This window comes from Malania oleifera, chromosome 2 (genome assembly GCF_029873635.1).
Source record: "Malania oleifera isolate guangnan ecotype guangnan chromosome 2, ASM2987363v1, whole genome shotgun sequence".
Lineage (NCBI taxonomy): Eukaryota > Viridiplantae > Streptophyta > Magnoliopsida > Santalales > Ximeniaceae > Malania > Malania oleifera.
Window position 1 is genome coordinate 6,450,806 of NC_080418.1, and position 114,856 is coordinate 6,565,661.

The 114,856-nt window shown below is 37.3% G+C and overlaps 2 protein-coding genes, 1 non-coding gene and 1 pseudogene across 5 annotated transcripts; 3 read left to right on the forward strand and 1 right to left on the reverse strand.

Annotated features, from left to right (window-relative positions):
- Positions 1-22,097: 22,097 nt before the first annotated feature.
- On the forward strand, positions 22,098-23,507 carry LOC131149609 ((S)-8-oxocitronellyl enol synthase CYC2). Its single transcript, XM_058100213.1, has one exon. It carries the CDS (start codon positions 22,102-22,104, stop codon positions 23,269-23,271), a length of 1,170 nt encoding a protein of 389 aa, XP_057956196.1. The 5' UTR covers positions 22,098-22,101; the 3' UTR covers positions 23,272-23,507.
- A 213-nt stretch (positions 23,508-23,720) lies between these two features.
- On the reverse strand, positions 23,721-106,729 carry LOC131149607 (ABC transporter G family member 31). 3 transcript variants are annotated; one of them, XM_058100211.1, is made up of 24 exons: positions 106,346-106,729; positions 105,815-105,935; positions 105,574-105,662; positions 102,993-103,077; positions 80,049-80,211; positions 78,804-78,880; positions 78,579-78,723; positions 76,328-76,629; positions 75,980-76,261; positions 74,543-74,859; positions 74,294-74,454; positions 74,067-74,170; positions 73,747-73,903; positions 73,579-73,644; positions 73,318-73,445; positions 72,903-73,235; positions 72,516-72,806; positions 72,178-72,266; positions 45,106-45,231; positions 44,792-45,019; positions 27,610-27,781; positions 27,436-27,523; positions 25,609-25,775; positions 23,721-24,440 (listed from the first exon to the last, which is right to left on the reverse strand). In XM_058100211.1, the coding sequence occupies exons 1-24, from the start codon at positions 106,675-106,677 to the stop codon at positions 24,174-24,176; spliced, it is 4,290 nt and encodes a 1,429-aa protein (XP_057956194.1). In that variant the 5' UTR covers positions 106,678-106,729; the 3' UTR covers positions 23,721-24,173. The 3 variants fall into 3 exon arrangements, with proteins under 3 accessions (XP_057956194.1, XP_057956193.1, XP_057956195.1); XM_058100210.1 differs by having other exon boundaries at positions 45,106-45,239; positions 72,183-72,266; positions 106,346-106,704; XM_058100212.1 differs by lacking the exons at positions 102,993-103,077; positions 105,574-105,662; positions 105,815-105,935; positions 106,346-106,729 and adding an exon at positions 101,563-102,144 and having other exon boundaries at positions 45,106-45,239; positions 72,183-72,266.
- LOC131148815 (F-box protein At5g46170-like) lies at positions 60,098-60,926 on the forward strand (annotated as a pseudogene).
- LOC131150049 (small nucleolar RNA snoR109) lies at positions 64,251-64,348 on the forward strand. Its single transcript, XR_009135435.1, has one exon. It is a non-coding gene; the product is annotated as a small nucleolar RNA snoR109 (small nucleolar RNA).
- Positions 106,730-114,856: the final 8,127 nt, after the last annotated feature.

Sequence of the window (114,856 nt, forward strand, 5' to 3'; positions counted from 1 at the left end):
TTTTGTTAAAAAGGACAATAAAATTTGCCATGTCATCAGGCAAATGAGCATTCAAAACTTCTCGAGAGGGAGGGCATGGGCCACCTGACTTCGCGTTATGTGCTTTGTTATCTTGAAGGGGAAGCGAAGTATGCCAAGTATCCTTTTTTGCCTGCCCATTAGTATGGACGCTCACTGAGTCCAAAATCCCCTTAAGAGTCATTTGCTTCATGTCTTGGATAATATGCATAGTACCCATTGGGCTTAGTAGTTGACTAAATAAATGATAACACCATTTACATGTTTGTAACGCATGCTTCAATTCAATATACCATAACAACTAATTTTTATTGGGGCATAAAATCAAAAGGAGCACTAGAGTATTCAAGAAAGGCATATAATGCGTCACATGTCAACATCTTATGTCACGACCTGCTCATTTTCACTTTTTTTTTTTTTTTTTAACATCAAATCATAAAATCAATACTACATATCCCACAATCCAGCTCAGCAGGTCATCATCCACCTGGACCCGTGGGTACTAGGGATATAACAGAACATACAGCAGAAGCCTACGCAGTAGAAAGTATAAAATTATATACATCTCATCATAATGTGCATAACACATACCAGACTACTACAAACACTATCTCTCAACATATACATCCCAAAAATAAATCAATTGACAATTCCCACCAAAAATCTAACTGTCCCATCCAAAACTTACCCTTCGAACAAGGGCAGATAACTGCTCTATATCAGCGGGGCTTTTTCCGCTTTCCTATCTAGGGCTCCTGAAAAGTTAATGAAATTTAGGGGTAAGACACCTCTCAGTAAGGAAAATAAACTAATACTAGTGTGTGGCAACATGAGTAATCCGTGTTTTATATATATAACATTCATAACATATTCAATACTGTTTATCAAATCTGGAAAAACTACGCCGGCAAATCACATAGCTCGGCTTGTATGCCGGCAAATCACATAGCTCGGCTGTATGCTGGCAAATCTAATCCACATAACACGGCTCGTACGCCAACAAATCATAAATATATAAAAATATCTCAGCTCGTACGCCGATTTTCCATCATAAAATTCATATCACCCACATTCTCAGAAAACAGTATTTCACAACATTTTATACTCATGCCACACAATCGGATTTTCACATATTCAATATATCATCATTTAAATAGTATTTTCCAAATATAAATCATATATATATATACATTTTCTGAAAATGAGATTCCATATAAATATATATATATATATACATACATTTTCTCAAAACAACTAGCTTAGTTTATCCCCTTACCTGGTTCCTGAACAGCCCCTAAGAAACTCTTCCCTGCACTCGCAGGGTTTCCAACTCAATACCCTGAAAATGAAATTCACCAGAACTAAAGTTCAGTATTTTCGTACGTACATTATTTTCTATAACTATCATTAAGTCAAATTCGGTTTAAAAGCTTTACCTCAACTTAGGGAGGATTCCCACTGTTCCCAATCAACACCCCTAGAAACGAAAACTCTCAGTATTAAACTTTAATATTTTCATGCATACAACAATTCTTATAACTAGCGCAAGACCAAATATGGCTTAAAAAGTCTTACCTCAACTCGGGGATGATTTCCAACTAGCTTTCTCCCACGATCCGCTCCAACAGATTTGGAGAGAACTCCGCCAGGAGCGTCGTGGTGACTTCGGATCGTCGATCCGACGTATATCTGGCCCAAAAATTATGAGAGAGAGAGCCGAAGGGAAGAGAGAGAGGGAGTTATCTTCTTAAAGAAGCTTTAAAAATACGGTTTTCCATATATATAAAACAAGGGATTTCGTCAACGAGCCCGTTCTTCGTCGACGAGTCCTTCACAAATTTTGTCAACGAGACCCTGTATTCGTCGATGAAATTCAGGCTGCCACAGAACCTTCTCGGTATTTTCTCATCGACAAAGCCCTATGTTCGTCGACGAATTCTCTTAAGCCTTCGTCGACGAATCCCCTGTATTCGTCGACGAAGCCTTGCTGACCCCCTTTTCTTTAGTCCTTCCAAAGTTTAATGTTGTCGACGACCTCCTTCTCTTTTCGATTTCCATTTCCCTTTCTTTATTATTTAAATTTCATTTTAAATTCGGGTCGTTACATCCTCCCCTCCTTATAAAAATTTCGTCCTCGAAATTTACTGTTCACATAGTACATCATCCCTTATAAGGCAAAATGGTCTACTTATTTCATTACCTGCCCTCACTTGTGGCGGAGGAATACCGTGGTTACATTCCAAGTCTTGGGAGATTACACATACACAAGAAAACCATTCTCCCAAAACTAAAATAATACACTATTCAAACCATTACATATACCTGCCATGAAAACTACTTAACTATTTACATTTATCCACTCAGACCTCTTGAAATAAATGTGGATACCTCTGTTTCATCTACTCCCCGGACTCCTAAGAAGCTTCTTCTACTGCATGATTCCTCCACAAAAATTTTACCTGAGGAATTGTCCTGTTACGTAGCTCTTACACTTTCCTATCCAGAATCTGTATTGGTACCTCTCATAACCCAGTGGATCACTAAGCTCCAACTCATCGTAACTGATGATATAAGAAGGATCTGGGACGTACTTCCTCAACATAGCAACATGGAATACGTCGTGGATCTTGGACAACACAGGTGACAAAGCTAGCCTGTAGGCTACCGGTCCCACTTTATCCAGAATCTCAAATGGACCGATAAACCTAGGACTAAGTTTACCCTTCTTTTCAAAATGCATAACCCCTTTCATTGGAGCTATCTTCAAAAACACATGATTGCCCATATCAAACTCTAAATTCCTACAGCGATGGTCGGCACAATTCTTTTGTCGGCTCTGAGCTGCACTGATCATGTCCCTGATAAGTCAAACCTTATCACGCGCTTGTTGCACAAGCTCAGGTCCCACTACTCGCCGCTCACCCACTTCATCCTAAAATAAAGGAGAACGACATCTCCTACCGTATAGAGCCTCAAATGGTGCTATGCCAATGCTAGACTAATAACTGTTATTATACGCAAACTCTACCAATGGCATGAACTGAGTCCAACTACCCCCAAAGTCTAGTACGCAGGCACGGAGCATGTCCTCTAGTATCTGTATCGTCCTCTCAGTCTGCCCATCTGACTGCGGATGAAATGCCGTGCTAAACGATAACTAAGACCCTAAAGCCTCCTGCAAGCTCCTCCAAAATCGTGACATGAATCGCGGGTCTCGATCTGACACAATCGATACAGGCACTCCATGAGAACGAACTATCTCCTAAATATAAATCTCCGTTAAACGGCTGAGGGAATAACTGATCTTGATAGGAATAAAGTGGGCAATCTTCGTCAATCGATCAACAATCACCCAGATGGCATTCTGGCTATGCAACGCCATCGACAGTCCTGACACAAAGTCCATAGATATATGATCTCACTTCCACTCCGGGATAAATAACGACTGCAACTGCCCTGCCGGTCTCTAGTGCTCAGCCTTTACCTGCTAGCACGTCAAACATTGGGCTACATACTCAGAAATCTCCCTCTTCATACCACTCCACCAGTATGACTCTCGCAGATCTCTGTACATCTTCGCACTACTGGGATAAACTGTATACAAAGATCTGTGAGCCTCCACTAAAATAGTCTTCCTGATCTCAGTTTCAGAAGGAACACATAATCTGGAATGGAACCGTAAACCTCCGTCATCTGCAATACTGAACTCCTCCCCCTGACCACTCTGTACTCTATCCATCACCTCTACTAATTCTGGATCCTCCTTCTAGGCAACTTTAATTCTTTCCTGCAGAGTAGGTTGTACTACCAAGTTGGCAATACACACTGGAAGATCACTCTCCACCAACTCTATGCCGAGTCTCTCCAGATCCATCATAATCGGATGCTGGATCTCCATAGCTGCTAACACCGGTTCCCTGGATTTCCTGCTCAACGGATCAGCTACCACGTTTGCTTTCCCTGGGTGATAGCTGATGGTACAGTCAAAATCTTTAATCAGCTCCAACCACCTTCTCTGCCTCATATTCAATTCCTTATGTGTAAAGAAATACTTCAAACTCTTGTGGTCGGAGAAGATCTCACACTGCTCACCGTACAGGTAAGGCCTCCAAATTTTCAATGCGTGTACCACTACAACCAATTCAAGATCATGTGTAGGGTAGTTCTTCTCATATTCTTTCAACTGTCTGTACGCATACGCCACTACCCTGCCATGCTGCATCAATACACAACCAAGTCCCTTCAAGGATGCATCACTGTAAATGACATACCCCTCGCCCCCTGATGGGATAACCAATACTGGTGTTGTGACTAATCTCTACTTCAACTCCTGGAAACTCTACTCACAACAGTTATCCCATTCAAACCTGACATTTTTCCTTGTCAGTCGTGTTAAAGGTCCTGACAAAGCTAAGAATCCCTCAACGAAACGACGGTAATAGCCAGCTTGCCCCAAGAAACTCCTGATCTCTTGGACATTCCTCGGTCTAACCCAATTCACTACAGCCTCAATCTTATTAGGATCCACAGAAATACCAGCTCCAGATATAACATGCCCCAAGAACACAACCTTCTCAAGCCAAAAGTCACATTTACTGAATTTGGCGTATAACTTCTTTTCCCGAAGTGTTTGTAAAACCTGCCTCAGGTGCGTTTCATGCTCCTTATAACTCCTCGAATAAACCAGTACATCATCAATAAACACAACAACAAACTGGTCTAGGTATCGGTGGAAGACTCTATTCATCAAGTCTATAAATACTGCGGGAGTATTCGTCAAACCAAACGGCATAACAAGAAACTCGTAATGCCCATACCTGGTCCTGAAGGTCGTCTTCGAGACGTCTTCTGCTTTCACCTTCACCTGATGGTAGCCGGATCTGAGGTCAATCTTCGAATACACCCGTGTACCCTAGAGCTGATCAAACAAATCATCAATACAGGGTAGAGGATATTTGTTCTTGATGGTTACTTTATTAATCTCCTTGTAGTCTATACACATCCTCATAGTCCCGTCCTTCTTCTTCACAAATAAAACAGGAGCTCCCCACGGAGATACACTAGGCTGTATGAAGCCCTTATCAAGTAGATCCTGCAACTGATTTTTCAGTTCTACCAATTCTACTAGCGCCATTCGGTAAGGTACTTTAGAAATAGGCGCTGTACCTGGAAGTAAATCTATGGAAAAATCTACCTCTCGATCAGGTGGCAAACCTGGTAACTTGTCTGGAAAGACATCTGTATACTCCTTTACTACAGGCGTGTTAGCAAGTTTCGACTCATTCCTTGACATCTCTTTCACAATAGCCACAAACCCCTGACAACCACTCAACAGTAGTTTCCTGGCCTGAATAGCTAAAAATAGCTGAGGCGGGGAATGTACTCGCGACCCTACGAACTTAAATTCTGCTTCCCCCAAAGATCTGAATATCACTTCTCGTGCTCGACAATCTATGCTGGCAAAATTAGCCGCTAGCCAATCTATGCCAAATATAACGTCAAACCCGTGCATGTCTAACACTATCAAATCAACAGACAATATTTTCCCCTGAATCTCTACTGGGCAGCTGCGGAGTACCCTACTACACCTCACTACTGATCCAGTCGGCGTAGATACCAACAGTTCAATATCTAATGACTGTGTTTTAGCCCCACATAATTTAACACACCCCAAAGATACAAACGAGTGTGTTGCTCCTGAATTAAAGGAAAGCATAATCACCATACCTATCACCACGTCACCTGTCGTCTCAGCGTCGCTCGGTGTCAAAGTGAACACCCTGGTTGGAGTCATATTCCTCTGCTGGTCCCCACGTGGTGCCTGATAACCTCCCCGATATGCTCTAGGAGCTAGAACTATATCCGATGGGGTAGGGCAGTCTCGTACCATATGCCCCGGTTTACCACAGTGATAACACACTGGAACTGCATCTGATGGGGTAAGACAGTCTCGCACCATGTGCCTCAGTACACTGTAATACAGCCAAGATTTTTTCAATCTCCTGCATCTAGTTCTCAGTGGTTACAGGATCAACTCCACCTGAGAACGCTGAAGGATTCATCTTCGTGAACTTCTCTATGGTGCACCCCTGGCCTGTAGATGAACCACTCTGTTCCCTCGAACTCCTAGCGATCTCAGCCATAACCTGCTGAGCCACGCTTCGTAATACTATGTCAGAGTTGGTCCCAGCTGCACTTGATGGTCCTGCTCCATCACTGCCACTAGCATAGGCACTATTTCCTTCTGGATCCATCCTGCAAACAATGGACACAACTCAGAAATCATATCCTTCTATTTTACCCACCTATTCTCACCACCTATCTCAACACCTCATTTCTAAATTCCAGTCTTACATTTTAGGAACACAACCCAACAATAACTTACTATGGTTTTCCTGAAATCGTCACCCCAGGAAAAGCATAGAAACTACCATGGAAGTCCTGCTTCTAGATTGTAGAACAAAACCTCAAATCCTTTCCTAAACTCTGGTATTATTTCTACTGCACTCTAAGGTCTACAGAACCTAACAACCTAGGCTCTGATACCAAGCTGTCACGACCTGCACATTTTCACATATTTTTTTTTTAAACATCAAATCATAAAATCAATACTACATATCCCACAATCCAGCTCAGCAGGTCATCATCCACCTGGACCCGTGGGTACCAGGGATATAATAGAACATACAGCAGAAGCCTACGTAGCAGAAAGTATAAAATTATATACATCTCATCATAATGTGCATAACACATACCAGAGTACTACAAACACTATCTCTCAGCATATACATCCCAAAAATAAATCAAGGGACAATTCCCACCAAAAATCTAACTGTCCCATCCAAAACTTACCTTTCCAACAAAGGTAGATAACTGCTTCATATCAGCGATGCTTTTCCCACTTTCCTATCTGGGGCTCCTGAAAAGTTAATGAAATTTAAGGGTGAGACACGTCTCAGTAAGGAAAATAAACTAATACTAGTGTGTGGCAACATGAGTAATCCGCGTTCTATATATATAACATTCATAACATATTCAATATTGTTTATCAAATCTGGGAAAACATAAGTATATCAAAACATGGCTAAACATACTGCATTTTCATCACATAATATCTCATCTCATATCATAGTAATAACATAAAACATCCGTGGTAGGTTAGCTGGCTATTGTCATGTATTACCCCCACATAACTGGGTTGTGTGGCCCAAAGGCAGGACCTGACAATGGTTGGCTGATCACTACCAAGTCAATAGTCTAGTTTGTAGGTCCGATGGGTCTACCCAGACTGGTCCGTACACCAGGGATAATAACAGCACACTTCTTGAAAATAACCATATCGACCATCCAATTTCACACCACTCCGTACAGCGACGTTAACACAGAGATCATGATCACGAAAACCATGGACACATAGCAACGGTACCGTGCAAGTGCTAGCCTAAACCAAGCCAATTAGGTTCTGATATCATATACATATACTAAACCGTGATACATAAATATCCCATATCATTTATTTTCACGTTAATCATATCATTTCACATATATACGTGTATCATGAAAATCATCAGCCCGTACACCAGTATTACACATTTTATCATAGCTCGGCCCGTACGCCAGCAAATCACATAGCACAGCCCGTACGCTGGCAGATCACATAGATCGGCCCGTACGCTGGAAAATCACATAGCACAGCCCGTACGCTGGCAAATCACATAGCTCGGCCCGTACGCCTGCAAATCATATAGCCCAGCCCGTACACTAGCAAATCACATAGCTTGGCCCGTACGCTGGCAAATCTCATCCACATAGCATGGTCCGTACGCCGGCAAATCATAAATATATAAAAATATCTCAGCCCGTACGCCGATTTTCCATCATAAAATTCATGACTCACATTCTCAGAAAACAGTATTTCACAATATTTTATACTCATGTCACACAATCGGATTTTCACATATTCAATATATCATCATTTAAACAGTATTTTCCAAATATAAATCATATATATATATATATATATATATATACATTTTCTGAAGATGAGATTCCATATAAATATATATATACATACATTTTCTCAAAACAATTAGCTTAATTTATCCCCTTACCTGGTTCCTGAACAGCCCCTAAGAAACTCTTCCCTGCACCCGCAGGGTTTTCAACTCAATACCCTGAAAATGAAATTCACCAGAACTAAAGTTCAGTATTTTCGTACGTACAACATTTTCTATAACTATCATTAAGTCAAATTCGGCTTAAAAGCTTTACCTCAACTTAGGGAGGATTCACAACGTTCCCAATCAATACCCCTGGAAACGAAAACTCTCAGTATTAAACTTTAATATTTTCATACGCACAACATTTCTTATAACTAGCGCAAGACCAAATATGGCTTAAAAAGCCTTACCTCAACTCGGGGATGATTTCCAACTAGCTTTCTCCCACGATCCGCTTCAGCAGATTTGGAGAGAACTCCGCCAGGAGCGTCGTGGTGACTTCGGATCGTCGATCCGGCGTATATCTGGCCCAAAAATGATGAGAAAGAGAGCCGAAGGGAAGAGAGAGAGAGAGGGAGTTAGCTTCTTAAAGAAGCTTTAAAAATCCGGTTTTCCATATATATAAAATAGGGGATTTTGTCGACGAGCCCATTCTTCATCGACGAGTTCTTCACAAATTTCGTCAACGAGACCTTGTATTCGTCGATGAAATTCAGGCTGCCACAGAACCCTCTTGGTATTTTCTTATCAACGAAGCCCTGTGTTCGTCGACGTATTCTCTTAAGCCTTGATCGACAAATCCCTTGTATTCGTCGATGAAGTCCTGTTGACCCCCTTTTCTTTAGTCCTTCCAAAGTTCAATGTTGTCGACGAAGTCGACGGCCTCCTTCTGTTTTCGATTTCCATTTCCTTTTCTTTATTACTTAAATTTTATTTTAAATTCGGGTCATTACATCTTATACCTTGCTCAAAACCCTCATTAAATAAAAAAGAATACCTTATTATATAAGACAATATAATGTGTCACATGTAAGATCCCTCGGGCGCTGGCTCAAGTGGCAGGGGGATCTACGGTGGGCTGCTTGACAGTATAAGCCCGAATTCAATTCCTGCCTCGTTGAGCAAAAACCTAAATTTACCTTCTGTGTTGGGTTTGGGGCCAAACAGCGTGGGTGAGAGATTAATCTGAGTACCTCGTGATGCTACTAGTGATCATATATCATGTAACTGGATGAGCCTAGGATACCATGATACCCGGTGTAACCCAAAAAAAAAAAATATAATGTGTCACATGCCAATGTCCTCACACCTTGCACGAATACAATCGATAAATTAGAAGGGATACTTTATCTATAAGGCACATAATGTGTTAGGTATCAACATCTTCGTACCTTATACAAAACACTCATGATATAATTGTCTAATCCTTCATATTTTTATTCTTTTGGAGTGCTAGAAGATTATGACAAGAACGCTATGTAAGATTTACAATATACCCAGTACTTTTAAGCCCCTCAAAATATATTCAGTACATGTTGTTGAGCAATGCTGCACTGTTGAGGAATGCCGCACTTCACGGCATAAATCGAGCGTTGAAAAATGTCGCAAAATGAATTAGGAAATCAAATCACAACTGAAATCACATAAGGAGAAGTCAATCTTGGTGTACAGATTGTTTGAATATTTTTGTATAAATAAGGCTTACAAATTGAAATAATACACAGAAAATTTAATCCTTCCTTCTTTGATTTTTCTCCCATTTCTACTTCAGTTTTATCATGGTATCAAAGCAAGTTGCAAAACCTCTGTTCCAATTATTTGATTATATATATATTTCTGTTCATTACCTTTGCCAAAGGTGTTCTGGAATTAGTTTACGATCATAGCGGCTCCCGATCACTACAACGGCAGCAACGCAGAGACGATCACTAGTGACCAGATCGCCATCGTTGCTGTCACAATCACGCTTCGCCGCCGATCTCTTTGGCATTTGTTGTTCCGAATCCTTCACCGCATTCTTCTCCGGCGTCTCTTCTATTCTCCGTCGTCTCTGCTACAGCAGATCTACTACTCACATTTGGTGAGGAAGAATGCTTTTGATATAGGAATTATTATTTTAAGGCTATGATATAGGTTTTGATTATTATATGGGTGAGAGTGATGTACAGCAAATAAGCATTTGCTAGATAAGATGAACAATATTTAGATATTTGAAGTGATTATTTTATTATAAGGTTAGTATTTGTAAAAAAGAAAAAGAAAAAAAGAGGTTTACCTTTATGGCTCAAGAGGCAACCAAGATGGAAAAATATGATGGTCCGAATCATCACTTGTATCTCCAACAATCAGATCATCCTGGATAGATTTTAGTTTCTTCACCACTTACGGAGGATAATTATTCTACATGGAGCCGTGCAATGATTCTTGCACTTCAAGCGAAGAATAAAAACTACTTCATTAATGGCACACTATCTTCACCACCTTCTGATTCCTCTAAATACTAGCTATGGAGACGATGCAACATTATGGTCATCTCTTGGCTTCTCAATTCTATTTCAAAGGAAATCTCCAGCAATGTGATCTATCATGAAACTGCACATGCCATATGGGACGATGTAAAAGATCGCTACTCCCAAGTTAATGGCCCCAACCTATACAAGCTTAAGCAAGATATTGCTAATCTTGTTCAAGGATCCTTATCAATTGGTGCATATTTTTCCAAATTGAAGAGTTTGTGGGATGAATTATGCGCAATTCAAGGAACACCTATCTGCACTTGTAGCGCAAGCAAGGAGACCCTCAAACAGCAAGAACTAGACCATGTCTTAAGTTTTTGATGGGACTCAACGATTCCTACACTACAATTCGTGGGCAGATACTTCTAATTGTTCCACTTCCCACTCTCACCGTACCTACGCCCTTGTACTTCAAGAAGAACGACATCGCAGCATCTTGTCTCCACCATCCATTGATGGCACTGCTTTGGCTACCACCAACCATCAGCCACGAAAGGAAGGATGGCCTGGTCCACCCAGGAAGTCTTTCAAATGTACGCACTGTGGCAAAGAAGGTCATACTGTAGATCGATGCTATCGCATCCATGGCTTCCCTCCAGGGCATCGCAGTTCAAAACCTAATCAAGGTCCCAGGCATTGTGCTCATCAAGCTTCTTTGCATCCATCTACTAGCAGCCTTTCTTTTTCCCCTAAACAGTGTCAACAGCTTCTCGCCATTCTTAACAACTCTGCTCCCTCTCAACCCATGACACACCAAGTGGGTAGTGTTGAATCACCATTGTCAAGTAAATCTCATAATGATTTACTATGAATTCTTGACAGTGGGGCAACTGATCATATGATCTACTCACCTGCTGCTTTCACACAGTTTATCCCCGTACATGGCCATATTGTTCAATTACCAGATGGACCTCATGTCACCGTTACTCATATTGGATCAGTTCACTTATCTTCTAATCTTGTTTTAGACAATGTCCTTTATGTCCCAACTTTTCATTTCAACTTAATTTTTGTCCATAAATTGTGCAAAATTCATCATTGTCTCATTATTTTTTCTTCTGATTTTTGTTTCATTCAGGACCTACGCTTGATGAAGATGATTGGGATGGGAACTGAGCAGGATGGCTTATACCGATTCACTAGGAATGATAGTTGTCAAGTGGCTACATCCACATCCACTTCCCAACTTTAGCATCATCGTTTGGGTCATCTGTCAAATAAAAATTTGTCTTTTCTTTCCAATAAATTTCCAGAAATTTGTAGTTCTAATTCAGATCCATGTTTAATTTGTCCATTGGCAAAACAAACTCATGCACCTTTTCCATCTAGTTCCATTTCTTCTCTTAAACCTTTTGACTTGTTGCATGTTGACATTTGGGGGAGTCATCGTGTTGCTTCCATTAGTGGTGCACACTATTTTCTCACCATTGTTAATGACTATACCCATTGTACCTAGGTTTACTTAATGCGCCACAAATCTGACACACGCCCTATTTTGCAATCCTTCGTCCACCTTATCGAAAATCAATTTTCCAGCACCATAAAAATCATTTGAAGTGATAATGGGCCTAAGTTTGACATGCCGTCATTCTATGCACCCAAAGGCATCATACATCAAACTAGTTGTGTCAACACTTCCCAACAAAATGGAGTAGTTGAACGCAAACATCATCACCTCCTTAATGTTGTTGGTGCATTAATTTTTCAAGCATATATGCCTAAACACTTTTGGGGGGATGTCATTCTTACCACAACTTATCTCATTAACCAAACTCCTTCTCCTATTCTAAATGGTTTGTCTCCTTATGAAAGATTGTATGATATCCACTACAAAAAATAAGGTTATTAGTGACGGTTCAAAACTGTCACTAATAATTAGAAAATCATCACTAATAGTATTAGTGACGGTTTTGTGAGTATTAGTGACGGTTTTGTGAGTATTAGTGACGGACCTAGTCGCTATATCTGCCGTTACTAATACTTATTAGTGACGAATTTTTGAAACCGTCACTAATAATAGAGTATTAGTGACGATTTAAAATCGTCACTAAAAAACCTAAGTCCGTCACTATAAATTATACACCGGCTCCATAAAAAATCGTCACTAAAGCCATAGTATTAGTGAAGGTTTTAAATTCGTCACTAATGTTCTATTATTAGTGACGGTTTGAAAATCATCACTAATGCTCTTTTATTAGTGACGGTTTGAAAATCGTCACTAATGCTCTATTATTAGTGATGGTTTGAAAATTGTCACTAATGCTCTATTATTAGTGACAATTTGAAAATCGTCACTATTGCTCACAGGCATCTATTAGTGACGGTTTTCAAACCGTCACTAATATTATAAAACCGTTACTAATACTATATTATTAGTGACGGTTTGAAAACCTTCACTAAAACTCTTTAAAAAAAAAAAGCAATTATTATTGATGGTTTTGAAACCTTCGCTAATACCTAAATTGGACAATTAGTAGTGACGGTTTGAAAATTGTCACTAATAATTTTAAATTAATTTTTTTCTCATTATTAATTTCTATAAAAGTCTGTAATTACATTTTCGTATATGTAACATTAAACCATAATTGCTAAAAAATTCATAAATTATTCAAAATTCAAATTCAAATTTAAATAAAAATACAAATATATTATACAAATTCAAATTCAAATTCAAATACAAATATATTATACAAAGTCAAATTTAAATACAAATACATTATACAAATTTGACAATGAGAGACCATGGCAGCATGGGCAGCTATGGCTTGCTGCAGCATCATCCTCGAGGGCGAAGTTCTCGAACAATAAGGCTCAATCTGTAATCTAGGGCCCAACTTCAAAATCCTAGACCTTGATGGTGATGGAGCAGACGACGAGGTCATGGAGGGTGATGAAGGACAATGAGGTCTCGGATGACAGAGAAGGACAACGAGGCTGTGGATGGTGGTGGCTGCATCAACGATTCTTTATCTAGTTTACCCGGAGTTTCCTTTCAAAATTGATTTGAAATGCGATAAGTTTGCCCATGTAGACAAAATGACTTTTAGCCTTTCATCTAATAGGTTGTCGCTTATAGTTAAGGTATGATTTAAATATTAATTTTATTTCTCTTGAATCTTGATACTCTTCTTGTGGGTGCAATATTATTGACTACAAGAAAGGCATCAAGATTCAAGCGAAATAAAACTAATATTTAAATCGAACCTTAACTATAAGCGACAACCTATCAGATGAAAGACTAAAATTCATTTTGTCTACATGGGCAGGCTTATCGCATTTCAAATCAATTTTGAAAAGAAACTCCGGGTAAACTAGAAAAAGAATCGTTGATGTAGCCACCACCATCCACCCCACTATAAAAGTACCGGAACCTCCCGATTCTTACATCCATATCCATCATAAACTCCAAAGAATAAAGTGGAAGCATCCGGAACAGGATATGCAGCATGCTAGCAAATCAAACATTCATAGTCAATAACAAAACATTCATACTATTAGTTAAGACCTTTAACATGAAAGTTCGAAGTCTTAAGTCATAATCAGGATATCCCTTTTAGGATAACAAGAAAAAAAATTTAATATAATTAATGCAGGAACTATGTTGTAGGTAACCTATTTATGCATTGTTTGCATATTTGTAAACCCTAGCATGGATTAGTTCATCTATGTACAAGGAATCAACCCTTTAGTTAGACAATTTCTCACACTTATTCATAAGTAGGGCTAATTTTTTGGGCAAATATTTTAGAAACCGGTTTAAAAAAGCTTTACCTAAACCTCGTTCATCTCAAAAAAATAAAATAAAAATAATAAATAATATTATTTTAGGGTGCCCGAAGTTTGACCTCTATAAAGGAAATGTCCCAAAGCTTAGTTACGAGCTACAAAATTTAACTACCAACTCCTTTTTTGACCATTATTTTTCTTTATCTTAAATGTCGTTAATAAATATGCTTATTAAAGTATTGTAACACTTAAAGCTATATATTCACTTGATAGTCATTTACTTTTTGTCTCATTAAATCACGATAATAGTTGAAATTGTCAGACTCCTTAAGTTACTTTACGGATTATTCATTGTTCATGATAACTTCATTAAAAGAAGATTGTCATAATTCAATAACAATTATTTATATTACAAATGATATTGATACGCTCAGAATAAATATATTAACAATTATCTGGAGTATATTAAAACTTGAAAATGTAAAGACCTACGGACTTGTGACATCACAAGCTCTGACTTTTAACATTACTCATTCAAACCAGTTTTACAAACTAGACGCACTAGAGAAACAATCGCCCTAAGTGCATTATATTTTGAAACCTAATTGACATTTTCAAGGATGTTGCTTCAATTATAAGGACTTTCTTTTTGACTCGTACCTCTCAAGGTCAAATTTTTCAAGACATTTATACCATATTAGGTGTTCTAGTCAAATTATTTGAAAGCCTTATTTTCAAATTATCTCAATTTGTTCTTATTGATCAACTTGTGGGCCCAGATGTCGACCATCATTAGAAGAAAATTTTAAAAAAATAAAAATAGATTTGAGTCTCGGAACCAATAAACCAGCCAAAATGGAAATTAAAATCTGGAAAAGCTGAAACTTTTAGAAGGACAAGATCCATACCTGGAAGAAATCATGTGCGTGGAGATCTGGAATTGAGTGTCACACCATTCTCTCTCTCTCTCTCTCTCTCTCTCTCTCTCTCTCTCTCTCTCTCTCTCTCTCTCTCTCTCTCTCACGAACTCTCGTGACTGATGATCGAAGAAGGTGGATTTTCAAATCTTCCATGTTGTTGAAATAAAAAAAAATCCAAACATCTAACGATATGCAGACACATAACATAGAATAATCTAAAATCTAAAATCTAAAAGCGATACACAATAGAGGCAGGGACACACAGACATAGACAAACCTTTGCTGAAACCGTTGACATTAACCGCAAACGCACAACTTTACTGCATCCAAACAAATCATTTGGAAAAGACCCTTCTACCTGCGCAGATCATGCAACATTCTCACCCCAAAAATTATATTATTGAATCTTTTTTAAATTCGTAAATTTAAATTCAAGTCATGAAATTTATGTTTCTAAATATTATCTATTAGTATGAGTGTATTGTATTGATGGAAGCCTTTAATCCAGGACTTGGATTTCCACAACTAGTGCAAAAAATTGAGACCAAATTAAAGGGGGGGGGGGGGGGCGGGGGGGAATGAGGCAATTCATTAATTCTACAATGGTGCAAATTGAAAAGCACACCACAAGGTGAACACAATTCTCAGTCATATAAAATATAATCATTAATTCAGGTGAATATTCAGGCATAATTATAGAAGAAAAAAAAAATGATTACAATAGGGCTTGCAGGGTTGCGTCCACCGTGGAAGGTAAGAACATATGAACATTCATAATAAAAAGATATACACCTAGATATAAATTATGTAACAATAATAATCCCATTAATATGTTAACGAGGGTGACAACTCCACTCCTAATTCATGCTAAAGATGTTAACCAACAAAACACTAACTCGAGTCTTGAATAATTGAACCAATAACGAGAATAATCATAAACCAATCACATACCGAATTAAATATAACCACACTATAAACATTAAATATGACTACTATATACATAATAATAATTAAAATTTTACATAAGGAGTATTATATAAATATAAATAACAATATCAGACATTAATGCATACTAAAAATAAAAAGAGAACTCTTATAATGTACTCTAATAAAACTTCCTATGATAACCACAAAATATACCTCATCATAAAACCCTATGTAAAAATATGAACATAAATACTAATAAAAATACCCCAAACAGTATTACATGTCTAAAAACAAAAGCAAAATTTTAACTTCAAATATTGAGACAAATTTATACAATAAAATCCCTGCAATAAGAACAAAGTACCCACATTAGCATGAACATTAACTGTATTACCAAAAGTATGGAAAATCTAATTGATAAATGCATGTGTGCAAGTGTGTGTTATGCAGAGAGGCTTACAGAGGGGAGGTACTGCCGGAGCCAGTAGGCTAGCAATAGAGAGGAACAAGTGGCCGGAGTTGATGGGCGGCGAAGCGATGACGGCGGAAACGCGGATGGTCTTCGCTGGAAGAAACAAGGAATGGTGGCTGCTACTATGTCTTGGTCGGAGCAGAGAGAGATTCTGCAGCAAAGGTTGCAGAGGGTGGATGGTGCGTAGTCGCCGGAGCTTTGCTGGTTACAGACGGCCGTGGAGGACTCTCGGGTTCCAGCCGTGGGGTGTTGCAGGGATGACGCTGGAAGCAGCTGCTCGTGGTTGCTGGCCGTGGACTCGGGTTGGAGAGAGTTGCTGAAGTCTGGTATGCTGCTGGCGCTCGTGGTAGCTGGAGTTCCGAGGAGGCGGCCGAAGAATAGGGGAGGTCCTGTAGGTGCGTGGCTGGAACAGAGGAAGTCCCACCGGCTTACCGGTGCGTGGCTGGAACAGAGGAAGTCCTGCGGGAGAAAGACGGGTGTTGCAGGAGTCTCGTGCACTGTTTCGCCAAGGGGAGGCTCGGCTGCAAAGGAGATGAGCGAGGAGGGAGGGGCAGGAGGGAGGAGCAGAATGAAAGTTGGGGAAAGAAGAGACCGCAGGAGGGAGAAGGAGGCGGGAGGAGAAAGAAGAAATTTGGGGAAAGCGAGAATTTAAGATTTCGAGCATCAGTGACGGTTTGAAACCGTCACTAATACCACCTTATTAGTGACGGTTCTCTCAAACCGTCACTAATACCCTTAACTATTTATTTTTTAATATTTTTTAAATCAAAACACTATTAGTGATGGTTTTCAAAACCGTCACTAATACCCCTTTATTAGTGACGGTTCTCCCAAACCGTCACTAATACCTTTAACTATTTCTTTTTTTAATTTTTAAATCAAAACACTATTAGTGACGGTTTCAAAACCGTCACTAATACCGCATTATTAGTGGCAGTTCTCTTAAACCGTCACTAATACCTTTAACTATTTCTTTTTTAATATTTTTTAAATCAAAACACTATTAGTGACGGTTTCTAAACCGTCACTACTACCCTATTATTAGTGACGGTTCTCCTAAACCGTCACTAATACCCTTAACTATTTTTTTTTAATATTTTTTAAATCAAAACACTATCAGTGATGGTTTCAAAACCGTCACTAATGCCCCATTATTAGTGACGGTTCTCCTAAACCGTCACCAATACCCTTAATTATTTATTTTTAAATATTTTTTAAATCAAAACACTATTAGTGACGGATTCTAAACCGTCACTACTACCCCATTATTAGTGACGGTTCTCCTAAACCGTCACTAATACCCTTAACTATTTCTTTTTTAATATTTTTTAAATCAAAACACTATTACTGACGGTTTCTAAACCGTCACTACTACCCCATTATTAGTGACGGTTCTCCTAAACCGTTACTAATACCCTTAACTATTTCCTTTTTAATATTTTTAAAATCAAAACACTATTAGTGACGGTTTCTAAACCGTCACTAATACCCTAGAATCGTCACTAATATTTTCCCAGAAAAATATTCGCGCGGAAATTGTTTACCGTGCTGCTTTTAGTGACGAAATTATTAGTGACGGTTACTAAAACCGTCACTAATACTTTCGTCACTAAAAACCAGTTTTTTTGTAGTGATCAAACCTGCATATAGCCATCTGCGAGTCTTTGGATGCCTATGCTTTGCCTCCACTCACTCGCAAAATCCATCAAAATTTGACTCCAGACCGACTCGATGTGCTTTTCTTGGTTATCCATATGGCCAAAAGGGCTACCGACTCTATAACCTTGCAACACACAACGTCTTTGTATCTCGAGATGTTCTCTTTCATGAAGATTCCTTCCCTTTTGCTTCATCTACACCTGAACCCATGGAACCCGTCTTACCTTGTCCTATTTCTTCTCTTGACATCACTGAAGTTCCACCCTTATCACCATCTTCACCACCAAACTCTCCTCCATCCCCATCTAATATTTTACCCTCTTCTCCACCTCCCTGACGATCTAGTAGTCCCACTCAGCCACCGACATACTTACAAGATTTTCATGTGGAACATGTTTTACCATCTCGATCCGCTCAATCATCTGACTCTACAATGGTTCGTTCGTCAGGTAACCCTTATTGTCTGACTGATTTTTTATCTTATTCCCATTTGTCTCCTTCTCACCGTGTTTTAACCACAGCTCTCTCTCTTGTCAAAGAACCACAGTCATTTTTACAGGCCATGAAAGATCCCAATTGGCGTACTACCATGCATGCTAAAATTGATGCTCTCAAGCTCAACAACACCTGACAACTTACTCCTCTTCCTCCTGTTAAGAAACTCATTGGCTGTAAATGGGTATACAAGATCAAATACAACTCTCATGGATCCATCGACCGATACAAAGCTCGCCTAGTTGCCAAGGGCTATAGTCAACAAGAAGGAATTGACTATACTGAGACATTTGCTCCAGTTGCTAAAATGACCACCTTCCGTACCATTTTGGCTCTTGCTTCCACTCGCTATTGGCACATCCATCAACTCGATGTCAATAATGCCTTTCTCTATGGCGACCTTCATGAAGAAGTCTATATGCAGCTTCCTCTGAAATTCGGGCGAAAGGGGGAGACTAGAGTTTGCAAGCTTGTTAAGTCTTTGTATGGTCTCAAACAAGCTTTAAGGCAAAGGTTTGCCAAATTTTCTTCTACTCTCATTGATGCAGGATACAAACAATTCAAGGCAGATTATTCACTATTCGTTTGATCCCATAAGGGTAATTTCACTGTCATTCTAGTCTATGTGGATGACATTATTGTTGCAGGAAATAGCTTGAAACAGGTCAATGAGATCAAGAAATATCTAAGCGATCATTTCAAACTCAAAGATCTTGGAATTCTTAAATACTTTCTGGGAATCGAAGTCGCCCATTCAGCTAAAGGAATATTTTTATTCGAAAGAAAGTATGCACTCGAGATATTAGAAGACACAGGCTTCCTTGGAGCTAAACCTGAAACTTTCCCATGGATCAAAATCTTGCACTTAACAAAAGTGATGGCGAACTTATCTCAGATCCTTCATCATATAGGCGACTTGTTGGAAGATTAATTTATCTAACCATCACAAGACCCGAATTAGCCTATTCAGTGCATGTGCTAAGTCAGTTTATGGACAAGTCATGAATACCACACTTAGATGCAACTCACAGAGTCTTACGGTACCTTAAGAAAACCCCAGGTCAAGGAATTTTCTTATCTGCTTCTAGCGAAATTAAGCTCTATGTATATTGTGATGCAAATTGTGCACGATGTAGGGATACTAGACGATCGATCACCAGATATTGCATCCTATTCGGAAAATCACCCATTTCCTAGAAGACCAAGAAACAAACAACAGTTTCACGCTCCTCAGTCGAAGCATAATATAGGTCTATGGCCTCCACATGTTGTGAGGTCACTTGGCTAAAGTCTCTACCCTTAGATTTTGATGTAATGCATTCTTAACCAGTCAGTTTGTACTATGATAACAAGGCCGCTATACACATAACTTCAAATTCAGTGTTCCATGAACAAACCAAGCATATCAATATAGACTGTCACGTGGTTCGAGAGAAACTCCAGAGTGGCATCATCCAAACGGCTTACATGCATACAAGTCAGCAACCTGCTGACCTTTTTACCAAAACTCTTGGATTCGCACAGTTTAATTATTTACTTAGCAAGTTGGGCGTCATAAATATTCACGCCAACTTGAGGGGGAGTGTTGAGGAATGCCGCACTTCACGGCATAAATCGAGCGTTGAAATATGCCGTAATCTGTGGCATGAATTAAGAGATCAAATCACAGCTGAAATCACGTAAGGAGAAAAGTCAATCTTGGTGTACATATTGTTTGAATATTTTTGTATAAATAGGACTTGTACAAATTGAAATAATACACAGAAAATTCAATCCTTCCTTCTTTGATTTTTCTCTCATTTCTACTTCAGTTTTATCACATGCCTATGTAATAACTTCCACAGAAACAACACTACACCTAAACTGTCCAAAACCTTTCCCCACTTCCTGTGACAATAGGAGAGTTAAACCGCTACCACTCCCTCATGGAGGACAGGGTGTTACACCATTGAGCCCACATACCAAGTCATGTAATATATCCATCTCATTGTTTTGCGCCAAAGTATTTCTCTTAGAAGCATGACCAACATGGATTCATATTATAATAAAAAGATTGGGCCCGTCTTACCTAAAGTCGAAATGCTAAGCTCATCTTTTTCTTTTATTTTTTTTGGGCCTAGATTACGTTAAACTCATCTTTCATTCCACACCACTTCCCCCCGCTTCCACTCCTTCCCAAGGTTCAAAATCCTCCAAATGCTTCAAGCTTCTATCTCTTAAGATATATCTGAAAAATAAGTCAAAAGAATACTATAACAAAAGGAGTGTTCCATCAATATAAGGAAGACAATAATATGACTGATTTTCTAATAAGAAATAATATTATCTAAGAAGAACAATATTTTTTATTACGTTCTTTGAAAGGTATCATTTGGATGGATAGGTTAGGTCTCACTTCCTTTCATCATTAGTTCAACCTCTCGATTTTTGTTTGATAGGTTTAGATTTTTTGATTTTTTGATTTTATTTTATTTCATTAATTTTGTTTTTGATAGGTCTATTTAGATTTGTTTCTTATTTAATTTTGTTTAGATTTGTAGTTTTGTTTTGGTTGGTTGGTGGTGTTACTTTTGGAAGACCTTTAATTTTTTTATCTATAATGTTTCAATATTTGTCTTATAACCACGGTATTCCTCCGCCAAAAGAGAGGGCATATCAATAAATGAATAAATGTGCCGTCCTCCTTATTTAAAACAAAATAAAAACAAAAAAGACAAAAAAAAAAAAAAACAAAAGGAGTGCTCTGGTTCTGTACAAACCTTTCTCCAAAAGAACATTTATGTTTTTTTCCGAAAAGCAAATGGTTAAGTTGAATGGTATGGTTTGTCCCTACAAATTACAATGGAGATGTGGTGGCCTCTATAGCCTACCCCACTTATTATACAGGGCATGTTTCTTGACCAAAGACTATGAAACGTGGAGTTGATTAATAACAATGGTATTTTAATTAACTTCTGCACTATCCGGGACACCAACAAGGCAACGGCTAGGGCCGCATTCTGCCGGCAATATTCGAGGCTTTGACGCTGCAATGAGTTGCTCATCACCAAGCAAGTGGGCTTTGCAAATTTCAAAACAATGCTTTACATAAGATGAAACCATTTAATTAAAAATATATGGGCAGAGCTCATCTCTATGAAAACTAACACCTGCCTTAACAGTTGATTAAATAATTAGCAAGCAAAAGGGCAATACATATAGACACACACGCACAAGTTGAATACAATTTGGCTTTGAACATTTCTTATTATAGGCTTTTAGGAAGTCACATTGCCACGCATTCGAACTGTACAACTCACATACATATAAAACCCCTCCATGGAATGGAAAAGAAAATTAGAAGTAACTGAGCCAAGGAGTTCATTGTTATGGTAATGGCAGCTCAAGAATCTAGCTGCAGAAATGAAGAACCCGCCACCGAGCATGTCGTGATCATATTTGGGGTGACAGGGCTGGTCGGTCAGGAGCTGGCCAGGAAGCTCATATCAAAATCCGTGTGGAAGGTTTACGGTATAGCTCGAAATCCCGAGACCAGACCCATCCATGATCCTAACTTCCATTTCATCTCCTGTGACCTCCTTGACCCATCAGAGACCCAACAGAAGCTCTCTGTTTTACAAGATGTTACCCACATGTTCTGGGTCACTTGGGCAAGTCAATTCCCCTTAGATAGCCAAGAATGCTGTGAGCAGAATAAGGTCATGATGGCTAATGCCCTGAACGCCATTCTCCCCACAGCTTTCGCGTTGAAGCATGTTTCGCTGCAGACTGGGACTAAGCATTATGTTTCGCTACGAGGGCAATCCAAAGAGAACAACAAAAATAACGAAAAAGAAGTTTGTTACTACGATGAGGAGTGGCCTAGGGTGAGCACAGGATATAATTTTTACTATACATTAGAAGATTTGCTCAGGGAGAGACTAGGAGGAAAGGTGGCGTGGTCAGTACACAGGCCCGGTTTGCTTATGGGATGTTCCCAGAGGACTTCGTTCAACTTCATGGGCAGTTTGTGTGTTTACGGAACCATTTGTAGAAGGCTAAATCTCCCTTTTGTGTTTGGAGGGACAAGGGAGTGCTGGGAAAAGATCTGCATTGACGGATCTGATGCTAGGCTGGTGGCTGAACAACACATCTGGGCTGCCACCACTGATGAAACGTATTCTAGCAATGGCCAAGCATTCAATGCGATCAACGGTTCGAGTTTCACATGGAAGGAGATCTGGCCAGCCATCAGAATGAAATTTGAAGCTGACGTGAGCAGCAATGAGGAAACGTTCTCAGAAGATTTCTTCTTTACAGAAGCAATGGGGGATAAGGGAGGGCTCTGGGAAGAGATCGTGGAGGAGGAGGGGCTGCTCCAGACAAAGATGGAGGATTTAGCAAACTGGGCATTCCTGGATGCTTTGTTTCGGTGCCCGGTGAAAATGCTGGGAACACGAGACAAAGCCGATCGGCTCGGTTTCAACGCCAGGTACGGGATGCGGGATTCAGTGCTGTATTGGATTGATTTCATGAGGGATGAGAAGCTAATTCCATAGTGGCTGGCTTTGAACTGAACTTTGACTTCATCAGGGCTGATAAGAAAAGGAGAATCCCAGAATGTGCTGCACCACACACTGAAAGTAATGGTGGGAAGGTTTTTCTTCAAATGAGCTGTTTGACTGCTCCCGAGTCCTGAGTGGTTCCCTGTAACTTTTTTCTTTTCTTTTTAAATGACTATTATACAGATATGATTAGCAAATTAAATAATGAGGATGCCTTGTTATGTACAAAAGTTAACCTCTCTTTACTGATCGTGTCGTGGAAGTGGGAGTCAGCTGGGAATGAGTTCTTCCCCCTTTGCCTCTTGGGTCCTTCCCAACACATTTTCTGAGTGGAAGCTGGCACTAACTTCCCCGTTAGTTACTTCAACCTGTCTGCCTATGCATCTGCAGCTGCCACATGCGCCAACTACTTTTTATTTATTATAAATTGAACGGACAGCCTCTTAGAAGGCGAGCAAAATTTCATAGCATTAAAATTTCAGAACCTTCAGAAGGGGAGTAAGTTCCACATGTCAGATACAGTATCCTCTAAGACAATATGCTCACACATTTCCTTGTATTTTTACATATTTTCCTTTTTAAAAGAAAAAGACAAAAAAACAAAACTAGCAAATCAGTTGCACTGGTTTTCAGTTTCTCGTATCTTTGTGATCTGAACTCAACCTCAGCAAGGATTTTGTAATGGAAGAATTTTGACAGGGACACGCACCCACTGAAAGAGAACCCGGCCAGCCATTTTGGAACATTGCTCATGCTCAAACTTTGAAATGAAACTGAGCCCTTGATCCCAACCCAGTATTATTTTTACTTGGTCATCTTCCTGATGTTAGATGACAACAGCATAAAAAGATTACACTGCTGATATAAAGTGCTCCTGAAAATGTGAGGCCTCGGTTTCACCTTTTCTGGAAGTTGAGCATTTTTACAGAGAGAGCAAAGATGGAAAAGAAGAATATGGCAAAGCCAATGAGAACTGCCACTGAAACTCCAATCATCCCTGTATCATAGCCAAGGCTTGCCTCCAGGTACTCTTTTACAGAGCCCTCAAAACCAGGTCCAACAATCTGTGTCTCCACATCACCGAGCTGAGAGGTAATGATACCACGTAATGTCCATGCAACTGGGCAGATATAGTAAAACCAGATCCACCATCCAGGGATACTCTGAAGAAATATGTAAAAAGTAACGCGTTAAGCTTGATTGTTGTGCAAGACTAAGGTATTTGATAGTTGGAAGATTTTAAATGGTTAGAAACTTGATCACATGACCTCAAAAATAGCAAAGGCTAGCCAGCTATAAAGAGCTGATGCCTAACATCCTGTCACCTCGACCAGGGCATTAGGGTCCAAAGATCATCTCCCTGCCCTCCAAGCGAGTGACACGATTTGTATCCCCTCGGCAGGCAGGGTGCCACCTGGGGGGTGAGGCTTGGGGTGTTAGGTACTTACCTTACAGGCTTGCTCCGAAAATTAGAGCGGGGCTGCCAAGAAAACAAATCCTGTTACATTCAAATGTCATTCTATCTCACTTTGAGGGTCCAATGCATGTGAGGCATGAAGAATGGGGTTCATTTCTATCTTTATTAGTCTCTCCATTGATATGATTTAAACCCTAATTCTTGTGATTTGTGAAACAAAATTTCTGTTGAAATCAATAAGTAGGAAACACAGTTTACATCATATAATAATATTTGATAAGTTTATTCTCTAATTAACAAGTTTTCTATTTTTGATGAATACAAGTTATAGAAATGAGATATTCAACATGTCATGCTTTACTATTTGATAAAGATTTATATTACAGAAGTCCTAATTCTATTTTTGTTAAATTGTTATTACTCCAACATATGAAAACAGATCCACCTAGGACATTCTTCACGGTTCACATACTAAAAATTTGATTAATGAACTAATCGATAATGTGTTCATTCATGGAATGAATATATCGCATGGTTACTCCCCACAGCTCAGTCAATCATAATTAATCCCCCAGGCTCAATCTTATTGTTAAACTAAATGTGTTTTTTTCCAGTTAGGACGGTATAGATCTAGAAAGAGGCAGAGTTGATGGTTAATTTAAGTCACCACTACGACCTATGCAGAAAAAGTCTCAAAACTCTACGCAAACAGAGAAAAAAAAAATTCATTAGGGAGAATGAGGAGATGTAACAAATTAGAGGTAAGTGTGGACAACAGAATTGAACCCAGGAAGGTATGCTCTCATACCACATTAGGTCACCACAAGGCCTAAAGGCTTAAGTGGCTAGGATGTTGGCCAACAATATATATCATTCCTTAATGAGGTTTGTTACATTAGAAAAATACTACTTACCGGTTTTGGGACTAGAAAACCCGAGAGGAGATTCCATAATGAGTAAAATGCAGAAGATATGACAGCAGCCAAGTGTTGAGTAGGGGTGAGACCCACAGCCATCATGCCATAAAAGGTAAAGTACATGAAGGTGAGGAACATGAACAATATGTAGAGAAAAAACTTTCCTGCATCATGAGAAAATTCTTTAGTAATTGCACTCGCACGAAATTTGTTCACACCAAGATTTAGGAGGCAAAGGCTTATGGCAAGGTGTTTTAACCCTTAACAGACAAGATATAAGCCTTTTCAGAATTTTATTTTCAGATAAAATTATGCAAATAAATTACATATATTTTTAAAAATAAAGAAAATTTATGAAAATCACAAAAAAAATGTTTAATAAAAATTAAATATAATTTTTCAAATACTTTTTGGTCATTCAAAAATTGCTAACTTGAATTCATTCCATATGTTATGACATTCTTTTCATATAAACATGTACTTGAATTTCTAGCCAAATCTAACTTGAGAAATTTCTAGCCAAATCTAACTTGAGAATTACACACCCAAAATGCATAAAACTCAACTACAAAGGCACAAAAGGAGTGCTTTTTGTACAAATGCATATACCCCGGTGTGTAATGCATTAGCCTTTTTGGGATCTAGTATTTTAGATTGAGCTTCAAGGCATTCCAAGCATACCTCACCTTGAGGTGAGCCATGATTGAGCCTTTTAAAACATTGGTTCACACCAAACATCATAAAGCAATATCATAATGAATGTCACTCTGTGACCCTTCCCTTTTGCCATATTGAAAAAAGCAAATGAAGTTAATAGTAAATATTTAATACCACAAGAAATTGCATGTGCATGTTGTATGCTTCCAACTGACTGAATATTTGTTGCATCAATTTTTTTGCATTTTCTTTTTAAATCAAAACTTTGAATATTTAGAAGAAAGGATATGCTAGAGCATGGTCTTAAATTTCCACGAAATTGTCAAAATTTCCATCAAAATTTCCGATTTCCGTCACCCTCGAAAGCGAAATGGCAATCGATTTCCATATTGCAAAAATTTCCATCGAAATCTCAATGAATCATCCAAAATTTATCGAAATCTTGAAATTTTAGTGAAACTTATCAAAATTTTAACTATACGATGAAATTTTGTTAGAATTCAAATGACAAATTTAGGAGTGAAGTGAAACTTCTATCTTAATTTATTTTATCGAAACAAAAGATTATTACAATTGCTTTTGAAATTCTATGAAAAAATAAACTTACAGCAACATTTTATTTAATCATTCATGTCTAAATTATCATTATTTGTATAATAAATAATATTTAAATGATTTATGAATTTCATTTGTATTAACTGAATATGTTTAATGTATATTATCCTACAAATATGTTTGATACACATACTATTTTACAACTTTTCCACCTCATACAAAACATAGATGCGTTTAATTTGTAATATATTAGTACTAAAACTTATATTATTATGTTTGTCAACCATTTCTAAAGTTTCACAAAGAATTCCATGTTTTACGACTAATTTCCGTAATTTTTTCAAATCAAAAGTGACATCGAAATCAAAATTTCCATACTTTTGGAGCTTCGAAATTTGAGTCGAAATCGAAATTTAAGACCTTGTGCTAGAGATGGCATTAAAGAACCAGAACCCCCCCCCCCCCCCCCCCCCCAAAAAAAAAAAAAAAAAAAGATTCAGAAATGGAATAACCAATGAATTGTCACAGTTAAGCAGACAATTTACTCAGTCATAATACTGAATACTGGAAAAGCAGCAACTCAAACCAAAGCTAGTGAACATTGAATCTTACTAAGTGTCCTTTCGAAATTAATCATGAAGAATGTGATGACACCATATATTATTGTCTGCAAAGCAATGTAAGGGATCTCCACAAGACCCTGTTGACAAGGAGATTTTGATCATCACCTATTCCTTCAGCAACAATGGTAGACTTTCAATGTTCAATTAGTTTTGTCATATTTACCTGAGCTGCTGCATAAGGAAATGGAGAATACATTCCAGCTGCTCTCTCTCTGTAGAAAACTGTTCTCTCAATTGAAATTATTGGTTGTACCGAAGAAGAATTGTTGACCCCAAGAAATAAGCACGCAGAGTAAAGAGCTCCCATAATCATAAACAAATCTTTAGTCGACTCCCTAGAGAACATTGATTTGTTGAATGATTGGTCGCTACTATTGTAACAGTTGCAGGGAACAACAAAAACAGAACTCTATGCATTCCCACACAAATAATAAGGGAAAAACTGTAATTTGCCAATGACAAGTTATCTTTAGTTAAAACTAAATGTCTGATCCAAGCTACTACTAAATATTCTTTGCTGATTAGTGTTAACTGAAGATGTCGACTGATGGAACTTCTAAGGAGATGTATTTGACAGATGTTCACCTCTTAAGGTGTGCTGGTTTGAGCTTGCTGTTTTTTTTTTTCTGGGGATTCTCTGATTTCGTTAAGGGATTCTTCTCTCCTGATTGTACGTTCTTTCTTTATCTAATGAATTTCTTTTTCTATCCAAAAAAAAAAAGCTGAAGATTACTTGTCATCAGCAAACGATAGACATATGTACGTACATACACACACACGCACATATATATTTGTAGTCAATGTAGTATAAGATTAATTCAAAAAATGTTAAAATGACACTGCTGAGGAGACCGATGGATATATTCGGGCATTTGCCTCAATTCAAAGCACCTGATATGATTGGGTTTGCAGATAAATGAACTTGTAACAAGCCTTATCAATTCTTGAAAAAAAAAAAATCAGATAAAGGAAGTGTATTTCAATAACTATCTCCATTTTTCAAATAGCATTAGCAAATATTATGTAATGGTGCTACGTAATGGATTTTGAGATCCCAATACCATTATGCACCGCTAAAGCAGTGGTAATAAAAAAACACAACAGTAACAGCCATTGTAGGCTGCTACTGTAATATTGTTAGAAGAGCATATGTTATTTTAGTAATTAGATCATGAGTGGACCTTGTTTTATTACTTTTATTAGGGCAGGCATGGAGCAGTATGTATGCCCTGGGAAACTGCCGCTGGGCTCTCTTCACTTCTCTTCTTCTCTTCCGTGGGAACTCCACAAGACCCTGGGAAAGTTCAGTAATCTCTTTATTGAATCTTCAATTTATGTCAGATTTACAACATGGTATTGGACCAGATTCTCTGAATCATAGTCTGATGTAGTTACAGCCCTTCTCTTCCCCTTGTTCTCTCTCCCTTGTCAACTCTTAAAGTATATATGTTTTTCTGGTTTGCGAGTCATTCAGGGATTCGTTCCTTCTCTCATCCGTGAGCTACTCTTGCGGGTGTTCTGTGGCTCATGGTAGTTTGCTTGTGTAAAGACAGTGGCCTACTGTTTCTGGAAGACTGCTGTTGCTGTTCTGTTGTTTCTTCTGACTGCTGATAGAGTGATGATAACATTATGACGCTGTGCTTGCTATTTTCATGCCTGCCTATCCTTCTAGCTGCTACCAGGTTGGTTATTATGTGTCTGCGGTGCTTCGATGTGGTCTGCTCGATCCTAAGTAGCCAAATTGTAGTCTGCACTCTTCTGTGTGGTCAAAGCCAACTTCGACTGGATGAGTGAGAAACTACTTATGTTGCTGATTCCTCCTTGAGTACTGTAAAATTCAGTAAGTGGTTGTAGCTTCCTCTTGAAATCTGGGCCTTCGAAGATCTCAAGTTCAGTTCTCTGCTAGTGTGTGCTGCCTGATTCTGCTTCATTGCTGTGTGTTCATTCCTGTGGGCTGATTGTAGTGTATTTCGGTGGTTCAGATGGCCCCCGTAGAGAGGTTCGGATAGTATTTTTAAAGCAACCATCCAATGGTTTGGATCCTCCAACCACTTGCCATGGTCTAGGGCAGTTCATGTGTATATTAAGTGCAAAAGGGAAGGCCAAGCATTTGCTGTCTTCTCCCTTGTCTCTAGATTCCAAGGATTATGAAGATTGAACAAAAGAGAATTGACACATCAGTTGTGTGGTTACGGAATAGCATTGATCTGCGAATTGTTGCAAAATGTGATGTTTCATAGAAGATCCAAGGCCGTGTGGGTAGACATGTTAAATGGGTGGATATGGATCAAGATGGGTTGGGTCAAAATGGGCTGGGTCACTAGTGACCCATTTACCCATTTATGACCCATTTATATAAATATTTTGACCCATTTATGACCCTACGCATTTGCACATAGGTCAAACCGTTAACCCATTTAATTTTAAAACATGTAAAACCAATTGTTGGATACCAAGTCCAATTTATAACTTCAAACATCATCGTCTCACGTCTTCCCACCATCCAAGAGTTATTTTGTTGCCCGGTTGAAAAATATCCAAATTATAGTAATAATTACAAAACTACGTAATTACGTAGTTTAATTTTAAATGATAGGTGTTATCAATATTATAACATATGTACCTATATAAATACGTGTGTGCATGTATAAATATATAAATCAAACCAATTACATAATTTTGCACATACATACTAATTTGTTCGGATAATCAAAACAAATCAATTATGTTAATATAATTATGTAATTACTTGCATATTTGAAACCAAACTATCAATTAAAAAAAAAAAAAAAAAACCAAGCCTTAATTCCCACTAGGTGGGATCGGCTATATGAATCTTTTGACAGATTTAAGGATATTAAATCCCTACTCACTATCTCCTCCCAAGTTATTTTAAGTCTACCCCTACCCCTTCTGCTGCCCCCCCCCCAAAAAAAATAGTAACTAACTCACTCTTCCTCACTGGTGCATTATGTGGCTTACGTTGCAAGTGTCCATACCATCTGAGTCGTCCCTCCCTTATCTTATCTTCTATAGCAGCTACACCTAACTTACCATAAATATGCTCATTCCTTAATTTATGTTTCGGCAACTTTTACTTTCTCGATAGTATGTTTCTTCGTCGCCCAAAATTCCGATCCATATAACATAGCTGGTCTTCTAGCTATCCTATAAAACTTCCTTTTTAATTTTAAGGGTATCCTATGATCACATAGCACACTTGACGCACTTCTCCATTTTACCCAACCTGCTTTAACTCTATGCATTACATCATTTCAATTTCTCCTTCAACTTGCATAATAGACCCAAGGTGTTGAAATCTACAAATGTTATTTATTTCTTCATCATCAAGTTTAACTTTGTCTCCAATATTTCTCCTATCATTACTAAAATTACATTTCATATATTCTGTCTTATTTCTACTTATCCTAAAGCCTCTAGATTCCAAAGCTTCTCTCCATAATTCTAACTCAACATCTAGTATGTCCCTAGTTTCATCAATTAATACAATATCATTTGCAAACAACATACACCATGGAACCTTATTTTGAACACTCTTAGTCAGTTGGTCCATTACTAAAGTAAAAAGATAAGGACTCAAAGCAGATCCTTGATGTACACCTATGGTGATTGGAAATTCTCTAGTTTCTCCATCTATAGTCCTTACACTAGTCATTACTCCATCGTACATATCCTTAATGACATCAATAATACCTACTACATATACTCTTTTTTTCTAAAATCCACCATAAAACTTCCCTAGGTATCCTATCATATTCTTTGTCAAGGTCAAATAAATATCATATGCAAGTCCTTCTTCTTTTCCCTAAACTTTTCCATTAATCTTCTCAAAAGATATATAGCTTCTGTGGTAGATCTCTCAGGCATAAAACCAAATTGATTTTTTGAGACCTTCATTTCTAACCTTAATCTTTGTTCAACTACTCTTTCCCATAGTTTCATCGTATGACTCATAACTTTAATTCCACAATAGTTATTACAATTTTAAATATCTCCTTTATTTTTGTATATAGGTATTAAAGTGTTTTTCCTCCATTCATCTGGCATTTTCTTTGTTTTTATAATTGTATCAAACCATATAATTCCGTTATCACCTAAGCATTTCCAAACTTCAATTGGGATGTTATCTGGTCCCATAGCTTTCCCATTTTTCATTTTTTTAGTGCAAACTTAACTTTGTTACCTCTAATTTTGCGAAAAAATCTCATATTTTTTGTCTTTTCCTCATTTGACAATTCTAAGTTTATGCCTTCTATTTGGGTTTCATTATTCAATTATGAATTTTAATTTAAAATTATATGTATAACCGATACTATAATTACATATTTATATAATTATGAACATATTTAAACCGGATCAATTACATAATTATGTTCATGCATGCACATTAATTGGTTTGGAAAACCAAACCAAATCAATTATGTATATACATAATTGTGTCATTATGCATATATTCAAACCAAATTGTCCACAATTATAAAATCATGTCCATTGATTTCTAAATTGTAGTATAAATTACGTAATACTATAATTTGGAACCTGAAGGGCAGCTTAGGCGCAATGGTAAGATTGTTGTCGTGTGGCCTGGAGGTCAAGGGTTTGAGGTGTGGAAATAGCCTCTTCCAAAAATGCAAGGTAAGGTTGCGTACTATAGACCCATTGTGGTCCGCCCCTACTCCGAACTCCGCATATGCAGGAGCTTTGTGCACCTGGCTGCCCGTTTTATTTTTATTTTTTTCACTATAATTTGGAACCTATCAAATGATAGGTGTAACCAATACTATAATTACATATTCACATAATTACCGACATATCTAAACCTAACCAATAATGTAATTATGTACATGCATGTTGTATGCATATGAAACCAACCAATTGCATGCATTTATAATTGCATAACTATGAATATATTCATATTGAATTGTTCATATTACAAAATTATGTACATAGATTTCTGAATAATAGTATTAATAACGTAATTATGCAGTTTAATTTCAAATGATAGGTGTAGTCAACAATTAATATAATTACATAACTATATAATTATGGACGTACCTAAATTGAACCAATTATGTAAAGTATACACAGGCATGCATATTAATTGGTTTGGAAAACCAAACTAAATCAAATTATTGGCATATAATATACATAATTGGGTAATTTAATTACAAATGATAAGTATAGCCAGTACTATAATCACATACCTACATATTTATGTACATATCTAAATCAAACAAATTATGCAATTCCGAACATGCATGTATATTAATTAGTTTGAAGACCAAATCAAATTATATACATAAATATATAAAAAATTCAAACCAAACAATACATAATTACATTATGTACATAGAGATTCAAATTATAATATTATTTACTCATAGTATAGTTTTAAACGTCATATATTAAATAGATTAAATTTTATTATAATTAATAAGATTGGAAATTTTAATGGATTGATAGGTTAAGAGGGTACACCCATTTACTATTTTTTATGACCCATATAATTACATGGAACGCCCTGACCCTTTTATTTATGATGGGTATCAATGGATTAATGGGTTTTGGTTGTAATTGCAGTCACTATGTATGGATGATCATCATGAAAGCTTCTCACAAGATAGAAATCAAACTAGAGTTTTTAACCTATATGAGAAGTTCTTCAAGTATAGCAAAGTAGAGAGTGTTGTAGCACTCAAACAAGTATGTGGGAGGGATGATTAAGAGGCAATAGGAGGGTAGATCGTTTATCATGCAGGGATTGTAAAATTATTCCAGGTGAAAGCCTAACCACACAACATAAGAGACTTACTGTTAGATATATGTACTAAAAAATGGAAGAAAAAAGATAAAATAAATCAGTGTAAGAGAACTAGGTGGTGGAACCTAAAGGAAAAAAAAATATAATGAACTTTAAAGATAAGAGATCAAAGATGGGGATTGGACTATATAGGATGAGATAGATACATATACTCTTTGGGGTAGATTAGCTAGCTCTATTTAAAAATAGCAAAAAAGATTTTAGGTGAATCAAGAAAAAGATTCTCAAATAGCAAAGAAAGTTGGTGGTGGGATAAAGATGTCCCAAAGGCCGTAAATACAAAAATAATTTGGTATAAAACGTGGCAAAAATGTAGAAACATGGATAACTTTGAAAAGTATAAGGAGACGAGAAAAGATGCAAAAAAGGACTTTAGTGAAGCTAAATACGGATCATTTAATAGTTTGTATGATAGATTGGATACAAAAGAACGGAAAAGAGATATATTTAAACTTGCTAAAGCTAGGAAAAAGAAGAGTAAGAACTTAGGAAATATAAAATGTATAAAAAGTGAGGATGATATTGTCTTGGTTAAGGACGAAGACATTAAAGAAAGATGGCGAAGTTACTTTCGTAGAGAATGAAAATGAATCAATTGTATATTCAATTGTGTATTCTTTACATACTCGGGTTCCTATTTAACATGTAGATAGAGAATAAAATATGGAAAAACAGATGAGGACACAACTTGCAGTTGAAATGTGTAGTTTAGCTTCGGTGGGGGGTCTCAATTTATAGCCTCTGGCTTGTGGCAAGATCTCATGGTAGGTGGTGGTGGCTCACCCACCATGGTAGGTCGTGGGGGCTCACCCACCATGGTAGGTGGCGGTGGCTCACCTACCATGGTAGGTGGCCGTCATTCACCAACCGTGGCTGTCGTTCACACTGCTTGCCATCATTCCACACTCCCCCTCAAGTTAGATCATAGATATTGATCATGTCTTACTTGCAAATAAACTCTTCAAAGCTAGATCTCTGTAATCCCTTAGTGAAAATATATGCTAAGTGTTCTCTTGTAGGGATAGAGGTCATGCAAATTGTCCCCTTCTCAATTTTCTCCTTAAAAAAATGCATGTCCACTTCTAAATGTTTAGTCCTGTCATGCTGAACAGGATTAAATGAAATATTAATGGCGGCTTTGTTGTCGCAATAGAGTTTGATGGGGAGCTCTACTGTGATGTGTAGTTCTTCCAAAAGTTTTTTGTAACCATAGCCCTTCACACATCCCTTGTGCAATAGCTCTGAATTCAGCCTCGGCACTACTTCTAGCTATCACACTCTGCTTCTTACTCCTCCGTGTTACTAGATTTCCCCAAACATAGGTACAAGTAGCCGGTAGTAGACCTTCTGTCTTCTACTGATCCTGCCCAATCCGCATCTGTGTAGATCTCTACCTTCTTACTGTTACCTTTCTTGAAGAATAGTCCTCGCCCTAGAGAGCCTTTCAAATATCTGAGAATCTTATATACTGCTTCTAGGTAACTCTCCTATGGTGAGTGCATGTGTTGACTGACCACACTTACAATGAAAGCAATGTCAGGTCTAAAGTGAGAGAGGTAGATCAAACTACCTACTAGTCTCTGATATCTCTCTCTATCCACAGGCTTTCCTACGTCTTCTGTTCTTTTTCCTGCCTCAATAGGAGTATTGCTTGGTTTTCAACCAAGCATGCCAATCTTGATTAAAAGGTCAAGTACATACTTTCTCAGGGAGACACTAATTCCCTTCCTTGATCTGACGACCTCCATTCCCAGGAAATGTCGCATTTGACCTAGGTCTTTTACCTCAAACTCTATGGCTAAGATCTTCTTCAATCTCTCCACCTCTCCTGTGTCATATCTAGTGAGAATGATGTCATCAACGTACACAATCACGATGGTCCTTCTTCCCTCATTGGACTGTTTTAAGAACATAGTGTGATTTGACTACCCCTGTCGGTATCCTTGTTTCTTAATCACCTTTGCAAATCTATCAAACCACTCCCTTGGTGATTGCTTGAGTCCATACAAGGATTTCTTCAATTTACACACTCTAGTTTCTTCTCCCTCCTTGCAAAATCCTGGTGGTAGTGTCATGAACACTTCTTCTTCTAGCTCACGATTCAAAAAAGCATTCTTGATGTCAAACTAATGGAGTGGCCAATCCAGGTTTGCTGCCAGAGATAAGAGAACCCGTATTGTGTTCAGCTTTGCTACTAGTGCAAACATCTCGGTGTAGTCAATATCGTATGTCTGAGTGAACCCCTTTGCCACAAGGCAGGCTTTGTATCTTTCTATTGTGCCATCAGTCTTGTACTAAACTGTGAACACCCACTTATAGCCCACTGGTTTCTCCCCTTGGCAAAGTCATCACCTCCCAAGTTCCATTCTTTTCTAGTGCCCTTATTTCTTCCATCACTACCTCTCTCCACTCTAGAATCTCCAAGGATTCTTGAATATTTTAGGAATCTGGATTCTGTCAAGGTTAGAAGTAAAAGCACGACACTTGGTAGAAAGAGCATTGTAAGATACAAATTTTGAGATAGGGTGGAGAGCACATGAATGACATTGTTTTCTAAGAGCAATGGGTAAGTCATGTTTTACTTGGTCAGGATTGGAGTTAGACTCATGAGGAGTTGGAACTATCACCGGTTCTAACTCTTTTGGTGCTGCAGGAGGAAAGGGGAACATGCGTACGCCTTTACATTTGAGGCGTAAAAGGTGAGCATTTAGACCTGAGGCATATGCCTTCTCCCCTAAGGCGTACGCCTTTCTGGAGTTGCGCATCTCCACTTACGCCTTAGGGCGTTTTAGGCCCAAATGGCCTCAAGGCGCATCTCAATAATGCCTTTTAAAACACTGATAGGAACAATAAATCCTACTCCCTCCATCTCTCTTTCTTCTGTTCTCTACATTCATAAGTCTCCCTCTGATCTTATGTCTGTTAGTAAAATTATGAAGTCACTAAATTGCTCTGTAACCTTCTTTCCAAATTTTGTACTTATTTAAGATCTGAAGACAAGGAAGACAATTGGCACAAGGCGTGAGGCTAATGGACTTTACTACTTTGAGTCGCTCTCTTCTCCTATTTCCTGCAGTGTTGCTGTCACACCACATCAAATCCATTGTCGCCTTGGTCATCCATCATTGGTCAACTTAAAACAGCTAGTTCCTACTTTGAGTTCCATGTCTACCCTTGATTGAGAGTCTTTCAATTAGGAAAGCATCATCGTATTCCCTTTGCCTCTCGAGCCAATAAAGGAATCGTTAGCCCTTTCATGCTAGTCCATTCCGATGTTTTCGGTCCTAGTCGTGTCGCGTCAAAGTTGGGGTCTCGATACTTTGTCACTTTTGTCAATGACTATTCCAGAATGACTTGGTTGTATTTGATGAAAGATCGCTTTGAGTTGTTTAATATCTTTTGTGCCTTTTGTTCTCAAATAAGAACTCAGTTTGATATGCCAGTCCAAATACTTCGTAGTGATAATGCTAAAGAGTACTTAGTACTCAATTCATTACCTATATGACAAACTCTGGCGTAATTATCCGTCATCTTGTGCCCACACTCCACAACAAAATGGAGTTGTGGAGAGAAATATAGACATATTCCTAAACTTGAACATTTTTGTATCAAATGAATGTCCCTAAAGTTTTTTGGAGTGATGTTGTTCTCAGTGCTTTCTTCCTCATCAATAAAATGTCATCTTCTATCCTTCATGGTAAAATCTCATATTCAATCATCTTCCATGAGGCTCCTTTGTTATCCCTTCCTCCTTGTTTATTTGGTTGTCTCTCCTTTGTTCATTAGTTAAAACCACGAAGGGATAAATTGGATCCTCGTGTTATCAAATGTATTTTTTTAGGTTATTCCTATACTCAAAAAGGATATCAATGTTACAACCCCACTTTAAATTGATTCTTTATCTCTACTGATGTCACCTTTTTTAAGTCTACATCGTACTATTCTGATTCCTTGAGTTCTTTCAACCTTGATGAGCCTTTTCCTCTACCTAGCCTTCTTGATCCTAACTTATTTCCTTCGTCTAGTCCTCCTGCATCATCCAATTTGAGTCCTTCTCATCATTTGGATCATCCCAATCTGCAAGTGTAAACACAAAGACTCAAGGGAGGAGGGCTTCCTCCAGCTTCCACTTCTACACCTCCAGTTTCCTCGTCAGATGATCCTCTTCCCCAAGTGGTTGATTCTCTTATTGTTGTTCGAAAAGGTAAAAGCACTTGTACCCAACATCCAATCTATAATTTTGCTTCTTATGATTTCTTATCACCCTCATACTACTGTTTTGTTAGTACCATATCTTCTATTGCTCTTCCCAAGTCTATTTTTGAAGCACTATTCCATTTTGGGTGGAGAAATGCAATGATAGATGAGATGCATGCTCTACAGGATAATGATACTTGGGACTTTGTACATCTTCCTCCTAATAAGTCTATGGTTGGTTGACATTGGTTGTATACTGTGAAGGTTAATCCAAATGGTTCCCTAGCTCGATTGAAAGCCCACCTTGTTGCTAAGGGATGTACAAAGGTGTATGGCCTAGGCTATTTAGACATGTTCTCCCCTATAGCCCAACTTGTCTTAGTACATTTAATCATCTCCTTAGCCACCACCTATCATTGTCCTCTACACCAGTTATACGTGAAGAATGCTCTCCTACATGGTGATCCTTAGGAGGAGGTCTATATGGAGCAACCACTTAGGTTGTTGCTTAGAGGGAGTTAGGCTTAGTGTGTCGGCTCAAGAAGTCACTATATGGTCTAAAACAGTCTCTAAGGGCATGGTTTGGTCCCTTCAGTGTTGTAGTACTTGAATTTGGCCTTCGACTATGTGCAGTAGATCATTCTATATTTTATTGTCATGCTCCATCTAGAAGGATTTTGCTTATTGTGTATGTGGATGATATTGTGATAACTAGTGATGATGATTAAGGTGTTCAGAGCCTTGCATATCTTGCAGACTAAGTTTCAGATAAAGGATTTGGGACCATTAAAGTACTTCTTGGGTATAGAAGTATCGAGATCTTGTACTGGAACCATCAGGTCACCGAGGAAGTATGTTCTTGATCTTTTAGATGAGATTGGACTATTGGGCTCCAAACCCGTTGATACACCTATTGATCCTAACATCAAACTAGTGCCAAATAAGAGTGATTTGTTGCTCAACCCTAGATGATATCGAAGTCTTGTTGGAAAGTTGAATTATCTCACAGTCACTCGGCTGGATGTCTTTCGCAATAGTGTTGTAGTTTCTTGATTCTCTAAGAAAAAGTCACTATGAAGCAATAATTCGCATTTTGAGATATCTTAAATGTGCACCTAGGAGAGGTATCTTTTATCAGGATCAAGGTCACACTAATATTCAGGGATATACTGATGCAGATTGAGCTAGATCATCTTCTGATAAAAAATCCACAACCAAGTATTGTATTTTTGTCGGTGGTAATTTGGTGTCTTGAAAAAATAAGAAACAAATTGTGGTGGTCAGGTCGAGTGTTGAGTCAGAGTATAGGGCCTTGGCGCACACTACATGTGAACTTGTTTGGTTGAAAAACATGTTGAAAGAATTAGGTTTTTTCCACATTCTCAACCAATGGAATTGACGTGTGATAATCGAGCTGCTATCCATATTGCCTTCAATCCAGTCTTCCATGAGCGGACAAAGCACATTGAAGTTGATTGCCACTTTATTCGAGAGAAACTTGTATAGAAGCTCATTACAACTACTCAATCTGAGTTTCAACTTGCTAATTTGCCCACTAAAGCCTTGGGAGGTACTCATGTGAAATTCATTTGTAACAACCTAGGAGCATATGATATATATGCTCCACCTTGAGGGGGAGTGTTAATGGTTATATAGTCATTTAGTATTATTATTATGTGTTAAGAGTTTTGTTAGTAATAAGTGTGAGTTAGTAAGGCTATTATGGTCATTCCAATTGTGCTTGACATATATTATAAATAAAGGGGGAGACCTATCATTGTGTTTAGGTCTTCCATTTCACCCAATTATTCAACAAGAAACATGAAGTAAACCGGGAGATTGGACGGAGTACTTTTAATGAGAGCGAGTCTGCCACCTTTAGAAAAAAAATTTCTTTTCCAACCCACGAGTTTCTTTTCGAACCAACTAACAATGGGATCCCGAATACCCTCATCCTTAAAATTGCTCCTAACGGGAGGCCAAGATAAGTAATGAGAAGGCTCTAAGCTTAGCCAAGGATACTTGCAAGCAAAGACCATGATTGCATATTCGCATGGGAAAGATCTCATTTTTCCCTAGATTCACTTTTAAGCCTGAAACTGCTTCAAAACCAAGGAGGATGCATCTCAGACAAAGAATTTGCTCCACCTCATCCTCACAAAAGGATAATAGTGTCATCTGCAAAAAGGAGATGGGTGTATTCTATAGGGTAAATGGGCCTTCCAGTGCCGAGTCCTTTAAGAAAACTACCTTCATTTGCATTAGTTATCATAAGACTTAGCACTTCCATGTAATGGGGGAAAGGGGGTCACCTTGCCTTAAACCAAAAGGATAGCCATTTACCGGAACTGAAAAAGATGACGTTGAGATACACTAAAAGATCCATCTGCACCAACATTTCCCAAAACCCATTCTTACGAGAATGCACAATAGAAAACTTTAGTTTACATGGTTCAAAGCCTTCTCCATATCAAGATCACAGACCACTCCTCTGTTCCCACCCTTTATGTAGGCATCTACAACTTCATTGGCAACTGAGTGGCATCCAAGATTTCCCTACTTGCAACGAAGGAGTGATGGTGCTTCCCAACAACTTTTGAAATCATGCTCGAGTGTAACTGCCAAGACTTTGGATGAGATTTTGTATAAAATGCCAACCAAAAGTATGTTGGGATGAAGTTCATAAATCTCAAAAGTATGTTTTTCTCATCAACCACTCGTTCGAACATTGGTGAACAATGTACTATAATTGCCTCCAAGAAGGATTATTCAAGGTTCATATAGTATCAAGCATGCCAACAAGTATCTCGTCACATTGCACCTTCCATTATTATTGTTCTGTTAGTTCTCTGTCTTTTGATCCTCTTCCAAAATAAATTTTTAAAGTCATATACAGCTCTAGGTGACAGCAATGGTTGAAGCATGTTACAAGATAATGATACTTGGGAACTAGTACATTTTCCTCCTCATAAATTTGCGGTTGGTTGCCGCTAGGTGTATACTGTCAAAGTCAATTCAAATGGTTCCATGGCTCATTTGAAGCCCTGTCCCATTGCTATGGGATACATTCAAGTGTATTCTTCCTACATGGCGATCTTTAGGAGGAGGTCTATATGGAGCAACCACTTATGTTTGCTGCTCAAGGGTAGTCAAGATTAGTGTGTTGGCTCAAAAATCCTAGCATGGTCTATAGCAGTTTCACAAAACATGTCTGATCAATTTAGTATCATAGTACTTGAGTTTGGACTTCAATGGTGGGCAACAAAGCACTCTGTATTATTGTAATACTTCTCTGGGTAGGATTTTGCTCATTGTAGATGTGGATAGTATTGTGATTACTAGTGGTGATGATCAAGTTATCAAATTTCTGCAAGCTAAACTTCAAGCAAAGAATTTAGGGCCATTGAAATACTTCTTGGATAAAAAGTATCTAGATCTTGTACAAGGACCATTTTGTCATAGAAGAAGTATGTCCTAGACCTTTTAGGTGAGAGCGGACCATTACAATCCAAACATCAATCCTAACAAAAAGTTAGTGCCAAATATGGGTGATTTGTTCACTGACCTAAAAGATTTCAAAGATATGGAAAACTTGTTGAAAGTTGGAAATATCTTGTAGCCACCCAATATACCTTTTGCAACAAGTGTTGTGAGCAAGTTTCTTGATGCTCCAAGAACAAGTCACCAAGATGTAGTCATTCATATCTTGAGGTACGCACCTAGGAGAGGTCTCTTGTTTGAGGATCGAGATCGCGTTATGTCTAGAGATATACAGATTCAGATTGGGATATACAAATTCATATTGGGTTGGTCACCTTCCAAAAAAATATCCAAAACCGGGTATTTTGTTTTTTGTTGGATGTAACTCGGTATCCAAGAAAAGTAAGAAACAAATAGTTGTGGCTAGTTCAAGGGCTGAGTTAGATTATCGCTTACACTACATGCGAGCTTATTTGACTAAAGAACATGTTAGAAGAACTCGGTTTTCCACATTCTCAGTCTACAAAGTTAAAAAAGGGCAGCCCAGTGCGCAAAGCTTCTGCTTATGCAGAGTCCGGGGAAGGGGCGGACCACAATAGGTCTATAGTACGCAGCCTTAAAGTTGATATGTGATAATCACATTGCTACTCATATTGTCTCCAACCAAGTCTTCCAAGAGTGGGTGAAACACATTAAGTTAATTGTCACTTCATTCAAGGGAAGCTTTTGCAAAAACTCATTACAATGACAAGTGAAGTCTGAATTACAACTTGTTGATTTATACATTAAAGCCTTAGGGGATGCTCGAGTTAAATCCATTTGTAACAAGCTAGAAGCATATGATATCAACACTCTAGTTTGGGGGAAGCGTTCCTAAGTACTATAGTTATTTAGTATTTTTGTTGAGTTATTGTTGTGTTAGCAAGCATGGGTGAGTGCGCGAGTTAGTAAGGGTAATATGGTCATTGTTATGTACTTGACATACATTATAATTATAAATAAAAGGGGAGACCTATCATTGTGATGAGGTCCTCCATTTTCGTCAATATTTCAACATCTATATAAGGGGCAGATGTGGATTTGTATTTTGTATGTATGCTCCAGGAAACTGCAGCTCTCACTTCTTATTCTCTTCTTTTCTACTCCATCTCTAACCCTGAGTGTTGTATTTTCTTCACTGAATCTTCAATTTATTGCAGATATACAGCTTAAGTAACAGCTACTATGACCATTACAAGACCACTACATCACTACAAGACTATTAGAGCAAAATTTCTTTATATAGATAACAAAAGAATATATATTAGATAGAAAGAAAAGAAGTTACAGTGTGCAGGGACAAGAAGTCCACCTTAAAAAAACACTTACCAAAGGGAAAAAACAAAAAGAAAACAAAAGGAAAACAAGACCCCAAAATAAAGCTAATCAAAATTAACCAAGAAACCCCCTTTTCAAACCCTTTCCATCATAATGTACTGAACTCTTCAAATTCTCTAATTCCCTTTGACCCTTCACCTTTCAAATTTTACCACCATCCAAGCACACTTCATTCCCTCCAATATCACTCAACTTTAAATCCACTTTATCCAGAAGAATTTGAGCTTCCAACTGCTCCTTTGGAATCTCCTCCACTAGTGTATCCATCTTTCCCAGAGAAGGGGGGGTCCCACCAGACCTTCCAATGGGGGTGGATGGACATAAGATAAATCCCCTATTTGATTGCAGGACTCAGAAATGCATCCATATTGTTTTCAAATCTCATCCAATAATCCTCCACCACAATCAAAATCACTACTATCATCGCTTTCTGAGTCTGACACCACATCCCCCCCCCCCCCCCCCCCGGCCCCCAAAAAAAAAAGTTAACCATACCTTCACTAGTCTCATTCTTCTGTCCAACATTTTTCTCAACATGAGACTTCCACAATGCTGAGCTCTCCATTAGAATCTCTCCTCGGTAACTTTGCCATCTACTCACCCAAATTTTCTCTATTTTCTTCAAATATGTTCTTCATGTCAGCAGCCAAACAAGCTGCCTTTCAACGGGCATAAAGCCTTATCACTTTAAAATTTATTAGTATAAAAATGACAATCATCAAATTTATCCCCCAACCCTGTTTCTTCTTTTTTACTCTTTTCCACACCACCTTCTAAAACATTTTCAGTACTAGACACATTTTTTTATTCCACGAACTTGATTTGAATCTAAACTGCTAATAACCTGAGCATCCTCCAACTGATGATCAACTTTGTTCAACTATCAGATGAAGTAGCTTCCTCCTTTCCTGTATTCATATTTTGAGATGTAGGAACAGCAACTTGGGCCTGCTCTGTTTCTGGAAGCACAATGGCAGTATTTGGGTCCCTAATTACTGAATCATGAGTCTGGTTACCCAAATCAACCTTATGCAGGAAGCCCATATGAAGAGAGCCTCACTTCGAGTCCAAACTGAAGCCCAAATCATCCTTTCCTAAACATTGGGCCTGTTCAACCAAAAGGCCCATTTTTAGTTTTTTTTTTTTTTTTGGAAAACAGAAGAAAGTATATTAGATAAAAAGAAGAGAAGGTATGTACAATGTGTGGGGGAAAGAAGTCCACCAACTAAAATTAACTAGCCCAATTTAGTCAATAAATAAATACCTCCTTTTTCAAATACTTGGGCCAATTCCAGAATAAGAAACATGCAACCCGGTCCAATTCTGTTCACGGCCTCTTTCCCAAAGGCTGCCCTAGCTGCCTCTGTGATTGTCTCTGCACCATCCGGAACCCTAACTTCCTTCTCACTCTGGTCGATTGATCCGGCCAATTTGCCTTGCCCTCAGGTTCACTACTTCAGCCAACACCTTCATGATTCTTACCTTCCACCACCACCTGACTCCATGATCTATGTTGTGAAGAGTTGACTGCTTCTACACTCCCAGTTTTCCTCATGCAAGCCCTTAACTATCTCCCAAACTATTAAATAAAAATTTTATTCTATTTTTATGCTCCTTCTCATTTTCCCTTATTTTTCGTTTTATAAATCTAACTCAATTGGCTATGACAAATAGGGGAGGAGATTATAATGAGGATGACAAAGATACAAAATGTTTACTTATCATACCATGCACCAGATGCATTAGCTAACAATCTGATATGAACAATGCTTTTTTTAAAAACATGTTTTACACGGATAATACTAGTAAAACTTTGATATTTATTTTCCATATTGTTTAACCTCAACCTTGTTTTCTTTTCTAGATTTTTATTTGTTCAAGTTGTTAATACTTTACACAATAAAATCTATTGGTCGTAGTTCACCCATTTTTTATTACTTTAACTAATAAAATAATAGAACTTATTTTATTTTATGTTTGTGTGCATAATAGACCAGTGGGTGACAAGCTTACATGCTTTGTTTCATTTGTTTATTTAACACATTTGATAATGAAAAGTGCAAATATATAGATATTTCTGTCAATAACAGTTTAAAACCAATGTAAAATTTATTGCCCTTACTAAAGAGTGTTTGTAAGTTGAATTAGACGATCCAAAATACATTATAAAACTTTTCAAGAAGGTTTTAGGGCTACATGCAAATATATAAATAAAGATAAGTCTGGATGCACTTGAGAAAAATGTCACAGCTATTACACCAGCTTCCTGCTACGCAACATCCCCCACTCCCACTTTCCACCACACATTAAGCAATGCTATTCCATTTAAAACCACCATCTATATCCTTGTGTGCAAGCAAATAAAAGAAAATCAATCCAAGTAAAAATAATAACTCATAGAGAATTGTATTTTAAGGGTTAAGAAAAAAATGGAATTATCAGAAATTACCTTCTGGAGCCAACATCCCAAAATACTGAGCCAAATATCAATGCACTCAATGTCGTAAAAAACAACCTCACAGCATTATACGAAGGGCTTCTCCAATATACAAGATTTTGCTTCCAAAGACAGAATCTGAACTGAGAAAGCGGGTCTTGTGCATATGTGGATGAAAACTTCAATGGCTCTGAACCAGCAGGAGGAATACTCGACTGCTTAATGGAATCCTCAACTTCCCTAGACATGAAAATACGAACTAAGAAACACAACAAATGAAAAAAAAAAGGTTGACAATTAAAACAAATGTACAACATCGAGGTCACCTGTAGAGCTCAGAATTTCTGTATAGATTGGCAAAATCTTCACCAATCCTCTCTTCTACAGCAGGTGTACTGACCTCAAGTACCCAAGTTGCTGGATTGTAACCATCGCGAATAGGAGGAATTCCACTAATTCCCTGCACAAAGAAAGGAAGCATGAGACCAAACTTCCCATTCAAAAGAAAAACCATCTAATATGTTATCTGCTTGTCCCGGAACTCCTAAAAATATACACAGAAGGAACAAGAATGAAGATTTAAATCTTCAATCCCTGAGGAATTTAACTAATATAAAAATCCCAAAAAATATACAACCACCAGTTGTTAAAGTAAATATTTCCATCTTTAGTTCATTTTCTTCCTTCATCTATAGTTTTAAATTTCCCTTTGTATACCACGCATTCACATGGAATGCCTGCCACTCCCAATGACATAGATATACTTGCTGGTGCAAATTATATGCTGGGAAGATTTGGAAAATATTACAAGAGAAGGGGAACCATGTTAGGATGTGTGGCTCGTATGAGTGTCAGCAGCCGCACCACCCAGCAGAAAATGTTGAACCTGGAGATGGACGGCCACCAACAATCTGCCTACCACGTTGACATTACAGCTTCCATATTTGACTTCTTCCCCCTCCCATGTGTATATATGTGTGTTTGAAATTGTGCGTGCTAGCGTGGAGAGTTGCAGCAGATTGTGTGAGTTGTGGTGCTGTGTTGTGCGAGTGCAGAGAGCTGTGAGTTGGAGGGTGTGTGGTGCTGTGTTGTGAGGCAGAGTGAAGAGAGAGTGAGAGAGGAGTTGAGGGCAGTAGCCTCCTCCTTCTTCTTGTATATTTCTCCCGACGGTTATAGTAGATTTGGGCTCTCTCGTGGATGTAGGTCACAATGGACCCAACCACGTAAATCTGGTGTTCCACTCTTGTTTGTATATTTTTTGCATGTGTGCGATTGTTGTTCATAGATCGACCGAACCCAACAAATGGTATCAGAGTGAGGTTGGAGCAAAATCGTCGTATCGAAGCAAAATTCTCAGGTTTGAGCCTCTGCCCAGTAGCTCGAAACTCGGTTTTGAGACCACCACAAGATTCCTCTCGTCGAGACGAAGCTAACAACGGTAACCAGAGCTTGAACGGAGATCGGAGGAAGTCGCACGCGCTCACACATGCCGCCGACGTCAAGGCGACGTTTCCATGCGCACCCACGTGCCTTCACGCGCCGGCAAGCAATCCGCGGGTCACTCCACACGCGGTCACGCGCCAGCCAAAGACCAACGAACGGAAGGGAGGAAGGTAGAAGACGGCCACATCAGCCGGGACCCGTGCTACATCAGCGCCCAGTAAACCATCTAGTCAGCTGCCATGTCAGCGGATGAATCAATCGCCACGTCAGCCAGGGACCCCACGCCACGTCAGCACCTAGGGACCCACATTTCACGCGTCAGAAGGCGGGCCCCGCATGCCACATTAGTACCTAGGACCTGTAGTGGGCCCCACGTGCCATGTCAGCAAACAGCACAATTAACGGCATCACTAACACCGTGAGGGAATATTCCGTCATTGAGAGGAATATTTAGTTAAAGTTTACCAGAGTTGACCACGTTTGACCGAGAGTTTGACCGGGTTTTTCGGAGCCATTTCGGGTCGGTTTTTCGAGTGGCTTGAACCATTTCTAAGGTTTTAGGCCGTTCCGAAGCCATTGGTGGTGTCCACTTTGTGAGAATCAGAGCATAATGACAGGTATTGGCACTTCGAAGTTTGAGGTGGAGAAGTTCGATGAGCGGAACAACTTCAGTTTATGGCAGAGCACGGTGAAGGACATTTTGGTTCATCAAGGCTTGATCAAGCCGTTGATCGGGAAGAAGCCAGATGATTTCAAAGATGATGACTGGACCGAATTAGAGATGAAGACGATCAGCACAATCCGCTTGTGTCTAGCAAATAAAGCTAAGTATTCGGTGTTAGACAAATCCTCCCCAATGGAGCTTTGGAAGAAATTGGAGCAAAGGTATATGTCAAAGTCCCTTACCAATAAATTTTTTCTGAAGAAGAAACTGTATCAACTTCGAATGAATGAGGGAAGCAGTCTTTTTGATCACATAAACGATTATAACAAGATTTTGACCCAATTGTTGAGCCTCGGTGTAAAGATTGATGAAGAAGATAAGGCGCTTCTACAATTGACGTCTCTACCAGCTTCATTTGATGGTCTGGTAACTGCATTGCTCGTGGGGAAGGAAACCTTGAAGTTGGATGATGTGATGGCATCACTTCAAGATTCTGAGACGTTAAGAAAGCCGATTGTGACGTCTCATGAGCAAGCTTTGGTGGCTAATTGTGAAAGACAAGGAAGAAGGAAAGATCGAAAGCTCGGACGTAAGCAATGGCATTCAAAGTCAAGAGGACGAGATACGAGTGAGGTCGTATGTTACTGGTGTGATAAAAAGGGGCACTTCAAGAGGGACTGTGAAGATCAAAAAAGATACGAAAAAGAAAAGAAGACACGGGACGGTATCAATGTATCGGAGCATGCCACATGGCATGGTGTCACGGTCCGCCTTTTTCACACCGTTGTGAAGGGCCGTGCGGCGCTAGCTAAAGCACTCTTGCTTAACTAGCCAGCCTTTTGTTTACCAACATTCATCCACGAAGCACTTTCATTAACATTCAATCAGATAGCAGCGGAAATTATAATCAATTCATGAAAGCCGTGGCAACCAAGCAGTAAATATTGAAGCAAACGTAATTCATTAACAAATCCTCCGTTGACATGTTGTACTTAGCGAGGGAGGCAAGTAGGCTAAGCACGTTGACAATTGCTAGTGAGTTTTACAATGATTGATGAACACTCACCCTCCCCTAAAGAGCTTTCTAGGCCATTCTCACTCTAGCACTAGGAAACATCAAAGTGACCGAGGAGTCATACTGCCTTATTTGGCTTACAATGAAAGAAATACTAGAAAATAACCCTACACTAGTATTTACATGATGGAAACCCATCCCAAACACACAAGATAAGCGGTCATAGGCAAGCATAATGCCCTGAACAAGCTTAGCCCGTGACATTCTCCCCCACTTATGCGGTCGACGTCCTCGTAGACTTTTGGCGGTAGGTACACTTCAAATTTGTCCACGAACAGTTGAATATCTTCCGCAGAAATCTAGCTGATTTCTTTGTCATTAAGGCATTTCCACTCCACTAGGAACTTCTGCCGCTTCTTCCTTGAGGATATGAAATTTCTGTCTGCAAGGATCTCTTCAACATCATGTCTGTCAGGTGGCACTGTCTTCAACTCTGCGCTGTTTGACTGACTTCTGCTTAGGTTGTTGGTGTCGGCGTTGAATGGCTTGAGGCAGTTGACATGAGACTGCAGTCTTCTCTCCTGATCTGCCCACTTCTTCATCTGCTTAGAAGCTTTCTCCAGATAGGCTTGGGCAAAGTCTGCATTCTGTCTCCCTTCACTGGTGAAGATGTACGCCTTAGGACTCTTTCGTTTGTACGGCTCGCCCACTGTGTGAGGTAACAGTGACAACTGGCCTGTAACAAGCTCAAAAGGGCTCTTGTTGGTTGTTGAGTGCTTTTGGGCATTGCCACAAAACGGAGCCACATCAAGTAGTTGCACGCCATTCTTCTGGTTGTCGTTGACATAATGGCACAAGTACTCATCTAGTAGCTCTCTGAATCTCTTCATCTGTTCGTCTGTCTGTTGATGATAACTCGAAGAGATGTCAAGATGTGACCTGAATATCCTGAAAAACTCTGTTAAGAAGTTGTCAGTGAACATTGAATCTTGGTCACAAATAATAACTTGGGGAACACCCCAATATCTCACAATAGTCACAAGGAACAATTGTGTCGTCCCCTCTGCCAAACAGTACTTTGGTGCGGCCATGAAAGTACCATACTTCTTCCGCTCCCCCTTGTCTTGTTGGCAAGTGAGACAAGTTTTGGTATAATCAACCACATCATCTCGCGTGTGCGGCCAATAATACCTCCCCACTAGTCCTATCATTGGAGTCATTCTCCACGAATACCCCTTAACGAACTTCCTGTAGAAACTAGTAAGGCCAAGAAAGGAACGCAACTCCTTCACTGTCGTGGGGATCTTCCATTCTTGAATCATCCTTACCTTCTCCATACCCCTCCGGATACGACCTTGTTCAACGGCTTGACCAAGGAATTTGTTGCTCCACCGAGCAAAAGAGAAATTCTCCTTCTTCAAATTCAGACTGTTTCCCTTCAGCCTGTCAAACACCTTCCGTAGATGCTCTTCATGTTTCCTCTGAAACAACACCGATACTCCCAACGGTGTTTTGGAAGGGCGAACACATCCCGCTCCCACTTCATCAAGTTGCTTCCCCAACTCTACTATCTCTCTAGGCGCAATCCAACATGGCCTTTTAGCAGGTGGTTTCACTCCTGATAACAACTCGATCTCTTGCTCCACAGTCCGTCGTGAAAGCAAATTTTGAGGCAGCTTATTCGGCAACACCTCCTTATCCTCATCCAACACCGCTTGGATGGTCGTAGGCTTTAGCTCTTGGCCTACTTCTTTGTCTACCACCACCGTGGCTAGACGTGTCTGCTCACCCTTACCCAATCCTTCATTGAGTTGAATGGCTGAAAGGGACTTCCCTTCGTCTCCTTTCGTTGCAACGACTTGCACCATGCACGAGTGATCTCCCATCAGACACAGGGAACCAGCCGAAGGCATCAGCACTGCCCTCGTCCCCATTAGGAACTCCATTCCCAGAATGACTGGATAGTCATCCAATGGCACCGCTGTGAAATTCGCATGACCTTCCCACTGTCCAAGCTTTATAGCCACTTGCTTGGCTACTCCTAGAGTAGGCTGGGCTACAGAGTTAACTGCTTTCACGCGTCCTGTATCCTTCTCTAAGGATAAGTTGAGTCTTCCTGCTTCCAACTGCGAAACAAAATTATGAGTAGCTCCCGTATCCACCATAGCGCGAGTACTCTTCCCATTTATCCTCAAGTCCACAAACATTAACCCTTTTGCTCGTGTAACTTTCGGTGTTTTTTCCTGCTTTTCCAATGCGTTCACTAACCGCACTGAACCCACCCTCGGGGCATCATCCTCTTCCCCATCGTCTTCCACTGCCTGTTCTGCAATAGAAGCCTGTAAGGCATTAAGTGATGCTTTGTGAGGGCACTCAAAAACTCTATGAGGACCTCGACACAAGAAACACTCAATTTTACTCTTCCCCTTTCCATTGGGTGTGTTGAACCCTCGAGACGACGAAGCTTCCTGTGAGGTTGATGAATTAGGGTCGGCTCCCCCACTTTTGGGTTTGCCATTCTTGAAAGACTTTCCACCGTTTCCCTCTCCGCCAAACCGTTTGGACGAAGTGGTCTCATCACCAGCGTAGTCTGTCAAGCGTTCTGCAGCCGCTTGTGCAGTTGACAAGTCTTGAACCCTTTGTCTATGAAGTTCAGTCCTTGCCCACGGTTTCATCCCCTCTAGAAAATAGAACAACTTGTCCTTCTCCGACATATCCCGAATATCCAACATTAAAGCAGAAAATTGTTTTACATAGTCACTGATTGAACCCGTATGCTTGAGATCTCTCAGTTTTCTCCTTGCATTATACTCAACATTTTCAGGAAAAAATTGGGCCTTGAGCTCTCTCCTCAAGTCTGCCCAACTATCAATCACACAGTTTCCATTTTCAATTTCTCTGTACTTGGTACGCCACCACAGTTTGGCATCACCAACCAAGTACATGGTCGCAGTATCCACCTTTGCCTGTTCTGAGGCCATCCTCACAACGCGAAAGTACTGCTCCACATCAAACAAGAAGTTCTCTAACTCCTTGGCATCTCGGGCACCCCCATACGTCCTGGGTTCTGGAACCTTGGTCTTGCTAACTCCTGGAGTGTTGGAGTTCCCCATAGCAAGAACCATCACATTTACCTTTGCATCCAGATCTGCCATCCGGGCTTGCAAAGTTTCCACAGTGTGGCGAAAGTCCTCTGACATGTCGCCTATCAAACCTGCTTGATGTTTTTGTGATCCCCTCACTTCATCAACAAGTTCTCTCATCTGGGCCACCTCCGCGGCCATAGTGTTGGTTGACTCTTCAACCTGTGCTTCCAGCACGCTGATCCTCTCAGCATTGTTTGGTGCCATGGTCACTTACCAAAGCTTTCCAAACCCAACAACGAAGGCAATCGAATTCACGTAGCAACTCAACCTTGGGCTCTCACCAAGTGTCACCGACTTGGCTCTGATACCAAATGTCACGGTCCGCCTTTTTCACACCGTTGTGAAGGCCGTGTGGCGCTAGCTAAAGCACTCTTGCTTAACTAGCCAGCCTTTTGTTTACCAACATTCATCCACGAAGCACTTTCATTAACATTCAATCAGATAGCAGCGGAAATTATAATCAATTCATGAAAGCCGTGGCAACCAAGCAGTAAATATTGAAGCAAACGTAATTCATTAACAAATCCTCCGTTGACATGTTGTACTTAGCGAGGGAGGCAAGTAGGCTAAGTACGTTGACAATTGCTAGTGAGTTTTACAATGATTGATGAACACTCACCCTCCCCTAAAGAGCTTTCTAGGCCATTCTCACTCTAGCACTAGGAAACATCAAAGTGACCGAGGAGTCATACTGCCTTATTTGGCTTACAATGAAAGAAATACTAGAAAATAACCCTACACTAGTATTTACATGATGGAAACCCATCCCAAACACACGAGATAAGCGGTCATAGGCAAGCATAATGCCCTGAACAAGCTTAGCCCGTGACACATGGTAATGACGAGGCCCTTGTAACGGTGAGTAGCTCACATCGACAAATCAGTCGAAGAAATGTGCAGTGTCGATACTGTAAGAAGCACGGCCATATGAAGAGAGAGTGCCGGAAATTGATGAAGAAGAACATGAATGCTCATGGCAGTCTAAACGATGATGGATGGGTTTTGGACTCTGGGAGTTCAGTCCATGTTTGTTTTAAGAAAGAATTTTTTCATTCTTTCAAAGAAGTTCGCGGTACGGTATCACTCGATGATGGGTCTTCATGCGATGTCAGAGGGATTGGATCTGTGAAGCTGAAGACGCCCGTTGGAGTGGTCCGTATTTTGGATGACATTAACTTCGTTCCAAGGATGCGAAGAAATTTGATCTCCCTTAGTCGGTTGGATTCTAAGGGTTGTCAAATCTATGTCCCAGGTGGAGCTATTGAGGTGATCCGACGTGACTCAATGATATTTACTGGGAAGGAGTCTCATGGGTTGTATAAGTTGATAGGAACCACAATGGTTGGTGGTTCGATCTCAGATGATGATAGCGGTACGTTGTCAGAAACAAACAGACGAGTTCGGTTTGCCGATGAAGAAGGCGGTACTCTCTACATGGTTCAAACATTTGAACCAAGTTATGAAGACTTGCCTTGATCAAGTTCGTATCAAGGTGGAGCTGTGGTTTTTTGGGAGTTGATACTCACCAAGGTGGAGATTGTTAGGATGTGTGGCTCGTATGAGTGTCAGCAACCGCACCACTCAGCAGAAAATGTTGAAGCTGGAGATGGACGGCCACCAACAATCTGCCTACCACGTTGACATTACAGCTTCCATATTTGACTTCTTCCCCTTCCCATGTGTATATATATGTGTTTGTAATTGTGTGTGCTAGCGTGGAGAGTTGCAGTAGATTGTGTGAGTTGTGGTGCTGTGTTGTGTGAGTGCAGAGAGCTGTGAGTTGGAGAGTGTGTGTGGTGCTGTGTTGTGAGGCAGAGTGAAGAGAGAGTGAAAGAGGAGTTGAGGGCAGTAGCCTCCTCCTTCTTCTTGTATATTTCTCCCGACGGTTATAGTAGATTTGTGCTCTCCCGTGGATGTAGGTCACAGTGGACTGAACCACGTAAATCTGGTGTTCCACTCTTGTTTGTATATTTTTTGCTTGTGTGCGATTGTTGCTCATAGATTGACCGAACCCAACAAACCAAAGCTGTTGAGTGAAGATTTGGAAAATTTTGCAAGAGAAGGGGAACCAAAGCTGTTAAGTGAAGATTTGGAAAATATTACAAGGGGAACCAAAGCTGTCAAGCTTTTGTTCTCTGCTTTTATTTTAACTAAACTAGTAAATGTATCGAGTGTGTTGCACATGATTGCATATGAATAATATTATGTAAACTTTTTGTAATTCTTAATAAAATTTTTATATTTTTTTTTAAAATATTAATAATAGATTCTCATAATTTAGTTTATAAATTAAAGAATGAATATTCAAAGTTATTTATAAAAATTTATATTTTACTTAAAATTATAAATACAAACATCAAGATGAGATATTATTATGACACCACATAGATATAGGGGCAAGAAAAATTTTCAAAATCTAAGATATGAAATGATAGGAGTGTTCTTATTAACACTACATGAAATATTAAATTCAAAATTTATAAATAGTTATAGATAAGAAATTTAATAATTAATTTTTTTGTAATTTTTTATTTTATGAAAATAGTAAATATGACTTCTTCCAATGAAAATATTAATAAATTTATAACAATTTCTAAATTGTAATTTGCTACCTAAAACATTTATAATTATTATTTTTTTGTTTACTTAATGATCAATTAATGAGTTTTTTTTTTTTTTTAATTTCAAATAAGTTCAGTGGAAGTACTTTTAGATCAATACTTTTATTTTAAAATTTAATTTTCAGAAGTTATATTTTATTATCTATCTAATGATGTTAGATACTTCAAAATAATTTTAAAGGTCATTAGAAGACTTGAGCTATTTTATTATGAGATATATCTTTTATTTAGCATTTATAATACCATTACATTCATTTTCATTTTTACTGGAATGGACTTTTACATATACTGTTTTGAATAAAATTTCTAAATGCATATCTAATTTGTCTTGAATTTTTTCCTAGATCCGTTTTGTATTCTGGTTCAAAAAAATTAAATTTTTTTCCAACAAAATGGTTTACAGTATATATACTCCTGGTTTAGTTTGTTTTTTAGTTAAAGGAAGTTTTTTTTTTTTTTGGGGGGGGGGGGGGGGGGGTGTTTAAACATTTAACTTATCCAAAATATATTGTATAAAATTAATATTTTCAAATTTTGGTTAATTTTACTCTTTTTAGGAATATTATCTTTTTCTAAAAAACTATAAGGATATTTTTTTCACAAAATCATTTATCCTATTCATACTATTACCAATTTATTATATATATGTATAATGTATATATATTGTTAGTTTATTTTATTTTTTAACCAAATGAAAGTTTTTTATTTTATTTTTTAAACAAGAATTTTTAAACATTCAAAACGTAATTTAATCTAGTTTTGTTTGAATTACTTTATAATATAAAACTTATTTCTTTTAGGAATATTTGGTCTTACAAGATCTACACAAAAAGATTTACACAATTTCCACTTATACATACAGCATGAAAATCTATTTCTTTTAAGAGTGTTTAGTCTTCTTTTTAAAGATTAGGATATATGTGATACAAAAATTAACTTTTAATAATTTTGGGTCTATTTTTGTCCACAAAATGATTTAAACTATTCGTACTTCTATGTATAGTATAGATTTGGGTTGTTTTTAGTGAGTCTAGAAGTCCTAGGAAAGTCCAAGCCTTGGTTGACTTCTTAGTCTCCAAGTTTACATGGCCACCAAGATTTTTTGAGAAGGAAAAGAATTCTATATAGAAGGGGGTTTGAATATCTTTTAAACAAATGAAGCAAGTGAGAAATGGACCTTTCTCTACCTCTCTATTCCCTACTTTAATATTTCTCCTATTATTCTCTACAGCATGCTACCAGCACAGTTAACCACTCAAATCCGGCCTTTTAACTCTCAACAATTTCTAAGCCAAAACTACTACCCAACTAATGCCCATATTATATGCCAATTATATCACAAATCTCAAACTCAAATCCCTAAACTTAGTGCAGCTTGTAAAAGATTCTGCTTTCGGCACCGTTTATTCTATGATATTTGACACTTGCCCTTTGTTAACTTAATGCAATTGGGTAATATGATCAAACTGCATCCTAGTCACAGGGAACTAGCCAAGAGATCTTCTCAGAGAAGTAACAAGGTTTCAAGAATTTGGTTCTCTCAGTTAAGAGTGTCAAACTTATCAAGTTTCATATCCAAATAAAACCATCAGAAATTTTCACTTAATCAACTTTTGACAGAAAAAAGATTTAAAGAGTGTGGAAGTACAGAATATCTTATGATATAAACCAAGCCACGTTGTAAATGCATACTAGAATATACTCCTCACATCTGATAGTGATAACTAATAGAATATGCAGGTGAACTAGCTACAAATAGGATAATGTTTTTAAACTTATAGCTGTTCATTTATATAAGAACAAAATCAAGCGGTAACAGATCTTCTCTCATATGTATACTATGTTAGAGCCTTTATGTTCAGTCTCAATGCAATTAATCTTGTTGAGATTTTGATTAAAATGAATGACCTAACTTGAAGATAGGTCTCTCCCTCTATTTATAATACAAATCAAATACATTCTAAAGGCAATAATACCCTTACTAACTCTCATTAGTTAACATACTGATGTAAATTTGGCAAATGGAGAAAAGGTGTCAAAATAATCCCAATCATACACTTGAGTATACCCCTTAGCAACAAGACCAGCCTTTAGACGAGCCACATAACCATCAGGGTTGACTTTCACAATGTATACCTAACGACAACCAACCACGGGCTTGTTAGGAGGAAGAGATACTAAGTCCCAAGTGCTATTGTCCTGTAAAGAATTCATCTTTTCAACCATAGCATTCCTCCATCCAGAGTGGGCTAAGGCTTCGAAAACAGATTTAGGAAGGGCAGTAGATAACAAGGCAGCAACAAAACAATAATACGAGAGTGATAAGAAGTCATAACACACATAGTTGGAAATGGGATGTTGGGTACATAATTGTTTACCTTTGCGAACAACAATTGGGAGGATCAACATCACGGGAAATATGATCATTAGATGAGGAAACCAAAGGTGTGGTAGTAAAAGCTAGAGGGGGCTCTCTTCCTTGGAGCCGAAGTCGTGAATACACCTACAAATTAGGATGATCAAGATGGTGAGGACTCGAGGTACATTGAGACTTGGATGGTTGGTTCAGCAAGGACAACAAAGCAGATAAAAGATTAGGCTGAGGAAGAGACTTATTTAGCTCAGAAGCACTCGAGGACTGGATGTAGTAAGGTGCAGACTCAAAGAAGATAGCATCTGTAAAAACAAAGAAGCGATGCGGCACAGGATAAGTTGGATCCTCATGCTAAAAAATGTGTCTTTCTAGGCTACTCATATACTCAAAGGATTGTCATTTGCTCCCTCTGCTTTTGCATCTCACGAACGTTGGCAATAATAGGTTGCACGACGTTAAGCTCCTCATAAATACACTTCCTATCTCCAAAATAATCTGCAATGTTCCTATCTCCTTGTTTTAACTAAAAGTCCTCCTAGGATAAATTATACATACATGTAATGTTACTAAAGTATAGAAGCTTGGCATGATCTCAAATCTCGTTGTACATATCTAGATGCACACACATCCGTGCAATCTGTGGCTCCATCGAAATCCACAAGAGGGAAACAATCAAGGAATCTTCTTGAATCCACACTTCTTTTCTCTTCTCACAAAAGGATCAAATTGGAGCAAGTGGTCAGATTTTCCTAATCCTGCTGAATATTCTTTCCATCCAACTTTTGAGTCATTATCTGTGACAGCACGTAGGAAACATATTTTTGGGATTATATAGACTCCATCCCAACACTCACAAATTTGCAACTACACCAATGTCAAACAAGAAGAACAATCAAAACTAATCCGGGCAATCACAATCTATGTGAAGCACCACACAACCACGGACGAGGTGAACGACTCACCTACTGATATAACACTGCCCCTGCTCCATGAAACTCACAAAGAAGCCTTTACAAACACCGAACAAAAATTAACAGATTACTGCGAGTGCATGGTAAAAAAATTTGGATCTTTTAGCATAAAACATGCACAACAGCTTCAAAATATTGTCTAATGAAGGAATCAGAACATGGCAGAGAAAATAAATAAATAAATAAAATATTTTGAAAACTTTTTCACGCGCCAGCACGTGTGGTCAGCACTGCCGACAATTGGCCAGTGCATGGGGCCTTTTCTAGCAATGGAGTTTTGTGGTGATAGGCTTCGGAGGGATCTATTTTTTGGCTTTATGGTTGGTTTTGAGAAATAACGAAGGTGGAGGTGGATCTGAGAAGGGCAGCGACGAGAATGGGTTTCCGGCAACAGCTGATTATAATAGGATTTAGGTTCGATCATGCTCCAATACCATGTTGAGATTTTAATTAAAATGAATGACCTAACTTGAGGATAGGTCACTCCCTCTATTTATTATACAAATCAAATACATTCTAATGACAATAATACCCTTACTAACTCCGGCTAATTAACATACCAACACACTCAATAATAATAATAATAATAATAATAAAAGACATAAATAACCTCCAACAAATCTTTCTGGTCATTTAGAGATTTACTTCACCATTAACTCCAACAGCGCATTTTTAAGCTTTAGATGCCATTGTAGGATCCAAAATGTTCTCTTGGAATAGGGCTGCAAATGAACCAAGCTGCTCATGAGCAGCTCGGGAGCTCGATTCAACAAGGGCTCGTTCAGGGTCGTTTATTATCTAAATGAGCGAGTCCCAAGCCCAATTTTTAGATTCGGTTTATAAACAAGCCAAGTGTGAGCATAGCCAAGTTTGGCTCATGAGCGGCTTGATAATTGGCTCGAATGGGCTTGTTTATTAGGCTCGTTAAGGAGCTTGGTAATGAGCTCATTATAGGCTCGTTAAGTTGGCTCAATCCCAAGAGTCCAACACTAGCCCAATTGCCCAAGGAGAAAGGCACAAATGTCAGCCCAAAAAAAATACGTGGATGAAACTATTATCATTAGGCCATTTATAAAATTTCGGCTTGAGCATGAGCCCAAGCTCAAACCCGAATCAGCAAATGAGTCGAGCCCAAGCTTACTCTCGAGCTGAGCTCAAGCCCAACTTTCTAGGTTCAAACCGAGCCACATCCGAACCCGAGCCAAGCTCTGGCTCTACCGAGTTGAACTTGAGCATGCTGAAGCTCAACTCGACTCAGCTCAGCTCATTTGCAGCCAATCTTGGAATGACATTTAATGGGATTTCCATTCCTAGGAGTGGGAAGCCTTGCTGAAAAGAATATTTTTGTTTGGGTTCATATTGTAATATTCTTGGGATTGTAGTATGTCAACCTTGATTCAACATAAGAATCTTGGCATACATTTTAAGAATATTAACATAATACCCTCGACCTGTATCAAACAAAATACAAAAATAATCAAATTTTCAACAAAAACGTACAAAGAATACGAGTCTATCCTAAAAATTTCAACCATCATTAATGACCAAAAAAAGAAATCTAACGCATAAGAGGTTTAAAAATCAAACAAAATGTAATCCTATTAACCATAATAGTGAGGGCAATATGATGTCAAAAAAATATATGCACATGGCATGCACATTTAGTTAATTAGATTATAATAATACGATATGCTACATATAAACACTAGTATTATTACTTTCACTTTTTATTGCCTTCAATTTTTTTTAGTAAGAAATAAGTTTAATATATTAACCAAGCTGGTAAGCGGGAATTAAGCCTTACAACAGTTGCAAAAGCCTAAACATGCTTTAATAGAAGATAATCACGTGCTAAATATGGGACAACTTGAACTGCAGTTAACAAGATAGCATTCTGCTATAGCAGTTTAGCAGGTATCAGCGGCAGAAAAAGCTAAAAAACAGATTTTTGCAGAACGCTGCTATATATTCCATTACAGCAGATTAACAGATAACAGCAGCAGGCGAAGTCTTCATAAACCACTCTTCCCTCCCTTCAAAACTAACTTATTCCTAGCCATCCATGAGTGATATATAGTTGCAGCCCAAATAAGCTTCTGAATCTCCTCATCTTTGGAACAACCATGAAAGTTCAGTATTACACTAGCATTGTGATAAGCCAAATAAAACACTGAGCATTTGAAAAAACAAATGACTTCTAGTTTCAGTACAAAGGCCACATACTTTACAAACAGGATCAATATTGTTACCCCATTTAGCAATTCTATCCATAGTACTTAACCTGTTTTTTTTATTGCGAGCCAGGCCACAAATGCATGTCTGTGAATACAGTGCTTAGTACAAAGGATTTTAGCCCATGCAACGGTAGGATTTTTATCTCTTAAAGAAGTATTGGCAGTAGTTCTTCTAGGCAAATGCCAAGAATTCCCTCTTATTATTGAGGAAAGCATACCATCAATTGGGAAACCCAGCTCCACTAGAAAGTGCAACCAAAGTGCTATAAGAGACTAAAAGAGGACTATGTTTATGCCAATTATCATAGAAAACATGTGTTGACTGACCATTTCCAATCCTGAGCTTTATGTTAGGATATGCATAATCTCTTGCTTTTAAAATGTTTCTCCATGTCCAAGAACAACCAGGAGAGATTTTAGCTGCCCAAATATTTATTGACTTCTATTTTTAATATACAATAAATAATAAAATATTATTATAAAAATATAAAACTAGTATGCAATAATACTATATTATGAGTAGGGGTGTACAAAAATTACTGAAAACCGGACTAAAACAGAACCGTTTAACATTTCAGTACGGCTTTTCAGTTTCGGTTTTCCAATTTTAAAAAATCGATTTTCAGTTTCGGTTTCGATTATATAGGAAAACTGAACAGAAAAACCAAAAAACTGAATTATATATTTATCTAAAAAAATTTACCCAATTTATAGCTCTTAAAAATTATTAATTTTACAATCCTTAATTATTTATTAAATTATAATTTATGATAATATACACACATATTTAACTAAGGATACGGAAGGATTTTATACACAAGGGTGAGGGCTTTTGTCCCAGGTATTACCGATGAGGGACAAGGATCTCCTCCATCTTGGTAAGCACCATGGAAGAAATCTCCTCAGCAGCGAAATTCTTCTCCTCGCCTTTGTAAGAAATCTCACGGAGGTTTCACAGCCTTATTCCCCTAGGTCGAGCACGTCCTCTCGGCATTGACAACGTCATATTCGATGATGATGCAGCCTCTACAGCATTTGCCTCTGACAAGGCCCGTGTTGACCCCTTCTCAAACATATTTCGTCTCATTTTTGGCGGTATCGTTAAACCCCTCTAGGCACTCAGCCAATTCTTAGGTCCCAAGCGCTTGGGCTCCTTGTCGTCGATGCTTGCAGTGGGTGGTGGCGCTCACGGCGGTGACAATGAAGAACTGGATCAAGTCAGGGTGACCCACCTAGGTTTTGAAGAACTTCAACGAAATATGCTTCCTCCGGATAGAGCTTCCAAGTGGCGAATTGAGCATTGACGAAGGGGTTTTGTTGAAATGGAGGACTGAATTTGGATCAACACTTGTTAATTGCGTGATTCTGGGTGCGCCGTTGGTGATCAACACTGCAGCCGAAAAGGTAATCAAATGTTCAATGGGGCTCATGGGTTTTGCGGAAATGGTAGTGGGGATGATAATGGGAGTATACCTTAATCGTTTTACATGAATGGCGGTCTTAAAATGTGAGTTGCGTGGACTATAATCTCATTGATTGCTGCCTCCGGGAGGCATTACTTGCGACAGCCTATAATTTCCCTGAGATTAGAATTGGGTGAAATTTCTTTTGACAATGGCTTGATGCCCACGTTCCACATCGGTTGGCATGTACTTTGGGGGAGTCCTCTCCACTTATAAAAGCATGCCTCCTCTCCCTAATTCTTCACATGATTAACTTCCTGCTTGGCACTTTTTAATAAAAACCCATTCAAGAATTTAAAGTGGACCTTGAGTACTAGTATTATTGTGGTGAGATCTAGTTTGGTTTAAAACTGAAAACTGGATGGAAGAAACGGTTTTTTTTTAAACCAAACTGTTGGTTTACAGTTCGATAACTGGTTTCAATTTTAAGAACCAATATGTTTTGGTTTGGTGTTTGGTTTTGAGTAAAACCGAACCAAAAAAAAAATGATTACACCCCTAATTATGAGGAGCATTAATGTCCAAATAGCAAAAATAATGAAGATAATTTAGTTCCAAAAGAGAATTCCCATGTAACATTCCCATGGCTGAGCATGCGAATGGGATTCCCATCTTCTCTAGAATTCCTTGTTAAGATTTGATTAAAAAAGAATACCTAACTTGAAGATAGGTCTCTCCCTCTATTTATAGTACAAATTTAAATACATTCTAATGAGTATAAAACCCTTACTAACTCTCACTAATTAACATATTAACACACTTAATAATAATAATACTAAAAGACGTATATAACCTCCAACACTCCCCCTCAAGCTGGGGCATAAATGTTATAAGCTCCTAGCTTGTTACTAATGAATCTAACACGAGCAAACCCCAATGCTTTGGAAAACAAATCAGCAAGCTGCATGTCCAACTTCACATAAGCAGTTGTAATGAGCTTTTGCACAAGCTTCACCCAAACAAAGTGGCAATCAACTTCAATGTGCTTTGTCCTCTCATGAGACCGAGTTGGAAGCAATATGAAGAGCAGCTTGATTATCACACATCAACCTCATAGGCTGAGAATGCAAAAAACCTAATTCTTCCAACATGTTCTTCAACCAGACAAGTTCACAGATAGTGTGAGTCATAGCTCTATATTCTGATTTAGCACTTCACCTTGCCACCATAGTTTGTTTCTTACTTTTCTAAGAAACCAAATTACCACCAACTAAGATATAGTATCCGGTGGTGGATCTTCTATCGGGAGGCAATCCAGCCCAATCTGCATCTATACATCCATGGATATAAGTGTGCCCCTGATCACAATATAAAAGACCTCTCCTAGGTGCACCTTTGAGATATCTCAAGAAGCAAAATACTGAGTCCCAATGACTTGTCCTCAAAGAATCTAGAAATTGACTCACAACACTTGTTGCAAAGAAATATCCGGCCAAGTAACTATGCGATAGTTCAACTTTCCAACAAGTCTTCGGTATTGTCCAAGATTAGGTAGCAAATCACCCATATTTGGCATTAACTTGCCGTTAGAATCTATGGGTGTATCAACTGGTTTAGATCCCAAAAATCTAGTTTCATCTAACAGATCAAGAACATACTTCCTTTGTGACACAGCAATTCCGATACAAGATCTCGATACTTCTAAACCCGAGAAGTATTTCAATAGCTGTAGACACCCCATTTTTCCTGGGCCAAATATAACAAAGGCGTCATTATTACAACAAAAACACAACAAAAAACAAAAAACAAAAACAAAAAACACAAAAAAAGATACCAGAAAGCCTATAAAAGGCTATTGCTCACGCAAGCAGAAAGGGGGGCATTTTCACTGTTCATCTGTCACCCTCCTCTCTCCATCTTCGCCTCTCTCTCTCTCAACCTCCATTCGCAGCTCCCATCATCTCCATCTCCCACGCAACCCAGCACCTCCATTCACAGCTCCTGGCACCACCATCTCCACCGTAGCCACCATCTTCACGGCAAGCCTCCTCTTCTCCTTCTCACGCCCCCATTCTTCCAAATAACACCTCATCTCTCTGACCCTCTCGTCGAGCATCACCCATCTCCACCTACCTCGCTATCTCCCTCCCACAGATCGCCTTCACCATCCATCCGCGACCCTCACACTCCTGCAGATCCCGTTACCCAGCAGCCAGCTCCTCGCACGAAGTTCTCATCTCCCAGGCTCCATGGCAACCTCACCCTCTCTCACCGCACCACCATCTTCGGCCACACACCATTTCGTCGACCCTCTCCACCAGAACCAAGCATCTTGGCTACTCCACCGCCATCTTCACTATGAGACACACTCAGAGGCTCCTCACTCTGGCGCCATTTTCCTCACAGATCCATCTCTCCATCTCTCCCATAACTCCCATCTCCCCAGCCATTCTCCTATCCCAGCACACACGCACTATCGGCCACTCTCCATGGCAATAGCCACTTCCATCCCACCATCTTCACCACCAGTCCAGTGACCCATAGTTCGCTCATCATCTCCATCTATACACAGACTCATCCCCATCTTACAGCCTCCATACCATCCTCCGCAGGTCTCCACCTTCTCGGCCACATCCACCTCCACCTGCACTAGCCATAGCCACACCTGAGCCCAGCTGCAGAGAGAGCCTCACTATTATCCTCCATCATCATCTCCATCCATATCCGCCCCCAACAGCCATATTCGTCGGCTACTCACCAAAGCTTCCCGTTCTCCGGCCGTTGTAGCTTGCTAGTCAGGAAAACACCACTCCTCATTTTCCTCTAGAGGTCATCATGGTCACACCAGTTGCTAGAACTGCCACCCGAGCTCCCCTCTCGCAAACGGTTCCCATTGTCACTTCCACACCAGCATCTCCTTCGGTTCTCACAACACTCTTAGTGTGCTCTCCTTCTCCCCCTCTTACATTTCATAGGGTTTTCAATGGGGTTCTATTTCTTACAAAATGGTGGGTTGTATTTGCATGGCTGTAAGATATTCGTGAGAATGTCTAAATGAAGACACACACTGTTCACACACCATTACACACACTAACTTACTAACTTATATATTAACTCACATACTAACTCTTACTAACCCATTTATTTGCTTGCTTATGAACTCTTACTAACCCATTTATTTGCTTGCTTATTAACTCTTACTAACCCATTTATTTGCTTGCTTATTAACTCTTACTAACTCTTACTAACCCATTTATTTACTTGCTTACTAACTCTTACTAACTTGCATAATAACTCATACTAACTTGCATACTAACCCATTTATTTATTTGTACACTAACTCATACTAACTTGCATGCTAACATTTACTTACTTGTATACTATCTCAGTTACTTACGCGTATACTAACTCATTTACTAATTTGTGTACTAAATCATCTATTTACTTGTATACACATGCATGCACAAACTTACACACATTCATGCACACACTTCTATACACACTCTTGCACACACTTTTACCCACACATTAACACACCACAACATGGCTACATGTGCCGAGATTAGGGCGATCAATGCCCTTGATCTTGGCTCACTGAAACAGTTGTAGCTAAATTGACACTGAGAGGTCAATTGGGTGTTCGTCATGAGATTTTATGGTTTCCATTGGCGAGTCTGCCCCCAGAGCCTCTCACACTTTTATTTATCATTTTTTTTCTTTGTTTATATTTTTGCTTATGAATGTTCCGGTGCCGATTAATCGTCTCGTCGGCACCTGACATGATCGTAAGCTACATTAGCAGTGGCCACCTCCCCTACAACATCACAACACACAACCGCGAACATTTTCACAATGGACCCACTGGACCAATTTCAAACCGGTTTTCTTATTTTCTTTATTTATTTCATTTTTGTATCTTATTATTTATTTGCTCACATGGGTTTTAAAACCTCCCAGAAAAAGTTGAAAAATACCATTTGATATTTTGAAAAATTCTATGGAGTTTGTGAAGCAATTCTGGGAGCTATTTTTGTAAAAAATATTTTCTCAATTTTCTTCCCTATGATTGCAACAAAAGGGTATGAGCTTTTCAAACTTCGTGTACCCCAGTTCTGAGGGAATATGTACATATTGTATATCACATATTGTTCATTTATTTGCATTTTGAAAATTCACCAAGGGAGTAACATAAAAGGCTTTTTTGAATTAAGTTTGGGATAATTTTCGATTAATTAGGTACCATTCGTAGAACAAGGGCGTAGGGGGTGCTAATATCTTCCCCTCGCGTAACTGAACTCCCGATCCCTCCTTTGGTAACGCAGACCGATTCTACCCTTGATTGAGTAGTAATCAAGTGTTCTAACCGCACTAAAACGTTAGTGGCAACTCCATCACACTTTGTTTTCCACGAAAACAAAAATATTTTTAAAACGCACCTTGTCCAGTTCACGTTCGGAAACGTCGCGACAACAATCACAAATTTTTGGTCTGAAACTTAGCCTGTAAAAAAAGTTTAAGACTCTGAATACCTTTATCATCATCACTTGTAATAACAATATCATCAACATAAACAAAAAGAAGGATACTACCCAATGAAGAATGACGATAAAACAAGGAATGATCCACAGCACACCGTCGAAGACCAAACTCTCAAGTACTACGGCACTGAAACAACCAAACCATGCTCTACCTCTAGGAGACTATTTTAAACCATATAAAGCCTTCTTGAGCCGACATACTAAGCCTAACTTCCCCTGAGCAACAAACCCAAGTGTTTGCTTCATATATACCTCTTCCTCAATGTCACCATGCAAAAAGGCATTTTTTACATCTAACTAATGCAAAGGCCAATGACAAGTAGTAGCCAAAGAGATGAATAGACGTACTAATGTAAATTTGGCAACTGGAGAAAAAGTATAAGAATAATCCAAACCATACACCTAAGTGTATCCCTTAGCAACAAGACGAGCCACAAAACCATCAGGATTGACTTTCATAGGGTAAACCCAGCGACAACCAACTATAGACTTGTCAAGAGGAAGAGGTACCAAGTCCCACATACCCTTGTCATGTAAAGCATTCATCTCTTCAACCATAACATCCCTCCATCCTGAATGGGCTAAGGCTTCTGAAACAGATTTAGGAAGGGTAATGGATGATAGAGTAGTGACAAAACAATAATAGGAGGGTGATAAGGAGTAATAAGAAACATAGTTGGAAATGGGATGTTGAGTACATGTGCGTTTACCTTTCCGAAAAGCAATAAGAGGATCAACATCTTGAGAAGTATTATCATCAGACAAGGAAACCAAAGGCATCGTAGTAGAACTACATCGAGACTCAGGTGGTCGGTTGGACAAGGATAGAAACGTAGAAGCTGGAAGATTAGGCAAAGGAAGAGACTCATTGAGCTAAGAAGCACTCAGTGACTGGGTGTAGTAAGGTGTAGACTCAAAGAAAGTAACATAGGCAAAAACAAAGAAGCGATGCAACACAGGACTATAACAATGATCCCCTTTTGAGTATATAAGTAGCCTAGAAAGACACATTTTATAGCACGAGGATCCAACTTATCCATCCCAGAAGTTAGTTGATGAACAAAGGGCACACACTCAAATATACAAGGAGGAAGAGAAAACAAAGGTGAATTAGGAAAGAGAATGGAATACGGAATTTTACCAATAAAAACAAAGGATGGCATTCTTTTGATCGGATAACAAGCAATAAGTACAGCATCACTCCAAAACACTTTAGGTACATGCATTTAATAAAGTAAAGTGTGAGTGATTTCAAGAAGATGTCTATTTTTTTGCTCTGCAACCCCATTTTGTTTAGGAGTTCGGGCACAGGATGATAGTCAAATAAGTAGTGAATTGTGCATTGAAAAACTCTTTAACACTACCACTTCGAAGTATTCGAACTAGCAAACCAAATTGAGTCTTTATTCCATAACAAAAGGCAAAAAATACATGAAATAACTCAAAACAATCTTTTATTAAATATAACCAAGTTATTCTTGAATAATCATCTAAAAAGGTTACAAAGTACTAGAAACCCAACTTGGAAACGACCCTACTAGGACCCTATACATCTGAATGAACTAAAATAAAAGGGCTTGCAGCCCATTTATTGACCCGAGAAGCAAAAGAATCACGATGGTCTTTCCCAACTGACAAGACTCACAACCAAGACTAGACACAGAACTCAAACTAGGAACAAGACATTTTAACTTTTCCAATGAAGGATGACCCAAGCAACAATGAATTTGGAAATGTGTGGCAGCAGTTTTGCAGGAGGTAGAAGGAGATAGCGGCTCAAAGTGATAAAGTCCACCAGCTTCACGCCATTTGCCAATCGTCTTCATTGTCTTCAAATCCTGAATAACCGCAGAATTAGGGAAGAATATCACTAAACAATTCACAGATTTAGTAATTTTGCTAATGAATATAAGATTGAAAGGAAATTTGAGAATATATAAAACCATAGGAAGCGAAATAGAAGAAGGGGGATTTACAGCCCCAATTCCCTTGACTACAGTAGTGGATACATCAACAAAAGTAACTCAAGGTAAATTTTCAGGATATTGAGGAGTGGAGAAAAAGCTAGGTATACCTGTGATATGATCAGTGGCAACGAAGTCTATGACCCAAAGACTAGGACGAGAAGTACTAGATGACAGGCATACTACGTGCTTATCGGATTGGGCAAAAGAGGCAATAGGAAGAGAAGCTTGTTGTAACACTTGATACAGCTGGAACTTGGAATACTCTTTCCTCTAACATAGAGACAGTACATTGCCCCCAACTCGACCCCAAAGGTAAGGAGTCAGTGGTGGCTGCGTTGGCTACCCCCAAAGGTGTGAAGTCAATGGTGGCTGCATTGGCAACATGTGAAGGTCTTCCTTGAATATCCCAACACTGCTCAATACCATGATTATTCCGTCCACAATGAGTGCACTTGTGAGGAGGAGCAACTTTGCCTCGTCCGTCTCTACAATTGCGACTACTTGAACCACCGCGATAACTTTTGCAGTTGTTTGGTAGAGAACTAGAATCACTCTGGGTAGCAAAGGCTATCCTCTTAGATCCAGATGAATAGGAGAATGCATGCTAAAGGAAGCATGAAGGACATGAGAACAAACATCAACAAAGGATGGCAGCTCAGCACTATTAAGTATCTGGGACCAACCTGCCTCAAACTCATATCTCAAGCCTACTAGAACACGAATAACTATCATATGCCCCCTTTGCTTCTGCATCTCATGAACGTTGGCAATTATAGGTTGCACGACGTTAAGTGTTCGGGGGTGCTGATTGTGGGAATATGGTTGGTTTTGTGATTTAGTATGAGATGCCGGTGAATTAGGGAAAAACAACCTCGAAGAAAGTGTTTTCCGGCGACGGCTGAGGGAAATAAGGTTTAGATAGGATCATGCTCTGATACCATGTTAAGATTTGATTAAAAAAATGACCTAACTTTAAGATAGGTCTCTCCCTCTATTTATAATACAATTTAAATACATTCTAATGACTATAATACCCTTACTAACTCTCATTAATTAACATACTAACACACTCAATTATAGTAATACTAAAAGACATATATAACCTCTAGCATTCCTTGTGACCAGATCATACTTAGCGAGTTCTTTGTGTATATCATAGGCATAGGCATAGGCATAATAGGGTCTTTATGATTATCTAGGACTTTAATGATTTAAATATTTTACAAATATGTACTAGACTAATTTTAGGAATTTGATATTATTTCCTAGAGATTGTTTCCTTATGGATCTGTTTGGATCAATGATTTTGTTTGGGGAAAGGAAAGGAAAGGAAAATAAGAAGGAAATTCATTTTCCATTCTTTTTCTCTCAATATCAAAGACAAATAAAAATATTTTTTTCATGACTAAAATTAAGAAAAATTAAACTTGAATGGTGTGTAAGATCAAATTTTTATTCATTGATTTGGTATATTTTTTATTTTCTTTCTCACTTTCCTTGATAACCAAACATGAAAAAGTGGATTCCTTTGTGTTTTTCTTTCCTTTCCCCATCGTTTTCCAAGTTCTAAACAGGGGCTATAGGATTTGATATTAGTTCTTTTGTCAGCATTAGCACCAAAAGGGATTTTAAGTATGATGAATTCTTAATGAATTTAAGATGCCACAGCTAAAGGAATGCAACTTCCCCCTCTATGAGACATTAAACATGTCATTGATTTTGGTCCCAGTCACAGTTACCAAAATAAATTTCCCACATTATAGGTTTGAACCTTAGGGAGCGTGCTGAAATGATTAGACAAATAAGGACTGTTAAATCAAGGGAAATATTAACTCTAGGCTTTAGTCCTTGTGCTGTCCCAACACTATTTCGACTCTGAAAAAGGATCTCATGGAGAGTGTGCATTGAAAGTTAGTTCAACAACAAAATCAAAGTGTAGTATAGGTGGCAATATGTTAGATCAGCTAACGTGTTATAAAATCTATTTGAAATTGGATCTATGCAGTATTGCAGTGGCCATGACAAAATTAGGACACAATCTGGGAATGAGTGGAAAGATGGATCATGACAGAACTACTTTGTCCTTTTCTAGGTAAGTTCCTTGTTGTCTACTTTGATGACATCTTGATCTGGAGTCAGTCTAGACAGGAACACAGTTTTCATTACTCAAGCCTAAGGTCTTAATTTTGACTTCAACTAAAATTTCAAGGCTTCAAAAGAAGCACAGAAATTTCTATCTCTATGTCCGTTTCGATTTCAGTTTTAAAAAATGATGGAAGTATGCAGTAAAGCATGGAATTCTTTTATGAAACTTCAGGAACTAAGTAGGCATGGTAATGCAAGATTTAGAACTAAAAATATTATAAATAAAGTACATGAAGGACAAAGTATGCGGTGTGTAAGGTACAATAAACATAGTAATGATGACATACAACACATTCAATTAATATATGAAATTCATGAATCAGTTATTATTATAATATAAAATGTAGATATCTCGGCATAAATAGTCAAACAAAATATTGTAGCCAATATCTAAGTTTAATCTTTCATACAATTTCAAATGTCAGAAAGCTATTGATAACCTTTCGTAATAATCTCCAGTTTCCCATTTTGATAAGAAAGGAAGATGAATTAAGAAGAATCTCAATGAGTTTTAAATCCCAATATTGAATTTCAACAAAATTTCATTCTGTAGTTAAAATTTGACAAATTTCACAAAAATCTCAAGATTTCGATAAATTTTGGGTGATTTATGAAACTTTCGACAGGAAATTTTGTAAAAATGGAAACTGATTGTCATCTCTATTTCAAGGGTGGTGGAAAGTAGTAATCTCAACAAAAATTTCAACGATTTCGGGGAAAAATTAAGATCGTGCATAAGATGCATGCTAACCTTAAGCAATGTTCCTTTCTTCAAATTCATGTCACTTTCTTAGGGTATTGACTGTCATTGCAAGCCATTTGAGCTTATCCTAAGAAGGTGAGAGCCATATTGGAATGGTCAGAGCCCCAAATCCATTTCTATCGTGGTGGTTCTCATGGGCTAGCCACCATTTACACACGGTCAATTAAGGACAATTAGGAACTTTTTAGCACCATCATGGCTCCCAACACTGATTGTTTGAGGAAAGGGAAGATATATTGATCTACAACTGCTGCAAGAGCTTTCAAGATAAGAGCTTTCAAGGAGATAAAGCTCAAGATGCCAAAGGCATGTGTTTCATCACATGGAGACTTCTCTAAAATCATTGAGGTTGTATGTCATGCATCTAGAATAAGTATTGAGCATTAAATCAAGAGGGACACCCTTTAGCCTAGATTAGCAAGAAACCCAATGATACATAATTGAAGTATACCATATATGACAAAGAGTTCTATGTTGTGGTGTGGACACATAGGCATTGGATTGTCTGGCCACAGAAGGAGTTCGTGATAATTTGATCACCTAGCACTTTACTATCTACACTCCCAAATGAATCTTAGTGCTAGGTATGCCACATGGGTACTCTTTTGTTTTTAGGCATCGCATGGTTATTGAGAGTATGCCCGCTAATGCTCCTGGCCAAGTTGTAACACTTTTACACTCAATGAGTGCTCACTAGTAGGCTTTGAGCATATAAAGGATGACTACTTTTTTGTCCCGACTTTGGAATCATTTTCAAAGAGGTACAAGATGATAATCATCATGGTGATATCGATTTTGCGGTTTGGGAAGCTTATTATTTAGAGGGACTAGATTATATATTCCTCTCGCATCCTTATGTGACTTTTTGGTTTGGTTGCCACTTTTCTAGTTGGAGATAGGTTATATTGTCCCTCCTTAAAGAAAGATGTTGCTTGGATTCTGTCTTGATGTCTTGCCTGCCAATTAATCAAGGCTAAGAACAGTGGTTTGTATACTCTTCTTGCCCTTCCTTAAACACCTTTGAAGGGCATGGACTTTATTCCACGGTTGCCTAAAACTGTTAGGGGTCATGGTTCCATTCTTTGCTGGTCCATCACACATAGCTAAGCTCTTCTTTCGTGAAAATGTTTGGCTCCATAGATCACCCATGTCAATAGTCTCTGATAGGGATGTAAAATTTTGTTAGCTATTTTGGAAGATCTAATGGAAATTTTTTGGCCCCAAGCTAAAGTTTTCAGCCACTTTCCATCCTTAGATTGATGACTATACTGAGGTGAACAATTGTAGTTTATGTGACTTACTTTGGTGCATAGTAGGGGATAAGCCTGGGACCTTACCTACTGCAGATTTTGCATTTAATAATTCAATGTGGAAAGTATCCTTCTGAAATTGTCCATGGTTATTCCCCTCGCCAACTTGTTGACCTTAATTGTTCTTATAATTCTCAAAGAACTTTACCTCCATTTAGAGATCATTTTATTAGTCTTGGCTGTCATTAGGAAGGTAAATTAACCCATTTTCACACTCTCACCTATAAACTTCCAAACCAACAAGGATATTGGGGGAAGGAGTTCCTTGAAATTCAGAATTTACCATAATAAGTTGAAGCCACCATAAGGCCAAAAGGACAAAAAACAGCAAAAAAACAAGATTATTTCCACGAATTTGATAGAAAACATGACCCTCTTTGATGTGTGCTTAAGTTCCACATATTATGGGTCAGTGATCTAATTGTGGGTATTAAGGTCATCTAACATAAATTCTTTTACGCACATCCCTACATAATTACCATAAGAAAATCATAATCTAAGCTCCCATACTATATGCTGTAATCTCTACTTTCCTCTGCTGTTTCTTCTGTATCCATCTATGATTCTCCACACCATTATGCTCCATCTTAGGATTACAGAGTATCCCCTCCCAAACAAAAAAAAAATAACAACAACAGACATGTTTTCCTACATGACCATGCTCTGCACTTGGCTTGTCAAAAATTCTAAGATAATGTACCAATACTGCAAAGCAACATTTGTAGCCTCAAGAAGTATTAAGAAAGGCTTGCAAGAGTGAACAAAGAATTCAGAATTAAAATGTAATAACAAATTTATACATACCCTACCTGAAAATAGTTTATCATAATCTGTGAGTGCTCCCCAAGCTTCCCTCCATATATTACTCGTCCACCACGTTTCATTAGAAGCAGCTGCTCAGTAAAACCTCAGAGTAATTAGCACGTGTCATATATAGGATTCCAACTAGTTCAGGACTTAAAGGTAAAATCACAAAGCATGTTTTTTTTTCTTTTTCTTAGGGGTTATGTTCCAACTAAAACACAATGCCTCTATGGAAAGATGGCCTAGTAATATCACCCCTCAACAAGGAGATCATGCTCGAGCAAAGGGGAACTCAACTGTCATAGCAGAAAGAGACATGCAACCAAGATTTAACTTACCTCATCAAAGGCTTCAAATATATCAATACTTGGTTGATGTATGGTACAAACAACTGTTCTTCCTGTGTCAACAGTATTACGAACAGTTCGCATCACAATGGCTGCCGCTCGTGCATCAAGTCCTGACGTAGGTTCATCCATAAAAATAATGGACGGATTTGCAACAAGCTCAACTGCAATAGTTAAACGTTTTCTCTGCTCTGTTGATAAGCCACTACTACCAGGCAAACCAACTAAAGCATGCCTTAGACCATCAAGTTCTACCAATCTCATTACTTCTTCAACAAACTCCTGCAATGTGTGAATAAATCATGTGAAAAAAATAATGTCAATCAGCTCAAAAGAAGAATATACATAATAATATGAAAGTGTAATGCAGCAACTAACATGCTTTTGTTCTTTGCTGACTTCTTTGGAAAGGCGAAGAGAAGAAGAGAACTGAAGAGACTCCTCAACTGTTACTTGAGGAGAATGTATATCATTTTGTTCAACATAACCTGAAATTCTGGCAAAAGTGCTTTGCTCTTTCTGGTGACCAGATATCCTAATATCCCCTTCTATGTACCCACGAGTTTTCCGACCAGCAAGTACATCCATTAAAGTGGTCTTTCCAGCTCCACTACAGCCAACTAATGCCGTAAGAACACCAGGAGAGAAAATTCCACTCACATTTGACAAGAGCTGCAGCTTCTTTTCAGGTATACCTTTCAAACTCATTTCCTACAAAACAAATAAAAATGCTGTTTTACATCAGTTAAAACAGTCAAAACTAAAGGGAACCACAACTGATTGACGCACATACCTTTGGCAGATCAACAAAGTAATTGACATTATGGAATGTCATTATCACTGGTTGAAATGGGAGAATCATTCCCTTCTTACTTTGATCTGTAGCAGATTTTGGGTTCTCTTCAGACCCTTGACCTCCAACTGCATAATAAAACAACATTTTATGTGATATACACATTCTCTACTACATTGTTTGAAAAAATTACAAACCACCAGAAGAAGCATAGCCAATAAAAAAAAAAAATCAATGACTGCAAAAGGATGGATAACTGACCACTGTTCCCGACAGAATTCTCATCTGTGCCATCCAGTGGAATCACTGTCCGGGCTCTTCTAATAGCTGTGAGCAGATGAGAATGAATTGGAAATTGATTATATACAGACAAACTGACAACAGATGGAAATAAAAAGCATGGCATGAGGCTTTAGAGTTTAGACTTACGATTGAGGAAAGCCAAGGCCAAAGTCACCATGTTATTGAAAAGCATAGCATAAAGAAATAAAACACCAACACCGAGCCAGTACCAATAACCGCTACTGGGTAAACTATGCGAATTGAGAATGTTGTACCCAACTGTATTGTTCCCAACAGATGATTTCTGCAAATAGAGAGTTTTCCAAACCAGTAAGACTTAATAAAAGGTCATCTACAATTTATGGCACTGATGATATATACTGATGACTTCGCCAAGGGTATGCAACTTATTATTATAAAGAAACAGAGATCTGACACAAATATGTCCTTTAGCCCCTAGAACACACCTCCATCCACCTTGTAGCAGAAAATTCATTAACAGAGATTGCACGCTGCCCATATGATAGTGGGGACAACCAAAAACCCCATACCCACCATGGCTTAATCATTGCTGAAATAAGAAAAAATAAAATTACTGAAATTAACCATGGTGTCATCATTGCTCAAAAGGAAAAATAGTTGACTAAAGAAATCTAATTGCATTTATATCGAACGAAAAATTACTAGAGCCTACCTTTCGGAAGGATAAATCCACCAAGCAAGAATATAACTATCAGCGCAGCAGCTCCAAATGTATTGGCAACAATCATATCCCGTGCAATAGCAGCCATCATCCGGAAGAGTCCCAGGGCCATTTGGTGCACTGAAAAGAGTAATAGCATGAAACGGAAAAACCTGAAATAACAAAAAGAAATAGATGAGATGAAAGACAGTGCCACAGAGGAAAAAATCGTTTTCAAGCAGAAGGGTGACATGAGAATACCTCCCATAACTGGGGGCAAAGCCAACAGTGTAGTATACAACACAAGACCATACAACAGATTCAATGACGGAGTAGGGAACACGTAGAATCCAACTAGAGATAGACCACGCCCATGCAGGATAAAAGAAATTATCCCTTTGCTTGTAAAAAACTGGCAGTCGAAATATCATAAGAGGTAGCTCGGACAATCCATTAAACATCATGTGCACCAAACCGAAAAACAGGCAAGAAAGATAGAGGTTGCCATTTATCTCATCTGTGGGGTGTAGTCTTGTTCTCAAAAACATTGTGCATGTGACAAATCCAACAAATGCAACCTTAATAGAAACAGTAAAGATTTAAATAAATCAAGTAAGAACTATACAAAAAATATGTATTTAAATAGGTATGCAAAATATTCAATAGATGCCTCCTCAACTGTTGCAAAATATATATTTTTTATGCAAATGTAAAACTAACATATGAAGTAACAACAAGAAACCACTTATAGTTGTTTTAGGAGAAAGACAAAGTGAAACCCATCATATATGTAGATTTGAGAGCATCAGATAAATGTAATGACAATGTAAGGAAAAAGCTGGCTATGAGAATAAGCAGATGTAGGACTTGTCCAAACCTTCAAATTAAACCACAGAAACACTCCCTCTCTCTAAGCATGGAGGTAAGAGCGTTGTGCATTAGGGTGCTAGTGTGCTACATAATTTACCTTACACATCTTTGTGGAAGCACCAAATCGTTGGTTGCCATTCTTATAATAATGTTCAACACTGATTTCATATCTCATATAGTCTCTGTTTTTTATAGAGTTACTTGTGACTGATTGTACAAATTGAAAACATTTCCATGTTTCCCCCTCCCCTTGTATCCTCCAAAGGACCTTGTTATATTTATTTTCTTTTCCAAAACCGAGTAACAGTGAGCTTTAGTTGCAGTGGTTCAAAAAGCAACCCTTCAACAATGTTGGTTTTTCTAACAGAATTAAAAAGATACTAACACATTCAATTATGTTTGAACTTTGTACACAACAGAAAGAAATCAATTTTGTGACAAGAGAATCACGTGCTAACTTATTTTAATTAAGCAAACAGTTTAATTCAATACTGCATTTCTGACACAACGAGAGTATTGAATTAGTTGCCATGAAATTTAATTAAAAAAAAATTATAATATTAAAAATAAATAAATAGAATATTACAAATGTACACTTATAAAGAGTAATACTACAAAAAAAAAAAAAAAAGACTACAATAAATTAATATTATAAAGAGAAGCACAACAAGAAGAAAAGTAAAATCCATGTGACACAGTAATACTACAAATGTACAATTAATCAGTTACCATGGAAGCTGAGAAGATACCTCTACAAAATACATAATCTTTTAAAATCCTAAATTTAAAAGAAAATTTAAGAAACATTAATGGGCGAGTTAGCCATACCTGGCATGTCCTAAAAATATAAAGAAAATGATGCCTGCTGATCAACAGCAGTTCTCTTGCAAAGCATGCCCCAAAAATCTCCCTTTTTGATATAGCAAAATTCGTCTTAAACAAGGCAAAAGGATGACTCTTAGATTTATCAAATGGATCAGAAAGAACAGACTCCACTGATCTTCCATATTTAGAATTTTTGAATGCTTCTGAAATTCTTGAAACTGGAAGGAAAACATATGGTTTTGAAGGATCAGCCCAGTACTGCGGTTGATCTTTTATGGAAGTCACCTGATAATTCAATAAGTTAAGGAGGACCTTAGAAAACATGAAAATATCCCCAATAAAATAAATTACCTCTTGAAGAAAATCTGCAACCCCCTTACGAGGAGGCAACCGGAACCCTAGTGACTCAAAAAATTTTAACACTTCTTCTCGAGGGCCGTGATACACAACGTGTCCTTCTGATAACAGCACCAAATCATCAAACAGATCAAAAGTCTCTGGTGCAGGCTGAAGAAGAGCCATTAATACAGTTCCCTCCATTAGGTGAACAAAATTCCGTATGCATTTCACAATTTGGTACGTCGTGGAGCTATCAAGTCCAGTAGATATTTCATCCATGAAAAGTGTTTTCCTTGGTCCAACAATCATTTCTCCTATACTTGGACAAGACCAACAATAGTCAATATTTGATGTAATATCATAACAGAACCAATCTAAACTTATTGAATAATACCATCTATGCAAGATGAACATCAGCAAAACTCAAAATCCATCCAAAACCTATAAATCAACTAAACACAAGCACCTGTGTCTTAGTCTACTCTTTATTTCTTGCTAGAATACCACTTCACCTAAAAGCTTAAGCTGTTACGTTGTGGGCCAACAATGTATATGAAGCTTTAACACTCCCTGCACGTGCAGCCAATAGCACATGGAGAGATAAACACACAATAAATAACACCAATTACAAGGAATATAATAATTTTTTAAACACCACACAATAAACGCACGCAACAAGACTAGAACCCATGACCTCATGGCATCCTGATAGCACGTAGAGAGATAAACACACAATAAATAACACCCACTACAAGAAATATAATAATTTTTAAACACCACAGGATAAACATAGGCAACAAGACTAGAACCCGTGACCTCCTGATAACCAACTCCGATACCATGTTAGAGACCACTTTACCTAAAAATTTAAACTGTTAGGTTGTGGACCAACAATGCATATCAAGCTTTAACATTTTTCAACAAAATTGCACCCCATATTTTTGTTTTACTCTTAACTTCCCAACAGCCCCACCGCACATCAATCAAGCAGAAACATGATGAGTATCTTCAAAGGGAGCAAAGTCCCAAATGTCCACTATGGAAAACACCACCTGTTGTAAACTAAGCTAGAAAGAGAACTCATGGATAACATAAGGGCATATGCATATGAAATTCAAACTCAATTGGATTACCACTCTACCTTAAAAAAATCATCATAGATTGAATAATCTATGGTATCAATAATCAACTGGTCATGTTGATTTAAATAGGTAACTCATGAGCATATAAACCATTAGGTCATGGGCCAAAAATGTATATCAAGCCTCTACACAAAAGAGCGGTCAAACATGTACGAAGCAGAGATACAACCTGCAGGAATTACAGCAGATAAATATGACCCTCGTGGTCCATGGAATATTATCTAATGAAAAAAATAAAAATTAAAAAAATAATCCAAAACTGTATAAAAATAAATCATATGAAAAACATGCAGTGCATTTTAAGTTCTACAAGATCCCACATAGATTTGGCCAACCTAAGTTGTCAATACAATGATAATTTAGTCACTAAAATTTATTCCTTTTTGGACAAATACTTTCATCCTTCGTTCTTTTGGTATAGCTGTACTGCCTGAGCAATTTTCCCAATAAGAGCAATCATATTGATTTGTAATCATTTTGGAAGAGCATCCAAATAAGCCCTTCTTTTTTTGACTAAATTTCAGGTCCCCAAGAAGATTTGAGAAAACACTGGCATATTCACTCATGAAACTTACAACTGAAAATACACGAGGAACAGAATAAATTCAAAAAAAACAGATACACTTTGATAAAGGCCATATCATAATAAATTCAAGAAAAACAGATACACTTTGATAAAGGCCATATCATACTTTCATTGTACATCACATTCATATATTGCACATTGCTTTCATATTCCATGCATAACATTCTACAAATTACAATGTTGGTCTCTTAAGTCTTACATATGATATGAACATTTTTCACAATTATCATTATTTTTCTCCACAATGACATCAATATGTCAGTTGACATCCCCTTTTGAAAGTTTTGACATTTTCATTGACATCAATGTTTAGAAAAGAGGTACAAAGTACAACCAGAAACAAACATCGTCATTATAGAATGCAGCATCCACAATGGTATAAATTACACTAAGACGAAGAAACATAGCTTGCCCATGCTAAACTTGTAAAATAATTGTGCACGGCATAACAATGACAATACGTAATAATGGAGAGAGAGAGAGAGAGAGAGAGATAGAGAGAGAGAGAGAGAGAGAGAGAGAGAGAGAGAGAGACCAGAAGTAACTCTTTTTCTTTGACCACCTGAAACACCCCTTAGCATATCATTACCAACTTTTGTGTCAGCGCACACATCAAGACCAAGAACTTTTAAGATATAATCCGTTGAAACGCTATGCTTTTTACCACTGACAGATGATGCCTGTGAAACAGAATTTGTTTCAAGAACATATTAGACACAGAGAGAGAAGGGAACGAAGTTAATTAGATTAAAATAGTAACCTTCATAAAAGCATCAATTTCTGGACTTGGACGAATGTTTCTTTCCTTCTCTAAACGGGCAAGCTCCTTCATATAACCTGCAAATAACGATGAATCAAAAAAAGGAATTTAATAGTCAGCAAGTAAGCATGCAAAATCAAAATCTCATATCAATCAATAGAAAAGTTAATAGCTTTCACTCATATGTATTTTTATTAGTCTAAAACACCAAATTGTTGACATTTTGACAAGCATTGCTATCATCATCCACCAGTGAAAATAAATTTTATAAACAACTTCAAATCATGGGATTAAAAACTTGAGGAAATAAATTGAGTCAAAAATGCATCTCTACCACAGGGAGAGGAGAGGGAATATAATACTAAGAATCACAAAAAAGATAAAAAATTCGGTCTAGGAAATTGAAAAATAAAAGGGAAAAACGAACATTTAAAATAAATTAAATAATGCATTTTATTAAGAAATTATTATTAAAGCATGCCATACAAAGGAAATGAAAGATAAACTATTGACACGCCCAAAAAGGAAGGGCATATATCATGCTAGGCCATAAGCCAACACTAACAAGAGGAAAAATAATTATTAATGATCCATTATTAAGCCTTGATATGCATTGTTGCCCCACAACCTAACAGCTTCAGCTCTTTGGTAAAGTGGTAATCTAACGCGGTATAAAAGCCATAGTAGGCAAGAGGTCATGGGTTGTTGACTTCTAGTCTTGTTGCCAGCATTACTTGTTTGGTTGTTAAAGATTATCTTATTCCCTATAATGGCCGTTATTATCATTTCTTTCTCTCTCCACCTGCAATCAGGATGCATGTGCACTTAGTGTTAAGGCTTGATATACATTGTTCACACACAACCTAACAACTTCTATTTTTACCTTGTGTTTGGGAAAGACCTTGGATTTGGATTTGTGTATATTTCGACAAAATGTAATAAAATTTTGGGAAAGGCCTTGGATTTGGATTTGTGGTGGGTTTGGACAAAATATAATACAATTTTTGCATTGAATTTTATTCAAATTCATACAAATCCAAACCCAAGGCTCAAAATCCATGTTGCCAAACGGAGCGGTAAGGTAAAAATGGTAATCTAACACCCATGATGATACCTAATCACAATATCTTAAGCGATAATAGAAACCAAAAAATAATCAAAATTTTAAAAAATTAAAATATAAAATAAATTGCAACCAAATCAAACAAAGTCTTTCTTTGGTGCTAAACTAGAAAGTAAACAAACCTGCAAAGCCTTCACTTGCACCTTGACATCTAGCAGCAAAATCCAATGTTTCTCGTACAGTTAGTTCTGCAATATGATTATCTGTTTGGCTTATGTAAGCAGATGTCCTTTGAACGCAAAATTCATCGAGCATATGGCCATTGTACGTAATATTCCCACTTGTCTAAAACAAACAAATGAGCATAGTTTTCATACAGTGGATGGAATTAAGACAAATAATATGCTTTTCTTAACATATCAACTTAATAAACATCACGTTAATTTAGCAAGAGTTAATTAATTCAAAGCAAAGAAAGGAGTAAACAAAATAGAAGTTGCTCAAGCAAAATTCAATTCTGAAAGATTTCATTGCAACCAATAAGTAATAGTATTAAGTAATAGTACAAAAAAATAAATATAACAAAATTTTCTAACTTTTTTTCCTATCCAACCCCCCCAAATGAATCCATAGTGAGGGTTGGCTTTGATTCCAAGTCAGTAGTACCAATCCCTACAGACTATACTAATAGGTCCAAATTCCAATAAACTAACTAGCATTTAGCGTATGTGCATAAGTCTGTACAAACATGCTCCACTATTCCCTACAAGTCATTCAGTTTGATGAAATTATTGTAAGGTCCAAAATAATGCAAAACTGCAGGATTAACTGTTCACCTCCTGATCTGCTAACCAAATTTGGCCCCATCCAATTGTTAAAGGGGCCTGGTCATCAGTCAATTTTTAAAAATATCTCAAAAACAGCTATGAAGAATGGACATGGAGGAGAGTCAGGAGAGAAGTGTCTGATACGACACGTGTCTGAAACATTGACAAATCAAATGTTAAAAATTAAAGACATGACATGGCAAGGATATGGAGATTCGAAAAAAAAAACATGTATATTTTTTGTATGACTGCTTAACACATCTTTAATCGAAATATGCTCCTTCAATCAAGTATAATTGAATTGCATATGATGTTGATGAATATAGTCTGATTGATTTTCAGATTCTTCAAGTTTTTTTTTCCTTTTTGGGTATTGCGATGCAAATTACAAAGTGTCAGACACTTAAGATTTGCCATGTCTTACACATGTCCAGAAACTAAAATATGCCCGAGTGTCAGAAGCATGTTAAGGCTGTATCAGAGAAGTGTCATTTGACCACAAAGTTTATGATAAACTTTCAACCCAAAGCAGTATGAGATAATTGATTTGTATGTGTATATATAAATATATTCACACACACACACATACATACATATATATATATATATATATATATATATATACCCTTCTTTTAAGTTTCTCCTGGCTACAGGTCTTACATAGTCCAACATTCGTGGAAAATAAAGGTAAAAGATGAGGAGTTAAGACCCAAGAGAAGAAAGGTAAAAAAGTGAGAGATGTAAAGACCAAAGAGGTAAGAAAGGGATATGGGACAGTCAGTTCCTTCAAATTTTATTCAATATTTATTCATGTTCACCATCTTCATTTTGCCACCAAGACACCCCTTATGCACTTTAGTTCCTTATATTTTATTCAATCTTTATTCACGTTCCACCATCTTCATTTTTCCACCAAGAAAACCCTTATGCACTTTACAAAACTCAAAAAATAATAATAAAAAATAAAAACAAGAATACGATTATAAGAATCTCAATGACGCCAATCTAGCTGGTAATATATCAAAGCTGATATAATATTTGTCGAAAACTTGAAATACCAAGCATAGTAATATCAAAAATATATATAAAAATATCTACCATACCTCTACCAGATGCATTAATGCAATGATGATATTCCTCTGTTACAGCTTGGCAATGTGAGTTCAAAGCAGCAGAAACAACCTCTACATGCCAGATTAAGGCTGCAAACCTCTCTCCAGACCCAACTTTAGTAGGAACCCCCTCTTGCGCAAGGTTGTGTGTGTGTACCAAGCCTATTTCTATTTATCGGTAACTCAATTCAAGCTTGTTAGGTAACCAAACAAATCCTGGAAAACCAATATGAATGACAACAGCGGCTGCTCTATTAATATGAGAGCAATGAGAGTTAACCCTCTGTCAAGCAATGCTATTAAGTTCTAATTCAGATTTTATAAACAATCCAAAAATCAAAAAAGCTCCAACTAAAAATCTGTCTTGAGGGTAAGATCCCTAACAGGTACCAATTTCAATCCTAGGATCATGGATTCTTCGTGATCGCACAATCCTACATATGTTGTAGAATATTGCTTCCCCACCAACTCCCAATTTGATCTTGCTTTAATAGCTCTTATTTATTGGTACAGCATAGAAAGTGTCGAGTAATTAGGTAAAATGGAAAGCCTAAACTCAATGACAGGTCTACAACAACAACAAAACCAAGCCTTAGTCCCACTAAGTGGGGCCGGCTATATGAATCCTTTTCCGCCAATTTATGCGATCATGGACCATTTCTTTTGATAGATTCAAGGATATTAAATCCTTACTATCTCCTCCCAAGTTATTTTACGTCTACCCCAACGCCCTACCCCTTCTACCGCCCCCCACAATAACTAAGTCACTCTTCCTCCCAAGTGCACTATCTAGCCTACGTTGCAAGTGTAGTATCCCGACCCCGAAAAAAAAAAAATAATAATAATAATAATAATAATAAATAATAAATAATAAATAATGAATAATAAATAAATAAATAAATAAAGAGATATTTTGGAGGAGATATTTTGGAGAAGATATTTTGAAAGGAGATATTTTGAGATATTTGTATATAAATATCTTGGAGGAGATATTTATTTAGATTACTTAAAGGCTATATTAGGTTTTATTCTATAAATTCTCTCATTCTCTCTCTCTCTCTCTCTCTCTAAGATCCTTCGCCGTTCGTCGTCCGTTTCCAAAAACGGAGGGTACTGCGTGGATTAGAAGAGGAAACTCTACAATTTTAGCGGATCGGATCATCGTTTCGGAGATTTTTGTGTCTTTCCCAAAAATCGAGGTAGGGATCTGATCTTAGTTTTGATTGGATATTTGGATAGTAGTAGAAAATATAGTAAGATTATGTTTTGTGATTTTAGGTTTTCGGGATTCTAGGTTGTCAGTTTGGATCATTTCCAAACATAGTTTCGTTTCGAGTTTAAGGTAAGGGGAATTTGATTACAACAGTCATTTTTGGAAAACTAAACCACTAAAAAGCTAGTTTATACTTATATGTATGATTTTACCTGCTTAGTTGCTAAATTCTACCGAGTAGAAATGCCGGTTTTACTATTTTACTATTTTTGGTAAAAACGAGGATTTTGGCGTATGATATCCAAATCTTACGAAAATCACTTATTTGCATTTATATTGTAATAGGAGATGCATGAATCCTTTACTTTTCCTTTCAAATGATGTTTACTGAATTTATATCATTTAGCGGATTTTTAGACTAAACTCGTGTGATATATGTTGAAATGGAAATGTATGAATTTTCTATACTATTGATATAGATTATGGGAACGGAGTTTCAATTTGTTATACTGAGTATGTGGAAAATAGAGGTCGATGATACACCGAGCTGTATTTGTGAAAAGGGGTAAACCGAGTGGATAGGCGCCGGTTTGAACCCAATGGGATTATTACGCAGGTTACTATATTTTGTTATAAATTGTATATATGATAAATGGAACCACAGTTTGCTACTAAAGGAGTTGAAAGATATTCCAGTAATAGTAGTTGAAAGATACTCCAATGTAAGAAGTTGAAAAAGCTTCATTAATGGAGTTGAAAGATACTCCCAATGGCAGGGATATTCCTCAGCTGGAAGGGTACAGTGCAACCATTCATGTTTAAAATCAGTTTGGGTACATAGATGGTCGGCTAGCAGGAGTAATGAAACCACTGGAGACTTAATAAACCAGATGGGGGCAGTCGGACTATATATAGATACTTGACATATGCATGCACAAATAGGGCATTGTTGGAGATATCAGTGCACAACCCGTGCCACGGGGTAAATAGGCAAAACATCTATGACAAGCTAGTAGTTGTTCTAATATTCATATGCATGATTTAAATACTTGATGTGCAGATAAATGTTATACGATACAGTATTATAAACAAATGTTTCAAACGTATGAGTTTGTATGAAAATGTGCATATATGCAGTCACACACTGTTGTAACACTTTCTTCCTTACTGAGAGGTGTCTCACCCTATTATACAACCTTTGTTTTCAAGTCCATCAGTACGTCGATCCTAGTAGCTAAAGGGACTGGGGAGATTATTTTTGGTTAGCTTACGTAAGCATTTGAATCTTGTATTAAACCTAGATGAAAGTCCTTTTTGGAGGGTTGTAATAACAAGATTTATTCTATGTCTGGTTTTATGTAATTGTAGATGTATTAGTAAACTCTGGTATAAGACTAATAGAAATCCCAATGGATGTTTATGTTTTTCCGCGACATTTACATCGAAATTATGTATGATTTATACCCGTATGTCCCGGGTTAGGGCGGGTTGTTCGTGCATGTTTATTAGATACAGGTATTTCGTATGTTCGGTAGCCACCTGGGTCCGTGTAAAGGGTCGGGTCGTTACAGCAAGTGTCCATACCATCTGAGTCGTCCCTCCCTAATCTTATCTTCTATAGGAGCTACACCTAACTTACCACAAATATGTTCCTTCCTTAATTTATCTTTTAATGTTATACCACTCATCCATATAAACATTCTCATCTCAACAACTTTTACTTTTTGGATATTATGTTTCTTCATTGCCCAACATTCCGATCCATATAGCATAGCTGGTCTTACAGCGGTCCTATAAAACTTCCCTTTCAATTTTAAGGGTATTCCACGATCACATAGCACACTTGAAACACTTTTCCATTTTACCCAACTTGCTTTAACTCTATACATTACATCATCTTCAATTTCTCCTTCAGCTTGCATAATAAATCCAAGGTATCAAAATCTACAAGTGTTATTTATTTCTTCATCATCAAGTTTAACTTTATCTCCAATATTCCTTCTATCATTACTAAAATTATATTTCATATACTCTGTTTTATTTCTACTTATCCTAAAGCCTCTAGATTCCAAAGTTTCTCTCCATAATTCTAACTCAACCTCTACTTCGTCCCTAGTTTCGTCAATTAATACAATATCATCTGTAAACAATATACACCATGGAACCTCCTTTTGAATACTCTAGTCAATTGATCCATCACTAAAGCAAAATAATAAGGACTCAAAGCAGATCTTTGATGTCCACCTACGGTAATTGGAAATTCTCTAGTCTCTCCATCTATAGTCCTTACACTAGTCATTACTCCATCCTACATATCCTTAATGACATCAGCATACCTACAACATACACCCTTTTTTTCTAAAACCCACCATAGAACTTCCCTAAGTATCCTATCATATGCTTTCTCAAGGTCAATAAATATCATATGCAAGTCCCTCTTCTTTTCCCTAAACTTTTCCATTAATCTTCTTAAAAGATAAATAACTTCTGTGGTAGATCTCCCAGGCATAAAACCAAATTGATTTTCTGAGATCTTCGTTTCTAACCTTAATCTTTGTTCAACTACCCTTTCCCATAGTTTCATTGTATGACTCATAAGTTTAATTCCACGATAATTATTACAATTTTGAATATCTCCTTTATTTTTGCATATAGGTATTAAAGTATTTTTCCTCCATTCATCTAGCATTTTCTTAGTTTTTACAATTGTATTAAATAAATTAGTTAACCATACAATTCCGTTATCACCCAAGCATTTCCAAACTTCAATTGGGATGTTATCTAGTCCCATAACTTTCCCATTTTTCATCTTTTTTAGTGCAAACTTAACTTCGTTAACTCTAATTTTGCGAATAAATCATATACTTTTTGTCTTTTCCTCATTTGACAATTCTAAGTTTAAGCCTTCTATTTGGTTTTCGTTAAACAACTTACTAAAATAACTTCGCCATCTTTCTTTAATATCTTCGTCCTTAACCAAGGCAATATCATCCTCACTTTTTATACATTTTACATTTCCTAAGTCCTTGCTCTTCCTTTCTCTAGCTTTAACAAGTTTAAATATATCTTTTTCCCCTTCTTTTGTACCTAATCTATCATACAAACTATTAAAAGATCTATATTTAGCTTCACTAACGGCCCTTTTTGCATCTTTTCTTGCCTCTTTATATTTTTCAAAGTTATCTCTGTTTCTACATTTTTGCCATGTTTTATACCAAATTCTTTTTTGTCTTTATGATTTTTTGTACATCTTTGTCCCACCACCAACTCTCTTTTCTATTCAAGAATCTTCCCCTTGATTCACCTAAAATCACTTTTGCTATCTTTTTAAAAGAGCTAGCTAATCTATCCCAAAGAGTATTTGTACCTATCCCATCCTCTATGGTCCAATCCCCATCTTTGATCATTTTATCTTTAAATTTTATTATATTTTCTCCTTTTAGGTTCCACCATCTAGTTCTCCTATACTGGCTTATTTTATCCTTTTTCTTCTATTTTTAATACAGATATTTAACACTAAGACTCTATGTTGTGTGGTTAGGCTTTCACTTGGAATAACTTTACAATCCTTGCACGATACACGATCTATCCTCCTAGTTAAAAAAAAAAACTATTTGACTTCTATTTTGTCCACTTTTAAAGGTTATTAAGTGTTCTTCTCTCTTCTTAAAGCAAGTATTCATTATACTAAAATCATATGACATAGCAAAGTCTAAAATCATCTCCCCCAGACTCATTTTTGCCTCCATATTCATACCCTCTACGTATCCTCTCATAATTTTTATTATCTCTTCCAACGTGTCCATTCAGATCTCCTTTAATAAATATTTTCTCAGTCCCTAGTATGCCTTGTATAATGCTATCCATATCTTCCCAAAATTGCCTCTTAAGATTTTCTACTAAGCCAACTTGAGGAGCATAAGCACTAATGATATTTATTATCTCTTGTCCTAATACCATCTTGATTTTTATAATTCTATCATTTACTCTAGTTACATCCACAACGCTATTTTTAAGTTTTTGTCTATAATAATGCCTACTCCATTCTTATGTTTTTCTTTTCCAGTGTACCAAAGTTTAAATCCTGATTAATCGATTTCTCTAACTTTCTCTCCCACCCACTTAGTTTCTTGAAGGCAAATGATAGGTCTCTCCCTCTATTTATAATATATGTAAGTACAATACGATAATTGGAATGACCATAATACCCTTAGTAACTCACACTTATTACTAACAAACTCAACACATAATAATAATGCTAAAAGACTAAATAACCATTAACACTTCCCCTCAAGCTGGAGCATATGATACTTGCTACAAATGAATTTCACACGAGCAACTCCTAAGGCTTTAGTGAACAAATCAGTAAGCTGAAACTCAAACTTCATGAGTTATCGTAATGAGCTTCTGTACAAGTTTCTCTCAAATAAAGTGGCAATCAACTTCAATGTGCTGTGTCCGCTCATGGTAAATAGGGTTGGAGGCAAATGAATAGCAGCTCGATTATCACACATCAACTCCATAGGTTGAGAATGTGGAAAACCTAGTTCTTTCAACATATTCTTTAGCCAAACAAGTTCACATGTAGTGTGCGTCATAGCCCTATACTCTGACGCAGCACTCTCGACCTAGCAACCACAGTTTGTTTCGTACTTTTCCAAGACACCAAATTATCACCGACAAAGATATAATACCCGGTTGTGGATCTTCGATCGGAAGGTGATCCGACCCAATCTGCATCTATATATCCCTGAATATAAGTGTGGCCCTGATCCTAATATAAGAGACCTCTCCCTAGTGCACCTTTGAATATCTCAAAATGCAAATTACTACATCCCAATGACTTGTTCTCGAGGAATCAAGAAACTAACTCACAACACTTGTTGTGAAGGATATATCTGGTCAAGTGACTATGAGATAATTCAACTTTCCAACAAGTCTCCGGTATCAACCTGGGTTAGGCACCAAATCACCCATATCGGGCATTAACTTATTGTTGGGATCCATGGGTGTATCAATAGGTTTGGATCCCAACAACTCCGACTCATCTAAAAGATCAAGAACATATTTCCTTTATGATAAGACAGTTCCCATGCGAGATCTTGATAAGAAGTACTTTAATGGTCCCAAGTCTTTGGTCTGAAACTTACTCCGTAGAAAAAGCTTTAGGTCATAGATGCCACGATCATCATCACCAGTGATCACAATGTCATCCACATATACAATAAGAAAAATATTGCCCGATGGAGTATGACGATACAAAGTGATCTACTGCACATCGATGAAGGCCAAACTCAAGTACTACAGCACTAAAACGGCCAAACCATACTCTTGGAGATTGTTTTAATCCATACAATGATGTCTTGAGCCGACATACTAATCCTGACTCCCACGGAGCAACAAACCTAGGGGGTTGCTCCATATATACCTCCTCATGAAGATCACCATTTAGGAAAGCATTCTTCACATCTAACTGATGTAGAGGCCAATGACAAGCGGTGGCTAAAGAAATGAACAAACGTACTGAGGCAAGTTTAGCAACCAGGGAGAATGTGTGTGAATAATCCAAACCATACACCTGAGTATACCCCTTAGCAACAAGGTGAGCCTTCAAACGAGCCACAGAACCATCAGGATTGACTTTCACGTTGTACACTCGGCAACAACCAACCACAGACTTATTGGGACCAAGAGGTACCAAATCCCAAATATCATTATCATGTAGTGCACGCATCTCTTCAACCATTGCCATCCTCCACCCAAAATGGATAAGGCTTCAAAAATAGATCTTGGAAGAGCAACAGAAGACAAAGTACTAACAAAACGGGAATAAGAGGGTGACAAGAAATCATAACATACAATATTAGAGATCAGATGTTGGGTACAAGTGGGTTTACCTTTTCGAACAGCTATTAGAGGATCAACATCATGAAAAATAAGATCCTCCGACGAGCGAACCAAAGGCATAATAGTAGAAGCTGGAGGATGCACTTCCCTCTTAAGTCATCGTTTGTATACCCACAAATTGGGATGATTCAAGCGACGAGAAGGACTCAAACTTGATGAAGATGTAGGAGGATTAGGCACAAATACTAGGTTTAGATCTGGAAGGCAAGGCAGAGGAAGGGACTCATCAAGGTCAACAGAACTCAAGGAATCAGAGTAGTTTGGTGTAGAATCAAAGGGGTGACATCAGTAGAGATCAAGAATCAGTGTAAAGTATGACTATAACATCGATATCCCTTTTGAGTATAGGAATAGCCCAAAAAAAATACATTTGATCGCACGAGGATCCAACATATCCATTCGTGGAGATAACTGATGGAGAAAGGACACAACCAAATATACGAGGAAGGGAGAACAAAGGAACCTTAAGAAAGGTAACTAAATATAGGATTTTACCACCAAGGACAGCAGATGGCATTTTATTGATAAGGGAGCAAGCTGTGAGCACAACATCACTCCAAAAGACTTTGGGGACATTCATTTGATACAATAGGGTACGAGTGAATTCAAGAATATGTCTATTTTCCCACTCTTCAACTCCATGTTGTTGTGGAGTGTGGGCACAAAAAGACTAATGGATCATACCAAAGTTAGTCATATAAGTACTGAATTGGGTACTAAAGTACTCCATAGCATTATTCTTATTATGTGTTAAGAGTTTTGTTAGCAATAAGTGTAAGTTAGTAAGGGTATTATGGTTATTCCTATTATACTTACACATTATAAATAGAGGGAGAGACCTATCATTGAGTTTTAGGTCTTCCATTTTACCCAATTACTCAACATGGTGTCAAAACTGGTTACCAAAAGGTCCTGGGTTCTAGTGTTGACCGCGTTTATTGTGTGGTGTTTAAAAAAATTGTGTTCCCTATCATGGGTGTTATATTGCATGTTTATCTCTCCATGTGTTGTCGGGCTACACATGCAGGGGAGTGTTAAAACTTGATATACATTGTTGGCCCACAACCTAATAGCTTAAACTTTTAGGTAAAGTGGTAATCGAACAGAAAGAAATATTTTTTATTGGTACAACATAGAAAGAAACTCTTCCACGTCACTTTATTAATACCAAATTTCCTTTATTATTTTATGGTCTTATCTTCTTAGAGCATTGATTTCCACTCTCATCAGTCAAAGCTTTTTTTCCATTTTCTTCCTAGGTCTCTTAAACTTGCTCTCACCCACTCTTACATATCAATTCTTCTTTCTTCTCTTATTTCATTAAAACTTTATATATTTTTCCTCCCTTATTTAAAGAGTAAGGTGTAACAAAGAGTAAATTTTTGCCACTTGATTCAATATAACTTAATAAAAAGAGCAAATCCGTAACTCTCACTATGAGGTGTGGGTCATATGAATTCTTTTTTCTTCATTTAATGTTATTGTCAGTCCATAAAATTCACGCATGCAATTAAAAAGCATCATAAAAAATAATTTAATTCTCCTAGCTTTTATGTTGTTTTAGGTTTTGTGTCACGGTCCCACATCGGATGTATACTAAGGAAATCTTGGGCTTACAAGGATGGTTTGGACTCCAACTATGTGAGGCACCTTTTATTGAACAAATTCGTGAGGCAAGTGGGCCAAAGCAGACAATACCTCACTAGAGTTGGGTCCAAGACCATTACATTTGGTATCAGAGCTACCCCGGGGGTACTATGATGTGGGTGGATCCTACACAGAGGTGTAAGCCACTCTGACGAGGCCGTCAGAGATCGGACGGGAGAGCCTGTCACAATCCCACATCATATGTGTACTAGGGAGATCTTGGACTTATAAGGATGGTTTGGACTCCAACTATGTGAGGCACCTTTTATAGGACAAATTTGTGAGGCTAGTGGGCCAAAGCGGACAATCACTCATTGGAGTTAGGTCCAGGACCGTTATACTCTGCAAATTGCTTCAAAGTTCAAATCCTTAGAATGATGCTAGGAATTGACACCACTTAAGCTTTTAAATGGTATTTTCCAGCATTAGAACCTTATAATCCTATGATCTGATTTTACAGTCTGATTTCAAAAACCTCCCAATGATTCAAAGTTAGGAACTCAACTTTCACAACATTATTCTCATGCATAGCATGATCCACAATAGAAGAGGAAGCTAAACAAAAAAGATAAAGTTAAAATATTGGGACTGTTTGACTTGAGCTCATAAATTCTCATCAGCTACACAAGAAAAGAATGACACAGTTGACACTACTATACAAAATTCTATTGAGTTCATTGAGCTCAGAGAAATACCAATTCAGCTGACAGATCTAAAAAATGCCCAGGCTGACAAAATAATTTATTTGCCAAAAAATAAAAATGAATTTCCAAAATCTAAAAAGCAAACAAAATAACATTCCTTGAACAATGAAACCAAGAAATTAGTCACAATAGTTGATTTTATGCTTCAAACTTCTTCGAATCAAAATTAGAATTTAAGACTAGAAAAATGGAGCACTAACTAGAGACAACTTTGAGATTTCATGAAAATATTTCAACAAGCTTTGAAGCCATTGAATGAACTACTATTACATGATAGTTATGCTATGACAGTAATAACTCTGACATAATTCTTTGTTTTTGGTTGAAAATTTGAAGTTATAGAATAGAGATGATTGTTGATTCAAAGGATTCGGATCAATTGGAACCTTACTTAAAAAAGATTGTGACTGCCATGAGGAAAAAAAATAAATTCTTTTTAGGAAAAAATAAGACACATTAAGAGAGAGAGAGAGAGAGAGAGAGAGAATCATGAATTCTTACCAAATTCACTTAGGTTAAGTCGTCAAGGGAAGAGACCCAGTCAGTATCAGAGGGAAAGGGTTAATAAGTTAGTACAAAAAAATAAGATTAGATTAGCAACTTGGAATATAGGGACTCTTACGGGAAAAAGTATAGAAATAGTGGAAATAATGTGCAAAAGGAAAATTAACTTAATCTGTCTTCAAGAGACAAAATGGGTAGGGTAGAAAGTTAGAGAAATTGAAAAAATCAGGATTTAAACTGTGGTACGCTAGTAGGAAAAAGATAAAAATGGGGTGGGTATTATTGTTGACAAATGCCAAAAAGATAATGTAGTAGATGTTGTTGTTGTAGTAGATGTTAAAAGAATAAGAGATAAGATCAATAAAATCAGAATAGCTTTAGGCTTGGAGATCCGAGATAGTGAACGTCATTAATGTGTATGCTCCCCAAATAGACTTAGCAGAAAATCTTAAAAGCCAATTTTAGGAGGATATGGATAGTATTATACAAGAGATACCAATGTCTGAAAAGACATTCATAGGAGCTTATTTGAATGGTCACGTTGGAAAGGATAATATATGTTGTGAGAGGATACATGGAGGTCATGAATATGGAGATAAATATGAGGCCGGTAATACAATCTTAGATTTTGACATGTCTTACGATTTGGTTATATTGAAACTTGCTTTATAAAAAGAGGAACACTTAATAACCTTCAAGAGTGGGTATAATAAAAGCTAAATAGATTTATTATAGTCTATCTTGTAAGGATTGTGAAGTTATTCCAGGTAAAAGTTTGGCAACTCAGCATCGAGTTTTAGTATTAGATATACATGTTAGTGGAAAAGAAGGAGTAGCATTAATCAACGCAAGAGAATTAGATGGTGGAACTTGAAGGGAGATAATATAGTAAAATTCAACAATAAAATGAACAAGGAGTGTGATTGGATGGTAGGGGTTAAGGTTGATGCAAATACTATTTGAAATAAAATGGAAAATTCTATTGTAAAGATAGCAAAAGAGGTTTTAGGCGAGTCCAAAAGAAGATATTCAGGTAGTAAAGAAAGTTGGTGGTGGGATCAAGAAGTCCAAAATCCATTGAGACAAAAAGAAATTAGTATAAAATATGGAAAAATTGTAGAAATTAGAAAATCTTGAAAAATATAAAGAAACAAGAAAAAATGCAAAAATGACTATTAGTGAAGCTAAACATACAAAAGAAGGAGAGAATACATTTATAAACTTGGTAGAGCTAGAGAAAGAAAATGCAAAGATGTAGGTGATGTAAAATGTATAAAGGACGAGAATGATAATGTCTTAATTAGAGAAGAAGACAAAAAAGAGAGGTGGTGATACTTTTATAAGTTTTTTAATGAAAACCAAAATGAAAGATTGAACTTGAAAGTGACAAATGAGTGGACGACTAAAAATAGGAGATTTTTTCTCAAAATTAGAGCCCTTGAAGTTAAGATGACATTAAGAAACATGAAAAGTGACAAATCAATAGGACTAGATTAAATATCAATTAAAGTTTGGAAATGTTTAGGGGATAAAGGAATTATTTGTAAACAAATCTATTCAACACTACTATAAAAACTAAGAAAATGCCAAAAGAATGGAGGAAAAGTACGTTAGTACCTTTGCATAAAAACAAAGGCGATATCCAAAACTGTAATAACTATGGTGAAATTAAGATTATGAGTCATACAACAAAATTATGGGAAAGGATAATTGAACATAGAATAAGATTAGAAACGAAGATTTCAAAAAATCAATTTAGTTTTATGTCTGGGAGATCAACAACAGAAGCTATTTATCTTTTAAGAAGTTTAATGGAAAAGTTTAGGAAGAAGAAGAGGGATTTACATATGGTTTTTATTGACCTAAATAAAGCTTATAATAAAGTACCTAGGGAAGTTCTTTGGTGGGTCTTAGAAAGGGAGCGTGCAGTAGATATACAGAGGTAATTAAGGTTATGTATGATAGCGTAGTGACTAGTCTTAGGACTATAGAGGAGAATCTAGAGATTTTCCAATCACAGTAGGTGTACATCAAGGTTCTACTTTGAGTCCTTATCTTTTTCCTCTAGTGATAAATCAACTGAGTAAGAGCATTCAAAATGAGGTTCCATGGTATATGTTGTTTGTAAATGATATTGTCTTGATTGATAAAACTAGGGGCAAAGTAGAGGCTAGGTTAAAATTATGGAAAGAAGCTTTGGAATAAAGTGTTGATCTTGGTGCCTCCTCGGGCTGTAAGGGATCAACCATCTCAGCAAGAAGTTTGGAGATAGAGTTTTCCTTTTCCAGAACCCCAATTTATGGTTCTTGGTCTAGATAACTTGGTTCTCCAAATTTTTGCTTATCCTTGTTCTTTTGAGCAATGGAGGCTGCCATTGATTCAACCCTCTAGGTTTGGGTTGGTCTTTGAGTGTGCTGCCTCTTGTTGAGATGGAGAAAAGAGTCACTACCTCTGAAGGACGCTTGCATTGATATAGGTGGAATAAAGATCCTTAAGCTCTATGCCTAGTGCACAGCAGAACTAATGAAAGAAGGGATAGCACCATAGAACTCTTCAATGATTATGAATATGAAAACATCAAGATTCAACACTTGCAATATCTGCAACTGCCTGTAATCTTGAAGGTTTATCCACCAAATTCTTAGTCTTCCAACAAATTTAGAAACAATCCTTCCAATGACCTCTTTGAGGGTAATCCCTTCTTTCATTAGTTCGAATGTTCTCACATCCAACCCATTAACAAGGAGTGTTACCCGATAACATCAACAGAAGAAGAAGTTCGCAACCCCTATTCTATCCAAGAATCGTTATCAACACAATTCAAGAAAGGAAACTATGTTTCACCTTCTGCTCCAGTCTAGGTACTAGCTGACAAATACTCAAGGCCAACATGTAGCTTCCTAAAACCAAGCATTCTCCCAAAAGAAAAATGGATCTTTCCTTTGCATTTGATGAGGAGATCTTTCCTTTTCTTTAAGATAAGCATAAATAAGACAGAATATATGAAATGTAATTTCAGTTTTGGTAGGAGGAATGTTGGAGACAAAGTTAAACTTGATGATGAAGAAACAAATAGCACTTGTAGAATTTGATACCTTGAATCTATTATGCAAGCTGAAGGAGAAATTGAAGATAATGTAATGCATAGAGTTAAAGCAGGTTGCGTAAAATGGAGAAGTGCTTCAAGTGTACTTTGTGATCATAGAATACCCTTAAAATTAAAAGGGAAGTTTTATAGGACGACTATAAGACCAGTTATGCTATATGGATCTGAATGTTGGGTGACGAAGAAACTGAATATCTAAAAAGTAAAAGTTGTCAGGATAAGAATGCTAAGATGGATGAGTGGCATAACACTAAAAGATAAATTAAGGAGTGAACATATTCACTGTAAGTTAGGCGTAACTCCTAAAGAAGATAAGATAAGGGATGGTATGGACACTTGCAACGTTGGCCACATGGTGCACCAGTGAGGGTGAGTGAATTAGTTACTGTGGGACTTAAGGCTTGGTTTTGTTGTTGTAAGGAGTAAAAATAGAGATACGATTAAACTTCATAATCAAGAGATTAATAGCTCTTGTAAATTTAGATATCTTAGATCTATTATGCAAGCTGAAGGAGAAATTGAAGAAGATGCAGTATGTAGAATTAAAACAAGTTGATTAAAACAATTTGGTTAAAATGAAGGAGTACGTCAAGTGTGTTGATCTTAAAATACCCATAAAATTAAAAGGAAAGCTATATAAGACAGCTATAAAAAGGCCAGCTACAATTTATAGTTTAGAATGTTGGGCAACTAATAAACAACATGTGCAAAAGATAAAAGTTGCTAAGATGCGAATGTTAAGGTGGATGAATAGTTTAACATTAAATTATAAAGTAAGAAATGAGCATATACATGATAATTTAGGCATAGCACTAATTGGAAACAAGGTAAGGGAGGAGTGGCTTAGATGGTTTGGGCATTTGAAAAGCAAGTCTAGTAGAGCACCTGTAAAGAGGAGTGAGTTAGTTATTCTTTCTAGCATGAAAAGGGATAGGGTGTTGTGATATGTGGCTCACATACTAAGTGGAAAGAATGCACAAAGGAAAAGCATGAAGGAAATCAGGGTGCAACCGAGCAAGCTGTCGATGGTAGCCCTATAACGGTCAACGGTTTGGCTTGGGATACCCAACGCAGATTTCAAATTTGAATAAGGGGACGTTAATTTGGTTGGGGTTTGGAGGGAAAACCTCTGGGAACTTTATATATACGTTGTCTCATATGTATATGTAAGGTTGGTTATACAAGGTTGATGTATTGTTCATGTAATTTAGACAAGAAGATGGTGAATCTTTGTCGTTTGCTCCCGTGGATGTAGGCATTGCGAAACCACGTAATTCCTTGTGTATTTATTGTTATTGCTTTCACATATTTGCTGTGGTTGTGGATTGTTGTGTCTACTCATCATTAAGTGTTGCATTGTGTGTTTGATCCTACATATATATTCCACTGTGCAATTCGTTTTTTCACAACAAATTGGCATCAAAGCATTGTTGTGATGGCCTCTGTAACTTCGTCTGCGAAATTTGACGTTGTCAAGTTTGATGGAACCGGGAATTTCGGTTTGTGGCAAAGAAGGGTGAAGGATCTCTTAGCACAGCAAGGGATGGTGAAGGTTTTACACGTAATTCAACCGAAAAGCATGGATGAAGCAAGTTGGAATAAATTGAGGGCAAAGGCAGTATCAACCATCCGACTTTATTTGGCTGATAATGTGTTGTATCACGTCATGGATGAGGATTCTCCGGCAGCAATTTAGCGAAAACTGAAAAGCCGATATATGTCTAAGGGTTCGTCAAAATCTGAAAATATAGTGGAAGGAGACTCAAGGAGCAATGATGATGATATGCTATATGTTTCATCGAGTTCAGAGTGCCTCACGAATTCTTGGATCCAAGATTCCAAATGCTCTTATCACATGACAGCAAATAGAAAATGGTTCAACACCTACGGGTCAGTTAATATTGGTTCAGTTTTGATGGGAAATGATATTTCATGCAAAATAATTGGTATTGGAAATGTTAAAATCAAAATGTATGATGTTGTTGTGAGAACCTTATGTGATGTAAGACATGTACCGGATCTAAGGAAGAATGTAATTTCATTTGACACTTTAGATTGTAACAGATCTAGTTACAAGTCTGAAAGTAGGGAAATGAACGTGTGTGAAGGCAACTTGATGGTGATGAAAGGACAAAAGGTAGCGAGAAACATCAATGCATTGCAGGGTTTCACAGTTGTAGGTGGAGCTGCAACTCTAGAATCTAAGTCAACTGTTCTATGGCATATGTGGTTAGGGCATATGGGTGACAACATGTATTTAGATGTTTGAGAATCGGTGATGATAGCATCACGGGATAGACATATGCATTTCGTGGGTTTATCATGAAAGGTCTTGGTGTATCTCATGTGGCACAAGTCTGAGGTGTTTGTCAAATTTAACTTGTGGTTGAGGTGGAAAACCATATCGGGAGAGAGATCCTCATGTTAGACATTGGGATTGAGTACGCTGGCTCAATTCAAGGAGTTTTGTGAGCAAGGCAAGTTATATGCAGAGCTTGGAGGGAACTTCTTGGTGAAACCAATGAGTATGGCGCATTTCTCGTCTGACCGATCGCCAAAGGTATCACTAGATGGGAGAGTTGCAGGAGAATTGTGGGCAGGTTTTGTGGTAAACTGCTCGGATTTGAGTGGATATCCACAGGAGCACGTTTCTAGTGAGGTGGGATCTAGGCTTGGTGTTATGTCCAGACAGTACATCTTTCTAGGGTATAAGAAAGGTGGGTTCAAACTATGCGATCCTGTGGCAAACAAGGTGGTGGTCAATGGAGACATGGCTTTTGGTGAGGAAGTCATGGGGCGGCGTACTCAGATAAAGGAAGAGAAACAAATACCAAAAAATTGTAACAGCAGCAAACATGTGGTTCAGGTGGAGTTAGATACTCAAGGCAGAAATGCAAGGAGTTCTATCTCGGGTCAGCAGAGTATAAATGAGAATTTGATAGTGAAGCTACAGACTCAGGGCAAAGATGACATTGTTCATATTGCAGGGAGTTTCAGCTCAGGAGTCCAGCAGAATCCCGGTGGGCCTAGGTGCACTATCAAACCACCACTCAAGTATAAATTTGGCATTCTAGCGTTTTATGCATTCATTACTACTAACAGCAAGGTTCCTACTATTTTCCAAGTTGCAATGCACAACAAAGGGAAAAATAGATAGATGAGTGTTATGGTGGAGGAAATGGAAGTATTGCATAACAACAAGGTGTGGGAGTTGGTGGAACTTCCAGGATGAAAGAGGGTGATAGGATGCAAGGGAGCGATGTATCTATAGTTTGTGAATGACATGTTATTGGCTAGGAAGGCTTTGACTGAGGCTAATCAGTTGAGAACTCTGTTGAAAGGTTTTGACATGAAGGTTTTGGGCACGGCCAAGAAAGGTCTTAATTTAAAGATTCGCATAGACAGAGCTGCATGGAGATTAGTGTTATCTCAGGGTGGCTTTGTGGACAGGGCTAAAGGGAGATTGACGTTACCTCAGGGTCGTTTTGTGGAAAAAACTATAGGGAGACTTCGTTTGTCATCTTAAGGGGGTTATGTGAAGAATCAATGTAAAATATCTACCGCTCCGTACCCAAGGATGGACATTGATGTCAGAGATATGTTAAAGGTCCCCCATGCTGGTGCAATGGGGTGTTTCGGCAAACAACAGAGTGGTCTGTCAGTTGTGAGATTTGTTGAAGACTATGTAGGGGGCTTTGATGGTAAAAGGTTTACAGAAGATTTTGTGTTTACTATTGTGGGAATGCCTTGTTGGAAGCTCAGGGCGTAGTCTCAGGTTGTTACATCTACAACTGAATCAAGGTTCTTGGCAAAAGCTGAAGCTGCCACAGGCAAGTTCAAGGTCAAGGTGGAGCAACGGGTTCATGTTTTTAGTTTCTCCTAAGGGGTGCATGTTCGCCAAGGTGGAGATTGTTGTGATATGTGGCTCACATACCGAGTGGAAAGCACGCACAAAGGGGGAAAGCATAAAGGAAATTAGGGTGCAGCAAAGCAAACCGTCGATGGCAGCCTTGTAACTGTTGACAGTTTGGAGTAGTGTCTGAATTAATTTTCATTCTATCTGAAACCATCAATGGTTTGGCTTGGGATAGCCAGCGCAGATTTCAAATTTGAATAAGGGGACATTAATATGGTTGGGTTTTGGAGGGAAAACCTCTAGCAACTTTATATATACATTGTCTCAGATGTATATGTAAGGTTGGTTGTACAAGGTTGATGTATTGTTCATGTAATTTGGACAAGAACATGGTGAATCTTTGTCATTTGCTCCTGTGGATGTAGGCATTGCCGAACCACGTAACTCCTTGTGTATTTGTTATTATTGCTTTCATTTATTTGTCGTGGTTGTGGATTGTTCTACATATTCATCATTAAGTGTTGCATCGTGTGTTTGATCCTACACATATATTCCGCTGTGCAATTCGTTTTTTCACAACATAGGGGTAGGCCTAAAATAACTTGGAATGAGGTATTGAGGAAGGATTTAACAGCCCTTAATCTAATAAAGGAAAATGCTTTTGATCGAATGAATTGGCGGAAAAGAATTCATGTACCCAACCCTACCTAGTGGTATTTAAGGCTTGTTGTTGTTGGTGGTGGTGAGAAAAAGAGAGAGAGAGAGAGGGATTATAACCAATGCGAGGATTCAAAATTTCCCAAAAATTAAAAATAAAACAAAAAATAAACAAAGAAAAAATAACAAAAGTACGCCCTTCCCATTGTAATTCACCATATACTTCAAATTTTCTAGTTCCCTCTAACCCTTCTTTGCCCTAGTTTTATCACTACCAAGCCAAATCTTGTTACCTCCACAACTGGAGGTCCACAAACCCAATTTATCCATCAAAAGCTGGGCCTGAAGATCCTTCCCAGAAATCTCCTCTACCAGGGTGGGCAAAATTTCATCATTACCCATTATCTTTTAATAATGAAATATTAATAATAGTGCCAAGCATGCAAAATGCAAGGTTTCTTTATACTAACCTATCTTTCTTTCTGACTTGTACTATACTACAAATTTTGCACCATTTTCTTTCATAGAACATGATCTATAAAGATGGTTAGACTATGCCCTAAATAAATAAGTTGGTTATATTTTGTAACTAAATAAAGAAGTTGCCTGTTTCAAGAATGTGGATATTCGGTATGGATTTTGGACCGAATAACTGAACATAAGCATATTTGAATAAGAATTTGACTCTGCGTTGCCTAGGAAGCAGCATAGCTTTAAATAAATACCATTTATAAATTTTCAATCCAGTTTTTCTTAAAAGTTTTTCTAATAGACAAGGATCCACTGAGTAAACACCTGGATGCATGGTTTTGATTCATTAACCGCCAATGCTGACAAATTTTTCAAAAGTAGTCCGCTATGCATGCAGCAGTGTCTGGATCACTAAAATAGGCAAGTAAAATAATAATTTCTTCACATTTTTCTATGCTATTATGAAGATCATTAAGCTTAATGAGTGCTAGAAGTGCCAAATACATTTAAGTAGATATTAAATTTAACTAAATTTTACAAGGATTACATCAAATAGTTAAGAGGTTTATCAATTATCAGCTCAGATGTTCAGACCCAAAACTAGATTGATAGGTGACCATTGACCACCATTTTGGAATTTGGATAATTTTATATATCAATGAACTTTTTAGTTTGAGGCACTTGACTGAGTTGTGTACTACACAGTAGAGGCACCAGTCGCACAGAAAAAATTTCACAGCTCGTGTGTGTCCCCAAAAAATAGGGTAGATTATGGGTGCATTTGTAGCTTTCCTTCCTAAGCTTAAATTCTTAATGTCTTCATGCCTTCTCTCTTGAATCTTGATAAATGAATTAGGGACTGCATTGGGAATATTAACAATATTAATTTAAAAATGAAATATTTCTTGGAGCCGCTTTTTGTTCAATTTTTGTTGTTGGGCACAAATTGCATTACTTTTACAACCTACTGCACTAATTCAAAATTTTGAGTTGCCATTGGTATCATGGTCATAAATTATACAGAAACAAAAACCCTGAAGTTAAGAAGTTCAAAAAAAAAAACTGAAAACAATCATCATGGTTAATATTTTTTAAAACACTAAAACGCCTTAAAAGCTTAATTGAATGCATGTTCATTTTTGTCCTTGAAACAAATAACATTAAAAAATATGATTTGAAAATGAAAACCAATATGAATTAGAAAATATTATAATACTACACCAATTTTATTTAATTATATTTTTAAACTCACATTTAGTACCCCAAGAATAAATGCATACATACATACTGAATGACATTTATTATTTCTTCAAATGTTGAAAAAAATTTTGATTTTTTTCATTCTAATTATATTTAAATTCACGGGTCCATTTTATTTAACTTTTATTAAAAATTGTATTAGAATTATTTAACCTACAAAGTGATATTTGTGACAACAACTGAAAACATAAAATCTGGTTTTTTATTTTTTGACACAAAAATCAAAAAGGCATTGTCATCACTTGTTTCTTATTGTTGCAAGGCAAACCAAAAACAGAAAAAGAATTCATACCTAACAGCCCTTAATCATGGTATAATTCAGAAAACTCATCTCTCAGAAAGAGCCACCTAAACTCCTACAATTAATGAAAACCCGGACGATTTACAGAGATTACAATCAAGCCCTAACTAAATAAGAGTTTATAACTTCACCTGGGCATTGAAGGCCTAGAGCAAAGTAGATCCTATACAGATTTTATTGGATTGGGCGGGTCGCAGGACTCCAAGAAAAAGTGGTGCTGGAGAGGAGAGATGAAGAAAAAGCAGGCAGTGAACAACTCAACGATCGACAGGAAAAGTTTTGCCATCTAACCACAACCGTTTATTTTCTTCATCTCAATAATATACACCCTGCTCCCTCTTCATCTCTCTTCTCCAGTACCATCATCGCACATAGTCGCGGGTTTTCTCTCTCATCTTCAGCACTCGCAGAAGAGAAGTGGCCCCGAGACTTGGATTCAAAAATAACAGATTCATCATAGATGCACAAGAGGCTAAGATGACAGAGAGAACAAAGAAGACGATAGCTAAGAAAAACCACGAGCTTCCAAATCAGATCTAGGGATGGAGTCGTCAGGGTTTCCCATCGCACGAATACATAACGCTGCAGAAGTAGCTCTACGAGCGCTTCGACGATGGAGATACCGGAGAGTGCCGTCTTATAGCCATCTAAGTGCTTTTTTATTTTCATAGCACATTCGTAGGCAGTAGGCTTCATTCCCCAAACATTCGAACTCCGGGGCGGGGGGTGCAATGCAGCCACGAAATGAAATTATTTTCAAAAAATTGTATCTAATCCCCAACTTCTTACTTGGGCTAGACCTAGAAGTTCAAAATGTTAATTAACCTGTAAAAACAAATGGCAAATTTTCACTAGACCTGCAAATATATTGAATTTGATTTTTATTTGCTCACATGGAAGACATCAACTTTGCTATGCTATACACTAATTCGAGTTAATTCTTGAAGGATCAAGGTTTAAAATCCTTACATACACATAACTAATATTTCTGCAAGCTATCAAATCCTAAATAGTTGTACTGTACAGTGTCTTGAAGAAGAAAAAAAGCATAATGACGAGGATAGTCATTTTATTGGCAGTTAGAATGTATGGGCGTGAGATTTGTCAAAGAAGAAGGCATGCACAACATATTCAATCACATTTTAAGTCTGGGTCAGTGGTTTTATCAATTACATTTCTTAAAATTTTGGTATTTTGATGCGTTATTATCAATAATAAAAATTTCATTATCTGATCTTTGGATGTACACATCCTTGTACAGTTGTACATATGACATGCTATGTCATATCTTTCTGGATTATCAAACAAAAATAAATAAATTTATATATTTTTTTCCTTTTTTATACTTTCCAAAAATCAACTGTAATCTTATTTATTTTTATTTCAAAAAAATTTATAAGTCAAGGACAATATAAAATGTAATTACATCATCTAATTAATACCAAAAAAATAAATTAAATTAAATTAATTTTAATAATTTTCTTATTTATTGTATAATTTTTTAATAAATTTCACTTTTAACTCATTCAATTTTGCATAACAAATAATGGGTAATGCTGACCTTTACTGTGTTATCCAATTTCCCTGCAAGAGCCAATAACAACGTTGATTTTCCCGAACCTGGTGGCCCCAAGAGTAGTGTCATTCTGCAAAGACACACACACACACATATATATACCCACACACTCATATGTTACATAATGACATAGCTGACCAGAGTATAAAATAAGTAAGAATGGTAGAGATTTAGACAATCTGCAAATAATAAGCTGGCATATGGCATCAAATTAAAAATAATAATAATAAATGATAATTCATTGGTACGAAAAAATATTTTAAAATATAAATATCTTCGTGTTTCAAAATATAAAGTTGGAACTTAAATTTAAAATTACATAGATTTAGGTAAACAATAATACAAAAATATACTAATTTTCTTAAACCTCACAAAAACTTATATTTCAAGCTCAAATTTCATACTTTTAAATATAAATTAAGAAATATTAACTTTTAATACATAACGTGGATATTTGTTGGGAACTATTCTATTTAGAAGACACAAACATCATGATTCATGTATTTAATTCTTTATTTGAGTGGGACTTTTTTATAATTAAAATTATCCTATACCATATTTAGATTAATACTTCATCATCCATACAATATTTTTCGTTGAGCCAAATGGGCCAATTGGAATAATGTAAATGTTACTTTTTAAAAGAAACTTATGCAGCTTACTTTTCAGTTTTCACATGCATATAAATAAAATAATATTATCACATCTTCGCAATAAATGAGGTGATATTATGACATTCTTATCTCATAAAAAGAGTTTTCATATATACACTAAAGATATGTTTCTTTTGTAATAAAAAGAGTTAGAATATGGGTCCAATTAAATTTTTTGCATAGTCTACAAATAAACTATAATAACCATTAATTGAAGGTATTCAATTTTGACAAAGGTTCGAAAATACTATCATGAGATTGAGAGTGATATTGTATGTTTTACTTAAGCAACTATAAGTAAAAGTACGTCCTTATAATAATTCATTATAAATCATACTATAATCTTTGCCTTCGGCAAACAAAAGTGTATATATTTTTCTAATTTTACTTTTGAGCTTATAAAATGACTCAAAACAGAAAGAATTAAAAAGCACTTGAATACAAAAGAGGATTAAGTGCATGAAGTTAAGCACAAGAAAGACTTGCAATCGGTGATCTTTTAACATAGAATTTGAAACCCTACGATTACAAGATATTGTATTAACATTTAGGAGACATCTGTTTTATATGAATGACTTCTTAATAACTCTAAAAAGAAGACACATATTGAATTGGTTCACTAAATAAGTAAATCGATTAGACATAAGAACGTTTGGTGGCAGTTCTGAATTTCCTTAAAATTTCTCTAATAAAACTGAACATGAAAACATATATGATTTAGACTTAGATGTCTCTTTTCCAAATTGCATCCCTTGTAAAAAAAATAAAAATGACAAAAAACTCAATATCCAAGTGATTAAGATTAATATAATAAATTTTATTTTTGTACAATAACAAATTATATTCTTTTTATTAATACTTATTAACTAAAAATGTCACAAAAAAGTATTATTAATGTTAAATAAAAACTTTAGCTCATGTGATTACTTATTAATTTTATCAAATAATTATACTCTTGAGAAAGGTTAAAATTGAAAAACAATGCAAATTTAGATATTAAATACCATAGTTAAAATAGTTTAGATTTTACATTTAGTGACAAATTCAAGTTCAATTCAGAAGTGATTCACAAAATCTTATTTGAATTCAATTTCCAGCATTTAACACTCTTTTTTTTAACCAAACACCTCCTTAGACCCAATAAGTGATATGAGACTCACACCAAACAATACCTCTTTGTTGCGCAGTCTAAATGCTAGATTGATATCTTATTATTGAAAGGTTCCAAAATGATGTGAGACTCGTACCAAACAATATGTCTTCCTTGTATAGTCTAAATGCTAACTTGATATCTTATTATTGAAAGGTTCCAAATTGTACATAGAATGATTCTCTTACAAATTACAAGTCTTTTCGCATGTGAAACTATTGGTGAAGTACTACTACTACACCCTCCCAGGAAAAAAAATTAATTATTTTCCAGGGATTAAAAAGATAACAAACACAACTCTAATATTCAAGTTGATTAACTGCCACAAAGAGTAATACTAGTAAGTGGGAGCAAAATTTCATCACTAAAATTTAGTAATAGTTTCAAAATGATCATTAAACTTTAATTTACAACCTATTATGCACTAAATTGTATAAATAAACATTCCAATCAAATTAGTTTTAGGTGAACCTAATTTTATGAAATTTATCCAATTAGGGGGGAAAAAAATTAAGCCCTCCAGCACCTTTCATCCAATGAGCCATAAATCTTATAAAAGTTCGGCATGGTCCTGATTCATATATAATTTGGGCATTCGCTATTTTAAGGGCTTTTATTGATAAGATTAGGAGTGCACCAAATTTATTTATTTTTTTTCCAAATATCAAGGGACATAAAAAAGTTATTGTGTGCCCAAATCTTCTAGTATCTATGCCCAATTGCACCTTCCATTAGAGAAAAAAGATTGAACTCCATAATTTACCTTCCTGGTTTCACACAGCCGCTGATGTTATCCAATATAGTCATGGAGTGTCTTTTAGGATGAAATATCTTCAAACCTGTAAGAACGTGCTGCAACATTGAAACAAAAACAGTTTATGGTTAAGATGCAGTGCAACAGTATGCATCGAAGCAGAAAAAACCAAGAGCAAAGTCATATTTTTTTTTATTTTTCAAAAGCGCAGTCTGAGAGAGGCAAAATGAAATATCTGCAAGTACGCAACCTCAATAATGTCGCGAGTGTAATTCACCAAAGTAGGCAGAGCCCTTGAACCGATTTGAACGTCGGCCTTTACATTCAGATTCTGAAACCTCACCTCGACCTTTGGTACTTCCAATCCCACTCTTTTTTCATTAACAGAAATAAGCAACAAATTAATTGATCAGCTAAAAGATGCAAAATCAATTAAAGTTAACCTAAGTTTTCGAATTGATGTTCAATCAAATGCGCAATGTCCAAAAACAGAAATCCAAATGCACTGAACATTGAATTTTAGATCATCCAAAAGCTGTTCTAATTAGATCTCTCGAAATAAATCTCACGTTTTGGAATAAACTTGAAATTCTGCACCTCTCGAGTATCGGCGCACATTTTCGCACTCATTTCCGAAAATAAGTACGAATGAATATTAAATATAAAAGCACAAAAAGAGGCCAGAAGGACTCCTTCAAATTTGCTGTACTAACTAATAAACATCAGAAAAGTATATTAATTAGTCGCTCCAAAAATAAAAGAATATATTTGAGCGCGATACCTATCGAGTCGTTCTTTGATTGCGGAAAGGAGCTTGTAGTTATCTTGCTCGCTCGTAGCAAAGGCCTTCTTAACAACTAGTTCGCGACCGAAACGATTGAGTTTCCTCACGTCAATCGTCTCGGTCCTGGCCTCCTCTCTACCGCCGTCCGACTCCGATTGCGTCCGCCGCAACAACGCCGCGTTCGTTCGCTTCTGCGACGGCAGCCGCTCGATCGCCGCCCACAGCAGCTCCTCCTCGTCTTCCTCCACCGATTCTGTGGTCGAACGCATCGAGAGACCGCTCTCGGTGTCGATTTCGAAGTACTCGCTCCCATTCGAAGCCGCTGCCATGAGCCTCCTCTCCCTCTCTCTAGACGAACAGAGAAGCAGTGATCGACTGTTCACATGCACTTGAAGCGGTTTGAGCCTTTGAGGTGATATAGTTGCACGCAGGAAGGGCGTTGGCAACAGAACAGCTGGCCCGCGAATTTTGAAGACGCGAAATTACCGGAGTGCCCTTGGGGAGAGTTTAATACGTGGCTTGACAGGCCAGGTTGTTATTGTGGCAGCACCGGCCCCGTTCCCGAGGACCGCGGGAGAGAGATCTTTGCCCTGTTCTCCAGTAACAGCCACAAATGTGGCTGATTTTCACAACACGTGTAAAGTGCGAAAAATGTATTCATCCGCGGAACGCGATATTTGTATTTTGTATGAGTTGATACATCTTCTTATAAATAAATGTCATTTAAGGTGAATTTTATGCACATTTTTTTCAATGCTAATTTTTTTTAATACATCAGATTGAAAAACATCTCACAAAAAAAAAAAAGATTTAATCCTACGTATGTAAGAATGGAGTATAGTTGAAGGGAATGGAATCTAGGTAAGGGAAATGGAATTAAATATATGAATTAATTTCATCATACTCGACATTCAAACTTTCATTCTCGCACTTTATTTAGAAGCTTAAATTTTAAACATTAGATTTGAATTTGAATTAATTTGGACAAATTTCAGCATAACTTTATATTCCATTTTATTCAAATTCAATATGAAGTTGAATTCAAAATCTCTCCAAGTACAGAATCTATTTATTTCATACCCCAAATCATTCCACGTACCAAATATGTTAAGTTTATCAATTCAAAGAAAATTATAGAGGCATGTCGGTGGGAAATTGCATGTTATTAAGGATGCTTCTTGTTTGGCCTTATAGAAGATCAAGTGATATCAACTTATGCAGTGACCATCATCACTGCATCTAAGTGCTATCTTAAACATTCGATTTCAACATACTTGCTAATCTCTAAAGCTGTAGACTTCAAACTTCATGCATTCTCATACTCAGATTGGGCAGCAAATAGGGATGATAGAAGATCTATGGGTGGTTATTGTATTTATCTGGGTCCTAACTTGATCTCCTAGAACTGTAAACAGCAGCCAAAAGTGGCTCGTAGTAGCACTGAGACTGAATACAAGGCACTGGCAAACACTGCAGTTGAGCTAATGTGGATCAAGTCAGTTCTAATTGAACTCAAAATTTCTATTCGACAACCACATGTTCCTTGGTGCGACAACATTGGTGTCACTTATCTCGCATCCAATCCTGTGTTTCATGCAAGAACGAAACACATAGAGATCGACTTCATTTTGTTCGAGATCAAGTCCACCGCAAACAATTAATAGTTCAATTCATCTTTAGTCGTGATCAATTAGCATATGCACTAACTAAACTATTACCACCAAAGAAGTTCGAAAATGTTCAATCCAGTCTGAATGTTCAGGATCTCCCCTTCAGATTGAGGGGGCATATACAAGATCAAGTGATATCAACTGAAATCACTGCTGAATATCAGGAACTATGATTCCGAGAACTTCAAACTTGAATTTGAATTTGAATATTAGGAAATCAGTTGTAAATATGTCAATCTTCTCTCTTCTATTTCTATAATACAATTTTCTTTAATTATGTACTAGCATTTGAGTAACTATATAGAGAAAATTTTTCACAAAAAATCAAATAAACAAAACTCATGCTTAAAATTATTAATGAGTCAATTAAAAGTCACGATAACCTCCTTTATTTTGTTAATTGTCATGGTGAGTACATTGTCATAAAGATGACATGGTGTGTATGGTCCTAGTTATTTTTGAATAATCAATTTTTTGAGTCTCGAGTACTTAACAGAAAGAGTGAATCAGTTAAGACAACGTACTTAAAACTCATATTTAGGGAGGGGGCAGGTATAGGGATGAAGTGACGAATGAGATCAAATATGATTGAGAATTGTGTATATTATATATAAATGAAGAGTTCTGTCTTTCGAAATAATACATAGTTCGTTTTTGATTTTGACATATATATCTTTTATTGAAAAGGTACGATGACAAATTAACAAATGACGAACAATGATGAAGTATAATCATGCAATGTACACTACTGACATGCTTCCTACCTGTGAGGAAAGAAAAAAAAATAGTGATCAGTGTCAATTTAGATTTGACTATTTGTATTATGGGAGTGGATTAACTAAAAACCCAAAGACTTGTATGTAAAGAGTTAGACTAAAATAAAATTGAGATTGAGGTGTGTCTAAGTCGCTCTTTAAGAAAATATGCATCTTTAGCTAATAATTAATTTTTAACATTCTATTAAGATGCGAGAAATCCAACTCGTAGTCTACACTTTACACTTCTTCACAGAAGTTTGGAGTCATATGACTATAAACTCATCAGAATACTCTTTTAAACAAGTATATACACTCAATATGCATGCATTATAGTTTTTATTGATATTTCGCTAACTCAAAGAATGGATATTTGTAGGTAAATGGATATCATAATGTTGTATTTGGGAGCATGAATTTCAGATCCTAGATTTGGATTTGGATAGATTTTAATATAATTTTATAGGGGTGAGCATAATTCGGGAAAACTCGAATTAACCAATTTAACCGACTGAAATTGGTTGGTTCGGTTCAGGTAAAAAAATCGATTCGGTCTATTCGGTTAAGCTTCACCAAAATTCGGTGAATCGATTTTTGGTTCAGTGAATAGGAAATATAAATTCAATTAACTGATTAACCTATTTAATAATGAATTAAATTTAAACTATATATTAATATATGTTAAATAATTAAGCTTCACCAAAATTCTGTTTTTATTAATTAGTTTTAAATAATTTCAATTGAATTCGGTTAACCAAATTACTTGAACAGGTAATTCGATCGGACAAGGTTCAGTTAATACCCCTTATTCGGTCAGTTCGGTTAATGGAAATGATTAATCGAAATTTTCTATTAATTCGGTTAATTAACCAAATTTCACCGAACCGACCGTTTGCTCACCCCTACAATTTTGTATGACATCTTATTCAAATCAAATACAAATTCAAATTTAAGACCTCTCCAAATATAAGATAAGAGTAAATTCAAAAATAAATTCCTACCAGCATAAATTAATTTAACTATTATGAATAATTAAATATGTAATTAAAATGTCGTTTTAATTTAGAAAATTTGAAAATTTATTTCAAAAATAATAGTTGTGATAGCTAATAATATTTTGGGCAAATGACACTCACCTCAACTAATGTTTGCAAAAAGATAAAGACTTCTCATTAGATTTGAAAATGGCCACATACTTTCCCTGAAATTTAAAAATATCATATACCTCTCCTAAAATTTGAAAAAAAGACTAAAACTTCTCCCAAAAAAATCTACTTTTTTTCAAAATACAATGGGATGTTTGTGTCTTTTTGGCAAATTTCAAGAACCCCTGAAATTCTTGAAACCTCGGGGAGGTCTTTGAAATTTTTGAAATCTCAAAAAATGTTATTATCTTTTTGTCAAACCTCAAAAGAAGTATCTTTTGTTCTAAAATTTTTGTAATTATTTCGTAGGAACCCGTACCAAGAAAATAAAAGGAAAAAGAAAAAGAAAAGAGGAAATTGGTTTGGCACAGGACCAAACTGTCGACGGTTTCAGGGAGTCTTAGGAAACCGTCAACAGTTAAAACTACCGAGAGCATTTTAGGTGTCAAACCGTTGACGGTTTTGTAAAGATCAGGATATAATCGTCGACGATTTGAACTACCGAGAGGCTTCTGAGGAAGATTTTGGTTTGGTAAATGGCCAAACTGTTGACGATTTCGTGCGGGTCAGGCCTATAAATTGAAGTGAGCTCATTTTTGTTTAGAAAAATAATTTCTCTTTTTTTCTCTCTCATAGGGCTTTGATGTTTTCTCTCTCTAAGGCTCTCTCGGGCTTCCTTGTGTTCTCCAATTCTCTCTCCCTCCTCCTAGCTTGTAGGTCGTCGATCCTTGACAGATTTAAACGGCTAAGGTTTCGAGTTCTAAATGTTTTAGGCAGATTTTCAAGGAACGGGTAAGATGATCAGATTATGTTAACTCTTTTTGAAATATGAACCGATTAAATGTTGTATATGATTTTAGAAATGGTATATGTGATTTTCTGAACGAATCAGGCTTATGAGAAGATAGTTTTGATTATTATACGCATTTGGGGAAAACTAAAGTGAATGGGTTGATCTTCTCATTTTTTTTTATAAAACATATAGTTTGAGTTAAATTAAACGCTAAAGATGATCATACCCTTGTTTTTGTTAGGACCCTGTGAGCAATCAGAAAAATTAAGACACCAGAAATTTATATGGTTCAGTCAAGATCGACCTACATCCACGGAGCACACCATAGTTCACTTAAACCGTAGGGAAAGAAAATACAATCTCTCAAGCCTCTCTTCTCTCTTCCTCACAATCTCTTCCTCTTCTCTGTACTTCTCTGTACATACTATCTCTCAATAGCTCCTCTATTTATAGGTAACTAGTAATCAATCACAATAAATTACAATAAATCAAATTTGAGGAATTACATTCATTTAAATTAAATGGCCGTGAATTACAGATTGCGAATGCGTCTCTAGCTTGCAGCTTACGCGTCTCCAGCTCAGCTTACGCATCTCTTGGCTCCAGCACAACAATCTCCCACTTGGAGACGGAGACGTTTCCTCAACCAGTATCAGTATATGAATAAATGATGTGCTCAAAATATGTCTTCAGGCATGAGGACCAACTGAAGTTGAGCACAACATTAACTTCTCTGTAGTCACCACCTTAGTTAACATATCTACCGGATTTCTGCTACCTTGGATTTTTTCAAGTGTCAACACGCCGTCCTCTATCAGAGATCTGATGAAGTGATAACGCAATCCTATATGTTTAGTTCTGGAATGAAATGCAAAGTTCTTTGCCAGATGTATCGTACTCTGACTGTCACTATACAAAACATTCCTCTCCTGCTTTAATCCAAGCTTTGTTAACAAACCCTGAAGCCAAATCATCTCTTTACTGGCTTCTGTCACTACTACATACTCAACTTTTGTAGTGGATAGAACAACAATCTTCTGTATCTATGACATCCAACTAACAGTTGTTATGCCAACAGTGAATATATACCCGGTGGTGCTTCTGCGATGATTAATTTCACTTGCAAAATCAGTATCTACAAACCCTTGGATTTTCAAATCGCTTTTGTAGTAACCCGGAAAATAATAGAATTTAAATAAAGAGGGAGAGAAAATAGAAACAGAAACAGAAGGAGGCCGTAGACTTCGTCGACGACATTGCATTTTGGAGAATAAAAAGTAATTTCAGAAAATTGTCCAGCTTCATCGACGAAGGTCTTCAGAATTTCATCGACAAACACAGGGCTTCGTCGACGAGAAAATACCGAGAGAGGTTTTCGACTGCTCTGAATTTCGTCGACGAATACAAGGCTTCGTCGACAAATTTTATGAAAGACTCGTCGACGAGGTGACGTGTCTCGTCGACGAATCTGGCAATATAAAAGGAGGGAAACCAGGATATTTTGCCATTTTCACCGCGCCTCTCTCTCTACGTCTCCCTCTCTCTTCGATTCCGGCCCCACCAGTCGCCGAATCGATGATCTGAAGCTACCGCGACACTCCTAGCGGAATTCTCTGCAAATCTGCCAGAGCGAATCGTCGAGAAAACAAAGTTGGATTTCATCCCAAATTCAGGGTAAGGTCTTTTAGCTAGTTTTTGGCTTTCTGGCAGTTATAGGAAATGATATAGATGGAAAAATATTGATATCTTGTTTTGGCATATGTTGGTTTCAGGGTGTTTTGTAGGAGGCCCTGCGAGTGTTAGGCTTGTATTCCCTAGGGGCTTTCCGGTAGTCAGGTAAGGGAAATATGCTCTGCTAGACATTTCTTAAAATATGATACAATTTTTTTAATTACGAAAATTATGTAATTAGTATGGTGTGGCTTGTGAATATGTATATGGTACGGGGATATGTTTTACGAAGTTAGTTTCATGATTTTATGAATTTCAGTATTATGATCACGCAGCTTCAGTATTATGATTATTCAGTTCTCAGTATCACGTATGAATTACAGTTACAGTTTATGTAGCATCATGATTATTTTAGTACTTCAAAATCATGACAAATCAGATATATATAGAGAAATATACTATATGATATCAGACCCTGTTGGACTTGCAGCTACAAAGCACGGTACCGTTGCTATAGATACTATGTTACTTATTTAGTGCAACCACCTATTCAGATAATATGTGATAAGGTCGACCACTTAGGCCCTTGAAGAGGTTAGGCTCCCCATCCAGATATGGGTTGAGGTGGGTAGGTCGACTGATGGAGTTCAGTGATTTATTCCTAGTTGACCAGTTAGGGTAAATTCGGCATACGGGCCGCACAACCCTGTCATGAGGGGGGCAAGTCATGACACACAGATAGCCACATGGAACAATTTCAGTTACTATTACATACGTATAGATTTACAGTAACAGGGTGCTATACTTATGTACACTAGAAGTATTTGAATTATAACCATAATATTGTCATGTTAAGCAATATAGAAAAGGGGTAGTGTATTCAATTATTTGTACTGTACTTTTGTACTCAGTTATTCATGTGTATATGAAAACAGATTTCATGATATATAGTAGCTCATTTGCCACACACTAGCAATAGCATATTTCTCCTTACTAAGCGTTGGCTCATCCCAATGTTGATATATTTTTCAGGTGATCCAGGTAGGCGAGCAGACCAGGCTCGCAAATAGAGGGGCTTCAGTAGTGCCCTGCCAGAGCGTGGGTATGTTTTTGGGAGTGTTTTTGTACATCCCAGTATAGTTGAGGGAATTTTTGGGAAAACATATATATGTGTATATTTTGGGAAAAACATGGTAGCACTCTAGTATTGGTATTGTATGATATGGACATGTTTATTCAGTTTATGCTTTTCGCTGCTTAGATTAATAATTAGGTTTTTCTACAGTATGGTATTAGAGCATGTTAGACATCATGGTATAAAAAAAAAAAACCCAGTTTATTAAGCAGGTCGCTATAGCTTTTGCCAAAACATAGGCACTTATCAATAGTGTTACGTAGATATCTCAAAATACATTTCACTGCTTCCCAGTGTGTCTTCCTTGGATTTGACATATACCTGCTGACAATTCCCACTGCTTGGCCGATATCTGGTCTGGTACCAACCATAGCATGCATTAGACTTCCAACGGCTGAGGCATATGGTACCTTAGCCATGAAATCTTTTTCTTCATCTGTCTAAGGAGACTGATCCTTAGAGAGACGGAAGTGACCTGCCAATGGTGTATTTACAGCTTTGGCACTGCTCATGTTAAAACTTTGTAAAACACGGCTGATGTACTTTGACTGAGATAACCACAACGTTCCTTGATGCTTATCTTTAGAGATCTGCATCCCAAGAATTTGTTTTGCAGGACCCAAGTCTTTCATGTCAAATTCCTCTAACAATTGCTACTTCAATTTTCTGATCTTTTCGATATCTGATCCCGCGACTTGCATATCATCAACATATAACAGTAGGAAAATATAACTAGTACGATGCCTTTTGAAGTAGTAACAGTGGTCAGCATTGCACTTCTAAAAATTGTTCCTTTGCATACAACTGTCAAATTTCTTGTACCACTGCCTAGGAGCTTGTTTGAGACCATACAAACTCTTCTTCAATTTGCATACAAGATTCTCTTTACCTTTAACTGAGAAACCTTCTAACTGTTGCATATAAATTTCCTCATCAAAATCAACGTGAAGAAATGCCATCTTCACGCCCAACTGCTCGAGATGTAAACTCTCTGAGGCAATAATACTCAAGACAGATCTGATGGTTGTCAGCTTCACAACCGGTACAAAAATATTAGTGTAGTCAATTCTTTCCTTCAATGGTAAGTGCAACTCCTTCCTAAACAAATAATATTCAATCTGCATTTTCCAGAAATCGAAATTGTTGTCGTTGAACATCTCGATCTTTAAGTTCTTTTCGTTCAACATATCGATTCGTTGATCTAGTCAAATATGGTCAACGATTGCTGACGCGACACTGTTGACACGGTGCTAACCGTGGGGCCCACCTGCTGACGTGGCACTACGGAGCCCACCTACTGGTAGAGTCTGTGGGTCCCATTGCTGATGTGGCAGCTGAC

Bases quoted from the DNA above. Each gene is read 5' to 3' on its own strand.
- LOC131149609 (XM_058100213.1), top strand. From the start codon at position 22,102: ATGGTAATGGCAGCTCAAGAATCTAGCTGCAGAAATGAAGAACCCGCC.
- LOC131149607 (XM_058100210.1), bottom strand. From the start codon at position 106,677: ATGGCAGCGGCTTCGAATGGGAGCGAGTACTTCGAAATCGACACCGAG. The intron at 73,446-73,578 runs GTCAGTTATCCA...TTTATTATGCAG, and splicing joins GAATTCTGTCGGGAACAGTG to TTGGAGGTCAAGGGTCTGAA. The intron at 72,267-72,515 runs GTAAGTTAAATC...TTTACTGAGCAG, and splicing joins TATTTGAAGCCTTTGATGAG to CTGCTTCTAATGAAACGTGG.